The 128,233-nt window shown below is 41.2% G+C and overlaps 5 protein-coding genes and 1 long non-coding RNA gene across 11 annotated transcripts; 4 read left to right on the forward strand and 2 right to left on the reverse strand.

The window, feature by feature from the left end:
- The first annotated feature begins 11,967 nt into the window (after positions 1 to 11,967).
- zgc:101731 (SNARE_SNAP25N and SNARE_SNAP23C domain-containing protein) lies at positions 11,968 to 24,907 on the forward strand. Of its 4 annotated transcripts, none has more exons than XM_034115929.1 (8): positions 11,968 to 11,996; positions 15,278 to 15,402; positions 18,242 to 18,283; positions 19,952 to 20,000; positions 21,792 to 21,903; positions 22,426 to 22,572; positions 22,727 to 22,871; positions 23,521 to 24,907. In XM_034115929.1, the coding sequence occupies exons 2-8, from the start codon at positions 15,331 to 15,333 to the stop codon at positions 23,584 to 23,586; spliced, it is 633 nt and encodes a 210-aa protein (XP_033971820.1). In that variant the 5' UTR covers positions 11,968 to 11,996; positions 15,278 to 15,330; the 3' UTR covers positions 23,587 to 24,907. The 4 variants fall into 4 exon arrangements, 2 of the variants coding, with proteins under 2 accessions (XP_033971820.1, XP_033971821.1); XR_004554770.1 differs by lacking the exon at positions 11,968 to 11,996 and having other exon boundaries at positions 23,521 to 24,064; positions 24,191 to 24,907; XR_004554771.1 differs by lacking the exon at positions 11,968 to 11,996 and having other exon boundaries at positions 23,521 to 24,064; positions 24,234 to 24,907.
- Positions 24,908 to 25,016: 109 nt separating this feature from the next.
- Positions 25,017 to 33,547, forward strand: LOC117471123 (flocculation protein FLO11-like). Of its 2 annotated transcripts, none has more exons than XM_034115923.1 (7): positions 25,017 to 25,150; positions 27,530 to 27,797; positions 28,977 to 29,071; positions 29,543 to 29,699; positions 29,849 to 30,031; positions 30,158 to 30,205; positions 32,234 to 33,547. In XM_034115923.1, the coding sequence occupies exons 2-7, from the start codon at positions 27,644 to 27,646 to the stop codon at positions 32,995 to 32,997; spliced, it is 1,401 nt and encodes a 466-aa protein (XP_033971814.1). In that variant the 5' UTR covers positions 25,017 to 25,150; positions 27,530 to 27,643; the 3' UTR covers positions 32,998 to 33,547. The 2 variants fall into 2 exon arrangements, with proteins under 2 accessions (XP_033971814.1, XP_033971815.1); XM_034115924.1 differs by having other exon boundaries at positions 27,530 to 27,785.
- Positions 33,548 to 36,007: 2,460 nt separating this feature from the next.
- LOC117471140 (neurofibromin-like) lies at positions 36,008 to 118,875 on the reverse strand. The gene is given in 58 exon segments (XM_034115941.1): positions 36,008 to 40,055; positions 41,158 to 41,248; positions 41,250 to 41,375; positions 42,675 to 42,721; positions 42,958 to 42,988; positions 42,990 to 43,101; positions 43,923 to 44,023; positions 44,104 to 44,222; positions 44,305 to 44,427; positions 44,531 to 44,691; positions 47,267 to 47,402; positions 47,570 to 47,701; positions 47,821 to 47,947; positions 48,911 to 49,051; positions 49,387 to 49,488; positions 49,828 to 49,969; positions 50,053 to 50,114; positions 50,286 to 50,500; positions 51,722 to 52,001; positions 54,674 to 54,814; positions 54,894 to 55,087; positions 56,038 to 56,240; positions 56,374 to 56,714; positions 56,819 to 57,251; positions 69,982 to 70,092; positions 70,764 to 70,910; positions 80,199 to 80,345; positions 81,722 to 81,819; positions 81,948 to 82,106; positions 88,712 to 88,847; positions 90,851 to 90,948; positions 92,135 to 92,296; positions 92,386 to 92,597; positions 92,687 to 92,868; positions 93,385 to 93,501; positions 93,591 to 93,674; positions 94,641 to 94,763; positions 94,906 to 95,045; positions 95,417 to 95,806; positions 98,265 to 98,348; positions 98,470 to 98,543; positions 99,913 to 100,159; positions 100,702 to 100,825; positions 100,996 to 101,075; positions 101,849 to 101,962; positions 102,131 to 102,268; positions 102,698 to 102,829; positions 102,916 to 102,990; positions 104,713 to 104,841; positions 105,633 to 105,806; positions 105,895 to 106,052; positions 106,727 to 106,802; positions 107,206 to 107,273; positions 108,131 to 108,237; positions 108,786 to 108,976; positions 110,651 to 110,734; positions 112,387 to 112,530; positions 118,646 to 118,875. Coding segments are annotated over 58 exon segments (8,268 nt in total). The 5' UTR covers positions 118,706 to 118,875; the 3' UTR covers positions 36,008 to 39,912.
- Positions 60,983 to 64,120, forward strand: LOC117471138 (uncharacterized protein YBL113C). 2 transcript variants are annotated; one of them, XM_034115938.1, is made up of 3 exons: positions 60,983 to 61,086; positions 61,644 to 62,252; positions 62,301 to 64,120. In XM_034115938.1, exons 2-3 carry the CDS (start codon positions 61,683 to 61,685, stop codon positions 62,994 to 62,996), a joined length of 1,266 nt encoding a protein of 421 aa, XP_033971829.1. In that variant the 5' UTR covers positions 60,983 to 61,086; positions 61,644 to 61,682; the 3' UTR covers positions 62,997 to 64,120. The 2 variants fall into 2 exon arrangements, with proteins under 2 accessions (XP_033971829.1, XP_033971828.1); XM_034115937.1 differs by having other exon boundaries at positions 61,644 to 64,120.
- Positions 65,168 to 68,540, forward strand: omgb (oligodendrocyte myelin glycoprotein b). The gene is made up of 3 exons (XM_034115940.1): positions 65,168 to 65,387; positions 66,006 to 66,209; positions 67,172 to 68,540. Exons 1-3 carry the CDS (start codon positions 65,383 to 65,385, stop codon positions 68,145 to 68,147), a joined length of 1,185 nt encoding a protein of 394 aa, XP_033971831.1. The 5' UTR covers positions 65,168 to 65,382; the 3' UTR covers positions 68,148 to 68,540.
- Positions 118,876 to 123,411: 4,536 nt separating the features above from the next.
- LOC117471130 lies at positions 123,412 to 126,485 on the reverse strand. Its single transcript, XR_004554772.1, has 3 exons — positions 126,307 to 126,485; positions 125,335 to 125,385; positions 123,412 to 124,401 (listed from the first exon to the last, which is right to left on the reverse strand). It is a non-coding gene; the product is annotated as an uncharacterized LOC117471130 (long non-coding RNA).
- Positions 126,486 to 128,233: the final 1,748 nt, after the last annotated feature.

The following is a 128,233-nucleotide window of genomic DNA, read 5'->3' on the forward strand; positions in this document are numbered from 1 at the left end:
CTCTTTCACCACGGCACGCCGGTCCTCCAACGCCTCGACGGTGTCAAAGAAATTCACATCCCGTGCCCGCTTTGCTAAGAGGGAAAATAAGCAAGATACAAGATCTGTTTAGTCGCCATGTAGTTTTACAACATACTAGGAATGTGTTTACTAGTCAACATTGGACAGGGTGCAGGCCGGGACAAGACAGTGTACACAATGCAGGTGTATAGTAGAAGATAATATAGGATCAAATAGCATAAAATATATATATATATATATATGTGTGTGTAGCTGCCGCTCAAAGTGCCCTTATTTATTGTTTTGTATTTTTGAAGAGTGCTTCATGTATGCTTGAACTTTGTTTAATGTTGTTGAGGCAAGCCCGGATGTTTACAATGTTTGTGAGAGAGTAAAAACGGCGCAAAAATGTGTAAACGCCGGTCTAGGCGAATACGTTTTCACGCTGTTTCATAATTGTACCAAGAAGGAAATAAACGTGATTGTGAACATCAGTTCGATGCGTAACGTTCTTTCAAGACCAAGTTACAGTGTGTGTACCTTTGCGTTTGGTTGCTGGTAAGGGGGACGAGCAAGCGCTGTGATCTGGAAGGGAAAGCTTGCTTGTTTACAATCCTGAGAGTTGTCCATCCTCGCCTGAAACACACGATTAGTGCCATGAGTTAGTGAAGCAAATTACAGAAACACTGCACAGTTATTCACAAGTCAAAACGTTTTCATAGCGGCCGAGAATATCTAGCTAGCTAGATGTTATTAGCCAGCCCGGGCCGGTGTTAGCCAGTTCAGCCTAGCATGGCTAGCTTGATCTACTGAGCAAATAAAAGTACATCTGAGACAATTATTGTGCAGATTAAAACCCCAGTGCATGTAGTTGATTTTACCTTCGTGGTGGTCGTCGTCGTTGGCCACTGAATCCGTCGTTTGAGCGGCCTCCCACACCATCGTGCCCGAATCGAAGGTCGATGGTGTCCCGGAGAATGAAGGTCTGTGGCTGGTCTTCCGGTCTTTACCACTCTTGTTATAATAGTCTTTAATTTGTTTGTAGTCCTGCCTGAGTTTCTTTATTTTTAGCCGGCATGCCGTGGCGCTGTGCACGATTCCCATCTCGAGTAACTTTTTCCCTGGGTCGCGTCCTCGGCGTAGATTTCCAGAAGCGCCGACACCTCCTCATCACTCCACCGCTTCGATGATTTATTGATGCTTGCCATAACTGCTTTCAAAACAAACTACTCTCCGTCTCCGTTGGTGCGCTGGGTTTTTGTAGCGAGCAAATAAAATGGCGGCTCTACAAAACATTTCACAGTTTTACGGGGCGCGGTTTGCAATTCGCCCAGCCAATCAGAACTGGGGCACTTTTTTCCCCAAGGAAATTACCATCTCTCAGCAGGCACTAAAAATGGGGGTAAAAGTTCCCGAGATTAAGTGCTCTTTTTGGTGTGAACGCGACATAAGGGGTACTAACGGAACCAAACGCGAAAAGTACGGTGAAAAGTACTCCGGTGTGAACGCGGCTATAATAACAGCACGGTACTTTTTTAGTTTGATTCCAAACAAAAAGGGAAATTCTGATGTTTTACTTTCAATGTGACGGAAAAAGAGCCTCCAGGCAGTGACTGGTTAGAAAATAAAGATGGACTCATTATTATGACAACAGGTGCCAGCTTATTTTGTATATTGGTGTTACGGCCCGTCCTCTACCAAGTGGTAGTGGCTCGTGGGAAGACCCGCAACATAAAATAAACCACACAAAACACGCAGCAATTGTCGGCGAGCATTTATTAAAGCGCACAGCCGTACTCACATGTGCCCACCGGCAAACGAACCACGTCTGGAGGACGGCAAAAAACAAACAAAAGCAGAAGGGGGCCTGGGCCAACCAGTCCTCTGGCCGTAGGACCCAGAGCTTCCCTCCCCTACCCAGAGATCTAACAAAACCCTACGGGTAAAATAAAGCCGCCAAAACCTATACTCCCAGATCCTCCAGAGTACACGTATTGTCACATTAACACAAAGGATCTACAGATCCAACACATCAGAGAGAGATTGTCCTCAGACGGAGTCTTCCGGCATAAGGATCAGGAGAGACCTCTCTTCTCCTCCAGCTTCTCCTTTTATGCTTGAACTTTGTTTAATGTTGTTGAGGCAAGCCCGGATGTTTACAATGTTTGTGAGAGAGTAAAAACGGCGCAAAAATGTGTAAACGCCGGTCTAGGCGAATACGTTTTCACGCTGTTTCATAATTGTACCAAGAAGGAAATAAACGTGATTGTGAACATCAGTTCGATGCGTAACGTTCTTTCAAGACCAAGTTACAGTGTGTGTACCTTTGCGTTTGGTTGCTGGTAAGGGGGACGAGCAAGCGCTGTGATCTGGAAGGGAAAGCTTGCTTGTTTACAATCCTGAGAGTTGTCCATCCTCGCCTGAAACACACGATTAGTGCCATGAGTTAGTGAAGCAAATTACAGAAACACTGCACAGTTATTCACAAGTCAAAACGTTTTCATAGCGGCCGAGAATATCTAGCTAGCTAGATGTTATTAGCCAGCCCGGGCCGGTGTTAGCCAGTTCAGCCTAGCATGGCTAGCTTGATCTACTGAGCAAATAAAAGTACATCTGAGACAATTATTGTGCAGATTAAAACCCCAGTGCATGTAGTTGATTTTACCTTCGTGGTGGTCGTCGTCGGCCACTGAATCCGTCGTTTGAGCGGCCTCCCACACCATCGTGCCCGAATCGAAGGTCGATGGTGTCCCGGAGAATGAAGGTCTGTGGCTGGTCTTCCGGTCTTTACCACTCTTGTTATAATAGTCTTTAATTTGTTTGTAGTCCTGCCTGAGTTTCTTTATTTTTAGCCGGCATGCCGTGGCGCTGTGCACGATTCCCATCTCGAGTAACTTTTTCCCTGGGTCGCGTCCTCGGCGTAGATTTCCAGAAGCGCCGACACCTCCTCATCACTCCACCGCTTCGATGATTTATTGATGCTTGCCATAACTGCTTTCAAAACAAACTACTCTCCGTCTCCGTTGGTGCGCTGGGTTTTTGTAGCGAGCAAATAAAATGGCGGCTCTACAAAACATTTCACAGTTTTACGGGGCGCGGTTTGCAATTCGCCCAGCCAATCAGAACTGGGGCACTTTTTTCCCCAAGGAAATTACCATCTCTCAGCAGGCACTAAAAATGGGGGTAAAAGTTCCCGAGATTAAGTGCTCTTTTTGGTGTGAACGCGACATAAGGGGTACTAACGGAACCAAACGCGAAAAGTACGGTGAAAAGTACTCCGGTGTGAACGCGGCTATAATAACAGCACGGTACTTTTTTAGTTTGATTCCAAACAAAAAGGGAAATTCTGATGTTTTACTTTCAATGTGACGGAAAAAGAGCCTCCAGGCAGTGACTGGTTAGAAAATAAAGATGGACTCATTATTATGACAACAGGTGCCAGCTTATTTTGTATATTGGTGTTACGGCCCGTCCTCTACCAAGTGGTAGTGGCTCGTGGGAAGACCCGCAACATAAAATAAACCACACAAAACACGCAGCAATTGTCGGCGAGCATTTATTAAAGCGCACAGCCGTACTCACATGTGCCCACCGGCAAACGAACCACGTCTGGAGGACGGCAAAAAACAAACAAAAGCAGAAGGGGGCCTGGGCCAACCAGTCCTCTGGCCGTAGGACCCAGAGCTTCCCTCCCCTACCCAGAGATCTAACAAAACCCTACGGGTAAAATAAAGCCGCCAAAACCTATACTCCCAGATCCTCCAGAGTACACGTATTGTCACATTAACACAAAGGATCTACAGATCCAACACATCAGAGAGAGATTGTCCTCAGACGGAGTCTTCCGGCATAAGGATCAGGAGAGACCTCTCTTCTCCTCCAGCTTCTCCTTTTAAGTCCCCAGCTGAATGGAATTAGGACACCTGGGGGAGGCGGAGCCAGGGGCGGACCAGGTGTACCTGCGCAGCAGAGAGACAGAGAAGACAACAGACAAGGGAGCACGTAACACCCCCACCATGAGTTAGTGATTTTTTTTTTTTTTTTTAAAAACCAAAACAATCACAACAATCAACTCAGTTGACAGACACGCTCACGACTATGCTTGTCTTCACCACATTAATCCTTGCCTTGTGTCACGCACCCACTGCAAAAAAAACAAAAAAACAAAGAAAAACAAAACACAAGGGGGGCAGTGATTGTTAAGAACAGTGACACCTCAAAGTGGTTTAAAGCCAGAACCATAGCCAGTGCCTCCTTCTCGACGGTGGAACCAATGGTGGAACAAATCCGCTGGTGGGGATCGAATCTCTTGGGGCGGTACGACACAGGGCGCTCCACTTCACAATCAGCTCCAATACATCTGCACGCTGCGCATCAGGCAAGTGTGCTAGATGAGACTCAATATTTACCAAAGTCTCCGCAGCGATCGGGGCCTCCGAGGTGACAGGGGTGTCACTTTCAGCACTGGACAGCGCCACCACACAGGCAGCGACAGGGTTATGAACAGCCCCGGGGCTTATCGTACCTGTTTTCCCACCCTCACGCCACAAAGGAGGGTCCCTGATTGGTCTGCCTAATTCCGTAGCCGTACAACTGTCGCAGGTGACTGCAACCGCATTCACCCCTGGCTTAACGAGCACTCTGCCACCGGCTAAATCATTCCCCAAGACCAAATCTACCCCTTCAATGGGAAGACATGGCCGAACCCCGACAGCTACCGGACCTGTGACCAGATCTGACTCAAGGTGAATATTATGCAATGGCGAACCCACACACTGCATACCAAACCCCCTCACGAGAACACCCGAACCCACAGCAGACTCCTCAGACAGGGGCAACACACCCCTCACCATAAAGGATTGTGACGCTGCTGTATCCCTCAAAATGGTCACTGGAACCCTGTTGTTCTTCCCCGGTAAAGACACCATTCCTTTCATGAGAAACGGAGCAAAGACTTCAAGTTCTGACTTGAGAGACCCTGTCTTTGAAGTACTCACCAAGGCGACCGTCTTTACAGGCTTCTCCTCATCCCGTAAAGCATAACAATTCGCAACCACATGACCTCTTTTCTTGCAGAAATAACACACTGGGCTATCCCTAGGTCCCCACTTCACCTCCCCCGGTTTTTCTTCAACATATCCTGGCCTGCTGGACTGCCATGGCACGTTAGTGGGGACTGGGGTTTCTCTGATGTTGTCCACAAACCGGGCCTGTGCCCCCCCCCTCTCATTGAAGACAGCTTTGTGAGTAAGAACATACTCGTCAGCCAAAACCGCAGCATCAGACAGTCTTATGGGTTTCTGCTCATTAAGGTATGTGGCTACTTTGTCAGGCAAACAGTTTTTAAATTCTTCCATGAGTAATAAGGTTTTTAGGTCCTCTAGAGACTTTACCCCCGTCGACGAGCACCATCGTTCAAACAGAACCTCTTTCTCACGGGCGAACTCCACATAAGCCTGACAATCTTTTTTTTTTAAACCACGAAACCTCTGACGGTACGCCTCAGGCACCAGCTCATAGGCGCGCAGAATTGCAGCTTTTACCTGCTCATAATCCAGGCTAACCTCCTCAGATAATGCAGCATACACCTCCTGAGCTTTACCCGTGAGAACGCACTGCAGCATAACGGTCCACATGTTCTTAGGCCATTTCAATGTGGTTGCTACACGTTCAAAAAGGACAAAATAACTATCAACATCTCTCTCGTGAAACACTGGGATAAATCGAGTATATCTACCCCCGTCAAAGTCATGAGATTGTGCCGAGCCCAACTGCTGAGTGTGGTGTGATAATGCCGTCAACTCCAGCTCCTTCAAACGAAACAAACGACTAGTCTCCTCCTCAAGCTTCCTGATTTCGAGATTACAATCGATCTCCTTCTCTCTCAGTTTATTGTCAATCTCCTTCTCTCTAATCATCAGTTTATTGTCAATCTCCTTCTCTCTAATCATCAGTTTATTGTCAATCTCCTTCTCTCTAATCATCAGTTTACGCAACTCCAGCTGAAGTTGAAGCTCGCTCATTGTCGGAGAGACCTCTGTCTCCCCGTCTTTGGGAAAACCAGCAACGCCCCCCTCCTCCTTCGATAACACTTCCTGCTCTACCAGCGCAGCCAACAGCTGTTCTTTAATGACCTGTTTCTTGCTTTGCTTATTATACGGAACGTTAAACCTGCCTGCGATTAACTGAAGCTGCTGTTTGTTACAAGCATCCAACTTCCCCCGAGTTGGAACCTTAGCAAACTCCTCCAAGTCAAAATCCATACTAACGTGAAACTCACCCGAACCAGAAATCAGGTAGACTATTTAGGCAACTCTACACTGCACACAAACACACAAAGCACATGCTGTCAAGGGCCATTTTACAGAAGAAACACACCGGCACCTGCCCGAGACAGCCTTTGGACGAGCCCCCATATGTTACGGCCCGTCCTCTACCAAGTGGTAGTGGCTCGTGGGAAGACCCGCAACATAAAATAAACCACACAAAACACGCAGCAATTGTCGGCGAGCATTTATTAAAGCGCACAGCCGTACTCACATGTGCCCACCGGCAAACGAACCACGTCTGGAGGACGGCAAAAAACAAACAAAAGCAGAAGGGGGCCTGGGCCAACCAGTCCTCTGGCCGTAGGACCCAGAGCTTCCCTCCCCTACCCAGAGATCTAACAAAACCCTACGGGTAAAATAAAGCCGCCAAAACCTATACTCCCAGATCCTCCAGAGTACACGTATTGTCACATTAACACAAAGGATCTACAGATCCAACACATCAGAGAGAGATTGTCCTCAGACGGAGTCTTCCGGCATAAGGATCAGGAGAGACCTCTCTTCTCCTCCAGCTTCTCCTTTTAAGTCCCCAGCTGAATGGAATTAGGACACCTGGGGGAGGCGGAGCCAGGGGCGGACCAGGTGTACCTGCGCAGCAGAGAGACAGAGAAGACAACAGACAAGGGAGCACGTAACAATTGGATTACACCATAAATTGATGTTGACTTTGTGGTGGTTTTAATATAGTTGATGTATTTCTTGAAACCTTTTGACCTTAAACTACAGTTGTAGATATTGTAATTGACCTGCTTTTTGGAACAGCCTCCTGCTGGGTCAGAGAAAATAGGCACCTTTGAGATAACGATCTTTAACACCTGTTCCTGCCAAGAAAGGGGACAATAAGGCCCCGGCTCCACGGGAACGCATACGGCAAAACGCATAGGAGTAACGCAAACGCAAACGCCAAAAAGCTTCCGCCCACACGCAATATACACCGGATTGTGTCAAGCTACACGAGACAGCTCCGTTTACATCCAACCGCTGGAAAAGCTGCAGTACATATGCCGAGCCTGTACGTCATTATATGATATTCTGTACCCGCAAAAAGCTAAAACAAAAGGCCGGCTGTCACAAAACAGTCATATCTAGAGACCTCAAAAACTACTCTAGCGAGGCCTTTAACCTAGAACTGGAGAGCCTGGACTGGTCAGATGAGCTCAGTGGTACATAAGTTGAAGAAACATGGCTTGGTTTCAAAAACAAATTCTCTGCAATACTCAATGATTTGGCCCCCCTAAGAACAACCAGGGTAAAAAAACGCGCTGAGCCGTGGATGCACTCCGGCATACTGACCGCCATGAAAACCAGAGACAAAAAATGCTCTGAGTTTCATAAAAGTCAGTCAATGCTTTCCAAAAGCACGAGCAGTGAACTCCAGGCCCACGTGACTGAACTAAAAATTGAAAGAAACAGACTAAGAAATGACGTAAGCTCCATGATCAAAACTGCCAAAAAGAATGTCATCAATGACAAAACTGAGGAAAACAAAAATAAACCCCGGGAACTTTGGAAATTACTCAATAACCAGCTTGGCTGCAGCAAAAAACTCAAAACGAGATTTTCAAACTTAAACATAAAGACAGATAACAGGCTCATCACAGACAAACTGGATGTGGCCAAGTACTTGAACATTTTTTTCACAAACATAGCCACAACTCTTGTAAATAAATTACCCACCCACTCAGGGCTTTTTGGAGTAGATCACATCATGACCTACTACAAAAACCTAGGGGTACGCAAAGATGATTTCAGTCTAGCAAGGGTAACAACAGCAGAGGTACTCATTAAACTGAGCGCCCTCAAACCTAACAAGGCCACTGGCCACGACAATATCCCCTCCAAATTCCTCAGAGACACAGCAACCGCCATCTCACCAGTCATAGCTCACATAATTAACCTCTCCATAAAACAGGGAAAAGTACCCAAAGACTTCAAAATTGCAAGAGTAACCCCCCTGCACAAAAAGGGCAGCAAATTGGACCCAGGCAACTACCGCCCTGTTTCTATACTTACCTCCATCTCGAAAGTCATGGAAAAAATAGTATATGAACAGGTCGAAAAGTACCTCGCGGAAAAGAAACTAATCTATGAATTTCAATCTGGCTTTAGAACATCCCACTCCACTGACACATGCCTTCTTTATTTGAACGACCACATCAAACAAGAGGTGGACGAGGGTAAATACTGCGGCATGGTGATGCTGGACCTACAAAAGGCTTTCGACACTGTCAATCACCCCATTCTGATTGACAAGCTAAAAGCAATTGGTTTTGATAAACTATCGGTGAGCTGGATGCAATCCTACCTGGAGGGGAGAGAACAGATGGTGGAGGTAAACGGTACTCTGTCCCCCCCCCCTCCCAGTGAGCTGTGGTGTTCCACAAGGAAGCATATTAGGTCCGTTACTGTTCCTAATTTATGCAAATGACATGTCAGCAGCATGTGACTGCAACTTGTTCCTGTTCGCGGACGACTCAGCCCTGCTGGTCTCTGACAGGAGCAGATTGCAGGTTGAAAAAACCCTCAGCTCCGAGCTCGGCAGAATCTGCACCTGGCTCGCCGATAATAAATTATCATTACACCTGGGTAAAACAGAGTCCATTCTCTTCGGTTCAAAACATAATCTCAGCAAATCCGACGACTTCTCAGTTGCAGTGGGTGACATTATTGTCACTAGTAAGAAGGAAATTACATACCTAGGATCTATTCTTGAGGCAAACCTCTCCTGTGACAAAATGGCATCCAATGTAATAAAAAAAGTCAATCAAAGAACTAGATTCCTATACCGGATCTCCTCTCTGGTAAACAAAAGCACCCTGAAAACTCTGGCAGGAGCACTCATTCAAGGGTACTATGACTATGCTTGCACATCATGGTACCATAGCACCTCCAAGGCGCTAAAAATAAAACTTCAAACATCGCAAAATAAACTGGTCAGACTACTGCTTGACCTTTCATCTAGAACCCACCTCACCTCTGCCCACTTTGACAACCTAGGATGGCTTAGAGTAGACGACAGAGTACAGCTACTTGCAATGGGCCTGGTCTACAAGATCCACTACACCTCTATGGTACCCATGTACATGTCAAAATTCTTCCCAAAGGTCAAGGAATACCATGATCATAACACCAGAGGGAGCTCCACAAATCATGTAAAACCCAGATTTGGCACAAAAAAGGGGGAATACACGTTTCGCAATTATGCCACATCAAGGTGGAACGCTCTTCCCACAACTGTAAAGGAAAGTAAAACTATACTTACCTTCAAAACCTCTCTTAAAGAGCACCTTCGGGGGAGAGCATTGCAAAACTGGCCCCGGTAATGGTACAAATCTCAACCTGTCGTACAATGGACAGCTTCCCCCCCCCATCTATGTATATACTCGCATTTTAGACTCTGTTACTAACTGTATATCTGTAGACTTGGTATGTCTTAAATGTCCGGTTAGGATGTATTAGAACGAAATCTAAAATGAAAATTGTAAATAAGCCATCTGTATGTAAAAAACCACCTGTATGTAAATTGTAAATAAGTCATCTGTAGATCAAATATGTCTTATATGTCTTAAATGATATGATGAATTGGAAATGGGGGACCCTGATGTAAACAAGACGAAAGTCTTTCTCTGGTCTGCATCCCCTTAACAATTGTATGTTTTGAGCTGTACTGTACTGTACCCAATATACAAGCTGTTAATAAACTTTTCAATCAATCAATCAATACGTGGAGCTGTAACTTCCTCCACAAAAGCAGCAACTTCCTCCACAAAAGCAGCGAAGAAGAATGGTTGTCATGGCTGCACTTCTGTTTATTCTCCGCGGTGGGGGCCGAGGGATCCGGGCAGAGTTTTTCGCCGGTCAACGTGTGTTAAAGTTTAAATCTTCCGGACAAAATTATAAAAGTGCCGGTCAAAGGTCTTCTTTGTTATTTATTAAGCTTTAAAACAAATGAATAACGACGATATAATGATATATAATAATAAAATACACAGAGCCTGTCTCTTTTTCCTCTCTTCTGACAGCGTCAGTGTCTGTCTCATGCAGCAGCTGATCCAGTAATGATGACTCGACAGTAAAAATAAACATATTTATAACTAGTTTAGGTAGTTTGAGAGGTAATTAAAATAGCTAAGGGTGATGATCTGACTTGAAGTGTGTGTTTTGCTCCCGCTGCATCACAGCGGGAGGAGCTGCGTGTCTCCGTCCTGTCAGATTAGACTTCACTCGCGTTTATGTCCATATCGAGATAAAGATAAATAATCTGAATTCAGTGTGCAGTGTACTTTTGCGGGGGTGAGCAGCAGAGGCGGGGAGAGGCGGGGCTATTGCGTCGTCATTATCAGAAACGGATGACCGTATAGGCGACCCCGCGGCCCCGTTGGACCCCCCAGAGCGCTCCGTTCCCAGATCTATCCACCTTTGGACCCGTTGTCGTTTGCAGGGTCCGTTTCTACCGTTCCGTTACGGCGTCGTCGAGCTTAAAGGGCTATACGCAAGAGAAATATGCGGATTCAACCCGTTTTCGTTCCCGTGGAGCCTAGGCCTAACAACGTGAGACCAATCATACATGAGGAAATCAGAATTCAACATTAAGAAAAGGAAGCTTAGAGAACTGGTCCAATCAGTCAACATATAATCATCCTTTGATTTTCAGGGTGATGATAAAAACCACTGTGCTTCAGTTCAAGTTCAACAAATTATTATGTCATTTAATTAAAATAGCAGTCATTTAAAAAAATATGATTTGAATGTGACGTCATAGCTTTTTTTATATATCTAAAACATAGAGCTGACATTTTATGAACTTTCCCTCTTGTGATCAATAAAGGCTTAAAGGTGGGGTAGGTAAGTTTGAGAAACCGGCTCGAGATACACTTTTTGTTATATTCCATGGAATGCTCTTAACATCCCGATAGCAATGAATATCTTAAGTGCTTTGACAAAAAATCCATAAAAAAATGTCATCTGTGGAAGCCGTAGTACTGTAAAAAGCACGACCAATCATTTCAGTCGGCCCGGCTAAAATAACTGGATGGCCTACCTGCCTGTCAGCCTTCCATCTGTGCACAAACTTATCTCGTGCCCTCATTGGTCATGTGTGCGTTAGTGTGTGTTGGAGGAGGGGCTCTGTAAGGAAGTGGCAGATTTTTTCCGGCTGTGTATTTTCAAATTCTAGCGATCTCGAGCTGGTTTCTCCAAAATTACCTACCCCACCTTTAACCTTATCATATATTATCATAGAGGGATAAAGAAGTGTGAATTCAAGTGTGGATTTAAATACCAAATATTATTATTTGTATTTATTATCATAGCTAAAATACTCGTTTTGGGCTTACTGTAAATAAATATTGTATTTTATGATTTAAAATGTGTTATTATCTTTACAAATGTTTCATAATCCTACCTCAATATAGTCTATTGTTCAATCTTTTATCAACCTCCTTTCTTTTGGAAAGATGAGATGTGGGGCGGGCGGGGCCGACATGATGTAGGATGTGTTTGTGTGCGTGTGTGTGTGTGTGTGCGTGCGTGCGTGCGTGCGTGCGTGTGTGTGTGTGTGTGTGCGTGCGTGCGTGCGTGTGTGTGAAGCAGGAGGAGCAACAGGTTTCCGTCTGCTTTAGTGCGCAACATAAACTCCGAGAGGATCTGAGGAAGAGCCGATGAGAGGTAGGGAGCTGATACATTTATTTTTATTTTGTCGAACGTCTGTGCAGATTTAAATTACATAAAATAAAAACAAAAACAAATGAAGATGTCATTGGAGTTACTGAACCCGCCTTCAGCTTCACTTTAAGTCAAAACAAGGTGATGATTTGATCAAAGTAGTCCGTTTTATTTGTAACTGGAATTTATAAAGAAGCGCAAATTGCTTAACTACAGTTTAATTGACAAGCAAAATGTAAAATAACTTTGAATGAGTAGGGTGAGTCTGGTGGTTCAGAATAACCCCCCCTGTAGCTGTCCTGCTAAGTAAAGGCTAACTGAATTTAAGATGAGTTTAAATACCAGAGATCAGCATAAATGAATGATTAAATGTCTGGTTTTAAAAGCTACAAAAGAGTCTGTCTCTGAGTGCAAACAGAACAGTGAGTTATTTTAATTAAGCATCTGCATGGTTCAATTACTAAAACATGTGCAGGGAAAAATGATAATAAACCAAATGCAGATGTTTAAAGTGTCAAATATATAGTATACGTATATTTGTGAAGTCTACAGGTGACATCACAAATATACAGTAAAGTATATTTGTGAAGTCTACAGGTGACATCACAGAGACCACCAGCTGCTCATTGTTTACTCACAAACATGACTGTTGACTTTGTGCCTCCATGCTTCCTGACAGGAAACATGGTGTGATTTCAATGTACAGCTTTGCGTTATTTACTTTTTAATTTGTTCTTAATGAAAATTGGAAAGAATTATGACATTTAAAAACCTACAACACGCCTCACCTGACAGCTCCATGTCAGACTTTCCATGATGTTCCGTTGCTTTGTATTATTATTTTTATATTGAACAATTATTATGCCATCCACTATTTAGTCTCTATGCTGTTTGTGTGATTCCAGTTTGCACCAAAGAAAATCATCAGGGTCTTTCTTCTTCTCTTCTCTTCTCTGCTGCCCCTCCTTCCTCTTCTTTATTCCAGCAGGTGGTGATTAGTGGTCAGGCCTAATTATGATGCTCAAGCTTGATAACACAATGTCTGAAAAGAAGTGTGTGTGTGTGTGTGTGTGTGTGTGTGTGTGTGTGTGTGTGTGTGTGTGTGTGTGTGTGTGTGTGTGTGTGTGTGTGTGTGTGTGTGTGTGTGTGTGTGTGTGTGTGTGTGTGTGTGTGTGGCCTAGCATTACTATACTTGTGGGGACCTAAATCTGTTTACACAGTCACGTGTGGGGACTCGCCTCCCTTATGGGGACACACAATGGAGGTCCCCATGAGGGGAATCATTAATTTTAGGGTGAAGACTTGGTTAGGTTTAGGGTAAGAGTTAGGGTAAGGGTAAGGTTAAGGGTAAGGGTTAGGCATGTGTTGGTTATGGTTAAGGTTAGGATAAGTCTCCAGGAAATGCATGTAAGTCAATGTAATGTCCCCTGAAGTGATGTATACATGGTATGTGTGTGTGTGTTGGGGGGGTGATTGTGGGTGTGTAGTAAAGAGGGGAAATGTTTTTGTGATATTGTGGGGACCAAACACCTGGTTGGACACTGACGTTGTGAGATGTGTGTGTGTTCCTCTTATCTACAGAATAGGTTTTGTAGTTTTGACAGCAATATGCCTTTAACTCTTTATTGGCCGGACTCTAAAGGCCCTGACACACCAAGCAGTCACCATAGAACTCGCCGACGCCGACGCCGACTGTTGCGTCGCGGTGTTCTTCTGCGTCTTGGCCATGTGTCGTACTGGAACACACCGCAAAGACTTCAGCCGAGCACGTACGAACTGCGCATGCGTGAGTGGCAATAACTCTCCTTACCAGCAGGCGGCGGTAGTGTGTATTCGTCATTCAAAAGAGGCAACAACCGGAAGACAGAGAAGAAGAACAGACTGTGTGATCTAAACAAACAACAAATAGCGTGTGCGTTCCATTTTCACTCTCGTCCATCGAAAACATGCTTCGTGCGGTACTGGAGCTATCAGCCATTGGAGTGTTGCTTGTGGAAGACATTCTCAAGCAACCGTTTCGCTTCTCATGCACTGATTCGCTAGCTGAACAGCCAATCAGAGTGATTTCTTTGTCCGACTGCCTGTGGCCGACGCACGGCCGATTCAACATGTTGAATCGGCCGTGCGTCGGCCATGAAAGGCCAAATAAGGTGTGTCACGGCCGACGGTGCGGGACACACCAAATTGAGTTTGGGCGACAGGGCACGCTTCGTTGTCCGACTAACGAAAACGGCCGATTTCGGCCTGGTGTGTCAGGGCCTTAAGTAAACAGCCTGTTGTAGTGTGACTGTAGACACAGTCAAATTGGAATTGACCCCATTTCCGTCATAAATTTGTTTTGGTAAATATAAAAAAAAGACCTACATAACAGTTAAATGAAAATGTCCTTAAAGAATTATTAATTATAAATAGTATTTTCAATTTTTCCCAAATCAAAGTCAACTATTGATTTGAATAAGAAATCAGTTTTTTTTTAATAAAATTGCCATGAAAATATCTTATATTCAGCTAGAGTCAGAATGTATAGAAGTCTATGAGAAAAATGACATTATTTCTCTCATGTAAAACACTCACAAGTTTGAAAAATTGTCTTTATTTAATTTTCAAGGAGTCATATTTTGTGATCCCCCATAAACTTATTAAATATATTTGCATACATTTCCATGACAGAAATATAGACATTGAACACAACCAGGTTTTAAATGATTGTTTTAATGTTGTTATGTGAAAGGTATTTGCAGAGGGTGTTTTGGATATCTCTTTGTATCCCTCCATAACTAAGGCAATAATGTCAACAGCCATATACAAAAAAGAAACCATTTTTGGGGGATTAAGATAATCAGATAATAAATATGAACAAACCCCTCGGTACATTTCTATAGAATATTGATTGGTTTGATTTATGTAGGAGGTGCTACTTCAGAGTAGAAAAGAAACAAGAGTAGAAAACTGTAGAACTAAAGAACTGTATAATACTTTGAATAGATATCACCCTGAACCTTTTCCAGTTTGTAATAATTTTTTTAATTAAATATTTTTAGTGAATTTATGAAAAAAGCGAGGTATCCTGTGCATTAAAAAAAAAAAAATGTTTTGCATTAATATGTAAACCCGGGGCTCCCTGGAAAGCATTATTGAGTGGATAATACTGATTAAATAAATTGAATTAAATTTGAAGGCACTGTTTTTATGTACATGGACCCTTGTCTGTCCGTCAGCTCGTCTCTCTGGTCAATTCTGTTGGCAGTCATTATAAATGAACATGGTGTTACTCTGCTCTCCAGGTGCCAAAACCTGATGCTGCAGCCTTTTCTGGTAACACAGACACACAACAAACATGGCGTCAGACCCACCCATCTTAACAGAGCAGCAGGAGCTGCACAGGAGAGCCAATCAGGTCACAGATGAGGTGAGGAATGATTTTTTTTCTTGCACATAAAAAAGACTTCCTTCAACGAGTTGTCAAAAATTAAAAACTCACATCACAGAAAATGCCCCATTCATTATGATATATATTTGGATAGTTTCAGATAAACTGTTACCTTAAAATCTGCCCCTCGAGTGGTGTTTGACCTAAAGTCGCCTCACAAAGCCACACATTTATTTTCTATCACTTTGCCCTGTAAAAACTCCATATGCATTTTCATGGGCTCAAAGACTCCTAAATGATGATGGCCCCAAAGTTGTGGTACTGTTCTGTTTGCTCCAAATCACGTGCCCACACGTGGGGTTTATTTTGACCTGCGACACCTTGTGGTTTTAGGCTGGGTTCTTTAAAAGGTATGATCAAAACTTCCCCAGCTAGTCCTGTTTTTCAAAATGTTCATACATTTACTTAAAGATAAAGGATGCAGAGATAATAGCCTCTATGCTCAGATAGTGCAGAGCCCAAGAGGACTATTTTTAGCTATTGAATAAAGTGACTTAAATGTGTAACACATATATTTCTTTCATCACACATATAAACCTTTTAACGTCTCAGCCCACACAACAAACACAACAGTACAACGGGTGTTACAGTGCTACTGATGTGCTTGGCCTTAGGGGAGTGGCCCTTTAAGGACACCTGGCTCACATGGTTACCATAGAGTCAACTGGTCTCCCAGTGCCACCATCTGCAAAGAACCATCAGGCTTGATGAGCTCATATACTCATTGTGGGGAGGTGCTAATTACACACACACAACGCACGCACACACACACACACACACACACACACACACACACACACACACACACACACACACACACACACACACACACACACACACACACACACACACACATACACACCCACACACACACCCACACACACACAACAGCAGGTCAAGCCGTTTGTCACCTTATCCTTACCCTGGGTGGGGAAGTCCCCAGGGATGCACATGATATTTACAGAGTACAAACACACACAAACACACACTCACAGACACGCAGCAAGTAGTGATGCAACTGGAGAGAGAATTTCTGCTTATGGTAGTAGCCTACAGTGTAAACGCAGGTCCTCATGGATGCGGTATTTTGAATTTCTTAAAGGGACAGATCATTGTTAAGTCAAAAATATCCTTACTTTTCCCAGCAGTTTATCAATTTAGTTGTTTTTGTCAGAGTTGTGTGGAGATATCAATTGATCTCAGTTTTAGTATTATTAGATCTTAGTGCTGCATTTGACACTGTTGACCACAACATTATATTAGACCAACTGGAAAACTGTGTGGGGCTTTCGGCAACAGTTCTAAATTGATATGAATCCTACAGGGAAAACTTTGTTTCTATAGGTAACTACAAATCTGAGTTGGCAGATGTGACCTGGGGTTCCTCAAGGCTCCATCCTGGGGCCTCTTCTCTTTAACATCTAGGATATAACACTGGCTCAGAAAATGAAAAACAACAAAATAAGTTACGATAGCTATGCAGACGATACTCTAACTTACATAAGCATTTCACCAGGAGACTATGCTCCACACTGAGTAAATGCATTGAACAAATCATTGACTGGATGTGTCAGAACTTTCTTCAATTTAACAAATATGAAACTGAGGTAATAGTTTTTGTAGCCAAGGCAGAACGTATAAAAGTTAGCGCTAAGCTTCAGTCGGAAATGTTCAAAACAACAGAAAATTCAGAAATCTAGCTGTAGTCATGGACTCTGACCTGAGTTTCAACAGTCACATTAAAACAGTTACTAAATCAGCCTACTATCACCTGAAGAACATATTGAGGATTAAAAGACTAATATCACAGCAGGATTTGGAAAAACTTGTCCATGCTTTTATCTTCAGTAGACTCGACTACTGTAATGGTGTCTTCACAGGTGTCACTAAAAAATATAATAGAAGGCTGCAGCTGATTCAGAACGCCGCTGCTCAAGTCCTCACTAACACTAAGAAAGTGGATCACATCACTCCAGTTCTGAGGTCTTTACACTGGCTTTATGTTTGTCAAATAATTGATTTAAAAATAATGCTGCTGGTTTATTAAGCATTGAATGACATCCAGAACTCAGAAGAGTGCTTTATAAATAAACTTGCCTTGCCTTGCCTTGCCTTACCTTAGAGACGCCGGCCTCCAATTTAATGAAACTCTTTTCAGAAATCATGACCCGGTTATTCACGAGAAACCAGTGAAGTGAAGTGACAGTGAAGTAACAGCACTGCAGCACTTTACCTGCCAATCATACACAATGAAGCGTGCATCTACTCGTGCAAGATGTACTCGAGCAAGAGGCTAAATCAATTGTGTCCTCCTCAGCTGAGCTGTAATGTTGTCTAGTCGAGTAGATGCATGCTTCCTTCCACGTGGTGATACGATTGGAGGGTGGGGGTGTAATTCGGTAGAAGGAAAATAGTTCCCGCTGGAAAAGCTCAAAACAAAGTGTTATCGTATTATCTTGAGTGACAGGATCATGATTTCTTGAAATAGACATGCTGTGTTGAGTGTTTTTAATGTAGTTTTTTAGAGTTTGAGAGTTCACTTATATTGTTGAGAAAACAAACATGTCAGTTAGTTACAGATGATGGGACAGACAAGATGATATATTATATAGTTTTAAGTTTAGTGTGATGATACCCAAAGTAATTTACTTGAAATAATTACTATAACTTAAATAAATACAAATCCATTCGATGTGAATATATATTTGTAAGCCTTGTTTTCCATATAGACTGTGTCATATGATGCCTATGTTTACATTTTTAGCTGACTGCAATTTGTATGTACTGTATGTTCAAGCGCTCATTGTATGTCTTCCAGTCCCTGGAGAGCACAAGGCGGATGATGCAGCTGGTTGAAGAGGTACACACACACACACACACACACACACATACACACACACACACACACACACACACACACACACACACACACACACACACACACACAGAGAGAGAGAGGATGAACAACTTTAAAGAGTTTTCGGTTAATACTGAAACCAGTAGTACCTCAAAAATGTGAAATACATATAAAATGTAAATTAACAGAATTAAAATACAGTGTACATTATTAGGGCTCCAAAATTAATGTAAATATTTCCAAATTAACTATTACAATATCCAAATCGCATTAAGTGCAATATTTACTTAAAGGTGGGGTAGGTGAGTTTGAGAAACCGGCTCGAGATACACTTTTTGTTATATTCCATGGAATGCTCTTAACATCCCGATAGCAATGAATATCTAAAGTGCTTTGACAAAAAATCCATAAAAAAATGTCATCTGTGGAAGCCGTAGTACTGTAAAAAGCACGACCAATCATTTTAGCCGGCCCAGCTAAAATAACTGGATGGCCTACCTGCCTGTCAGCCTTCCATCTTCCCCACACACACACACACACACACACACACACACACACACACACACACACACACACACACACACACACACACACACACACACACACACACACACACACACACACACACACACACACACACACACACACACACACACTCAGGGTTTCTGTTAGCCGTTTTTAGCTGGTAAAATGTATTCAAAACCGGTAAATTCAAAACCTGCCGGTCAAAATGTCCGGTAATAATTAGGGATGCTACGATCGATTGCCGCTCATCATTATCGGCCGATATTCACTCTTAATAGTTTGATCGGTGCTCTCTATAAAGGCCGATCAGGAGAGCTGGATCTGATCGATATGGACATAAACGCGAGTGAAGTATAACCGGACGCGAGAGAGCTAATCAGAGATCAGATCAGCTGCTGACAGACGGAGACACGCAGCTCTGATCACCTGAAGCCCCGCCCACTGTTTAGCGAGCTGCATGAGAAACTGACCGGCTGTCAGGAGAGAGAGGGAGGGAGAGAGGAAAAAGAGAGGGTCCGTTTCTCCCGTGTTATTATTCAAAGTTAATGTAAACTTTTGAATAATGTACTTCGTTTACTATAAGTAGTTTGTTTGAATGTAATAATTATGTTGTTTGTTGTTTGGGGAAGCGTAGGCCTATCATTTTTTGAAAAATGAATCTGAACTTTTCTATCTTTTACGATTATAAACTGAAGCAATATAAAAATGAGCCCCATTAACTGAGTTTTAAACATCAGCATCCGGTCATTGTCCGGTAATTACCTGCTAACGGAAACTCTGCTACACAATTCTTATTATTATTATTGAAACATGACCGGTAAGTTTCGAATTTGTCCAGTAAAATAAATTATTTCCGGACATTTGACCGGCAGGAAAAAATCCTAGCGGAAACCCTGACACACACACACACACGCACGCACGCACGCACGCACGCACACACACACAATTAGTGGTAGACGACTCAGGAGGACTACATGTTGATTAGAAAGTCTGACAAATATGTACATTATGTTAGTCCCAAGTGTAATACAAATGTACACTAGTGTTGATATTGTGTGTCATTCAGGTGCCAGTGATCACATCAACAGTTTGCTATTAGTAATGTGCATTCTGTTTTTGTGTGGCTTTATGTGCTCCTTTCTGCAGAGTAAAGATGCTGGAATCAGAGCTGTGGTCATGCTGGATGAACAAGGAGGTAATCAATTCTGTTTGATCTTTAAGTGTCTTTTTTTTGGCTTGTTTAAAGTGTTCTTGACTATAAAATAGAAAAGTCTGCTTTCGATGGAAGAAGGTAGGGATATTTATGGTCCAATATTTAAAGTGGTAAAAGACAACTTTTCAACCCCCTCCCCAGCCTTTCCAAGAGGTATTATAGTTGATGCTGCTCTTGCAATGACAACCAACTAACTAATGACCAATTCAGAACACAAGGAAAATTGCAGAGAGAATTGCATAGTATAGGTGACAGAAAAGCAATGTGAATGCTGGGAAAAAGGCACACCCCTCACCCTCCTTACTTTCTTCGCATCTCGCATCTATTCAGGACACGATGTTCGAACCTATTAATGCAAATCTCAGATTCTAGGTTGGATTTCTAGGGATTGACAACATGGTCTGAACATCAGATCAGCCAGTTGAAACCATCTGTTCCATATTGTCTGTCTCTGCCGTTGTTACATCACCATTAAACCCAGCACCATAAAAACCCGTGTTCCTAACAGAGCAGTTGGAGCGTATTGAGGAAGGCATGGACACCATCAACAGGGACATGAGGGAGGCAGAGAAGAACCTGACAGACATGGCCCACTGCTGTGGTCTTTGTATCTGGCCAATCAGGAAGTAGGTTCTGGTTTCTGGGATCCACACCTTTAACCAACTGTAGCCCAGTTCCATTGTCTGAGCTGAAGCCATATGGTTTTAATGGAATTTGGCATTAAAATAGAAACCCCACTGTCCTCCAACCATCCCTCCATCTATCCTTCTATCCATCCATCCATCCATCATCCATCATCCATCCATCCATCATCCACCCATTCATCCATCCACCCATCATCCATCCATTTAACCATCCATCATCCATCCACCCATCCATCATCCACCCATCATCCATCCATTCATCCATCCATCCATCCACCCATCATCCATCATCCATCCATCCATTTAACCATCCATCATCCATCCACTCATCCATCATCCACCCATCATCCATCCATTCATCCATCCATCCACCCATCATCCATCATCCATCCATCCATTTAACCATCCATCATCCATCCACCCATCCATCATCCACTCATCATCCATCCATCCACCCATCACCCATCCATCCATTTAACCATCCATCATCCATCCATCCATCCATCCATCCATCCATCCACCCATCCACCCACCCATCCACCCATCCATCATCCACCCATCATCCATCCATCCACCCATCATCCATCCATCCATTTAACCATCCATCATCCATCCATCCTTCCATCCATCAATTTTAGGCACCACAAATTGAATAATTTCCGTATTTCAAATACTGGACATTATTCCGCCTTTCTCGGGTACAATCTTCAATAATGAGTAAACCCCTCATTCCAATCTAATCAAAATGGATGGATAAAACATGATGGAACTGGGCATGGACAGCTGGGCCGTGTGTGGCCTGTTTGTTAGTGCAAAGTGACATTATTTTAGATTTCTAAGCCAATTCTTTATTTTTTGGTTTTGTTTTGGGCGTCTTACGTTCAGTCGCTACTGGCTGCTTTTTCACTTCTGTTGTGGGGCTTTAAGGAAATAGTTGCTGATTTTGTTTTGCCTTCTTCCTCCACTCTCCTCTTCCATCCTCCTTTTCATCCTTTACATACCTTCATTTTATTTCTTCCTTCTCCTTTATTTTTTCTTACATCCAATTTACCTCCTTCTCCTCTCCTGGCACTTCCTTTCTTCCTCTCCTCCTGCATGCTCCTCGATCCTCCTCCTTCTCCTGTCATAGAGCAGTTGGAGCGTGTAGAGGAGGGCTTGGATCAGATCAACTCTGATATGAAGGAGGCCGAGAAAAACCTGACTGACCTGGGCAAGTGCTGTGGCCTCTGCTCCTGTGATAAGTATGTGTGTGTCTGTGTGTGTGTTCGACTGGTACACATTTTCTGAGAAAACTACAGAATATGGTGGTCCTTCATAGAAAAACTGAAGAAAGCTTTCTATTAAAAAAGTGATTTAGAATTAAAGGAATAATTCAACATGAAAATGATTATTTGTACCTGTTAACAAACACTCACACAAATCGTGCAGCATAATCCTTTTGAAACCTTCCTTTTTATGAGTATGCGTGCTACGTGTATCAGTGAGACTTCAATTACATATATATTTACATTCACATTTTTACTCTCACTTCAAAAATTGTCTCTTTGATTCTTTTGTTTATGCGTGCTTGCTTCGATGCACTATAGATTTTTTAAAGCTGTTTCGTCTTTACAACATGTTTGCCTTCTCTACTGTATACATAGACAACTACTGTACCCATATTGGAAAGGATGCTGTTCTTGTGCATCACATTTAGCAGGGTGGACTACCAATATAAATGCATTCATAAGGAATGTCTCTCTTTGTCTCTCTCCATCTTTCAGACTAAAAGCCTTTGAGGAGAGCGGGGCGTACAAGGCAGTTTGGGGTGGAGGCTCCGGTCAGGATGGCGTTGTATCCAACCAACCACCTTCGTCTCGAGTCGTTGATGAGAGGGAGCAAATGATCATGAGCGGAGGACACATACGGAGGTATTGAGAGAGGTTAATGAAGTGTGTATTGTTGGTTGCTTGTTAGGAGAGGCAGCTGTGTAATGTAATGTAATGTAATACTAGTCATCAGTCATACAGGCAGCTGGCCAAACACAGGCCGTTAACACACACACATTAAACTGCTCTATCTCAGGGTGACTAACGATGATAGGGAGGTCGAGATGGACGGGAACCTGGCTCATGTCGGCAGCATCCTCGGAAATCTGAAAAGCATGGCCCTGGACATGGGCAACGAGATGGACATGCAGAACAACCAGATTGAACGCATACAGGGCAAGGTACAACTGTCACATGACACATTACCCTAATTCTTACTTGATTTATTACCGCGGTAAACATTTTCCTCAAGAGTTTATGGTCCCATTCAGAGACTTTACTCATAGTGCCTTAAACTTGTTTGGTTTGGGTGTTGTCTTTGAACTTTAATTCTTTCACAGGTTTTCAGTTAATTCAGTTCAGGTAATTTCAAAGTTAATTGTAACATTCTTATTTCCTACAAATGTGAATTCCAGGGTTCTGTAATACATGGCTTTACCCTCTTTTAGTTAATAAAAAACCAAGAATGCCACGTTCAAATTGTCAAACTTGAGGATAAAACACTGTAGTCTACAAACCTATGGGTGACGTCAATCACAAAAGCACTATATAAACAGAGCCCATTTACAATTGTAATCAGAAGCAAGAAGCAAGACAGGAAGGGAGCTGGAAGTCTTGTGGCATTCATTCACTGACAAGCATAAATTGTACAATGCACTGTTATTTTCAGCAAGAGCCAGCATATGTGACGGTGAGTAGGAATTGAACGTTAGTGCTTACTTTGTACTCATCGTCACACACTGTCTTCCGCTACGTTGAGAGAAAGGCTGAGAAGTCCAGCAGGTCTCCCGTGTCATTTACATTTGCTGTTTCTTTCCTCTCTCTCTACAGGCTATTCTCAATGTGTCACGCATCGATGCTGCGAACCAGAAAGCCAACAACCTCATAAAACGATAGAAGTAGCACTTTTCCATGTCACTCTTTTTTTAAAGCGTATTTATCCTAGTAGCATTACTATGTTCTGCATGCTGTGCCAAAGTGTTGCTGCTGTTAACTAAACATAGTTCTTTTTTGAAGTAGAGTTTCCTTCCTGTTATGTTATTGCTGTGATTTCACTACAGGGACTTACATTCTGTGACTCTTAGTAGCAAGATCTCAATTTGCTCTTGTGTTTCTATTTATTCTCCTAATATTCTAGTAGGTAGTCATAGTTTCGCAGCAAGCCCTTTGTTGTTTGTTGTTACATTCCCCCCGAGGTGGCTTCTGCGGTCACTCGGCAGAGAATAAGGACGTTCTGATGATCCCTGTGGGGAAACTGGATCACTGCAGCACAATGAAGACAAAAACAAAATGTGAACTTGTGGAAAACAGCAGCGAAGAGCAGCTCCTTGACCCAGGGCGTGTATCACCGAAGAGCTGCCTTTTACTTCTACGGGTCAGATAATTATATATATTATAAAAAACAGCTGTATGTGTGCAGGATAAAAAAAATACTATCAACGAACAGCCCCTTCCCAAATGCAACACCATTGTATAACACACCCCTCCCCCCTTTCTCTAGTCTAAGATGTCCCATAACACGTGCGTGTTGGCGCCCTCTGCAGGTGCAGTCGGGTATTGCCCAGAGAAAGGAAACACGCATTTGTCATCAGACAAAGACCTTTTGCGACACCAAGCGGACAAACATGGAACCTGCTCCTCTAATGATCTCTCCATCTTCTCTCGTCTCATGTTGATGTAAAATGGTGGTGAAAAATGACGATGAATTGGTGTTGTCTTATAATGTGATCTCATCAAGCTTTTGCAGACACGGTTAAAACAATTCTGCAAAATAAAAACGGTTTTGTGCTTTTTGCTGCATGCTTTTCATATAGTCAATAAACATGTTTTGATTTACTTTGTTGTATCACCTGCTGAGTTTGCATTATTATTGTCCTAAGCCAGTATTGATCTACATTTGGGCGTGGACTAGCCTATTGCTAATTATTATGGTGTTTACTCGATTGTATGGGTAATTATAATAGGCTGTATAAGTATAATAATGTGTTTGACTTTTGAAGACTAGAAAAACATGCGCAGCTAGAGAACTTTATATATTTCTAATTTCTGTATATTGTGATGAAATGCTAAAAATATGTACTTAAAGAATATTTTAGCGAATAGAAATGTGGCTATGGACTAATATTGTCAAACTGGAGGGAGGGGCAAGGGGTTATCTTTGGTGGGTCATACTACAGCTTTGTGAAGAGGATTAATCATCAGTTTTTCACATAAAATAAAAAACACGAGTTAAATGCGCATATTTTATGAGTTTTGTGTTTACTTTATTTGAAAATGGACGTGATTGGTGCACGGTGTAGGGGGGGCAGCTGTGGGCGCGCAGAGAGCTGAAATGTAGCGCGTTCAAGGGAGGAAAAAAAATATCGGAGTCTGCGCAGTCCCGTTGTTCTCGACTCTCCGAACTTTCGGGAGAACCACGGAGGAAGGAGGGGAGGTAGAGAGAAAAACGCAATTTTTCCTGGTAATTATTTTAACATTTTCAGCTTTTTACTTTGCACGTCGCCATATTGTCTTGATAACACACTACACGCGTGATATAAATACAAAAGCAAGTATACCCGTGTATAGCTTCAATGCGAACAATGGAGCTTAGCACCAGAGCAGACATTACGTCCTCTACCTCCACCACTAAGTGCCGCCTAACGCGAGCTGTTTCTCGGTGCAACGGAACCGGCACACAGATACAAGACGCTGTTTTGCGAACGCTCGCTTTACATGCACGGTAAATCCACACAACTGCGCTGCAATTCGCTGTAAATCCGGGTTTGCCGTTTTATCGCCACGGCGTGTTAGCGCTACGGTACCCTCAGAGATGGCGGAGTCTGTGGGCTGGCTGCTCCTTGTATGAGCTCAACAAAGACACACTAGCCCACAGCTGATTGGCTCAGACGGACCACGTGGTCAAAGCAGACGCAACGCTAATTTAAATCTTTTTGAGAAGTTGTTCTCAATAATAATAACATGTTCTATATAAAGAGCGATTTCAAGGTACTCACAGACACTACATATCCAGGGTAAAATTCATTAAACAATTCTTCAAAAATCATGAAAACAACACACTCAAAATAGAAAACAAACAATATTAATTAAACATGAATAGCAGCTGTCAAACATTATTCAAAAGTTCATATCTTATACATTTTGGTAGGTATCAACACTATACTTGCGTGTTATGGTAAACACATTCAACAAAATGTAGCTAAAATTGTAATTTTGTTGTTTCTTTATTTTTATTTTTATTTCTTTTTCATGTCTTTTAAATTGCACTGTTGAGTAACTTGAGATCTTAGTTTTTCATACATTACATAATTGCACCGTAGTGGTGTATATGTTATGACAATAAACCTTATGAATCTTGAACAAATCTTGAATCTTGAAATGGCTCTTTAAACAGAGATAAAACACTATAATAAGACACTGAATGTATTATTTTTGATATAGTTATGGGTCCTAAAATAAGAAGAATTTTGAGATTCTACTTCGATGTAGTCAATATCGCCACAGTGTTGCATGTTTGGTGACTATAATGTTAGTTTCTGACTTTTAAAAGTCATCAAAATCTACACCTTATCACAGTTACAAGCCAACCCTAAGTGTATTTCTATAATATGGCATTTTTTATTTTAAAATACTACCAGGAGGCACCGTAGGGACACATTCTGGAAAAAACAAGATGTCCTCAGAATCAGAATCGTAGGTTTACACATACGAGGAGTTTCCTTTGCTATATGTGGTGCATACAGAGACACAGAAACAACAATACGTAGCAAAACAAATACAATAAAAATAGGACTGTTATTATGATGTCTATTTTAAGAATCTATTTTAAGACTATTATAACAAATTAACAATATTTACATATGAGAAATACTATATGTATTTATAGAGAGTACTCTGTGAAAACAACCACAGTCCAGCTCTAAAGAACAACATTGCACAAATGTTTCTCTATACTTTTTTGGTCAGCCATGGTGTTTCTTCATCATTGTATCTGTACTCTACAATATGTTCTTTTTAAACCTCAAGTCATCAGCGGCATTCAGGTTGTGTGAAAGTACCATATGAGTCATATCAGGTAAATACATGTATTTATTATGTGGAGATTCTAAGCTATGAGAAATGCATTTAATTATCCTTTTAAGGAAAAACCTTTGTACTTTGATTCTGACCTATACTGCCACTGAGTGTAAGACTTTTCTTTCTCCGTTAAGCAATATTTATTTGGTTGTAGAACATTTTGGAAAAAATATCAAATTGAAGTTATCTTTATTAACAAATATAAAAACAATGAAAATATATATTTAAATTATTTAAAAAAATGTACCAACCGTATTTAGATTTGAAAAGTGTTTTTAGACAATATACTTAACATCTTTTTTTGACACATAACTAGCCGTCAACAAATATTACACCTCCTGCTCTTTGGTTATTGGCTAATCCAAATATAGCAATTTCAAAAAAACTTGTTAGCCCCTGCTGTTTTTATGTGACGTAACCGCTCCAATACAGTGGGTGTTAACTGATGAATGTCGTACACCAAAACATGAAAATTGTTTAAGCTTGTGTTAACCACCGAAAGTGCTAATATGCTAACTCATATCCGGGTTGCGACTCATTCCTGCACCCATCCACTGTGTATGCAACCAATAGCTGCTAGTATAAGCGTCTGCTACACGGTGCTGCTGAATTCTGTATTTCTGCTGTTGATGCTAATGTTAAGTCCTGATTTTGCGTTTATTTCCCTTTACTTAGTGACTTAGCTCATGTTTTTGTGTCTTCTCTGTATAGCATTCTCCCCTCTGTTCCTAATATTTCTCGTTTTGTCTCCCGCCCGCTGCAGGTGCAGTCAGAGAGGTGTCTTTTTGTGGATCAGGAAAAGACGGTCCTGGAAGGTGGTGACATCCACCAAACTGAGTCGCAAAAGGCCAGCAGAAGAGGAGGTGTGAAGGTAGCTATGTCGGCTGTGTGGCGTGAGGAAGATGAGGAGTTCAAGGTGGGAGGAGCCAAAGGAGGCTTGAGATCCAAACCCCGGTTCTCCTTCACTGAGGTCAAAGTGCTGCTGGAGGCGGTGAAGAGGAACAGATGCATCCTCCTCAGTGAGTGGAAAGGTGTGTGTGTGTGTGTGTGTGTGTGTGTGTGTGTGTGTGTGTGTGTGTGTGTGTGTGTGTGTGTGTGTGTGTGTGTGTGTGTGTGTGTGTGTGTGTGTGTGTGTGTGTGTGTGTGTGTGTGTGTGTGTGTGTGTGTGTGTGTGTGTGTGTGTGTGTGTGTGTGTGTGTGTGTGTGTGTGTGTGTGTGTGTGTGTGTGTGTGTGTGTGTGTGTGTGTGTGTGTGTGTGTGTGTGTGTGTGTGTGTGTGTGTGTGTGTGTGTGTGTGTGTGTGTGTGTGTGTGTGTGTGTGTGTGTGTGTGTGTGTGTGTGTGTGTGTGTGTGTGTGTGTGTGTGTGTGTGTGTGTGTGTGTGATTAGATTGTTTTTGTATCATTGTTGTTCACTACGATCAGATTAAACCAGGAACATGGTGACACCGATTTATTTATGATAGTTACACATAGTCTGATGAATAATGTACATGTGGTACAGTTTCATGTGGTACAGTTTCATGTGGTACAGTTTCATGTGGTACAGTTTCATGTGGTACAGTTTCTACTACAATGTAGTAGCCTACATTCTTACTGTTGCTGCAGCAGCATTTTAAAAGCTGTGTTACTTTGTCCTATTTTACTTATCTCCCCGGGTTTGTTTTAACTTTAAGAATGTATCAAAGAACCTGGTGTGTTATAGCAGAGGCAGGAGCAGAATAATTGAGTTTAACAAAGTCAGGCCTTGGAAGGGCTCAGTAACAGGTTACAGGGGTTTGTTAGGTCATATCTTGCAGGAACACTTAACAGGAATAGCAAAGTGAAAATGACTGAAGGATAAGGCAGCCTTTGAAGAGGGTCATGTGGGCAGTTCGGCAGTTCAGGTAAAGTTCCACTGAGCTTTTTGTCATGTGATAGAGGGTCTCAGCCGAGTCATTGGTGGCTTCCCAGCTGCACAGAGGAGACAGGATGTTTCCTGATGGAAGCGTTTGAGTCACGTGATGAAGAGATTTTCCGTTTCTGATCATGTTTAATGCTGCATTTATCTATTATTTATTTATCTTCTGTGTGAACCCCAAACAGAGGGTTTCTGCAGATAATATAGCTTACTTTCATCACTGTCTGTTAGTGGTTTTACCAGCAGTACCTAAGCAGAGTAAACCCCATACCTCTGTCCGTACCTGTCTCACCTCCCATATCTCTCCCTGTAGGGAAGTTTAACCAAGGCGTGTCGGCTGAAGCCAAGAAACAGACCTGGACGGAAATCACCAATCAGATCAACGGTCTGGGAGAGAACCACAGAGAGGTTTGATACTCTGATTACTATTGATTATTTTTAGTCCTGTTAATGATAATGGATGTGTTGTGATGTGTGAAACTATCTGTGATTTAATGTGATTTCAAGTTTAAATATTCCATGAACTCACAAGAGAAATGGCCAAAATGAGGGAATAAACATTGAAAACTATTTTGGGTCCTGTTACAATCTCAGAACCCCTCAGATTGATCTTGCGTAATCCTTACAGGTCTAAACGGATTACCACTCCTAGTCCATCATTTTAGTCCAGAAAGTTAGATAATCTCCATCAAATTTGTCAGAGCCTGTCGAGGTCTTCAAACGTACCCTTCAGAATGCAGCACTATTTAACGTTATATTTGATAATCTGACATGGAACCAGAGAGCATTTTTACTTGATTCCTTGGTTGATACATGCATCAGTTAAATAAATGGTGTCTCAGAAGAAGACATTTTAAAAGAGGTTTCATTTTCTCCCAGGTGCGACAGATCATGAAGAAATGGGCGGACCTGAAATGTGACGGAAAGCGACGCGCCTTGGCCCTCCGGAGCCCCAATGGGAACAACATGAGGAAGAAGAACCTGGGCCCCATAGAGAGGATGGTGTACAAGATCCTCATCATGAGTCCCAGAGCAGGTGAGCAGAGGCGGCGTCGGGGGGGGTCTGTGGTTTCAACACTCGATGTATGATCGGCCCTGTGTTCTCAGAGCTACACAGCAGAGTATAAGAAAGCAGGTTTGGGCCCTGAAGCGGTTTGAAACATGACAAGATGTGTTGGTTCTCAGGTGGCGACAGTGATCTGGAGATGGGTGAAGATGAAGATTTTTCAAAGCTTTACAGTAAAGGCCCACCCCCCAACTCCACCACCTACTCCTACCTCAGCTTGACGGACAGTTCCCACTCTCTACCTGGAGGAGGGGCCTCTTTTGACCTGTCTCCTCTCTCCTCCCCAGAGAAGGATCTGGATGGTAAGTACAGTGCGAGAATCATTGCAACAAGTCTGAGGGGGGATTGGCCAGTTCCACATCACTCACAGTTTCTATATTCTATCATGTATTCAACATGTCTTACTGCTGCTTGTCCATGTCTTGCAGGCAACCCTTTCCACATGTCCTCTGACTTGGACATGGGTGACGCTGGAGGTAAGACTGTAGATCAAAACAGCTGCTGTTCTCTGCTTCTGGCCACAGGGGGGGGGGCCTTTACATTTACATGGATACGATTGTGATATGGACTTTGACGGGGCGAGGGCCTTAAACTTTGAACATATTTTGGGAACAACTATTTTATTATATTATCTATAAACTGACTGACAGCTGCTTGAAAGCTTTCACAACGTCTCTTTACACTGATTGTTAGACCTCCTAGCTAATGGGGAATATTTCGTCTTCAGGACAAATGATTGGACGACAAGGAGTTTTAACAATGGCTGTTTTTTTTAATTACCCAGAAGAAGAATGTTTCTGCTCTGTGATTCAGAAGGTAATACCTTGATGGGGATCGCCACATCCTATGTGCTAGTGACAGAGCAATTAGGACGCTGACAGTACGGGGCAGTTTTTAAAAGATCTGTAAAGATTCAAGACTAAAGACAGATATCTGCATACATGTTCTGTCAACAGACTCTTAAAGACGCTAGGGCTGTGCAGCTTCACTGTTCTCACCATTCGATTCGATTATCCTGTCACCGATTCGATATCACGATTCATAACAATGCGTTGCATCCTCAATTTTCTATATTACTACACATGGCTTCTTTTTCATCAATGAATACATGCAGTAAGATACATATTTTTATTGTTTAGAAACGGCGTCAGAAATCAATAACATAAATATCATGACATTCAATTATAAATCAATTGTATAGGTCTAGCCTCCCTATATCTGTGTGTGAAGTTGTTCCATCCTCAAAAACTAAAAACTAATGCTTCTGCAGTCTAGCTGCAGCTTCTAGCTACGGTCTTCTGCTCAAAGGACACTGAATGTCCTGAATGTGGCATCACACACAGGACTTGAGTCTGAACACAGCAGACAACAGGAGTATTACAACAGGAGCATATACAAACAAAAACACTGCGTGTGGGTGCACACTTACATTCTCTGTCTTACTGTTACATAAATCCCATGAATGTATGAGATGAAGTTAGCTTCATTATATCAACATTTGTTTAAGTGAATAATAACGTTTCTATCGGGTCACTATCAGCCTGTCACTCATTATTTTCAGGGCGGGAAGCTTTCCTCCTGCCTTCACAAACTTCAACACGTATTTATCGTCTGAAAATAGCAAGAGGACATTCATACTCTGCAATCCAAGACTTGATTCAATCCACCAAAAACCTGACGAGGTGCTAATGCTAGTATTTAAAAAAACATAAATCCCTGTGTGTCTCTGAGCCACAGCGACACGGACTGATTCAGAGCGGGTCACTCTGCTGTTGGTTCTGGACTGATTCAGAGCGGGTCACTCTGCTGTTGGTTCTGGACTGATTCAGAGCGGGTCACTCTGCTGTTGGTGGGTTCTGGACTGATTCAGAGCGGGTCATTCTGCTGTTGGTTCTGGACTGATTCAGAGCGGGTCACTCTGCTGTTGGTTCTGGACTGATTCAGAGCGGGTCACTCTGCTGTTGGTTCTGGACTGATTCAGAGCGGGTCATTCTGCTGTTGGTTCTGGACCGGTGTTGCTTGTGTTGGTGGATAAAGCTGCTCCGTGTTGGGTGTGGTGCCGCTGTGCCGCTGTCACTTCTGTTCCCTGATCTCTGCGTCACCGACTGATTTGATATTCGTGTGACAGAAAAAAAAACGTTATTGTAAAGCCGCGGCCGGAAAATCATGAAGCAACGTTACTACGCTATAATCGATTATGTTCTGTGACTGCATCGATGCAGAATCGTCCACGTCCGCATAGAAACGATTATTTTCAACACCCCTAAAAGACGCTCTATGACTCATTTCAGTACTCAACAGGTACTGCTATTTATGGAGTCACCCCCCCCTAATGATCACATGGTCCTGTCAAGATAACTGTGACATTACTAAGATTTTATTTTGCTCTTCTGTGGCTTCTTCTTCAAACTGATTTAAAGCAAAAGTATACATTTAAAATAAATACAAATATCTTTGTAAAGTTGAAAGCGAGTTTTAAGTTGTTTTATTCTCTGATCTACTAGAATATGCCTTGGACTTCGAAGAAAACGACGACTCCATGTTCTTCCTCCCTCAACCCCCACCCTCCGCCTCCCTCACCTCCCTGGACCCCCTGCCTGACAACGCCCTGCTGAGGATGAAGCCTGTCCACACCTACTCCCGAAACAGCCAGAGCAACACCACCTCCCCCAAACCTCCCCCACCAGTACCCTTTTTCTCCGGGTCCTCCACCTCCTCAGTTATCCCTTTGGCGTCTGGTTCAGAAACCGCCTCCTCCGCTGCTGCGCCCCCCCCGTCGCAGCCCCTCTTAAGGTCCACCATTACCTTCTCCCTCCCTGCTCCTTCCTCCTCATTTGCCCTCCCTCCCCCGCCTTCCTCATCCTCTACAACCAAGGTCTCTAAACCTGCGCCCTCCATCGCACCGCCTCCCGCCTCCTCTGTTGCTTATATCGCCCCCTCCTCTTCAATCCTCCCTCCCTCCAGCGCTAATCGTGACCCTCTCCCGGCCGGAGGGGCCCCCCGCAAGACCCATGATGCCGTGGCCCAGATGGCGTCTCAGGGCCTGGAGCAGCAGCGGGCCAGCAGGATGCTCCTGAGCTCCGTGTCCCAGTCTCTGGAGGTGCTGGCCCAGTCGGTGCAGCTGCTGGTGGAGAGCCAGCAGGAGTTTGTTCAGGACTCCCTGCAGCTGCAGCGGGAGACGGTGGACATCCTGAGGGACTTCTCCAACACGGCGCTCACCATGCTGAGGGACAAAACCACTAACCACCCTCCTGCCCCACGCTTCTGAAACACGGAGATGTTTCAACAGACATGTTGCATCTGTAGTTGTGAGACGTGTGGAGGTCTTCTCCTGCTGGGCTGCTGAAATCAGGACAATGTTCGCCCCCAAAGGCACAAACATGCAGTTTAAGGTTTGTTTCTGTGTTTTCCTCACTTTAATCGTCTTTTTTTAAAGGTGGCGTTCGGAACTGACTGGATTTGACCTGATCACTGAATGAGGGGAAATGGACAAAAGAACAGTAATATGTCAGTAGAATAGAAGAGTACTAACCCTTGCTGTGTCTCAATTTGGATACTTCTCTTAGTACACTGTGAACACTTCGGCACATGAATTTGGACTGTGTAATGTCTCAAATGGAACAAGACTGCCGACCCTCAAGAGAAGTTACGATCTCCGCTGTTCATTAGCTAGCAAGCCAAGTAGTAGCCAAGATGGCGGCCGTTGAGTGTGAAACCCTCCGCCCGACATCTTAACGTGTGACACGACTTCATGGCTGATCTTAACCACATCCTGTTTGTGATGCAACGGCCACTTGATAATAAAAGCATTAACATTTCCTGTGTTACTTTTTCTGCAGACCACGAAAAGATTCCACCCAAAAACACAACATTTGCTGAAATGACTCGTTCACAGGTTTCTAATGGAAGACATTTGTTTTTCTGAATGTTCAGAATATTTCTGACCTTTCATGCAGTGGATTAAAGAAAACATTTCTAAAATGATTCATGGAAACATCAAGATGGGACATTCCTAGCAGCCAATGCTAAATCTCTTTGGAGGTTAGTTTACTTGCTGAGTGGTGAAACAGCAGATTTGATGCAGAATTATCTTGAACGGAAAATTGTGATACTAATCCTTTACTTCAACCTGACCACATGGCAAGCATTACATTTCTAAGTTATTTATGTTTCTGGAACAACATGGAAGTCCTTAAATCTCCAATTGTGTTTTAAATGTTGTACAAAATAGCATTCCATTTAAATACTGGTGTTATATACACACAAATATGCATTTTGTGTTCAATACAAATTCCATTTGAGTGCAATAACATATTTCAGAGGTTGTGCTGCACAGAATAGATCTCTGCTGTAACAACAGGCTAAACAAATTCTGAGAATAAAGATTTTATTAAAGGTGGGGTAGGTAAGTTTGAGAAACCGGCTCGAGATACACTTTTTGTTATATTCCATGGAATGCTCTTAACATCCCGATAGCAATGAATATCTTAAGTGCTTTGACAAAAAATCCATAAAAAAATGTCATCTGTGGAAGCCGTAGTACTGTAAAAAGCACGACCAATCATTTGAGCCGGCCCGGCTAAAATAACTGGATGGCCTACCTGCCTGTCAGCCTTCCATCTGTGCACAAACTTATGTCGTGCCCTCATTGGTCATGTGCGCGTTTGTGTGTGTTGGAGGAGGGGCTCTGTAAGGAAGTGGCAGATTTTTTCCGGCTGTGTATTTTCAAATTCTAGCGCACTCGAGCCGGTTTCTCCAAAATTACCTACCCCACCTTTAAGAGAAGAAATATATATCACTAATAATTGTTTTCTGTCTGTCTGTTCGAAGAATTTTTATAATTATCCTATTATCTTTTCTAATCCATAGATTTATCATTGGCCCTTTTTTGGGATATAAACTATTACTCATATTATATGATATCATAAACCAAATTACACTATAGGATGTAATAAACTAAGGCCTATTACAGAACTTCTAGAACAATGACAAAAAAGTCACTAAAAATGTATAATAACGTATAGAAGTTGTCATAGTATAGTGTTATAAAAGATGGTGACTGCAGTTTTTTTGGCTCAATGGTGTTGAATGCCGAGCTTGAGGAGGGAGACAAAATGTGACTGCCGTGTCCCAGGTGCAGATCTTTAAAACCCAGTAGAATTTGCAACTGCTTGAAATATACAACAAAGGTCAAAAGAGCGGATCAAACCCGGTGCATTGTGGTTATTTGGCCGGCTGTCTAGGCGCTCACAGCAGAGTCTGCACTTTGCCCCCTCGCTGACTGGTAGGACAGTTCACACAGTGATACACTGCTTGGGTATGCTAGTGTTGCAGGAATGAGTCCTTAGACCGGACGTTAGTTAGCATTTCTGGGTTCACTCATTGAACCCACAGTTTTTTTTAATTCCTTTTTGGTTAGCTGTCTAAAATAAGGTATGTGGTTAACACAAGCTGTTCACGTTTGGCTTTATGACATTAAACACTTCAGTGAATATCCTGTGAATGTCTGAAGCTTTTCCATGTCTTAAAAACCGTGGTTGCTAAAAGGTGGCTAAATGAGACTGAGAATAAACGTCATCACGCTGAAATGTAGCCGCCTTTACCTTAGCGGTGTTGATGTGCAGTCGTGACCATGTAGTTTGTCTCGACCATTTCATCAGCTATTTACTTCTTGAATTCAACTATTATAAAAGTGATGTTAATATGTGGAGATTATCCCGCTGAACAAACATTTAAGGATCATAAATGTTTGTTTTCCAAAGATATTATTTTCTGCAATATTCCAAAATCCAATGGAAAACCTACATTTTTTTTGTCGAGGGAGCGCTTAGGCGCTTTCACACCAAGTACTTTTCCCACAAAGGTTCATCAGAACTTAGTTCTGATGAACTCTTTAGTTCTCATGAACTAAATCCAGATTGCGTTCACACCGGAATAAGTTCCCCTGGGGGAAGGATTAGGCAAATGAAGCCGCTGACGTCACTTCTTCTTCTTCTGCTTTGGGTTTACTGGCAGGCCGCAAACAACTTCACGGCGTATACTGCCACCCGGAGTCCCCGGCCGGAAGTCCCCGGAGTTGGGGACTGGCTACATACACAATATGTCATCACTGCACCACTCTATGTAGATTTACTTACTAAAATCTGAATGGTCAACAGCGGACGGTGTATACATCACTGATGAAACCACATTTGTTAAAACCTTCATTGACACCTTTGGAAATGTGACCTTTATAAAGATAACTCGGTTTGGGGTCTGTTATCACGCCGGTTCAAACGTTTTGGAGAGCAAAACATTTTATTACTAACACTGGAATAGTTCAATTTGTATATTATTATACAGAAACTAACTGCTTTACAAAAACAAAATGATACAATATCACATGTATGTACAGTGTAGTAAATATACCATCTCAAATTGTATTTACAATTATCACACATACTGCAATAAAACAAAACTCAGACTATTACTCTACAGACATTAGATTTTGCATAACATCAAATAAAACATGCCACATTTTGAGGTTTTTCATCTTTACAAACCCATGACTGTTTTTAAATTAGTGCAAGTCAACCACTTGTTTAAGAGGTTATGGATACATAATCCTTAATATTTCCATTCACACACAAGTCAAACTAGAACCCGGAAACGATGGAATCTGCGAACACGGCGCTCAAATAAACCAGCCAACAGATTTTTCCTGGTTGTCTTGTTAAAGGTACAGTCACTGATCTGTAATTCAAGGTTTGTTTCAGAGGGAAATCAGTGAGTGTAGCTTTAAGAACAGTTAGACGGTGAGAAGAGACGATGGATTGAGCTTAACGATGAGACAGTTCTATGGAATCTGACACTGAAATCTGAACAAAAATGAACCATCACAATTCCTGCGAGTTGGACTTTAGATCCTAATCTAGATCCTAATCCTGAATCTGGATCCTAATCCTGAATTTGAATTGCTAATCCCAAATTGTTTTCCTAATTGTGAATTTTGTTTCTAACCCTGAAGTTTAGATACTAATCCTGACCCAAACTGGACCTTTATCGTCTCTTTGTGTGAGTTCATCACTGCTCCAAACATCTTGCGTCAGAAAACATTAACAACGTAAAGGTGATAAAACTTCATGCTTGATTCCTGACTAGGGTTAGGCCTATTTACACGAGGAGGAGGGCTAATGTTGAATTAAATAAAACTTTGGCCAGTCAGCATAGTCCAGCTCTTTTGCAATCAAAGTTAAAAACAGTTTGGAAAACCTTTCATACAAATAAAATGTTGATGTGTCATTTTTTGGGGCCTTTTTAAGCGTCAGTATGCTTTAAACCAGGTGCTAGTTGATGATTGGTTGTTTAAAAGACGTTGGACCAATTTATCTGATAAACTGGAACCTGGATGAATGAATTATGGGTTGTTACTTGTAGTCTTCCCTTTATGTCATTCTTTGAGATTGAATGACTGTGCTAAGGCTGTCTCTAATCAAAATGTCCCTTTCCGTGGAATTTATCTAATGATTATGTGTTTACTGAATGGACAGGAGAAAATAACATCCCGACGACTACAATACAAGAAAAACAAATCAGTAGTGAACTGATCGACGAGTGTTTCCATTAAGTACCATGAACACTGAGAATGGTGAGAAACAATGTGCGACAGAATAAAGTCAGACTTTTTCAACAATACTCAACTGTTGCCATGCATAGATGTTAGGGCGGGACAGAGGAGCCCTGCTGAGCTGTGGGTGGAGGCTGTGGGTGGAGCACTGATCTACAGTCCCTTTCTAAATTGCTCACCCTAACCCTAAAAACCATGTGACTTTTTCCATGTTGTGCCACTGGCTCCCATTACCAAACACCATGACTGCTGTTGGCTAAGGGCATTATTGTGGCATGGTAACGAGGTTGAACCCTTAGGGATTAACATATGTAGTGTGGACCACCATTTATCAGCTGAAAGACGGACATAGCTTTAAAGATGGCCGATGTAGGCGCTGGGTTCACAAGCCTATGTTTTGTCAGTTTGGACTGTGTTACCATTAGCGATTATAAACTAAAAGGATGGAGTTCTCCGAGGTGGATTAGCTACGTCTAGCAAGTTTAAACTCTCTGAAAGTAGTTTTGAGAATCATCACGGAAATCTATACACTATCTAAAACACTACACCGTGCTGATTTGACAGTTTATGTGTGGAAACTATATCTTTCTTGGGACAGCATTCTTCAAATGCACCCAGAAATGTGCAGAACAGGCATGTGGGACAGAACATCTGAGGCATTGGCAACCTGCGTTATTATTACTGAAGCTCTTTAAAGGAAAAACCTCAATTGAGGAACTTCATCAATGGATCTGTGCCTCCTGTAGGGTGGAGCAGGGTGGAGCAGGGTGGAGCAGGAGCTCTGGAGTCAGCGTTTCTGTCACCGTTTACATCTTTCCCATTATTCCAGTACATTGTAACGATTATAGAAATCTTCCTCTTCTTTCAGAGTGTGCAGCTTTTAGCTCTAGCAGGAAGTGAAAAATGACGTACCACCAAATGTTTTTATATTATTTGATCGTATATTTTCAGGTCAGTTTATGTAAGCCTGACATATTTAAGAGTCATGAGTTTATTCATTTTTAGTGTTACCGGAAAGAACAGTTTGTAAAAACAAGGGTGACTTATTAGCTTTTTCCTCACACTCTCCATGCTGTTTTGACAGGAACAGGAAGGGGTTGAATTGGCTTAAGTTGTTAAATAATAATACATCATAGAACACAATGTGATTTAAAAAAAAATAAAGTTTGACAATTCCGATAATACGTAGTCCTGACAAACTGTGTCAACACCTCGTAGGCTACATGTTTCCTTCGAAGAGCCCACAGGAGTGTGTCGGTGTTGTGTGTTGTGTGTATGTGTCTGTGTCTGTGTGTGTGTGTGTGTGTGTGTGTGTGTGTGTGTGTGTGTGTGTGTGTGTGTGTGTGTGTGTGTAATGAGATCAAACGTCACTGTGTCCACTGCCTCTTTTCTATTCAAATAGTCATAGGAGGTAACCAACAGTAGCTCACTTTCCGTGTTACCGGGCAGATTAGGAGTTCATATTGCACCGCGCTGACACTGATGTACAAATAAAACAAAGTGTGTGGTTGACAAAGGAGATTCAGAGTTGAGGATTATTGCCTATTACACAATGTTCCTTGTCACTGTGTAAACAAATTAAAAACGCAATGCTGCTGAAAACACAGTTCGTACTAAAATAACTGACATTAAACAGCTACATAAAAAGAGACGCGCACGAAAACAAACAAAAAAAGCTCGGAGCTATTTACACACGTACATTTCCCCCTAGTGTTTTGCGATCTTCTCGTTCATAAGTGTTTGAAAAGAAGATTTTTGGAAAGTGTAGCGCTATCTAGCTGTACAGGATAAATACTTTCAGGCAACAGGGTATATGGATGATTGTATATTAGACGATCGTTTGGAGGCCCGTCGTGATGCGGCTCGCGTGGTGATATGGACGGCTCGCCTCCATAATTAGTACCTGTTCTTTGTCTTTCACTTTACAAATTGTACACATTGAAAAACCCTGACAAAGGCACACCATGGAGAAAAACATCAACATCTAAATCAGCACTAAGGACTAGTTATACATAATCTGTCTATGTAAAATATGTACAGGACTGGGAGAGGTGGGCCCAGGTGTCCGAGCAGGCCCCCCCCCCTCCACTGTTGCTGTCATTTGGTCCCTCTCACTGACACAGGAGTGTTTAGTCAAAAGGAAGGCCAAAGGACGGATCCAACTTTAGCATAGAGACAGAGTTTCACTTCCTGTTTCCTCCCTGTCCAAACTGAACCTGCTTTCCCATCAGGCTCAGGGGCATTTTGCCCCCAATAGTTTCACCAGAGTGAACTCGACCCGACTCTAACCTGCTGCTGAATATCTGTGAAGACAACATCCACTGCAGAGGACAGGAACTACTCCAACGAAAAGATTCTCCTCCACCGTGCGCTGTCACAAATGAAATAAATCTCAAGCAGCACTAAATGTGTTAATATTCCTCCTCGATGCCCAACTGAAAAGTTCTCACGCCAGGGGAAACAACCGTTAAGAAGGAGGAGGAAATAAACAGAGTAAGAGATGGAGTGCAGCGTGAGCCCCCGGCGGGCTGGAGGAGGAGGAGGAGGAGGAGGAGGAGGAGGAGGAGGGTTCTCCGATCACACGATCTTCTTGATGCTCGGCCTCTTGAAGCTGCCCGCGCTGCGCTGCTTCTGCACCTGACTGGCCGATCCGTGGCGAGTGCGCCCCCCGCTGGAGAGGGCGGAGCTGGGGGACAGCTGGACGTTCTCCTTATCCACACCTGGAGGGGCACAGGGGGGTGGGGGTTAGGACCGAACCAAACAGTGTGGATCATGTGTTTTTGTAAAGCCGTTTCTGTATGTTAATATAGAAACTGAACTATTTTAGTAATAATGCATGACAACAGGAACCCCAAACTATGATTTATTAGGATCTTTCTTAATAAATTAATATTTTTGAGGATAATCTCAACATACTAACCAGAGGTCGCGTTAACCGAATATTTTCCGTCTATGATGGATTTTTTTTAACAATGACGGAAAAATCTGAAAGCAGTCCGTCATTTTGACCGATTAGAACAAACTCAGAACAGCGCCAAAGCTTCCCCGCAGCGAGGCTCCGGTGTTATGCATGCCCTCCAAAAAGGAAATGATATAGTTTCCAAACCTAACTTTGCCGTACAAATCATTGAAATGTCTGGGAGTTTTTGCTTTACGCTGTGCGCGCTACCGCGAGGTGCAGTGGGCATGCATAACACCGGCGCTAACAGTTCACGAGCGTGCGTCTCCCCCCCCCCCCTCTCCTCCCCTCCTCCCTCCGTTGACAGTTCACTCTCCCAGAGAGATATAAAACAAATATATAGTTCTAGCCCTGAAGATTTAGATGTGACCTTGATAAGACTATCTGAAAGGTCAAAGGGTTAACGGACGGAGAACGTGAGAGCCTGAGGGTGTTTCTCAATCGCGAGTAAAGCTGCTTCAGAGCCACTATTTCAAGCATACTACGTCATCAAGGACTGTTCCAATCTCCAGCATACTTGGAAATCTACCGAGCCCGGCGTACTCCGTTTGGAGAAATATCGAGGCTGCACATGAGTAGACTTTGCGGTCTTAAAATCCCCACAATGCTTTGCGCACGGACCAATTTCCCCAAATCTGTGGCGGAAGATGTAAGGCGGGGCCTCTAATATGACGCACACCTGCACACTTGCTAGCGTGTTCCACTCTTCGTTTTCCGAATGCCAGGAAGTATTCTTGACTCGCTTCTGAAGGAAGATGCTCGGCAGACATGTGCTACCAAGCAAGCGTACTCGCGATTGAGAAACACCCTGAGTGTGTTTGAGAGTCAGCGTGTGTGTGTGTGTGTGTGCGTATGTGTGTTACCTGGGGAGTGCTGCGAGGTGGCCAGGGAGGTCATGGAGTTGGACAGGTTGAGGTTGGCAGTGATGCTGAGCTGGCTCTGGCTGGTGGGGGGGGTAGGGGGAGGTGGGCGTCCTCAGCTGCTCCTCCCCCCGCTCCTCGTCCACCACCGGCAGGTAGCTGTCAATCAACGCCTCCAGGAACTTGACGATCAGCTCTGCGTAGTCCGGTATCTGTGTTTGCTGCGGGGGGGGGGGGGGGGGGGGGGACTCTGTTAGACTGATGATTGTAATGCCTGGGAACAAAGTGACAACATACACACATAGGCTGGGATACAAATAATGCCAATATGTAATTAATTATATAATTTATTGGATTATAAATACTGATTACATTAATGGGATAAAAGTCTCGCTAGAATTAAGTGTGTCATACATGTTTTAAATATACCTAGTAAAGGTGCACCATTTCCCAAAAATACCTTAGTCCGATTATTATGAATGATATTACAATATGCTTAGAGAAATATACAATTTTTGAAACATAATTTAAAATGATAATTGAATCACATAATAAAATGATCATATCGTGATTTTTTTAGGAGGATCTGTACAAAACAAAGATTGTTTATGAAGACTGTAGAATATAGGGATTTCTCGGCAGCTCTACAACACTTCATTCAGATATTTAAACACATTTTACATTAAAGGTGGGGTAGGTAAGTTTGAGAAACCGGCTCGAGATCGCTAGAATTTGAAAATTGGAAAACTGGAACAAATCTGCCTCTTACAGAGCCCCTCCTCCAACACACACGAACGCGCACATGACCAATGAGGGCACGAGATAAGTTTGTGCACAGATGGAAGGCTGACAGGCAGGTAGGCCATCCAATCATTTTAGCCGGGCCGGCTAAAATGATTGGTCGTGCTTTTTACAGTACTACGGCTTCCACAGATGACATTTTTTTATGGATTTTAGGTCAAAGCACTTAAGATATTCATTGCTATCGGGATGTTAAGAGCATTCCATGGAATATAACAAAAAGTGTATCTCGAGCCGGTTTCTCAAACTTACCTACCCCACCTTTAAGCAAATATTGCACTTAATGCGATTTGGATATTGTAATAGTTAATATTTTGATTTGGAAATATTTACATTAATTTTGGAGCCCTAATAATGTACACTGTATTTTAATTCTGTTAATTTACATTTTATATGTATTTCACATTTTTGAGTTACTACTGGTTTCAGTATTAACCGAAAACTCTTTAAAGTTGTTCATCCTCTCTCTCTCTGTGTGTGTGTGTATGTGTATGTGTATGTGTATGTGTATGTGTATGTGTATGTGTATGTGTATATGTATGTATGTATGTATGTGTGTGTGTGTGTGTGTGTGTGTGTGTGTTGTATATCACCCTAACAATTGGCAGGGTGGTTGCGCTACAGTAATTGCTTAGTAAGCTGAATTTCTCCTGCGTGGCAGCCAAGGGCGCCTCAGGGAAATAATAAATAAATGACAGAAGCAAAATAATCGTTCACACCTTAGAGAAGGGTCCGGCAAACCTCCAGAGTCCATTAAAGCCAAAGCCTGTGAAATGAAAGGGGGGGAGAGAAGGGGGAGGAGGGGAGGCAGGGTGAGCACACTTACTTAAAAAGACACACTGATATCCACCTACAATAACTGTCACAGTCTTAGGTCACTTCCTGTTTGGGGGAAAAGACTCTTCCAGCATTTCAATACACTGTCCTCTTTCGAATAAAGGCACAAATAACGAAAGTAAATGAATGGCCTGTGCAGAATGTGAAAATGTCAGCATTTATTACTCTGTAGGTAGGAGGGCTGGTACTGGGGGGGGCGACTCCTCGTGGTAGACCACGCTCTGGACGATGCCGTGGACCGGGTTCAGGAGGTTAGTGTCCTGGCACATGGACAGCACTGTGTTGATCTTAGAGTCCAGCAGGTTGTGGCTGAGGAGGAGACGTGCACACAGACACGTTAATGTGACGTCTCTATGAACGCTGCTCTCTATATATATATATATATATATATATATATATATATATATATGTATATGCATGAGCACGGGTTAGCTGCTTGGACACAATTAGACCTATACATATTCTAACAGCACAAGTATGTTTAGATTTTGACAGTGTGCTCTACCAGTAGTTATTCTTATGTCTCATGTATATTTCTTACATCTGGAGAGTCAATGTTTCTATCAGTCAACACATGAGCAGCAGCTCTTATGCATTTACTCACAACCCCTTTTAGTACACACTTTCTGAATTTGTTGTTTGATCCGTTCACGGACCAGAACCAAACAGTTGAATCCCTAAAAAATAGGTAGTTGCGGACCGGATCAAACTCAAATCATGGTCCAGTTCACTTTTAGTGTTAAAACATTTGTTGGAAAGTAAGGAAATATGGACCTATTACAGAACGTTACAACAGGACAGCAGCTTCTCAAGTGGCAGCAAAGGTTTCTGGTTGTTAGCTCACTAAAGTAAATGTTGCTTCTAAACAGCTGGGTAGAATAAATGGGGTGAGCCCAGCTTGAAAATGTTACTTTCAGAGAGGATACAAGAGGACTGGAGAGCCCGTCTAAGAACCGATAAATGTTGGGTAGATAACCAAAGACACAGCTTCACTCACATCCCTGGTTTGGTTTCAGTTCCTAAGAACCTGGGACCACCTCTACATTCAACTCTAAAAAGAACCCCCCCAAAAGAAATCTAACTCCGATCGTCAACCTAACCTAGGGAAATGTATTTTGTTGGCTACTTACACCACTGGAAACATCTTTGGGAAGACGACGCTAGCTTCGGCCAAGTACTCGTAGAGAATTCGCTGGTCAAAGTCATCAGTGGTGTATTTGACCTGGGTGGCCTGGGAGATCAGAGCAACAGTCAGTGATCGACACGTGAAAAGAATTTAAAACACAATCACTGTCCTCTATGTGTCCTCACCAGCACAGTGAGCAGCAGAGCCTGGATCTTTGGGTCGGTCAGCACCTCTTCATCCAGCAGGACGTTGGACTCTGATACAGACACCTTGCGAAGGTGAGAGTTTGCAATTCTTTGTGTCTCTGTAAAAATAACATGGATTTAGAATTTCTTCTCACAGAAACTATACCGTATCAAAGGAAAAAAGGAATGCTGCACTCTCACCTATCTCGTAGTCGTTCTCTGCTACACGCCTCATCTTGGGAGGGGTGGTCATACCCGACTCCATCTCTGGTCTCTTTGGTGCTTTAGAGTCTGATATGAGATGATCGAAGCTCTTCCTGGTGCCTGGTAGACAATCAGTCAAAGGTACATTTACAATCTGGATTTGAGGTTTTATTGATGGACACTTCTCTTTAGGAAAGATCAACATGAACAACACGAGTCATACCCAGGAGCTTCTTTGTGTTGGCCTGCGAGGGCTGGCCCATGTCCAGGCTCATGGACTTGCGAGTTCGGGGGCTGATCTGTCCCACTGTAGGGTAGTGATGGGCTGAGAGGTAGCGCTCTGAGACCTGGGGGGACGTCCACGGCTGAGTCTCACGCAGAGTTCTGAGGAGAATGGACCAAAAGTCAGGGAACAGAACGCAACCTGACAACTTATTAAAGGGGACGTATTAGGGGGCTCATTTCAGGCTCGTAAAAAATAACATGTTTATATGCTTTAAAGGGGACCTATCATGCAAAATGAACTTTTGTACGTCTTTTATACATGAATATGTGTCCCCGGTGTTCCAGGGAACTCACCAAGTGTCAGAAAACACAACCCTCTCTATTTTCCTCCATACCCAAATCTCTAAAAAAGGGGCTGCAACGGATCTGATAAAAACTGATCCAGATTTGAACACTTCACTGACGTCACAGAAGTGGCGCTACGGCTATTGGGCCAACTCTCCACCTATCAGGGGAATGTGGGGTTGGGCCACGGCCGGCCATTGCCGCTCGAAAGCGCTGGAGACGCTGTAGTACAGGGGTACTCAAACTTTTTTATTAAAGGTCCAGTTGTGAACTTTATACAAGGTCACTGGTCCGGATCAATGCCAGTAAAGTCCGTCCGTCCGTCCCCCCCCGTCCCCCCCCGAGCGGAGAAACGAAACTGAAATTAAGAAGCAGTTTCTTGGCGCTCTATGCATGGGCGTTTCATGTTGTCGTTGCTGTGGACCTTCTTAATCTACCTTCTTTGGGGGACCCCTTCTGGTCCAAGCACTTGCCTGCCTTGCCTGCCTTGCCTGTCGGTAAACGGCGCCCGTGTATACACACACACATTCAATACATACATACAGTATGGTGGCTTGAACTAGTGGGAGAAATGGCACTGTTTGTCTGTAGTCAATGCTTTGAACCTCTGCAAAAAAGGCATTAGAAGCATTAGAAAGTCAAGGTAAACTTGCGGTTAACTTGCGGTCTGCTATGCGTGTCACGCTCGCACACACAAGTAAATATATATGCACGTTCATTCTCACAACGCGTCAGACACAAGACGTGCGTACATGATGATGTACATTAATTTATCAGAATCAGAATTTTTTTTTTTTTTGTAATAATTTTTTTTTTGTTATAATGGGACACAGGGTTCGGTCCGGATTCGGACCTTGGTCCGGAGTTTGAGAAGCCCTGCTGTAGTACATATGCCAGGCCTGTAAGTGGCGCTGTAGTCTGCCACAAAAGCAGCGAAGAAGAATTCCCGCGCATGGTTACCATGGTTACCCTTCTGTTTATTCTCCGCTGTGGCTTTCTTTCTCCCTCCCCGAGGCAAGCGTTTGCTCCTGCTGCTTTAATTCAATGCAATCCCTCCCCGTCGAGGCAAGCACTGTAATTCTCTCCGGTTAGTCCACCAGCAGATGACAAACACCCACCTCTCCGCCTCTTCCAAGGAACGAGGGGACCGTGCGGCAGAGTTTCAGTAAGGTTTTCTTTCGCCGGTCAAGATGTCCGTTAAAGTTTAAATCTTCCGGACGAAATTAGAAAAGTGCCGGTCAAAGGTCTTCTTTGTTATTTATTGAGCTTTAAAACAAATGAATAACGACTCTATATAATAATAGGCTATAATAAAACACGGAGGACGGAGATCTATTTTTCTCCCCCTCTTCTGACTTGATCAGAGCGGCTCCCCTCTCCTGCAGGGGGGCGTGGTCAGCTGCAGCTCACAGAATCACCCCCCTGCAAAAACAGGGCTGGAGAACAGCAAATAGAGCGAAATGAGGCATGGCTAAAATGCATGATCTGTTTGGTATTTTGAAAACAGAAACGTATAAATATACCTTATATAGGTATGGCCCTACAATATATCATTTAAATATAGCATGACAGGTGTCCTTTAAGGTTTCTTTATTCTGTCTGTGAATATACCTGTATTCACTTCCTGTCTCTGTAAGCCCCAAGAAAGCCCAGTCAGATCTGATCCGATAGCGAAAGATATGTGTAAATTATATATATTTTAATAACCCTGCAAGGAAGGGTAGCAAATATGAATGGTTGAATTGAGGGAGCCCACAAAAATGGACTTAATATTTTTTATTTTAAAGTAGGGCTGTCAGTCGATACACAACAACCTCTGAACAATGACAAATATTCTCCTGAATATTTTCAATACAACAACCTCGAACCTCTCTCTCTCTCTCTTCACTCTCTTTGCACTGAGCCAGTTGCTCAAACAGACAAGCCTGTTTAAAACACCTTTTTTTGTATCCATATCTCTCGCTAGAATTTCCCACCATCCAACTAACAACAACGTCAAGCCTTTGGGCTCTGAAACTACGGGGCGGGCCGAGGACAAATACACATGCGTTAATCGCACGGTAAAATAATTAGTGCCGTTAATAAAAAAAATCGTTAACGCGTTAACTTGACAGCCCTATTTTAAAGTTTTAAGGTTGGTAGACACTTGTGCATGTTATTCACAAGCACTGAAAATGTTATTAAAGGATATGTCCCCTGTCAAAAATGAACTATTGACTCAAATGGATAAAAAAAAAAAACTATACCCATTGGAAGACTTTAGAAAAAAAATTAGGAAAGGGTTAAACTTGGGGTCATCTACATTTGAATTGAGTTTGTTTCATAGTGTGCCTGTTGGGCTGCATTTTGTTGTCGCTGGATCAGACAAGTTGTCCTCTGTTCTGCTCACCTGCAGCTGGGATCATTGATGTGACTTGTGTATGTTTCCATGGGGACCGGGTCCATGGAGAGGTCAGAAATCAGGAGGGACTTCCTGTGTTTGAGGCTGCAGCGACTCCGGACCTCCTCAGATACAGTGAGCAGGGCTGCAGACAACCAGGAGAGATGATGGGGCTCAACCAGCAACCAAAGCCAAAATGTTGTTCTATAGTTCACTTTTGATCATATTTCTTCCATGACATAATATTGGTGCTATGGGCATGAGCAGGATAGTGTTGGAAGTTGTGTAAATGTCTCCTAGTGTGTTACGTACCAGCCAGATAGGCCACACTCTGAGTGTTAACCTCAAACTTGTCACATTTCAGATGTTTGCTGATCAGAGCGAGAAGTGTGTGCAGGATTCTCACAGTCCTTGCTACTGTGGTGGCGGAAGGGTGTCTGTAGCCTAGAGACACAAGAAAGACACAAACAGGCCGTCATTAACGAAACACTGATCCAAACCTCTGGAAGATACCATTTCATTAAAACAAAGCTGATGTCTATCAGCAGAAGTTTTCTCTTTACCTTTGAGTAGGTGGCCCACCAGTGCAAAGTTGAAGTTTGCACTGAAGTTGAGGCCCACAAAGTGATCCATCTGCTTACAGTGCCATTCTAAAGGACGCCGGATCTCCATGAACACTTCCTCTGGACTCTGGATGGGCCAATAAGAGGAGAGGAGAATGAGGAAGCTGTGTTTGGTAATGTCAACAAATCTCATTCCATCATCTACTCATTGTCAAGATACATTAAGAGACGTATCTTAAGGTACTTAATCAGTAAAAAAAAATCAGTCAGTTATCACCACATTTTCACCTCAGCAGTTTTTCAAGTTTTTTCTAGTTGGTGTTTACGTCCTACCTCAGGCCTAAGCTCACAACATTTGATGGACCTAATATAAAAAGCACGCAGTCAAGACTGTCAAGAGATGCAGTTACACTGATCAGTGTTTTTGAGGCAGCAGCTGCAGACCTGGATGAGCTTCCTGACACTGTGACCTCTGACATCAGTTATTGTGACGATATGCGTGTGCCGACTTACACATACTTCACATGATGGCTGTCAAAACTTCAAATAAACAAACATATTCCAATGTTTGCTTCTTTCTTTTCCATTTAAGATTTTCAAGTTGCTCAATTTTAAAATGGAATAAAATCAAATAAAAATATTGATATATACATTATAAAGTTAAAGTCAAATGTAAAAATAAATGTAAAAGAAAACAGAAGAAAAAATGAACAAACAAAAGAACTTAAAGTAAAAATGTCCACATAGTGTTAAAATATGTAACATGTTAATTGCAATACATCCAGCTGTGTATTGGTATTATAGTATGATAACCGTATATGTATTAGGGAGGCGTGTGGCGCAGTGGACTAGTGCGTTGGTGTTCGGATCAGGGGAGCACAGGTTCAAACCCCACTGCAGTCAGCATGTCGTTGTGTCCCTGGGCAAGACACTTCACCCCAAATTGCTCCTGTGGGGATTGCCCACAGTATTGAGTATGTAAGTCGAAGAGGAGACCCTGTGTGTGTGTGTGTGTGTGTGTGTGTGTGTGTGTGTGTGTGTGTGTGTGTGTGTGTGTGTGTGTGTGTGTGTGTGTGTGTGTGTGTGTGACCTTGTCGTTGAAGATGCGCATGGTGTCCAGAGTGTGGAGGTTCTGCTCCATCAGGGCAGTGCCAGCAGAGTACAGGTTGACTTCATCCAGCTGCAGCACAGCTACCGCCACCCAGAACAGAGCTTTGTGCATGGGAGACTCCTACAAACACACACAGGGGGGTGTTGATTATTGATGTCTTGATATTTAATTTAGCCTAGCATGCTACACTTAAGATAGCTGAAACCTTTGTTCCACCTTACAGTGAATAATTAATGTGACATCTTCTTCTCTTCTAAGGCGGGGTGGGGTCATACAAACTAACCACGAACTCTGATGAAATGTTACACAGGTGAAAACTTAAAAAGGAAACTGCTAAACATAGAGTCTGTGCTTCCTGTGGTGTCTTATTCGCTTTCATTTTCAAACTTTCATTAGTATTGAAAGAGAGTGGGGGCTCTGTACTGTGGTTGCAGGGGGGGTATGCTGGCTCGTACCTTGCTGAGGAGAGGCTGCAGCTTGGTCAGAGCGATGACTGTGGCTTCTATTAATACTTGGCTGTTGTAATTGTCCGGCCCCTTCAGACAGCTCTCCAGACCCTGTGACGACGAGAGAACGTAAAGAAAAGTCATTAGTCAGTCATTAAAAAAAAAAGTAATTTTGGTATTTTTTCGTGATGATATCTATCTGCTAATACAAACTATTCTAGCATATATTAAATCTTTACTTTTGGTATCTTACTTGTTTTTCCTCACAATAACTTCAATGTAAATGTACTCGATTTGTATTGTTAAGTAATGTTTGGGGCTCAAGGTTTTTGGAGCCGGCCGAGCCAATAGTTGGTTCCGCAACAGTAAAGACACAAAAAAATGTTTTTTCCGAATAAGCCCTAGAAAACCTTGGTTGAAAAGGGTTTATCAGTGGATTTGCGCTCTCACCCGGTCGATGCTGAGCAAAGGGCTGGCCTTGCTGAGGATCCGGATGATCTGCTTGATCTGACCGTGGCTCACCCTCTTACTGATGCAGCCGAACACCACCAGCGCCCTGGGCTGGAGGGAGGGGTTGTACTGGAATGCGAACCTGGAATACAAAAACAGGCATTTGTTGAACGCTGCACGACAGGCTTATTAGCATTGATGAAATCAAATGGAGGCGGTGCATACTTCTGTGCAAGCTCTGTCCACTGGTCTAACCACTTGCAGGCTGGGATGTCCCTCATACAAGCCTAGGACACAAACATAGAGGAAAAAGACTGAAAGACACTGAGAGATTAAGCAACACTTTGACTATATTATCAATCTGAATAAACAGTTTGCAAAATACTTTCTTGGATCTTTTAGCATTTCATTCATGGAATAAATGCATTTGTGGTACAGTGGAGTGACAAACTACTGACCTCCATGATCTCCAGTAGGGCCTCTGTGACGGTCTCCAGGGAGGACAGGGCGAACGTCTCCCTCTCATAGGAGCCTGGAGAGAAGGACCGGTCTCTGTAGCTGGAGCGGAAGGCAATGACGGCGGCGGACTTCACTTTGCTGATGCCGAACAGCAGGTAGAACTTGGGCAGGGAGAACTCGGTCAGGCTCAGCCTCAAAACCTGCTTTGTCTCCTCTGAAATCACAGAACACGACAACATAAGAGATTAGTTCTGCCTCGAGAAGTCCACAACTTTGATCTCGTCAGGGGTTTGCAGCCATCGAATAAACATGGGTGCAGAGGGCAATGATGCAGGACGTTCAGCATGGAAGATAAAGGACAAAGAAAACAGTGTTAGTCTTAGCAATGATTTTTCAAGTTCCTTGACCAGAAGTATCAGACATTGAATGTTTCTAAAAACCTGGCGAACTGTCAAACGTTGGCTACTACAGCAACCAAATGTAAATGTACCTGAGTGTAAAACCTTAAACGCCATTAACGTCACATATGTATGCCACAGAAGGTCTCTGTGATATCTGCTTTCCCTAGCATGCACATACCCCTATTGACTTAATCGTCTGCCGGCTTCATCTACGGAAGCTTAGAAACAGGAAAGCTCTTCAGGAGTTAAGCTCTTGACGGAAGAATCATGAGGAGCTAACAGATCAATAAAGATACTTTGCAAGAATATTTCCTCATTGCGCTTGGGCGCCTATCATGATTCTAAACTCTTTAATAGCAGCACATCTAATAATCCTGGCTCCTTCAGCGCAACTCAGTCTTCAGTGCAGGTTTTAACAGACATACAAACACGTTGTTGCAAGATTGTTTAACAAATCGTTTTTTTCTTTCAATGTTTGTCTTAAGTGTAAGTCTTTGTATTGTATCATCTTACAACTGATACACAAAAAGACATATTGAACATAAAGAAAAAGTAAATTGCTAGTAAATCATACTTTACGATGCCATTATAATTCAAAATGTTAACTTATTATTAAAAGTAAAGTTTACTACCGATGTAAAAGTAGTTAAGAATTTGTTAAGGATAAACAAATCATTTAAAATGAAATCAGGACACAAGATAGATTTTCGTGAAACTCTGTATATGGTTAATAATTGGTTTGTAAAATCAATAAGAATTACGATTTACTAGCCTTTGGTACTCATAATGATAAGAATATAAATAGTTTGAATGTATGCATCAATAAGCTGTTAATAAAAACGTTACGGATGTTTCAGAATGTAACTGTTATTGTCCCATAAGATCTCATCTGCACTGCTGTTGTACCGCTGTGAATACCCGGCTGTGGGACGGATAAATACTTTCTGATTCTGATTTATTATTGACGATCAGCGTAAAGCGTTATCCTTACTGCAACCTCAGGCTGCCGGCCAAATCACTGAGCTAGTCCTCACCGCTGAAGTTGAGCTGCGAGCAGGTGCAGAGGGAGTGGATGATGTTGATGACCAAACCGTGGGTGGAGGCCCTCAGAGAGAGCGGCCCTGTGGCTACCAGCAGGGTCACCACGTGGAACAGGTAGGGCAGGTGGGCCGCCACATCCAGAGAGTTGTTGAAGGACAGCATGAGCATGTAGCGGGCCAGGATGGCGATGTCGTCCCACATCAGGTGTTGCTCCAGAGTGGGCGTCGGCGACAGGCACGTCTTGTCGATGATCTTACACATCCGACCAATCACCTGCCACGAAGAATAATTCCAACATTGGAACAATGCAGACAAACTTTCCATTTCAATTTCATAATAACAATGGCTGATGGGAAAAGGAGACATTACTCGCCCTAGTAGTTCCTTTATTTCAGGGGTCTTTGATTATTTTCAGTTTAAGAACACCTAAATTTAAAGAAAGACAGAGCAGGGACCCCCTTGCTATAAATGTCTAAAACGGATGAATATTGAACTTAAACATAACGTGTAGTGCCATGAATTAGCATACATTTTTACGGTGCATAAAATACTAAGCTCTTAAAATAATGATACACAACCATAACCCCTAGTTAGCCAGACATACATACGACATAAAACTGCTCTTTGTCGATTGGCCGACGCTGCTAGGGATAGATGACTGATGCTAAGGATGCTCTGATCAAGGGACCAGATGTAGTCATATCAATCCACAGAAATGGTCCGGTTAATTTAACATCGACAAAACACATGTATTTTCCGCCATCAGAAAACACAGTGGAACACTTTTTGAATATTATATTTTATATCTTTGGAGAGCACAAGACTATGGATTCATTACGGCTAAGCTTTCCTCAGTAAAGAAAATAAAAACACGATAACTTTTAATCAACAAAATCATGTTTTAATTAATATATTGTGTCAAATATGGATTTGTGTAGTAAGTAATCGTGTAATTCATAACCTAATCACCCTGTTAGGGTTCCTTTCGCTACAATGCAAACTTGAATTTCTTGATCAATGCACTACACTCAAAGCTAGGTAAGCCCACGGTTTACACAGTGCATGTATTTCTAGATATGGAGCTGATGCATATGACAATATGGCTTTGGTTGTAACTAATTACGACATGGCATATATTCAACTCTTGGGTGACACAGAGTTCAAGAACAGCAGACAAGGCCTCATTGTGCTCAGTACGCTGTCCTGCCATGACATCAGACAGTAATCGTTAGTATCACACCAGCATAAAAAATGATGTATAATCCCTCAACGATCTATAATTTTCAATGTTGAAGTTCTTAAATTCAACAACAAATCTTTGGTAAAACAACTCAAAAACACTAAGGAGAAGTGCACTTTCACTTCAACACCGAGTGGCTTTTCTTCGTCATAACTCCTCACAATGGCCGCTATTCAGTGCAGGGCTGGAGTCTGCCATAATAGGAGCCGGGGCCTGCCTTTGCTATTGTGTCTGCTGCTGTATGTTGTTGTTTGGATCTAGAGCCCACAGCTGATGGATATTGAGTAAATGAGTTTGAATACTTCAAGTCAGGAGGGATTCACAGCATTGGATTCATTTCTTGCCTTAGTAAGTAAGTATTCTTTACATTGAATACTGATTTCTAGCAACAGCGTCAACAGAAATTAAACCTCTAATAAGTGTTGAATTCATTCATCTTTGCATTCGGATATGATTTGTACAACCATGTCATGCTGTGATGCACCAGTTTTGTAACCTTTATTTGTTATTCAAGAAGTGTTATTCAAAGTAATGTGACATCACAAAACATTTAATGTTACTAGTATGCCGTCTAAAATGTTGTGATGAACAATAATAGAGCAGATGAGAATAGTGGTATGTGTATGCATTGTTGGATGTTAAATTTAGACCCTGCAAGGTTGTCTGAAGATTTGTATAGTTTTTAAATGGAGCATTCACATGCACTCTGAGATAAAAACAGGGGAAAAACATTTACTGTTATCAACTTAAGCTGCAGTGAGTGTCTTGCAAAAAGTCAAAGAAGATGTCACATACACTTTGGTTCCACTGTGCAATGCTTCTTTGCTATAGGAGTCCCATCCAGTTTAATATTGTAACCGTCACTTTTCTTCACTTTAACAATAATATCAGTTAGTGTTTGGTTTTGTCGCTCCAAAAGTACATTGTTCCATGGACTATATGCAGCGGTTGTCTATTTTTCCAATTTCTTTATGAACCAACATCAGGATATTGTGTTACTCCCCTTAAAGCTTTTTGTGGGTGTTTAATCTTCACACTGGCTTTCTTTATCTTCATTACCTTGTATTTTGGAGTAACATAACCTGGATCAGATTTCTTGCCTAAGTTTTCCATAATTATCACAAAGTTAAGGCCAGAGCTTGCTAGGTAAGATTTTACAGGTTGGTCGAACAGAATTGCTCATTATGAGCATCAGTCATTTTCTGTATCCACTGTTTACTGTGCTCTTTTCTTTAAAGTTCAGTGACATTTGTGAAATGTTGGCTGGGATAGTTTTAATATCAAAGTCTGGCCAACTTTATCGTAAAAAACGAAATACTTCTGATTGGTGTCACACCTCCACTTTAGTGTTGAAACCTGGAGCACCCCAAGGCTCTGTGCTCAGCCCCCCATGTTCCCACAGTACACCCACGAATGCAAGAAAAATCCATGACCAGAACCATCTTTGTTCTTTTTACAAACAAGGATGAGACTTCGCAGCCACAGTCACCCTACAAACACACTTTCCTGATCAGTTGTCTAAAAACCAAGCATGACCATGAAGATTGATTAGATTTGAGTAGAGGTTGACAATAACATGAAGTGCTTTTCGAGGTATTGTTGCCTAAGAGGATGTTAAGGATCTTTAGACTTCAGTAAACAAATTCTATCTACGTGCTGGCCACAGGTAACTTTGCAGACAATATTACAGAAAGTGTTAGCTCACCTTGCTTGAGACCAATTTGACATTTCCTGAAGCGAGGGCCACTGCAGTATCAGCCATGACCTCTGCTTTGATGGAGCCTAGGCCTCCTGTGGCACTTGTTTTAATAAAGCTGTCCAACACCACATCCAGCAGGTCGGTTATCTAGAGACACAGTGAGAAGGTTAAATGCCAGGTCCTCGATACATTTTTCCTTATTAGACTGTAAGGGTTAGGGACTCACCTGGCCCAGGCTGCCCCAGATTTTAGCCTGGATAGAGGGATACATCTGTTTCTCATTGATCGTCATGGTGATGAGTTTGTCCAAAATGGCGGTGACGCGCTGGCGCTTGGCGTCGTCGTTGTGCTTACAGAAACGGACGAGGTTGAGCAGCCAGGGTGTCATGTACTCCAGGCAGAGATGCTTCAGCTCAATACCTGCAACAGGACAACACTTATCAATACACTTTATTATTAACACATGGTACTCACTTTTCATGAAAAAATGTACTTTACTCCAAATGAGGATGAGGCCTTAGGGAACACAATCTTAAAAGTCTTAATGCAGAAATGCGTTTTTCGGCAATTGGATGGAAACACATTTATATCACCCCAAAGTGCATGGGATTAGCATAAAATGGGCATATCTTTAAAGGGGAGGCTGGTGGGTACTTATGGAACCCATTTCATTCAGAAATCTTAAGCCCATGCCAGTTTCTCCATTGCCAAAATGTTACCTAACCTTTGATATTTGTGAGTCTCCTAACCAGAGGTTGCGCTAGACTTTTTATCGTCAAATTTCCGTCAAAATCCAGTATTGCCCGTCGGCCTTTACACAACTCTGACGGGGGGGGGGGGGAGCACCCTCGTGAACTATCAACGGGGGGCGCACGCTCGTGAACTGTTAGCGCCGTGTTATGCATGCCCACTGCACCTCGCGGGTGCGCGCACAGCGTAAAGCCAAAACTCACAGAAATGTCAATGATTTGTACAGCAAAGTTATAGGTTTGGAAAAGGTATAATTTGGCGGGCATGCATAACACGGCATAACACCGGAGCCTCGCTGCGGGGGAAACTTTGGCGCTGTTCCGAGTTTGTTCTAATCTGTCAAAATGACGGACTGCTTTCAGATTTTTCCATCATTGTTAAAAAATAGACGGAAAATATTCGGTTAACGCGACCTCTGCTCCTAACCATTAAATGGTCGGTACAGATGGATTTTGAATTTTTCTAGTTTAATATGACACCAATATTTTTATGCTTGTATTGAAAAAGTAAAAGTTCAGAAACCCATATGATCTCAAGATTGTTTTGATAATAGTAAAACGGTTAAGAGTTATACGGTGACCGGCTGTATGTCCGCCAGTAGCTGCTTTAGGTGGACCTACTTGACTTGCTGAAGCCCGAGATGCACTCCTCCAGAAACTCCAGCGTTAGATGGGGCTCATTGGCAGCCAGAGTCTTGCTGATGGAGACAATGAAGAGGGTGTTGTTGGCTGGGATGCAGAGGCCTGAGGTCTCCAGCAGCTGGCCCTCTATCTTTAGGTTGAATGTGCAGGTCAAAGCACACAGTAGATTGTAAGCCGCAGACCTGGATGAACAACAAGTCAGAGGTGTTAAACCTTTTTAAGAGAAGTGCGAAACGCAGTATTTTTTTCTATAAAGCTGGTGAGGTAACTCCTCACAAAACTCTAGAATGACTCTGTATGGCTTGCAGTACTGACCTGAGACTGGGGTCTGAACTGCCAAGGTTCAGCAGGGCGATGTTAAGCAGAGTACCAGGAACATCTTTTGGTCTAATCTTTGTGTGCTGTGGGATGGAGTCAGGCTGTGACAGCTCCCATCGTGTCCTGATGTGGATGATGGACTGGACGATGGCATCGCATTCCTGGTGCATGAATGTGAGCGGCGTGCCCTGGTTGGCCATGGTGAGGGTGAACTGGCTCTCGTCCACCAGGCAAATCTCCTCAATCTCTGAGGCGTAGTAGACGTCGTTGAGGAAGACGGGCTGGCCGAGAACACGGGTCCGCTCGGCTGAGGTCACTTGAACTGCTGTCGAGCCAACCTGATCAGCAAGAAAACATATGTAGTTAAAGAAAACCCAATGCTCAAATTTCAACTGATTGTACAAACCAATTTTTTCAGTCTTACTGCTGGAAATATCCTCACCTTTATTGAGACCTTTGTGTCTTTATGGGCCAGCTTGAGGGCATTATGGAACACTTTAAGGTCTTCCTCCAGGGTCAGCGTGGCCGCAGGCAGCTTCTGTTGGTCTGGTTCAATGTGCTCGGCTAGTTTAGCTGGAGAGTCGATGAACTGGAGCCGCTTGCTGCCCTTCAGGCCTGTCAGTAGCCGCTCATGGTACTTTGTGTACTCCCTCACCCAGGTGTTGCAGTTGTACACATAGACAGCTGCTACATTCTCATAGGCAAAGCCGGGAAAGACCACGAACCACTTGGACAGGAAGTCGGTCTTGAAACGATTGCTGGGTCCTACATGGGTCAAATCTACTACTATCTCGTAGGGTTTAGCGTAGTAGGGTTTGAGAGTGAGGAGGACATGGTAGATGAGCAGGTCCCCATTGATCTGGCCTGTTTTGAACCTAAAGAAAGGAGAATAAAAAAACTCAGTCAAAACAGTTCAAGGTCAGGCATTTTGTAGTAAATTATGCTTTTTTTTTGGGGAATGGTTATGTACACAAAAGCTTGCTTAAAATTGCTCTCACACAATAATTATACACCAATGAAACTTCATTTCAATTTTGTCTTTCGATTTTTGAAAGAGCTCTTCAGCATCTGTGAAAAGAACGAGGCACCAAAATAACCTGACCAGAAAAGACCCAGAGAGGGTCAGGAAGTGAGTTCAGAGCTTATCAAGAGTCTGTCAGCTGCTGCTGTCTCAAACCATCTCTCAACAAGACCTTCACATAAGACTACTCCAAGTAAGTATTGACGATACAATATCATATTTTTTAAATGATTTAAAACAATTATTTCTTGTCTGAATTTTTTGCAATGACATTATGTAAGAAGTTGCTTTTTCATAACAAACTGTGATTCAGTCCCTTTGCATTCACCTTAAAACAGTCAAGGCGCATATTGTGAATGTTGGGAAACATTTCTTCTTTTAATTTCCCAGCACAATGGAAGGCACCAAAACCTCTCTCTGGCTGTTTCTACTGCTCAGCCAGCTGCTGCTCTGCCCTACCGACCTTTCAACCACGCATCCAAATTTGCACGCAAGAGAAAGTCAAGAAAGCAGCTTGACCACTGCTGTGGAGCCCAGCCTCGCTACCAATGGCTACACAAACCCACCTGAAATCGACATGAATGGCACCCGTGCCGACTGCCTGATCGACACAGAGATGGGTCTGATTGCTATAGGTTCAGCAGGGGGGCTGATTGTCTGCCTGCTAGTGGCTGTTGTGGTATTGGCATGCCAGGTCTACATCCTTCAGCGCCGACATTATGCCCCAAGACACTCCGGTGGTGCGGGCTACTGGGATGTTGTCCAGTCGGAGGACGGAGGACTTGTTGGGCCTTGTGATTCCAGTGTCATGCTCGAGGAGATAAAAGAAGAGGGCAAGATGGAGGAAGAGAGGCAGGCAAGCGAAGAGGCTGGGGCAGAACAAGTGGCTTTACTTCCTCAAGAGAATACCAGTCAGATGCAGAGCACCAGCTCCAGGTACTCCAGTCTGGAGGTTCCAAGGGATTTAGAGGACATGCCCCTTGTTGTGTGAGGAGGTCACCCCACATTGGTAATCCCCAGGCCCACACGTCATTTAGACAAACAGCAACCAGTCAGTTCAGCTCAGTTTATTTCTCCAGTTTATTTCCCTCACATAACTTTACTTAAACCTCAGTAAAATGCAAGGCTTATAGAATACCAGGTTGACAGTACCCTTACTGGAAATGTTTTACTTTTAAATTACCATCAGGAAGATTACAATTCTGACAATATCAGTGTTGGGTAATTAGAAGTTTTACTCTAAAGTTTTGGTCAGTACGAAGTGATAGTAATGTGTATACATTTTGATGTATGAAGCTTCCATGGGAATCTTTCCAAAATGTATATACCATTTTTTAAATGGTATATAAAAAGACTTTATAAGTCAAGTCAATTACATTTTAAGTATCTAGACCAACATGATTAAATTGCTTTAAGGGGTTTTACAATTCTGTATACAAAGAAGTCATCTCGTTCAGCTAAGTGTCGGACACAAGAAATGTTTTTTTTTTTTTTTTTTAAAGAGTAAGGTGTATATTATTAAGGATTATGAGTTTTGTATAACTTTTAAACATTTAACCTGATATGCTTCTTATTTTCTACGCTTAGTAACTTCAACATTTACTGTATAACAGTTTGATTTGTCTCTGTTTTGGGTACATAAATTAGTGGACACAATACATTTATGAAACAGACATGAAGGTAAACCAACAACAAATAGATCAACCCAATTTCAAAGTATCAAAGAGATCCTATTCCTAGATTTGACGAGGTCAAATGATGATCAGAAAGTTGGGAACAATATATGTTAAAAGTCCTGGTTGTTTTCACAAATCTTTGTTGAACAGTCCTCTGTGTGTTAAGCTGTTCATGCTCTTGTACCTGTACTGCAGTTTCTAATACTAGTGTTCTTATGTAACATGTGTGCATAAGAAACAGAGCTTGTTCTATTTCAGGTTTCAATAAATTGGTTTTTGCACACCACAATGTCTTAGGTTTCAAATCAATATTTGTGATTTAAGTCAATACGTCAATATTCATTTTATGTGTGTTTAAAAATAAGCTATGAGGCGTAATTGTAAGAAATGATGAGTAGGATAGTATATACTGAAGTAGTGAAGGTGTGGTAAGCAGAACAAATGTTATATATTATATAATGCAGGTATTTTAATTATTGAAAAAAGATAGCGATTCATTAATAGCTTTGTGTAAATAACTAGATAAATGCAGTGTTAGATAGATACATGTTTGACTCTATAATAGGCCTACATACAGATATACAATATAGAATAATATTTTCTCTGATTGTTCTCTGATATGTATGAACATACAATTAAATTATACACTGAAAATAGTGTTAAAAAAGACGTGTGTGTATGCTGGTTATAAGAGAGGAATCAGCAGCTCAGACTTAAACAAAAATGTGAATTTGAATTGGCCAATACAATTGCTGCATCTCTGTTACTAATAACTTATCTTATACATTTAAGTGATACGCTTTTATCAGTATTTCATATACTAGTTACAATAATTTGGAAGTGCACAACTAATGGACAATTAACAGTGTCTGGACGCTTTAAGTGCACCATCGGCCGGGAACATTACAGCAAGCATTAACCTAGCTTTATTGGTTTCTTTGTCTACATCAGGGGTGTCAAACTCAAGGCCCGGGGGCCAAATCCGGCCCGCGACTTCATTTTATGTGGCCCGCAAGAGCTTGCAAAGAATATAATAAGTTTATTATATGGTTACATGCTACTTTACAGTATATCTATATATGTTCATTTTAATTAATTTCTTATTTTATAGTTATTTATCATTTTTTTTTTTTATCTTTGATTTATCCTTAATTTTATTAATCTGTGTGAATCTGTGCTGTCCTGTTTTTCAATCTTACCCTGTTGCTGTTAAACTACTGAATTTCCCCACGGGGATTAATAAAGGTCCATCTTATCTTATCTTACAGAAGCATGTTGCCCATAAACTACATGTCCCACAATGCATCTCATTTTGTGACATGCGCACTGAAGAGACTTGCAATGATTTGCCCTAGACTTCTGCTTTCAGACGTAGTTAATTATGAAGTTATTACCCTATCCGATAAAAATCCAATGCAGAGGCAAAAATATAATATAATACATTATTTCATATAAATTATGTATTTATATATGTATATTTATATAGTTACAACCGGCCCTTTGAGTGCAACCATAATGCTAATGTGGCCCACGATGAAATTGAGTTTGACACCCCTGGTCTACATTATTGGACATGCACGGGTTAATGTGAATGTAACGGTTGAAAGTACATAAATAGCATGTGCAACCAGGCCATAAGGTATAGAACATGTGTAAATGTAATTTTTGGGGAGATAATTACATTTAAGGTACCACATAGCAGATTCATATTAAATATTATTCTGGTAATTTCAACAAAAAACAGGCTTTGGTGTCAAACATGAACAAAAGTCATGTACAGCACATCAGACAGACAGAATAAAGGAACCAGTTTCAAATGTCACACTTCCTGTAAGTGAGGCAAGAATCAGTCAGCGTTTGAGAAGAGGAGGGTTTCATGCCCTTAGTTCCTTTTTTCATTCAAGGCCATCCTGCCTACTGGCAACACCATATTATCCTATAACTATTTCAATTGATAACATCCTGGAGCAACACGGCTAACGGGTTACAGAGCTCATCTGTGTAAAGTCATTGGTAAGTACATTTTAATCATCTGAATTATAATGTAATGTCTTAAATGTTGCCTCAGGTCCAACATATATCTGGAGCACCTGGGTTGTTGCTGGAGCTAAAAATAGGGGAAAAGTGTCTACAGAGAAGTGAATTGAAACAGAGCCAAGATTAAAAAAATCTATTCAGACACCTTGTATATATTTACAATGTGACAACTTAGTGATACTTATCACAAATAAAGTGCCTTGGAGCGATGGTTGAAAATGAAGAGGATGAAAGAAAACTAAGGAAGATAAGAATGTTTTTATTGTCAAAGCCGACACTTATTATCTTGATTAAACAGAGAATATCATTTAATTTAAGATACTTTAATGTTGTAAAATGTATCTTAGGACCAGTGGAAAAAAACGACCGTGAGTCAGAGGAATCTTTAAATACACCCTGTATGTAACGTTGAAAACATGCCCATTTAGAGTTGCATTTTGAGGAAACGCTGCAACACTGAAATATTATATATTTCAAAACTGCTTCAGATTGTACTCTTGTCACCTCTGACAAAATGACTTCCTCTGTTCTAGCTCAAGACACAGCAACCAGCAAGAAGCCTGAAGAAAACAATGACGGTCAATTCTGTATGCCTAATCTTCACAGTGCTGCTGCCACTGACGGCAAGCAGCACAGTGACATCTGGTCAGAGGTACAACTCCACTAATGTGATGACGGGAACACCGGTTACGCAAAATACATTCGCTCAGGACAAGATGACATCACAGGAAGTTTCCAGCTTAAATCCAACCTCCATAACTGATATAAATACAACAGAGGAAAAAGCTACAACTCCACTGCAGACATCTCCAACGACGCCTTCTAAGACTTTCTTTCCAGGTATTCCAACATCATCAATTCCAACCAATTCCACATGGTCTCAGTCAAACAGCTCAACAGTAGGCATGAAATCCACAACAGAAATTCACCCTAGTTTCACAACATCAGAAACAACGGATGCAACCAGTCACGCTAGCATTCCAACTACAACCATAGGGACACTGTCAATGTCAAGCAGTTCCAGCCAAAGGCAATTCACCACTGACAAAACGACCCGTCCATTTACACGTCCAACATGGTCTACAAACCCCAACTCTACTACAACCACATTTACTGAGCCTGTTGAAAACCCATCTACCAACCAATTTACAAACCAATCTACAAACCAATCTACAGACCAATCTACAGACCAATCTACAGACCAATCTACAAACACATCTACAAGTACAGTCAGAAGTGGTGATGCTACGCAGTCCACAGGATACAAAACTTCAATGGCCACCACAAAGAAACCAGTCATCTACATCACCAAGGCAGGTGAAGAGGTTCCAGAAGAAAAGTCAAAAAACCAAGCACCCCATGGTAAAGCAGTGGCTGGGCTGATAGGCGGGGCACTGGTATTCATGATGGTAGGATTCCTGGTAATTTTGATAAAGAAACGTAAGCTTCAGAAGCAGCAGATTACAACTAGAGACTGGGCCGGTCCTTCACCATTTCTTGAGGACGGAGCTGACAATGGCCAGGTAACGCTGAGGTCATCTAACCGGATTTCTCTTTCCAGCTTCCTGCCTGAGAGACTGTCCAAGAGGTTGTCCTTACTCCAAGAAACTGATGAGGAGTTAAAAGACATGACACAAGGTACTACATTTGGAAATAAAGGTAGTACATTTGGTCGAGAGGGGGATGGGAATGATGTACAAGAAAGCAATGGGGTTGCTGTTCCAGAAATAGAAAGCACAGGAGACCCTCCAAAGACTGTTGAAAACCTGACCTCTTCGCCAACAAAAGACACGGCCATCACAAACAACAATTCAGAGGTTGCAATACAAAATGAAGAAAATGTAGCAGATCCTCCCACTCTATCTGAAGCTGTGAAAACTGATTGATGACGTTGGGCAACAAAGCGTGAAGTTAGCAACACATCCCCAAACACTGTCGTTATTCTTGGTTTCTAGGCAGCAGTAACTGTGAATGAGAAAACAGGAAACTACTGTAACTGATCGCTTGGGGAAATCATGACGAGAAGTCATATTTATCTAGATCTCCACTGCAAAAAGTGGAGGGAAAAAAAGCGCTATGATAAAACAAATGTTTTTTTTTTGTTATTGACAAATGCTCAACCCTGTGTAATGCACAGGGCAGTGTTAGAGTCATAAGTCAGACTATTGTACACTTTACTGCTAGCCAACCAGGCTCTTATTTTTTGTTATCAGCAAAAATAATGTGCCTCTCCCCATCACCCCTTCAAGGATTCTGACACCAGACCCCTGCTGTATTGTCTTTATCACCCTGTAAAAATGTCACCTAAAGAGTATAAATCTAAAATGCATTTATTCCAACACTTCTGGAGAGAACATTTTCTATAAAAGGCGCATGTAGGCCCCTTTTCTTCTTTTCTCGCAGGTGCTGGTAAAGCAGAAGGTGACAGTATGTGGTGGGGAGAACAAACAACAATTACAGTTAATTATAATTTAATTTGCAAATATTGACCCATTAGAAAAGGGTCAAAGTATAGGATGAGATCATGGGTTAATGGTATGACTGCACAATTTGGAAATAATAAAAAAACACACACACACACAAAATTGCATTTAGTTAGACTGATATTGCAATATGATTTATGTTATTGGAGAGCTTGTTCATTTTTGCATCATTATCCTGATAATCATTGCAACATACATTTAAAATAATTGCTATGATGTATATTTATATTTCACATATTTTGCCTGTAACATAGTGTGCCTACTGAGATTTGAATATTGCACTAGCACTTATTACGATGGAATTGTGCAGCCCTTGTTGGTTTCTTATGTTAATACTGTGCTTATGTGGTTATCATGTGTATTTCTACGATGTGAGTCATGAGAAGAGTATGTACATGTATTTAATCAAGTTGTTAGGTCTTCCTGTTTGTTTGCATGTTGGTAATGATCCTTATCATAAACCTTTTAATAAAGAGTATGTAAATGTATATTTTGTATATAAAATAATAAAGAAGTGTTATTGTATTTGGAGATCATTTCTGAATGTGAGGCAAGAAAGGAGCCGAGTTCATTTGGGTTCTGTCTCGTCTCCCAGTGGTTTTGGTTGTCACATTTAAAACGCACTTCCAGGTTGCAAGTCATTCTAAAGCTGTACTTTAACCGGTCGCCTCAAAATACTTTTACTATGGAAAAAAAAAATCAAAAGTGGTTGGAAAAACACAAACTGAACAACATGACTGCGACTCCATTCACTTTGTGTAATTACTTTAGCTAAGCTCATTTGATAGTCATACTTCATGGTACATTTTACTGATGAATGTACCAACAGCAATTACCATATTCATTGATTAAGAATACAATTACAACCAAGTCCTCGTATCAGAGAGTACAGGGCAGGAAACCTTAAACCTGGAGTGTCGTCCTGCTCTTTTCGATTGCTCTTCAATTATTTTGTAATCTTTTATGTATAACAATATATTTTCTAACAATATGTCTGAACTTAAGTGAGTATTTATTAATGTCGAAAATCTGCTATAGCATGTACTACATTTCCTAAAATGCAATATTAACACTTTCAATGGCTGAGATAATTGTGACCACACACACACACACACACACACACACACACACACACACACACACACACACACACACACACACACACACACACACACACACACACACACACACACACACACACACACACACACACACACACACACACACACACACACACACACACACACACACACACACACACACACACACACACACACACACACACACACACACACACACACACACACACACACACACACACACACACACAACACACACACACACAACCACACACACCACACACACACACACACACACACACACCACACACACACACACACACACACACACACACACACACACACAGCAAACACACACACACACACACACACACACACACACACACACACACACACACACACACAGCTTGCCTCATCAGCAGTGGGCTGACTCGCTGCTGCAATTCTCTCCCTCTCTCTTCCCCCCCCCCCCTCTCCCCTCTCCTATCCCAAACCTCCAGCTGCATCAGGGTCCTGCAGAGCGGGGAGCAGAAAAGAGGCCGGCACATGCAGAAAGCATGCTAAGGGCCACACTACCCACATCAATAAGTGCCAGAGAAAAAAGATTTAGACCTTCCAACAGCGACCAATAAAGCACAAAGAGAAAAAAACCCTACAGCGGTACGAGACGACAGGAGGAGAGGAGAGATGACAGATAAACACTAAGAAGGATGAGGTGAGTGATTTGAAACGGGACGATAACGATAAACACGCGACACACATGCACCTGAGCGGAGAGCCGGAACATTCTGATTGTTGTTAATGCAGTAAACCAACATGTAATATAGTGCTGGCTCTTTTGGATCGACTCCCTTGCTCTGTCACTAGGCAGATTTAAGCTTTTAGTATCGCATGGACACATTAATAAAAGTAATACTACAACATTTAATCAAAAGCACGAGAGAATATAGTCACAGCAGAGCACCCACTGCCATCACTGGCTAATAAATGCAGCGCTCTGACAGAGGACGTTTCTGGAACAAATGTTAAGGGTATTCCACGGTGCTGTCTTTGAAATCCCAGACACACATGGACCTTTAGTTTGCAGATCACAACATCTGCAGTTGTGGACACCGAGTGATGTTATCGCCCTGAATGAAATGAGTTCCACTGCAGCACTCAGAGCTCCTGTCCCACTGGCAGAGCTTCAAACCGGCTGCCATAACAAAATAGTACTAAGAATTTAGATTAAGCAATCTATAATATTGGAGTGACCATAATACATACCCATTACATATTTGTCTACAGTGCCTATCTTATCACATTTCATTCTGACCCTTCTCTTCCTCTGTAGAGCCCTGACCATGGCTGTGTGCTCTGCCTCCCTGCTCTTCCTGCTGCTGTGTGTGCTGGGGGGGGGCCCGGTGCACTCCATCTGCCCCGCGGTGTGCTCCTGCAGCCGGGGACACCGCGTGGTGGACTGCTCCTCTCGAGGCCTCACCAAGCTACCGCCTGGTCTGCAGCACAACATCCGCTTCCTCAACCTCTCTTTCAATAGGTAAGCAGCTCTGAAGGGTGATCTGGTTACAGTCCTGCTCTGCGACAGTTACTGTGCAACGGAAGGTACACTAACACAACTAAAGCCTAATCTTTTCTAAAAGAGGATTGGGTTAAAGGTAAACAATAAGGGATATTTGGCCAGTGTGTATATGGTACGACAGCTTGTCAGGTGAAGTGATGATTATAGGCCACCAATTAAATTATTACATACTTTACAGTAGTTTGTCAGATTCTATTGTACTTACTTTAATGGTTTATTTTTATTTCTTAAAAATATTTGTCTCTTTTTTAAGTTGTATTTCAAAATAGATTTAGTTAACATTAGTTAATAGTTTGCTTTTTTAATAGTTCTTTATTTGCTTGTTTAGTACCCCAAGTATGCATCATTATACACCAAAGCAAATTCCTTATTCCTTCTTCTAGTACTTCTTTTGTCTCTCATTTGATCAACAGTGCTTGCAAGCTAGCTATATCGGCTAAACCATGGTGCTCTGAAGGTGTCGGCAGGAAACAAACATGAAGCTATCGCAGCTAATGATCTGTCTACGCCTCTGACATGACTCACAATCTCATTCACTTTCTCACACTTGCAATGTAAGGTGTTAGGATGCTAAATCAAAATCTGCAGTGGGGAAGCAATGCGAGTGCTTCTATTGAGCCGTTTGTGTTGCTGTTAGCAATGTTAAAATGAGCAAACTTGAGGTTGACATTGCTGGTTAACTGACACTACAGAGTCATAACATATTAGTTCATAGACTACAGTTTAGCATTTCATATATTCACAACACTTTTATATTTTGATCAGCAAAGGTTAGAGCTAAGTTGCCTTTATGATTAGTATGGTAATATAATGTTCTTTCTTACTTTTCTCTCTAAAAATAACAAAAATAAATTCTGAAAAAAGTCAACTTGACTGTGTGTGTATACATGTATTCATTTTAAATCGCACTCTGGCTTAAGCTTGCAGGGTCTGGAGAGCCAGCTCACCCACTATGCCCACCTCCGCACGCTGGACCTGTCCTACAACCGGCTTGACACCCTCCCCCCCGCCCTGCCTCGCTCTCTGTGGGACATCCGAGCGGCGGGGAACCACCTGCGCTCGCTGGACAAGAACAGCACAGCCTATCACTGGAACCTGAAGGTCTTGGACCTGTCGGGCAACGAGCTGGAGAGGGTGGTCTTCATCAACAACACGCTGCCCAGTCTCCAATCCCTCAACCTCAGCCACAACAGGTTCTGGACTGTGCCCACCAACATGCCACACAACCTGCAGATTGTGGATTTGTCACATAACTATCTGGTGCAGATCCTGCCTGGCTCTCTGGACCGTCTGCCGAGGCTGGCCAAGTTCTATTTGCACGCTAACGGCTTTTCCTCGTTGTCAGAAGGGATATTTGAGAAGCTGACGGGGCTGCAGTTGATGACTCTTGGGGATAACCCTTGGGCTTGTGAAGAAGAGGAAAACATGACGAAGCTCCTAACATGGGCGGAGCACAGCCCTGCAACCATCTTAGGCTGCCCCTGTTTTACGAGACCCATCTGCGGGCAGAGCCATCAGGCCACAGCGGGGCACTCTGCTCTGTTCACAGAGCCCCCACTCTGGGTCGAAAGCAGAGGTGAAGGGCATGATGGTCCATCACCCGCCAGGACTGAGGAGGTCACGTCTAGCTACCAGGGCAAATCGGCTCTCTTTGAGACAGGAATGTATCAGGACAGAAGAGGCTCAAATGGATCTGAGGACCACGGGGTGTTTGTCTTAACATCCACCACAAGTTTGGATGGCTTCTCCGCGCACACAAGCACAACAACAACGACAGCGAAGACGACGAGAAAGCCCAAAGTTTCTAACTCGAGGAATAAATGTCTCGGACTCGTCATGGAGACTCGAGAAACTGTCACCCTGACTGTGTTAATCATGACAACAGCATTCTTCTGAACCAAAACACTTATTTTAGGATTATTCTGGACAGTGAATGTCTGACCAAGTTACTCAATTTAGAACGTACATTTTTCGTAAAAACAAACAACTGTTGAGACTATTACTGCCTTTTTTTAGCTCAACATGTACGACATGACAAGATCTCAGTATAATGCTTGCACTCAGACTGCTGTGCTCTATGCTTTCTTTATAATAGTGATGCTCGTGCTCAATTAGCCCTGTTAGCCATTCAAAACTTGATTGTATACATTACATAACACTCAATTACACCCTATTCAAACTCTGTCTCAGAGTAGTAAAGTCTACACAGCAAAATACGAAAAAACAGTGGTGACAATAAAGGGCTAGTTGCAAACATTCAAATACAAATTCATGGAATGGTTATAGGTGTTACTGCCTGCAATGGAAATGTAATAAAGAAATAAATCAGAAATTCAATGAATTACAACAGTGCAATGCAATGAATCCTCTATGATGTAATACTACTTCAAAGCCGTCTATCAACATACAGTATCTGCAAAGACAAGAACTGTTTTGTAAAATATGTTGTTTATTTGAATCAAATTGAATAAGCTGTGACTGTTGGTGCTGCTTTTCTTACTATAAAGCCATAGAGTGGCGCAGTGATGAGGCATTTTTTATGACATAGCATTGCAAGGACTCCCTCGTCAAAAAAGCAATTGTATTTTTCCATTGGACTTTCTACATTTTGCACAAAAAAGGATTTGTGGCAAACGCACGTTTATGATACTGCCAAATTGTGTTTAATAGGATAATCTCCACTAATCACCACTTTTATAATTGTAGAAGTGTGAATGAAATTCCAGGAGTAAATGGCTTACATCTGAGGCTAAAACAACCAAGCAGGTCACCACCGCTAAACTAAAAGTGACTTATGTTAAGTATAATGACGTGTAGTAGTTACGCAAAATGTATGTACTCAAACAAAACAATACTTTCAAAAAAGTTGTTAGGCTGACGGGTAAGTCAGACTATGCTTATGGAATTTCTTCCTGGGGGATTTCCAGGCTAATGATTCAAATGATTCTCTTTCACAGTACGCTGCGACCATAGGACAAACATGTTTCAGAATGATCCCTCCAAAGAAAGAAAAAGAAAGGCAAGGGAAGGTTATTTGTGGCCATTGAGATGAATCCAGGTGTGTATCCAGCTTCACATTTTAACTGCCACCAGCGTGGTGAAAATCCGCCTTAAATCAGGGCCTTGAATTATCACACAGTGCCTTTCTTTCATTCAAGTCACAAGACAAAGAGTAAACGCATAAACAATCAGTCATATGAGAGGTTAAACTGTCCATTTGCTTCACATTTCAAAAGATCCACAAGCACGTGCTTCAATTTTTAAATAAAATAAAAATCATTTTGTAGAATTCCAGTAGGACTTATCGTCACAAAGATTCAGTTAAACTTCATTGCAACCCAAAACCACCTAAATAAAATAATAATACAAAATTAAAAAACATAGGTTGAAGCTTGATTGGACATTTAGAAACAAACTAAAGTCAGACTTAATGCTCTTGTTTTTCTAACCCTAAAGGTTTTTCATGATCCAAACTGGAATGAATATAGGATTAGAGGTCTAACTAGGACAATAGAAATAATAAAATAAAAACTCCAGTTCCACTTTGTTTTCCAGTTCAACATGACTCAGCCCACATGCTGTTGACAGATGCATCTCCATGACAATGAAGGAAGCTGATAATGCAAGATTGAAAAGTAATAGGCATATTTCAAAGGATCTGTTACTGAGTAGAAACCTCAGAGAACCAGGCGATACCTGACACTCAGTGCAGAAGATGGATGACGCCTACCTGCGGGCCACGTAGTAGAAGACTGGGTTGCCGGTCTTGGAGGTTCCTGCCTGGTAGAAGATGTTGAGGGTCTTTAAGGCTTTGAACTCCTCCTTCTCATGAACCTGGTGCCTGCAGGACAGAGACGATAGGATCAGTCAACCTTCATTTACTAACAAGAGCTTTGGATAAAGTGATGTTTTATCACAAATCAGGATCTATTAAAGCGAAAGTATAAAATATTGATATAATATAAAATAAACCCATGAAGCCAATTTTAAAGGTCATCATAAAGCTACAGTGCGTCTCAGAGAGCCACAGCATTTAGCAGCTGCAAAGCCAGCTTTATTTCCTTTATGGCAATGATTTGATACAAAATATAAAATAAACATCCAAAACTGATTTTGTATAGCTCTCAGTCAGAATGCAATGCAGAATTTAGCTATTTGGTGAAATATGACATTGAAAAGCTGGATTTAGAGTCAAAATATGACAAAGAACTGCCTCTGCTGCAACGGAGAATAATGTGAAAATGGAAAAGTAACAAGGGAGACATTTTTATGAATCAAAGCCACAATAATTTAATCAAGCGATGAGGCAATAGGTGGGAATAGGATTAAGACACACTTCCCACAAAGGGTTTTTTAAGTGCACACAACTACACTCCTATCACAATAAGTTAGCTTATTTGAGCCCTACATGTAAATTAAATGAATCCGGCTCGAGGATGAAATGAGGCCGAGTGGGTATTCAGCAGGAGGGACTCGCTTGTTTTGAGGGACGGATGAAGGCTGATCTGTTACCTGGTCATGAACTCCTCGAACTTGGAGCTGGTGAGGTTGAGGCTGGACCAGTGGGTGTCGGCCACAGGTTTGTGTTCAGGAGGGCCCAGGTAGGCCAGCAGGGTGGCCATCTTGTCAAAGGGTCGTCGACCTACAGCCTTGTGGTCCCTGAAAATGACATCAGAATGAATCATTTAACGGTAATTATGTGATGAAGTAGTGGTAAATAATTATTCTGTCTCCATTTGGATACTTCTTAGTACAGTGCTGTGTTGTGCATTGTGAACAATTATACTTTGTGTGAACTTCTACCGCTGCTATGCCTTCAAGTGGTACAGCTTGAATAGTGTAAAAAATATGTAAATGTGTGACTTATTTTTGTATACCAATGTAATTTACTGTAGCAGCCGTACTTGTGGCTGGTTGTGTACTTTACGTTTTGTAGCCAAGATTGCGCTCGTTTAGGGTGACAAATGTCCAGTGCAAGACCCCAGGAAGTGAGCCGGGCAATGAAGCAACTTTTCTTAGTGTCTTAACGGCGGTACTACAACTTTCGTGTTAGTCTGTGACGCACACAAAAACCTTTCCAAATTGACTTACATTGGGAAAGTACGGAAGAGGATTAGGGCCAAATGAAATGTATTTTTTTTGTTCTGAGAAAAAAAAGTCAGAATTCTGACTTTATTCTCAGAACAAAAAAATATAATTGTTTTTGGGGGAAAAAAAGTCAGAATTATGACTTTAAAGTCAGAATTCTGACTTTAAAGTCAGAAATACCGGTAACTGTAGAGAACCAGCTTCAGTGAGAGACTTACACATTGCAGTAGGCAACAATGGAGAACGTGAGTGAATTTCTGCGCGCCAGAGGGGTCCAAGAGGAAACCATATTGCAAATGGAAGAACAAAAGGTGAGTTATAAATATATAAGTATGTTTTGGGCGTTCGTAAAAACAACGAAAAGGCGTTAGAATGTGAAGGTGAAATGCAGACATTGATGAGCTAGCAGCAAGTGCATTAGCTTATGCTATGGCTTATTCTAATTCAGTAAATAATGGTTTAGTTAGTTGACACGCAAGTTTGTGCTTGTTGGAACAGTGACGACTAACCAAGAGCAACAGCCTGGTGGTTTTCATGTTTCTGTAGAGATTTAATTAAGTGTGTTTAACAAGGCAGCTAGCAGCTAGCTGAGAGCCTGACAGCTACCTGCCTGGCGGGGAAAAACATATCGCCCAAACTTCTTTTTTTTTGCCGTCATTACTTCAAATAATTTTGCCTGTAACAGTTTAGAGATCAGTGGTCAAAGTACAACGCAAGGAGGCAGTTGCTAATTATATATACCCAACATTCGCCCAGTATAACCCCTCTCGGTACTGTAGCATCGTTACCATTGTCCATTGGGCCATTGTCCTTTTACCCCACAATCACAGAACTATCAGCATATGAATATGAATCCTGCTGTACTGTCTGAAGGGGATTAAAACAGCAGGACAATGTTGGTAATTTTATCTAGTATGTGTTGCTGCGTATCATGTCAGTCTCTAACGTTACTGAGTGTAACTACTCTGGTCTTAAAAGAATGTTACGCATCGAACTGATGTCCACAATCATATTTATTTGCCTCTTGGAACAAGTTAAAAACACTTTTAAGGGTTATACTTATGTGAAGGTTATAAACTTTAGGGTAAACAGGGAAACTAGCAGTTTCAGTTTTTTTCTAACAAAGTGACAACAGTACCATCATGGCAAAAACTGGCTTTTTAAGTTAATATTCTGAAAATTAATGAATGTTTTGTATTATGAACAGGACTGATTTGGTCTGCGAAATGGCAAAAATAGTATATATCTATATACACGATGTAGAAGGGTTGACAATAGTTATACAATGTGCACAAACTTGATTGTGTTTTCTTTTCTTTTCTTTCTTCTTTGCAGATTGACAGCGACGTCATTGGTCTTATGGATAATGCCACTCTTCAAAAATACATCCCCTCCAACGGAGACCGAATTGCCATCTTTAATTATTGTAGAAGTAAAAAGCCCACATCAAAGCGAAAAAAAGACCTTTATGAAAGACTGAGGGAAAAAATTACACTGAGATCGGAAAGTTCTCAAGGAAACGCATCAGGTACAGAAACAAGAAAAACACAGACAAAGAAGCTGAAAGCCACAAGAAATATTGAAATAGGCTTGATTCACAATGACACTAACACAACCAAACAAGTAAGGGCAAAACAAGGAGGTGGCACTAGACAAATTAAACTATCAACTAATGCTGGTTTGAATGAAATCCTTGAAACAGGAAAGACACAATTTTTTCCTGATGGAATATCACCTAAAGCAGGGGTTCCCAAAGTGGGGGTCGTGAGATTTTTCAGGGGCGGACTAGCCATCTGTATAATTTCCCCGCAGCGAGGCTCCCCCCGTTGACAATCCACTGGCGCAGTGTTTCTCAAACTTTTTCATACCAAGGACCACTTAACCAATAAAAAAACACTCACGGACCACCTGACTCACAAATATCCAAAAACAATAGGCCTGCTTACCACTCCATCAGTACAAAACAGCCTAATAATGACAGCTTAACCTTCTCTACTGTATATCGCCTCGTTCACACAATAAATCAACAATACAAATACAACTACAGATTATATAAGCATTGAGTTCAAATGCGATTTAAAATGCTCACAGGTTTTACACCTCTTATGAAATGTAAACTACATTTATTACGGAGTTTGTGTCCGAGCCAACAGACTCACAGATCGTTGGCTACTGAGAGATGTGCAAAATACACCGCATGTAGTACGACACAAACCTCCGCTGTGGCTTTTCAAAACAAAATGCGGTAACACTATGGTCGCAGGCCCAAGTTTAACTCTCTGAGGTCTAAGCCATATTTTCACATGTTAGGCTCGCCTGGGCTTTTTTTGTAGTGGGATAAATGTTCATAAAATACATCCATTGTTTGTTCTATATGCTTCTTGCAATCCTAAAAACATCGTATTTCTAGAACAGATTACAAATCGCCTGAAAATGGTACAAACAAGTGGCAACATGTGTGACGTAGGTGTTGCGCTGGGCTATATCATGCAATCGAAAGTGAAACTTAAGCTCGCTCCATTGCAGAGATAATCCTGCGAGTGTGCGGAAAACTTAAATTAATGTATTTATTCACTAGCACCCACCCCCCCGCCAGTCCACTTGAGGCAGAGAAACAACTAACAATCACTGTACATCATGCAAACACCCTACCTGACATGATTACTGCCTTTTCTGATGCAGAGATTTTAAACAAATCATTGAATGTGAGGTTGTGACCTGCAACCCACCACAAAAAAAGTCTGCAAACTACTGAAATTTGATGTTGATTTGACTACAAACCAAAAGGAGGTAGCAAATCATCTGAAAAGATTAATCGGAGAGCTAGATGAGAGTAAACTTCAGAAGTTTCTACGGTTCTGCACAGGATCTGATCTCATCGTGACAGACAGCATCTACGTGGAATTTGAGAAAATGACAGAGTTCACAAGAAGACCGATTGCGCACACGTGGGAATATTCTGCACATAGCTGACAGCTATGATTTCCGTTCAGAATTCAATTCAGTTCTTGAGAGCAATGTGTGGGTTATGGACATTGTTTAGACTCCAACAACAATAACCAAACCAATCCAAACTGTTAAGAGTTTTTCATGTTCGAAGTAGTTGTGCAGAATTGCAAGCAATGGTGTGCTATAGATACTGTATATTTGGGACCTAAAAGAAGCACTTCACCAGGACCTTTAATAGTTATATAGAAGTCCAGCTAGCCAGAAGGGAGCCCATCTTTCACTACACAAACTTGGTGGTGTGTTCACAAACTACAACAAACTTGCATATTGACTATTATTCTCCAGTTGCACAACACAAACCTTACTGGACAGAAATGTAATTTGTTCATGTAATTCAAGACCTTTTAATGCTGCTAAGATGTTTAAGGATTCAAACAAGAACAGTGGCATGCTTCATTGTTCTTATATGGAAACAGTTGTAAAATACAATGTACTGATTGCTCCCTCTTACTTTTTGTGTAAATTGTAAAATGATATGCCACTTACCCAGGTGAATGACTTGTATAAAAGCATGAATGTGTAGCTAACCCCTTATCTGACCATTGACTGGAATATAAAGTTGCAAAGCAAGTGCCTTGTTTAAAGCATACTTGTTTATTTAGAACATATTTTATACTAGTGTCAAAAGTAATTAAGACATAATCTTAAAATAATGCTTAAAATGTGGACTGGTTGGTTCTTCAACACACACACACACACACACACACACACACACACACACACACACACACACACACACACACACACACACACACACACACCACACACACACACACACACACACACACACACACACACACACACACACAACTAGTCTTCTACCAGTTATCTTAGTTATGAGAAGTTTTGATTACAATTGTTTGCTTTTTACTAAGATTGCAAGTATTGCTTTGATACTGAAAGACATTCTGAAGGTAAGTTGTATTAAGTCTCAACATCTGTTTTGCAGGCATTGTTGTGTGCAACAAAACCTATCTATCTAAACCTATTTTTATTTGTGGATACCTTAATAATTGTTATTGCACTGGCACAATGCAGGCAGATATTTGTTCTGTTTCTATATTTCACATCTTGTGGATCAACCAATAATTTAAAAAAAGCAATGCAAAAGGGCTGTAATTTTCCGGTCATCCTTGTGCGGAATTCTCATGTTTTGTTAAATGTTACTTTTAACATTGAAATGCAAGTTAAATTTACATTGTGAATAAAATGTATTTTCTTACACCACATTTGTATTCAGGTCTTCGATTGAATGTTGATAAAGTTCCCTATTCTTATGGGTATAAAGTGATTGAATAAATAAGCTTTACAATAGTTATTCAAGACTTTTCTAAAATATCTTATAGTAATTCATATTTGACACTAATGTGAGAAAAGTAATTAGTCATTTGGCATTAAAAACAATGATAAAATAATTGCTAATTAATTAAGAACACTACCATTTAAAATTATGTTTATGTATGCTTCGAATTCTTGATGCCTTTTTTACATATTCAATTTGTATTTAATTGTCTAGAAATTGTATCCTTTATTGTCTTAATAAAGTTAATTGTTTTTTTGTTGCCAAAACTAGGTTGCAATGTTATGGTGAATACAGTTAAAAGACTGATGTATATCAATACTGAGAACATATGATGAATACTGCACTGACATACTCATTGTATCAGCATTGGATACAATGTGCTCCTATATGAACTCACAACCAAGCTTCCCAAAGTCTGTTCACCTCTGGTTATTACGGCTACATTGTTTCATTGAGTTCCGAGAATACATAAATGTAACCACATTTTGAAATACTCAAAGTAATTGAAATAAATAAATAAAATGTGTTACTGCATAAAGACAATCTGATCCATTTAATTAATGTGTTTTGCAAAAAGGTGTGAACGATGTATCTATAGGTTAAATCATTCAATTTGTGCTTACACTTTTGCAAGAATGTGATTAGACATTCTTAGTAAAAACAATGGAGTTATGCTGAAAAAAAAAAACATGTTCATTATTGTATGCATATGTGGCAATCAATAAGGACATATTAGTTGTGTTATTACATTTGTACACACATTAGCTTTGTGTTACCTGGAATACAGTAAAAACTCACCTGCTCTGATGCTGAGTCATTCTAAAGTGATATTTGTATTCACCAATACATGGCACTAGCAGGTTTGTTATGTCAGCGAATGGCGTTGTTATCCTTTCTTAAAGGAGGACGTTTGCCCAGTGTAAGCAAGGCCGTCTCAGTTGCAGCAAACTACATGGCAATATTAATGACTGGCCTCTTACTGTTTTTAGAGCGCACATGAAATAATCTGGCAACTGAGTGAAAATTAGCAATCAGTTGTTACCATTGTGTAACACATAGTAAATGATTTGTGTATACAATGTAGAAAAATGTAACACAGATTTGGGGCATACAGTACCATTAAAAAACTGAAAAAATGAAAATAGTGTTGCTGAGAGACATTTAAGGGATACATGCAATACCATTGACTATGATTTTTATTGATACATTTTTGACTAAATAATTACTTATTTTTTAAGGTCACAAAGTTTTGTCCTGAACAGTATTTTGTGTTTTGCATAATGACATGTACGCTACATGTACCCTTAATCAAATACTTGTCGTCGTATTTCATCTCGTAACAGGATGTATAGATCAGCTGCAGTAAATGGATCTGCTGGATCATCCCATCCGTTATCCGCCATGAGTAGACAACACAGTTCAAGTACACTCTTCCATACAAAAATTGACCTCCTCCATGGCAATAGGTTTGAGTCTATCCTCAGCACTGTGCAACTCTGGGAATGAGTACATAATCACTGTCCGACCAGATGCTGTGTCATCAGTTGATCTTGGTCTGATTTTGTGGGAATTCCAGGTGTTGACCAATTAATCAAGTTCATCCTGCATAGAAAAAAAGCAGAGCAAATGTAGACGATGTCTTAAGAAGCTTTCGGACATAACTTCTACCTGTCTAGATGGAGGCTGAGGTTGCTGCAATGTCCACGAACATAGTGAATTATAATATTATTATTACTCGTACTACTTTTATTAATGACTCATCTCAGAAGGAAATGAAATATTTTACCTGAACAAGATTAAGGTAACAGAATAGGATAAGACTTTTGTCCAAAAAGTCTCCTGTGAAGTGCCCATCTTCCTGGAGAGTTTGGAACAGGTTCATCCAGAACTGCGCACTCTGTTTGCGGAGTATACCCCACCATCCTTCAACGCGCTGGTTTGCTGTGCTTCTTCCATAAAGGAAACTTCTCTCCCCAGCAAAACTGTCTGGGTGGTTCCTTCGCAAAAACATCTGCATTTCTTCAACAGAAACATTTTCCGTGCCCCTGTCTGCATGAATCCTCTCTGGACATCCACCTATACCTGAAACTGTTTTGATAAAGTAACTTGCAACTACTTTAGGATCACTGTTTGTGGTATAGGCCTGCATCCATAACACATAGTGGCTAAAACCATCCATACAGCCGTTGATGGCAATGCCATAGGGCTTTAGCTTATAACCATCCATGTGCCAAAGTGCATTTGGCCCTCTGCATCTGTACTGACGTCTTCTCAAGCGGTGGGCTCGTCTTAATTCCACACCTTGTGGATCAACCAGTTTGATGATGCGTTTTATGCTATCTTGTGACACAACAAGGCCCTGTTGAATTGCACGGAGAGGTAGCCAACGGTATCCCTGCATCTGTCCATTGGTCATGATCTCATGCTGTACAAAAGCTAGCACTTCCTCCAAGTCAGACTGGTTCTTCCTCCTGAACAGGTTAAGTCTTTTACAAATTCTCTTTAATGTTCGGACACTAATTACAATGTGATTAGTATGTGCCAAAATAGCAAGTATTTCTTTGTTACTTAGGGAAAGTCTGAAGTATAGTTTAATTAAGTCATCCAAATCCGGCACTGCAGGCATTGTTGTGAGCAGCGCAGCAAACTGATGTAATGCAGAATATAAAGAGGACAATTTGGTATTCGTAGGAGGGGTTGTAATATGGCAGTTGAAGTTGAATCGTACATCAGACAATAACGTTGCTTTTAATCTGCAAAAAAGAAAAGAAAATACATTGTTTAAATATTGTAAGGTTAAGACTCTTCTTCCTATTTTACACAGTATATGCTCAGTAAAAGTGTCCATTACGGAGTACTGATCTTATTTATCAGGAACACTTTATATGCAGGAACAAAAATCCTACCTTTAATTTAAAGCCAGAAAGTGTTAAACACTCTTACTGTTAACCTCACTGACTTGTTTCATAAAATGTGTATTTTTTTACAATATCATTTTTCCCACAACCACAACTGTCTTACTCCATTCTAGACGAGATGATGTTTGAGATTTTGATTATTTGTATGGTTAATAGCCTTCTGATTGTCAGCTAGCTGCTAGCTGCCTTGTTAAACACACTTAATGAAATCTCTACAGAAACATGAAAACCACCAGGCTGTTGCTCTTGGTTAGTCGTCACTGTTCCAACAAGCACAAACTTGCGTGTCAACTAACTAAACCAGGGGTGTCAAACTCAAGGCCCGGGGGCCAAATCCGGCCCGCCACCTCATTGTATGTGGCCCACAAGAGCTTGCAAAGAATATAATACGTTTATTATAAGGTTACGTGCCGCTTTACAGGAGCACGTTGCCCATAAACTACATGTCCCACAATGCATCTCATTTTGTGAGATGCGCACTGAAGAGACTTGAAATTACTTGCAATTATTTGCCCTAGACTTCTGCTTTCAGACAGTTAATTATGAAGTTATTACCCTATCCGATAATAATCCAATGCAGAGGAAATATTGTTAAATAATACATTATATTATATATATTATATATATTTATCTATGTATATTTATATAGTCTTAAAGTTACCACCGGCCCTTTGAGTGCAACCATAATTCTAATGTGGCCCGTGATGAAATTGAGTTTGACACCCCTGAACTAAACCATTATTTACTGAATTAGATGGGGGGGGAAGCCATAGCATATAAGCTAATGCACTTGCTGCTAGCTCATCAATGTCTGCATTTCACATTCACATTCTAACGCCTTTTCGTTGTTTTTACCAACGCTCAAAACACACTTATATATTTATAACTCACCTTTTGTTCTTCCATTTGCAATATGGTTTCCTCTTGGACCCCTCTGGCGCGCAGAAATTCACTCACGTCCTCCATTGTTGCCTACTGCAATGTGTAAGTCTCTCACTGAAGCTGGTTCTCTACAGTTACCGGTATTTCTGACTTTTTTTCTCCCAAAAAAAAAAAAAAAATTAGTTCTGAGAAAAAAAGTCAGAATTCTGACTTTTCTCAGAACAAAAAAGAAAAATTCATGTGGCCCTAATCCTCTTCCATAGGAAAGAGATGTCTGTAAATCAGCAGAATTATTTTGAAACCTAAATCAACTACTACGAACACTTGAATAGATCTTTAAATCATTAAAAGTTGTACAATCCTGTAAAAGCTTAATCCAGAGTTCTTTGCCATTAATTTCACTGAGCAGAGACTGCAGTGATGGTTGTAGGCGGGGCTGAAAGAAAACTTAAGTGCGCACTCTCTATGGTCCCACTTACGGGTACTTTTGCCCTCAACATTCAGGCCATTTTGGCTTCATGTGCCACTGAGCAACTTTCATAGGAATGCTGTATCAACGTTGTATCCAGTTCTCTTTATACATCCATGCTCCAGCGTTCCAGAGCACTCTACACTCAACCCTATGATCGTTATGAGCCTTACTTCGCATTGGGATGCACTCAAAACAGCAAATGTATAGACAGAAGTATGTAAATTGAGACATCATAGAACACCGCAGTTGTGTTTCATACAGTCCTTTATCCTGACCTGTTACTGGAGAGATACTGGCCGATCCTCTCCTGGTTGTTCCACAGCAGGCGGTGGAGGGCCAGCACATTGCCGTCGCTGATGAAGGACAGGCTGTGGTTCACAGAGTCGCTGGGCGGAGAGTCAGAGGCTATGTCCAAGAAAAACCTGGGATGGAGAGAAGAGTTTAGTTAAAGGGACTCTGAAGTGTATGTGTTTGTACACAAGTGGCGCTCTAGAGTAATGTTGTCAATAAAAAGGTCTGTAACCATAACCTTCTAACCCCTCATCAAGTACAAAAACGGTAGCCGTAATGAGACCCAGGGCTGCTGTATTACTAACCCCCTAACCCTGATGCAAGGTTAATCACAAAAGATGATGATTTGATACAAGAAAAACTCAATATTCTGCGGCTGACATGTCACATCAATAATCAACTGACAACCTCTACTTTTAACCCTTTGAGAGCAGGTGTAGTTTGAACCCAAGCATCATTTGGATATCGTTTTTCAAACAAATAGCCTTATAAGTAGGGATGGATATCGTTAAGGTTTTACCGGTACTACTACTTTTATCGATACCGCTTATCGATCCGGTCTTTTAACGGTACTTTTATCGGTTCTTTTGGAGAAGAAAATGAGGTAAACTAACTAAACAAATTGTTAACAAAACTAACATTGCTTTTTATTTAAATTAAATTAAATACATAATATTTCACATCAAAAGAAACAACAGTGTTTTAACAAATCGTATTACGTAATCTGATGACAGAATTGTAAACAGAATAGCTGAAACTTTAATAAATAACTCAGTTACCTCTAATCATTAACCCGTGTTTGTATAATTGAGTTAACTCCATTTTTTGCTGCTAGCATACATAATACCTGACGTGGAAACGTTACTCGTGGATGGGGCTACAGAGCTACCAGAACCCGGTGCATTTCTCCGTCTGAATGTGGTGCACTTTTGCTAAATGTTTAGACAAATTGCTCGTGTTACCACCCTGACATGCTAAACTCTTATTGCACTTTAGGTAACGAGCATTGTCCACATCGAGACGGGTAAAGTTTAACCACACCTCGGAGCGCGTTCTCTCCGCCATCCCCTCCGTGTGTGTGTGTGTTGCTGCATGTAGCAGCTGCGTATGTGTAAACTGCCCCGCCCCCTCGCACACAGACGGGAGAGAGAGATCTCTCGTCTGGATTGGAAAGATCGAAAATACTAAAAATAATCATAGACGCATTTTGCAGTCTTTTTGCGTATTAGAAACAGAGTTGGCGACACTAAAACAGCAATATAATGTTTGTGTAGCAATAATACATATGAGATATATTTTTTACGTGTCTCCAGTACCGATAAAAAGACCAATAACGTCGGAGCTTAACGGTATCACGGTCTTTAATAATTCAGCCCCGGGGCCCGTTTAATACCGGGGCTCGGTACCCATCCCTACTTATAAGTGGATAAAAACACAGTGCAGGGAGGGGGGGCCGGGGGGGTTCTGTGCAGAGAGACTGAATGAGGGGAGTTAACTATACTCTTACCTTCTGGCTGAGTCAAAGTTGCTCTTAACAAAGTCATTAAAAGGCCTCATGTGTTCTTCTTTCGTAAACAAGACATGGTTTGCAATGCTCTGCAGAATCTGTAGGAAGACAGGAATATAAAACATTTAGATTAAATAACTTTTAAATCGTAGTAAGTCATAATAGTGGAATAACTGTACCTAACATGGCTATAACAACACAATTACAGCGCAGTACGACTTCATACCTTTGACATGAGTTTGAGACCCCGTTCTATCCTGGGTAGGGGCTTCTTTTCCAAGATGCCGGCCTCATAGGGAGAAACAATAGCCGGGTTGACGAAGCGCAGGAACATGGCGCTGCCCACCGCTCCAATGCTGTTCTGTGGGAAACGCTGGCTCACCACCTGCCATGAGAAGGATGGAGGGAACAAGGGAAGACAAAAGAGGGGGGGGGGGGGGGAAACAAACGGGAAGTGTAGAACAGATGGAAGAGAAGAGAAGGTTTTGAGCAAAGGGAAGTAAAATGTAATATTGGAATATTGAAAAGAGCAAAGGGGGAGGGGTGATGAGAATAACTTAATAAACATGTATCAATCAATGTGTGACATAGCAGAGCAAGGTGAGCCATGGCCAGAGACAGTAACAGATGTCGGGTTCGGAAGGAGGGCGACATATGAAGAGACTTAGAATCTACCCAGGTCATTTTGAGCTCTAAAAGGAACTAAAAAGGTTCCAGTTACAGCCCAAGAAAGAGAAAAGAAAGGAAGTGCAGTAAAAGGAACCCCTCTCTGTTGCTGAAGAATACAAAAATAAAAAGCGGATGACAAATGTGGAGTTATGAGTTATGGTGCGAAGCGGTGGATGAGCGGTACAGGTGCAAATCCCAAAATATTCCAACATCACATGTTGCTACAAAGCTTCTGCTGAGAGCTCAGATCCTCGCCCAAGCTTTCAATCAGTCAACACAAATGAGCCACTGTTGCAAATAAATGGTACATTTGAAGGAAAGACTTTGTACTGTGATGGATGATTAGCAAAAACAAGGATTTGAACATGTTTTTAGTTAGATGCTTGATTTGTGGTTAACACAAGCTCAAGAGTCTTTCCCATTTTGTTCTACGACATCAAATAAATCTCTTAATACTCCAGTTGTGAATGTCCGAAGACTATGTAGCATATTATCAGCGATTGCTAACAAGTGACTAAATTAGACTTTTGAACGTCATCAATTCAAACACAAGTCCGCCTTTATCATAGTGGTGTTGACGTGAAGTAACATGAGCGTCATGTAGTTTGTTTATATCATTGCGTTAGCTTTTTATTTGTGGGTATTGCATTTAAAAAATAAATAAAAGAGGTGTTGATATGTGGAGATTATCCTGCTAAACAAAATGTGTAAGTATCATAAACCTATTCTCTTGGAAAAATCCCATTGCTTTTGGTCGAGGCTACCTTCCAGGTTGGCCTTCAAAAACACGTCATCGATGTACCACTTTATTGAGAAGATATACATTTGGCCTTTAGAAGTGCCTCTTAAGACAAGTCAATTAAAACTCCAGGCTTATTTTGAAGTGTCAGTCATTGCTTGTATCAGTAAAAAATAACATTACACTCAACAGGGTTGAACTCATATTTATACCACCCGAACATTACTAAAAAAATATTTGATGGGCAGGTAATGTTGATCAGAAAGATGTTTTGTCTGCACAATCTGTATATTGTAGAGTTGCCATTGGTCTAGGAAAGTGGATCCTTTTTTTTTCAAGAGGCGCTTTCACACCGCAGTACTTTTCCCACTTTAGTTCCGATATAGTTCAGAAATGTCGCCCTCACACCAAAAAAATCTGGAACTAAAATGAGTTCATGAGAACCTTTTTACCCCTTTTCCGTCCCTGATAGAGAGCAGGTACTTCCGTGGGAGAAAAAGGTTCCTATTTCTGATTGGCTGGGCGGATTGCAAACCACGCCCCGTAAAACTCCCAAAAAGTTTTGTGAAGCTGCCATTTTATTATCCTCGCATTAGCATTATTAGCATTGGCCCAGCGCAGAAACGCAGAGAGACTAACTTATGGCAACACAAAAGAAAACATGGGAGTGGTGGAGATGAGGAGGTGTCGGTGTTCTGGCGATTTACTCTGAAGGCTTCAGTAGAAGCTGCTGGGAGTCCCAGCAGCTTCTACTGAAGCCAGTCCCCAACTCCAGGGACTTCCGACCGGGGACTTTGGGTGGCAGTCTACGCCATAGATATATATAAAGGCTAGATGGCTCAAGGGGAAGTCGCCAGCGTAGCTCACCGGTGGCCATCTTGCCACAGTCAACAACTACTGCTACAGCTGTTGTAAGGTGAGTGATCTGCACAAAAATACTCTTAACTCGCTGAAATCTTGACTGATTTACAAACGGTTTGGTTTATTATAAACGTTATTAGCATGGCTATGATACAGGAGACAAAAAGTCCATGATTATAATTATAATTATAAGTATGCAGTATCATAACTACATATTTGATGTTTATAACAAACCAAACCGTTTGAAAATTGGTTGAAAATTGAGCAATCTATGGTTATTTCAATAGTGCACCATAGACATAATGTTATGAATGAGCGAGCTGCCTGTGGCAAGATGGCCGCCGTGTGGCAACGTCGGTCTCCATTGGCCAACAGCGCGGGTGAGTCATCTAGTGTTTATATATATCTATGGTATACGCCGTGAAGTTGTTTGCGGCCTGCCAGTAAACCCAAAGCAGAAGAAGAAGTGACGTCAGAGGCTTCATTTGCCTAACCCTCCCCCAGGGACTTATTCCGTTGTGAACGCGATCTGTACTTAGTTCATCAGAACTAAAGAGTTCTGATGAACCTTTGTGGGAAAAGTACTGCGGTGTGAAAGCGCCCAAGGGAACCCTTTCCTATGATTGATCAAACCGGCAACCCCCTGAATGAAGTTGGGTAACCTTTTTAATGGATATTTAATATTATATTAAATGCATCACAATGCCAATGTAGAACAACTGATAGAACTAGAAGTCTGTGTAAAATGAGCCATTTGGACACACATTGATGAGTGTGTCCAAATGAGTTTATATTGCATCAGAGATCAGTTTTTTTGAAACTTTTTAAACAAATCTATGCATTTTGTTTAGCAATAATTCATAGGCTTCTTTTTTGCAAAAATAAATATTGAGTTTGTTCTGATGGTTGGCTGTTTATTTGTTATAACTGCATACTTTTCCAACAATAATTTAGTTTGTCCATTGCTGCTAAAATGAACCATCAGACGAGCGTTTGAATGCACCCTTCTACATGTAGGTTTATAATTGTGACAACTTCCACGATCATGTGACCATTTTTTTCATGTTTCCTTGTTCTTTATATCTGCATGAAGGAATGTACCAGTCATTAGGTTACATTACCATGCTTCTATTTTTAAGCCAGCGCTGACCACTGCTTTCAATTCCTGAAACAAAACTGATGAACAGGGCTGACTGGAAGCAGATTACATAAAGTGTGGCTAATTCAGGGAACCTTTCTGATGGAAGGAGTGAGAGGGAAATGTGGTCAGGCGTGTTCCTCATGTGCAGCAAAGTAGATTAAGCAAGAACAAATCTTCCATGATCATTGAGTAACAAGAGGCGCTTTCACACCGCAGTACTTTTCCCACTTTAGTTCCGAAATGTTGTGTTCACACAAAAAAAAATCTGGAACTAAAATGAGTTCATGAGAACCTTTTTACCCCCTTTTCCGTCCCTGCTAGAGAGCAGGTACTTTCATGGGAGAAAAAGGTTCCTATTTCTGATTGGCTGGGCGGATTGCAAACCACGCCCCGTAAAACTCCCAAAAAGTTTTGTGAAGCCGCCATTTTATTATCCTCGCATTAGCATTATTAGCATTAGCATTAGCCCAGCGCACAAACGCAGAGAGACTAACTTATGGCAACACAAAAGAAAACATGGGAGCGGTGGAGATGAGGAGGTGTCGGCGTTCTGCCGATTTACTCGGAAGGCTTCAGTAGAAGCTGCTGGGAGTCCCAGCAGCTTCTACTGAAGCCAGTCCCCAACTCCGGGGACTTCCGGCCGGGGACTTCGGGTGGCAGTATACGCCGTGAAGTTGTTTGCGGCCTGCCAGTAAACCCAAAGCAGAAGAAGAAGTGACGTCAGCGGCTTCATTTGCCTAATCCTTCCCCCAGGGACTTATTCCGGTGTGAACGAGATCTGTACTTAGTTCATGAGAACTAAAGAGTTCTCATGAACTAAGTTCTGATGAACCTTTGTGGGAAAAGTACGGCGGTGTGAATGCGCCTAAGGTTTTTGGAAGGCAATGCAAAACATAAATCCAACTTAAAGACATTGCTCTTCATAAATGATGGAGGAGAAGGACAGCTGAGGAATCCCACGTGACAGAGGGAGGGCAGTTTTTCAGAACATTTCATCCAAAGATCCTTTATAGGGCATGTTAAGGGATTTATTAGAGTGAGCCAGTAAGGATGGAGAAACATGCTTGAGGTGCAGATGAAACGTTCTGAGAAAATGTCTCCTGGAGAGCAAACAAAGAGTGTAGAAAGAAAAGAGAGAGTTCCGCAGTTTCCTGGGAACTGTTAATTGAAAATACACCAAATGGCGCCAATATTAGTACAATGATTTTAAGAGAGGGTTATACAAAGCTGATTATGGAGAACAGAATAAAAACATTTCCACCAAATCAAAACCAACATTTGAAAATGAAGAAAATAAAATGAAGAAAATAAAATGAAGAAAATAAAATGCAAAAAAAGCCTTATTTTTTTTGCTTTGGGGGAGGGGGAAGTGTCTGAGGGAAAATAGATTCTCCAAACTTACTGCTTTTTTGTTTTCCTTTTTTTCTTTTACTGTTGCTTTATTCAGTAGAGAGTGGCAAGTAGCCTACAGAACAGAGATGAGCACAATCATGGTCACAGCACCAGCTACACAACACACGCACAACACACACTCTAACCACTCAAGGTGTAAGCACATTCACATCTAGGTATAAACACAGGAAAATCAAAATCTGCTGTTAGAAAAGTGTTCATCACTGCTCAGGGGACTCAAAGCATGTCCATGCATGCTCCAACAGACTGTGTGTGTGTGTGTGTGTGTGTGTGTGTGTGTGTGTGTGTGTGTGTGTGTGTGTGTGTGTGTGTGTGTGTTTGTGTGTGTGTGTGTCTACATAGCCGCGAAAGGAAATCCAAGATGGAGAATGAAAAATCAAAGATGTCAACACATGGAAAATACAAAATCTGTGGTAAACGAAACAGACCTTGTTTTATAGGTTTTGTTGTGAAGTATTCGGAATTAGTAATAAGTCTATTTATGTCGTTTTTAAGCGTGGACAGGCAGGGCAGGGGAGCTCTTTTTTCCCCAAGTAAGTGTAAGAGGCAGAAGCAGTGTGAGGTGGAAAATGCTTGCATTTGAGGTTAGACTATGATATTGTTTTAGATACATTTGGTATATTTAAAAAGGACTGTCATTTGATGTGATCACACTTAATCCATTTGTTTTGGCCATGGACAGTAGGAGCCATTCCCTACGAACATCTGTCCCCTACCAGCGTTTTTAACAACGGTTGTGGTCCAATTGTTTTTTTTGTTTTGGAAGGTTCCTAACTGTGTGAAATGACCCGGAAGTAAATAAGTGTCAGTCATTATGAGAGCTTGTTTGAATTCTCTAGATGATTGGTAAAGGAGATGACCAGGGAAGAATTTAAGCACTTTTCCTTAGGACACCGTCCCTTGCGAAAGGAGATAAGGTCGTTTACAGTAACAACCGATCGTGACCGAAGAACACAAAGTTACAGTGCTTATTATTCAGCATTTTCAAATGGACTATTTAAGTATGGGTTCAATTGTTAAATCAGACTTTAAATGGAATATGACACTGATTTAAAGTTGGTAGAGAACATTTTATAAAAAGCTATACTGCATCATCATAAATAATACTTCATTGTTCTTGTAGTGCCAACTGCTCATCATTTCAGAAAAGAATGGAAAATTATACTTTTCTCAATTTCTCAAGTGTGTTTTCCTAAGTCATTAATATACGTAAACTGATTAGCTTTCAAGTGTTAATCAGACTTACAAACCCCCCAGAAATCAATATATCCTCTTGGGCTAAACAAACAGTTTGAGGGCATTTTATCCATATTTTCTGCCATTTATAGACAATCAATCGCTGACTAAAGATCCTCGTCAGCTGATTGGATGTTGCGCCAGCCCTATCTGTGTAGACTTCCTGCTGTCAGTGCTTGAAGGACTTAAGTGAGAACAGTAAACGATGAATTGTCATGATGGCAAAAGTCTGCCTTTTACACAGGGAGGGGGGGTGGCTCAGGGGTTAAATGGACGTCTATCAGAATCAATCAGAGGATCGGTGGTTCAATACCCAAACCCCTGTAGCCAAGATGTTGAACTGTCCTTGCGCAAGATATTTTACCCCAAAGTGATCCAATATTAAAGTATGTAAGGTGCTTTGGGAAAGAAAATCAACTAAATAGAGTGGTGCAGGAATGGGTCGTTGTTTTTAGTTAGATGCCTGCTAGAGGCTAGCTCTGATGTTTAGCTTAGCATTGGTGATGGTTGGTGCAGCCATGTGACCGTGATGTAGTTCGTTTACAGCCTAATGTTAGCTTTTTACTTCTGCCGATTGCAATTACGCTTCAAAGTATCATAAACGTGTGTTTGCCACAGATCTTATTTTCTGCAATATTCCAAAATCCAATAGATAAATGTAATACAGTTTTATATTTTTGGGTCAGCTAAAAATATATCATGATTAGTGTCCCATGGTGCTTCAGGGGATTTCTGCCCTTATGCACAATTAACGTTGAAACACTGACCACCGAAGATCTGTATGTTTTGACCCAGCAGATTGTGTGAAGGATGTACAGCTGTGCAATGAGTGGAGAGGCAGGAGCTTGAAATGTGTAAGTGACACTGCACACACACAGGTGAGGGCAGAGAGGCTGAGGTGAGCAGCTGGGGGCCGTGGTGGAGGGAGTACCTGGTAGAGACAGTGGCAGACGCTGCGGAGCTGGGGGGGGAACTCGCTGGACGAACCGATGATGGCTTGGAAGAAGCGCTCAGTTATCTGCAGAAGGTTCCTTTGGTTCTCCTCCAGGTTCTCCCCTTGTTCCAGTCTGAGAGGACCGTAAGGAAGACATTAATACATGGCTCAGATGAATACTCCATTCTGATTTGGAATTCAGCAGCAGTCTGCTATCAAAAAAAGAGCATATTGTTACTAAGGAAGCTCCTTTAAATGTATCCATCCACAAAAAGAAGTACGTCAATTACTCATCAGCTGTGGCCAAAAACAACACATCATCAGAAAACCCCATTCAAAAAATGTGTGGAGAACAACATTATTGATTCATGATGGCTAAAGTGTCCCCAGTAAAGAGAAGTAAAAAGCAGAGAAAGAAAGAGGTGAAACGACACAGATAAATCAGCAGCAGAGGACAGACAGGAAGTCATCACTAAAGGAGCACTGAATGGACTTTGGCAGTGTTTAAAGACTTGTTCGTGGAAAAGAAAATGTGAACAGACTCGGACAGTTACAGTAACCACTGCATCAATCAGTGCTGCCATTATTTTAGGTAACCATGCTGTCATTGTAGTTCCAGCCGCAATACAATATATTTGTTTAAAACAATTATGTTGTGTCAAACCCTGTATAAAGCTGAGTGAATTCAATGTGACTTTTTTTTTTTAAATGAACGTTTCTATGCCAGTATCTTGTCTGAATTCAGATTTGTGTTAATCTTCAACATCAGTAATACTTCTTCCGTTTTTTAGTGTTCCGAATACAGACAATTAATGAATTCTGTTGAATATGGAAACAAAATATTACATTGGTTATTTTACATTTCATCGTTTGCTTTTTTTTTTAAAAACTGTACAAATCTCGTACCATGTGCTTTGTCAATACAGTGTTTCACTAACTTCTTGCCCATTAATTAATCAAACGCCTGCAGCTAGTCCAAAACGCTGCTGCACGTTTGCTGACTGGCCACAAAAAGCATGACCACATCACCCCAATTCTGGCCTCACTACACTGGCTTCCAGTTCGGTTCAGAATTGATTTTAAAATCCTTTTATTTGTTTTTAAAGCACTAAATGGGCTGGCTCCGGCCTATATAGCTGAACTGCTCCAGCGCTACACCCCAGCCAGAGCTTTAAGGTCTGCTGACCAGCTGCTGCTGGTAGTGCCCAAGACCAGGCTAAAAACCAGAGGGCACCAAGCCTTCGCAGCAGCTGGCCCTAGGCTCTGGAACACTCTGCCCCTCCATGTGAGGTCGGCCCAGACCCTAGGGGTTTTTAAATCTACACTTAAGACACACTTCTTCTCCCTGGCCTTCTAGTCAGAGCGGAGCACAACTCCTGACTTTTCCCTGTGTTTTTTATATATCTGTTGTAATTTATTGTCTTTTATTGTGATTGTAGTAATGTGTTTTTATTACATGTACAGCACTTTGGCTCGACCAAAAATCGCTTTTAAATGTGCTTTATAAATAAAACTTGATTTGATTTGATTTGATTAAGCCTCTGTTACTTTGACTGCTGTGAGGAGTGTTTGCCTCTGTGCTGCCATCTGCTGGTCACTGCTGCACGGGTTGAAAAGCTCCACCGTGACAGGGGTGTCAAAACTACCACCCTTTAAACTTGATAACACCTGTGTATGTCATTATTTTATATAATTCCTTAAATGTATTTCAAAAAATTTACTTTTTGAGGTTTGGGTCCTCTAGAATGTGTGTGAGTTAAAAAGGTAAATACTTACAGTTTATATTTATTATTAATATTAAGAGAACATTATTTTAAACAATGTTTTTAATTAAGTAGCTAATTTAACATGCTATGGTGCTGCTAATATGTAAACTAGCATGCTCTAGTTACTGTATATAACATGTTTTAGTTACATTCAATGTATTGATTAGTGTGTTTATTATTATGGTTGTCATTCCGTAGTTAATACAAATGTATTGATAAAAGATATAATAACACCACATGATGTATACCACCCTGCTGTGAGACCTTTGATAAGACCCAAGCTGAGTATACATGAGTAACAATTGTTTAAAATCAGTTATAGTTTAGATTCTTTATTTGTCAGAAAATATGAACACTACATTTGACTCACCTTGTGGGGTCCACCTCAAAGCTGATGTGTTCGGGGGTGGTGATGACCCCTCTGAGTAAAGGCTCCAGGAGCTTCTGCAGGTATGCTGCCCCATAGACCTGACACAAGACAGCAGGAAATACTGTCAAAATCAATATACAAATACACCTCTACTAATGTTACTAGTGCTGTGCTCCAGTTTTCGCCTCCTATTTCTTGCGCAGGTTTGACAATCATTTGTGTTTCCTAGCCTTACTTAAACCAGAAATGACATACATTTCCTTTAGCTGACACTTTCATGTTTATATCAAGGACACTCTGGGTCATCACAAACGGACGTCGCTTCACGTGACGCTCCGGAGGAAACGACGTCCCATTGCTCTTAAAACTCATTTCCCTGCTTCTCATGGTTTCCTTGCGTCTCTCCATGCTTCCCTGGAGGGAGAGACTAGTCGCAGGGAAACGACGCAAGTGAGGGACGCAAGGATTCCATTTAACCGACCTGAGACGCAGCCTCTGACTTGTTGACTGCAAGAACTGGGGAACGAACCCCTGACCCTTCATTGCAATCTGGATTCACCACATCGTCAGGTATATTTCACCAAGCTGTATTCACTGAAGCCTACCAAGCAACACTGGATTCATTCATCTGGTCTCTTTACGGCAGTATGAAGCAAACAAACAAATATTTAATTCCAATATATGAGAAGTTTGCTAAACAGTGGAGACTTTCTTGAGAAATTGGCTGCACAAGTGGAATTGTGGCTGCTAATTCTCCCGGGAAAGGTTAACTGAGGACCGTTTGTGCAGCAGCTATCGTTGCAGCTGAGCGGGACTTCAGAAACACCTCAAGGCCTCTTTCTGCAAGGATGACTTGGACCTGATTTGCATTCCACAAACTTCCAAACCTTTTGTGAAGACCTTACTGTATGTACCTAGTGAAAGTAAATGACAGCATCACGGCAGGTGTTTTCCATTCAAATGACATCCATAACAGTCCATTACCAACGTTGTGATTCACTAAGTAATATCTGCTACAACACTGCATTTAATAACTAAAACACAGTTATAAATCAACATTTTTACACGGTCAACTACTTGTTGGGATCAAAACATGCAGACTTCCAGCATCTTATCAGGATACTGTAGTTGACTATTTCTGGCCATAAGCACTATCACATGTTGTAAATAATAATAATAATAATAATAATAATGTTAATGTTAGGTCATATTCAACTACGATGTAATCTGTCAAGCAAACATTAACATGTTTACTTCATGGCAGGGTTGTGCTATGTTTCCTACCTTGAAACAGAAGGTCATTATCTTGCTGGCCAGGCTGTTTCCTCTGAAGAGCGTCTGCATGGAGTCGGCCAGCTCCACCTCTTTGGAGAACATGTTCCACAGCAGCTGGTAGAGGAGGTGGCGCGAGTCGAACAGCGTCACCAGCACGCGGGCCAGCTCGTCCTGGAGACACAAACACGTACGTCAATGCTGATCAACTTTTCATGGATAACTGTTCATACAATATATAAGACGTTAGACGAGGTACACACCCACTGAGACCCCGGGACCACGTTAGCCAGCGCCATGGCGATGGGCAGCTCTCCCTGGTCTCCCATCATGGTGACCAGCTCCACCAGCCTCTCGAAGCGGTCGGCCAGCACCGTCTCCGCCAGCGTGTCGAACTCTGTGCCCTGCTGCAGGATCTTGGTCAGCACCTCCATGAAGGTGGCTCGAGTCTGCAGGTCCTTGTGGTAGCCCAGACCTGAGGGGGGAGTGAGGAACAAATCGGTTGGTTTGTAGAAAGCTCCATTATTCATAATGCTACGATGGGTCATTTTGCGTCCGCCTTACCGATGGAGTGCATGAGACCACTGTCCACGTTAGCGTTGAGCAGGTTGGACATGGCCAGGACGGTGCAGTGGCGGAGCGAGGCCAGGCGGCGGGACATTCCTCTCTTTCGGCCCCCCACTGCCTGGCCCTCGTCCTCCACCTCGCTGCAGTCGTTCAGCAGGTTCATGAACAGGGTGAAGTATCTGAACACAAACACCAAACCACAGCATATTAAAGGAAAGGCTTGCCCATGTAGGTTACGCAACTTCACAGGGCTAATTCTTCCTCTTTTTCTATATATTCAACATTTTTAAATGTTCAATGGTCTGCATTTAAATAGCGCTTTTCTAGTCTTCTGACCCCCTCAAAGCACTTATATATATATATATATATATATGCGGAAAAAATTGGTTGCATATTCGATAATTCTTTACATGTTCCAGTTAAAATGATGACACTTTCATGATGCTAAACGTTTTCTTGCCAGTACGTTATGTAAACAATGAATGTTGGAGTTGTTTGTTTCACCCTATTGTGTCCCATGTGCATCATGTTTGATCTTCATTTGATGGGATGTCCTGCCTATTTCTTTAGATGAAAAAATCCACCAATTTCTTTCCAATATTCAGTTTTTCTTATTTCTATCAAGACACATGTTAAATAAACACGTAAATGTATGACCGAGCCTCAGAGGAGGTTGGTGGCAGGTGTGTTCTCACTTGAGGAAGAGCTGAGATTTGGCCTCCATCAGTTCTACTCCGTCTCCCTCCTCTGGCTGAAGAGGAAGACCCGCCAACAGAGACACGACTGCCTCCATACTGGCCTGGTCCAGGTCCCTGTACATTACACAGACAGAAGATCAAATAGTTCAAAAGGAGCTCTCTCAGTTGGACACTGCATTAGATGAGTTGGAACAGAGCCGCACCTCGTCAGACACTTGATGTCGTCATCAGCAGCTTGGTTGGATGTTCCCATCACCCAGTCCGTCAGATACTCCACCATCTTGTTCCTGCAGACAACAGACAACAGCTTCAGTGAACCTTCCTTCCTGACGATGGGGAACTAAAAAGGGTGTTTGTTTATCCAACCTGACAGATTAATATGATGCGACTTGGTCTTTAACTAAATGCCAAAGCTAATGTTAGGAGTTAGGGAAATTAAAGGTAAGACCGCACAAGTAACTGACATTTGTATTGAAATTTGGACAATATTCAAATAAAAAATGATCAATCCCACATATATTGTTATTTTTTCCCAATTGTGAAGCCCCTTTTCTAAGCTAGTTAGCTAGCTATATATTTATTTTAATTGTATAGCTACAAAATAACTTGACACATTGCAAGTGTGCTCTGCTCTGCTGCTCGGAGTACGCTACTGAAATGGTACATTCAAACACCACTCCGAGGTTTACAAACGGTCCAGTGTGTGCCAAGGTGTGCTCAGGTTTACTAAATGAGTGCCCCTTTAGTATCTGAAGGACAAGTAGAGGGAAACATATGCTGTGTCTGAATTTGGTTCATTTCCCTTGATACACTGTTATGTCATGAACAATAATTTGCTGTTCCACATCACAACAGACTGCTCATTGTCCCTATAAAACTAACAGTGGCTTTTCTTTGACTCCAGCATAATGGGATGTTACATCAAGAGCGGAAAAGAATGTATAACTTTTACACATCAACTTCAGAAGCATCCAGCGTCGTGCGCTCTTTTTGACCATTATCAAAGCACGATCAAGGTAGTCATAGTGCACCGCGTTCTGCCATACTTAACATTGGGACACACTTGTGCACTCACATGTGAGAGACAGCAATACCTTCAAGTTAGTTTTAGGTTTTCCCTTTCTTACCCTTTGAATTTGTTTATTAAAATGTGTCTATATTCTGCTCAGAGTTTTGAAGGTCTGATATGTAAGAAAGGGGCCTTGAAACTTCAATTGCCAGCGTATATCTAAAAGTCCACCCTTGTCACTGACCTGAACTTCATCTCCTGGCAGAAGGACAGGTCATCCCTCCTCTCCATCATCACCTCCACCAGCTGGCACAGTTTGGTTTTGATCTGGATGGCATGGACCACGTTGCCCAGGATGCGCACATACCTGAGGGATGGTGGGCAGGTCAATACACCTCATAGCAACGCGTCACGTCTTTCAGTCACAATACGATGCTAATGTGCTTTCACCACGTTAGCTCACTCTCTGCAAACATCACTTAGGACATTTCCCTGCAGGAAGTACTGACCTGACCAGGTTGAGCATCATGGTCTCGATGCTGGCCTGCCCCAGGTGTTCAGAGCTGCCCTCCGTGTGGTTATCCAACAGGTTCTTCATGATGGCTATGGTCTGCTCCACAAACTGGGTGTTAGTGTCATTGATAGGAACCTGGAAACAGGAGAAACCAAACAGGTGTACATTTCATGTGAACAAACTATTTACGATACATATAAAAACATCGAAAATTGACCTTGGGATGGGTGGAAGAAAAAGATGGCACAAGAAACCAAGTATGAGTAAACATTTGGAATGGTTATGAATTAAATCTGGGTTTCTAAGTTTAATAGCAACATGAGCACATCTCCAACATAGTCCTTCATATCAGCTTAAGAAAACCACATTTGTATATGGATTATTTCTTATGTATTGCTCCAACAGACAAACGTCGTCTAAAACACTCACCAATTCAAATGTTCTGTAATCTACAAGACAATCTTATATCGTTCCAACATTCTGAGCGTTGCCGTAGCTCCACTCACCGGCCCCTGTGTGTCGAAGAACTTCCCGATGCTGTTCCTCAGCTTGTTGAAGAGCATGGGGTAGAGGGCGGGGCTGAGCTCCAGCCCCAGCAGGTCCTTCACATTGGTGCGCACGTGGAGGCCCACCCTGTCGTGGCCACACACCAGCAGGGCCAGCAGCCGGTCCACGAAGCGGCTGACGGGCGACTCGCTGGAGGCCGACGAGGAGCAGGAGGAGATGGAGACCACGGGGTTGTAGACGTCGCAGGGGCCCATCGAGATCATGGAGTGTTTGCGCTCGCTCATGGGGCCCATGGGGGGGCTGTAGGTGGCCGGGCCGGGGGTGCTGCGCTGCTGGAGGCACACGCCACCCAGAGCACACAGGAAACCTGTCATGTTGATCCACTCCTGCTGTGGGGGGGACACAGAGAGACGCTGAACTGCAGGAGCACGACACCATGGTGGCTACTTCTGAGGAGGCATTACTCGACAAAATGTCTCTATGTAAAAAAATGTTTAAAGACCAGATGTCTACATGGATTCATGGACTAGAAAATACTACATATTTCTCCCAGGAAACTGCGGCTCCAACGTCTTTTAAATCAAGACTGAAGACTGTTTGTCGCTGCCTTTCATTAAATGAAATAACCATTCATATCTTAGACAGAACTGTAACTTTTGTTCTTGTAATTTATAATTGTTTTTATTCTAATCCTAACCCTAATGTATCTGTAAATGTATTTAAATGTAATTTGAATGTCTTTCTAAAGAACTTTGAACAGCCATGTGTCGAAATGGGCTATATAAATAAACGTTCCTTGCCTACGTCCATCCTTCACAAGGTTTACACTTTACTCCTACCTAAAGCTTAACTCAATACCAATACAAAAACAGCATTGTTGGAGATGTTTAACGTATCAGAAATATACAAATTAGGACTGCCTGTTCATCAATAAGCACTAGTGCTCAGGTGAATCTTTAGATACTGTAACTGTAACATTAGTATGGAGGGAATTCTGCTGGAAGAACCTGACTCGCTTTTTCATAACACCCAAAAGAAAGAGCAGGCAACTTGGTGTACAGCAACAGTGTGGGAGGTTGTGTGGGAACATGGAGGCTGACCACTCGCACATTTTCTGGAACTGTACAAAGATAAGGTCATATTGGGAGAAGGTTAATGCAGTTGTCAAAATTATTATGGGGTATGGAATCCCAAATACCTGCCCGGTGATGTATCTTGGGAACATTAAGGATGTTGTGATGGGAGGCGATCTATATTTGACTAAGGCTTTACTTGCAGCGAGTAAGAAAGCTATAACTAGGAATTGGCTTAATGTGAACGCTCCGAATCAGGAGCAGTGGCTGGAAATTGTTCAAGATCTTTTTGTCATGGAAAAGTTGACATATGTTTTGAGAATCCAAGAGAATGCATTCAATAGGAAATGGGAAAAGTGGAATATTTACATGGTTGACACCAATGAGTAAGTGAATGACTAATTCATTCCTGTACAGCAGGGGTGGGGAACCTCCGGCCCCCCGGGCCGTATACGGCCCGCGAGACCATTTGATACGCCCTCGAGGTCATTTATAAACACACGCAATAAAAAAAATGAAAGAAATCTAGACCGCAAAATAATTAAACAAGCGAGTTCCTGTTTTTCCTGGCCAAGGTCAGGGTCCTTGAACACAACACGAGCCTAACGTGTCATCACGTGGTATATGTCTCGTCTGACAGGGGTGTAGTTCTGACGGAGAGCACCAGAACGCAACTCCGGCACTTCACAAATGTCAGTACCCATAAGGAGCCGTACACATGCCGCAGTTTGTGCGTGGCTGTGTCTTTAGTTGAAAGCCCAGTGGAGATCTGTTCATCTGTCATACTGATCATACAGTCAATAACTTTGTTGTTATTAGCATCTGGTTAGCTAGCTATGCTAACGAATATAAGAAGCTTTTTCTCCAACCAGTGAGGTAAAGGCACATCTTTATATGATCATTATAGTTATAAAAAAACAAGAGAATAAAGTAAACAGGTATAAAATACTATATGACAGTAAAAAAAAGTTGTTATTAATAAACAAGAATACAGTTTGAAAGGGGAGTGATTTGTAAAATATCCATAAAGAAAAAGAAAATCTGTTTACAGTTCTGTTTCATATGGGTGTTGAGAGATGTATCCATAGATCTCCTAATGTTGCTCTCAAAGTGCACCAGATTGATGCTTTTAATTCAACATTTAAAAACAAATCTTCCCGGGTGGAGCATGCCCCCGGACCCCCCTAGAGGAGGTTAGGTCCCCCCCCCCCACTTAAATCATGTTCACATGGATAGGATACTAAATACATTTGCACATATCTTGTGTCCATATCTTTCTGTTGTGGTGGTCATGCCAAAACCGTGCACGTGCATGCATACGAGAGTCATAGTAAGATATCTGGATTAAGAGGTTCTTTTTCTTTGCACAGCATGAAAGAAAGGCCAAATGCTGTGATTTTAGTATTTTTAAGCAGAGGTCAATCATTTGTACGGCCCTCGGAGGATGTTGAAAAAATTGAAATGACCCTTGAGAGGAAAAAGGTTCCCCACCCCTGCTATAGAGTATGTGTGAATATTGAAGGTCTTCAGACAACTAGTACATTATTGTGCTTTATTTTATAACTGATATTTGTGTATTCTTTTTTGTTGTTTAGGTTCACATATTGTTCTGTTATTATTGTTGTGAAAACTCAATAAAAACATAAGTGTAAAAAAAAATAAGCACAAGTGCTACTAGTGGAAAGGTCTGGAGCCAGGCAGACGTCAAAACTGTTCCTGTAGGCAGAGGAGATGGAGGAGAGGAGAGGAGAGATCCCTGGTGTAACATGCTTACCTGCCCATCATCTGCCTTGTTTTTAGGGGAGTTGAGAATCTGTTTGGTGACCTGGTCCCATTTAGCATACGTGTCCTCCCAGGCCTGAAGGTGGACCAAAGGAAATAGTGAGTTATTAAATACATTGTTTCTGGAGAAAACTGAGCAAAGAAACATCTTTCATAAGTATAGTATAGTATGGGTTTGAATGTGAACTGAATGTCACCTCAATGTTTCCTGGTGTGGGGTGCTCTACCCTCCGCAGCAGGGCCATCACTCTCTTCTGTAAGGTGGACCGGCCTGTCCAAACAAGTCCAACATGTTATTGGAAGAAATTGGAAGAGGAATACTTCCCAACAATCCAACATGGGCCAATAGGTCCAGAATACAAACAAAGGAATCATTCAATATAAGGATACATCCACAATGTTGAAGAAGACCCCAAGACTGGCATGTTACCATTGAATACAAGGACAGTAATGGCGCATTTCCACCATGGCGCGGAGCGCGGTTTAAGTGTGATGTGTCGTGCCGTGCCCGTTTTTGGTTGCGCTTCCTCTAGGCCTAGTTACGGCCCGGCCCGGCCCGGCGCCACTTTTTCACCTCTTTTCTGGTCCGACAAAATTGTGGTTCTATCGGGGCCAACAAACAGGGCTGAGTCGGGCTGAGTATGCTAAACTAGAGAGAGGAGCGCTGGCAAGGGGGCTACAACTACAACAAGATGGACATATTTGACCGTGATTTAATTGTAATACACGTTTCAAAATGATGCCGAAGTAACAACATACTGATACCGGTTAGTAAAAACCATGAATTAATGCTTTGGCAAGTCTGCAGACAGACGGCAGGGGAAAAACCTTTTTAAAATGCGTGTTTTCTAACAACAACGGCCTATACATACATAAATAAAGCAGCGACTGTATTCGCCATGACACAGGCAGTCTGTGGTTTGTACTTGTTTAACTTTTGTCGAGTTTCTGAACATATATAAGGAGCTGTGAGCTCTGAGTGCTAACAGCTAACGGCTGATGTTGTTTTTCTGGGGTTCTCAATGAAGATGACGTCACGGCTCTGCCTACACTGCGTTACTATAGTAACTACCCCAGTTCCTAAACTGTAATGGAAGCGCAGCATGAAGTGAGCCGGCCCTGTTAAGGCCCAACGCGGCCAAGCAGTACCGAGCGTGGCCGAGGCCGACCGTGTGGTGGAAATGCGCCAAAAGTGAACCTTGTATGTTGCAGATTCTGATCCTAACTCTGACGGCCATATTTTGTAGAGTGAGCAGCACTTAAACACCACAGCTAACTAGGCTGAGGCTTTTTCCACATTGCTTTCCCAACAACTGATCCCCTCAGGATCAAACATACTTAAACTCCAAGAACTACTCAGATTCAACAAAGACCAGTAATCTAGGTGTTGTCTTGGAATTTCTGAAAATTGTTAAATACATACAAATTTGTTTATGTTTGCTAATGTTTGTGATGTGTGAGGTTTTTAACATAATGAAAAGCAATAGTTTCCTATGTCAGAATAAGAGTCACAATATTTTACTAATCCCAGTGGAAATTGGGTTTTGTGACGGTTGTTTTTTTTGTTGTTAAAAGGCGAGGTGCAGTGCTGAGTGCTTGACCTGGTTGCAGTACTCCTGGTGTGGGCTGACAGTACTGACCTGTCCCCATCATGTTGCTGACGGAGGCCAGCTCACTGAAGGTGGGGTAGTTGGGCAGGATGTTCTGGACGGGCACCTCGTCGGCGGCGCTGCGGATGTCAGCCTCCTCACAGAGGTGGCGGAAACACGACATGGCCACCAGCACTGCCTCGGTGTCCGGACTCCACAGGAACATGTAGAGCGACACCTCCAGCTTGGTCTGTGCCTGCCGGCAGATGGGGATCCCTCCGCCCATCGTGGCACACTCCTGGAGCAATCAACGACCAAATCAACATTTCACACCAAAATCTGCCTCTGAGCCATAATGCAAGAGGCTTCAGAATGACAAACCTTTTGGAAAAATTACTTTTTTAAATGAATTAAAAAGGGTAATTTTATGACAAAGTATGTCATTTTGACAAAAAAGTAATCATTTCACTTTTCCAAAAGAAATTACTCACATTTTCAAAAATGTTTAAAAAAAATGCCGGAAAAAAAAGGGGAAATTGTATTTTTTGGGAAATTATGTACATTTTGGAAAAATAAGTCATTTTTCTAAATTTTGGTAATTTATGAAAACTGAGCAGACTTGAAAAAAAAAAATGTTTGGTAATATTGTCAGAAATTTAGTTATTACTGAAAATAAAAGCATTTTTTCAAAAATTAAGTTATTTATAAAAGTGCAAGTGAATTTATTTTAATTAGGTGATTCTCTCAACATTTTCTAAAACGTAGGTCAATATTTGTGTAGCTCATTGGTTGACTTTGTGTTACTAATAGAGCAGCTATGGTTAAGGAACAGGACTGTACCTTGTTCTTGAGCAGAAACTTGTTCCTGCAGATCAGGATCTCCCTCAGCCACTTGAGAACTTCTGTCCCGTTGACCAGTTGGTGGCCAATCAGTTTGCGGCAGATGAGGAAGAGCAACTGTGAGCTGAAGAAAGAAACAAAGAAAGGAAGTTAGTGAAGTCTGTACCACAATTAGTGAACTTCAAGCGAAAAAGTCTTACTGAACGTTTAGATATTCACCAGAATCAAATAAAACACCTGAAATATCCTGCTTCGCTTCCTGTAAAATGTTCAGAGTTAGATAATGTTGAGTACCTGATGTCCCAAAACGTCTCTATGGGGGTCTCAGGATTCCACAGCTCTATGGTCTCTGGCTGGTGCAGAACTAACAGAGCCTGGAAACAGACAAGAAAGCATACAAGGAGGGGGGGGGGGGGGACAAATAAACAATGGTTTGTCATTAGTATGAGTTTTACAGTATAACAAAATAAGTAACTTAACCCCCAAACCACTCTTTTTCAGCTAAAAACCAAATGTATGTTGGTATTAAATAAACGTGCTGCCCTCTACTGGTTAAACCCTGCTATTGTATGTATTATATTATTACATATTTACCACTCTGCTAAAACACTTTTTTTTTAAATCACAAACACTGTCAGGGGTTTTTAATTATTTCCAGTTTTATTCTTTTCATTTTGACATCACTGTAAAAAGTGAATGCAGCTCGAAACGTCCTGACTGAATGTTCACATTAAAAGCATTCCAGTAGCTTCAAAGATTTCAGAATGATTTATCACCTTGAGGAAATAGGGTTTCATGACATGTGCTCCATTTAAGGATGAAATAAAGTCAAAGATAAATAATTACAAAAAATAGATAAAAAATATCAATATAAACATAAGAAGTTCAAGTTAAATGTCCAATTAAATAATAAGTAAAATATTTATATTAACATTAAAAAGTTGAAATAATAAGTAATAATGCGCACCTTGTTAAACTGAATAGTGAGACCATAAAAGTCATTGAAAATTGAATAATTAGAAAGGAGAGTTGGGAAAAATGTATCCTGAGCAACTGAAATTCTTCTCTCAAATTGTTCCCTTGTTGGCTGCCATAATAAGAGAAGTGTTAGTAGTGCGTTTAGTGAAGGGGTAGGGGCGGGTCTGACCTCCATGGCTTCCTGGGACAGCTGGGTGGTGTTGGTGAGCGGCACCAGCTGCACCAGGCCAGTGATGAGCTCCGCCGTGCTGCTCTGCATCTCTGGAGCCTGCTTCACCGGGTTCTGACACACAGAGACACAAGCTGGTGGTCATTTCATAAACCAACATTGACACGAAATGCTCAAAACATCTCTGGGGAATAGGTGCGTCAAAACCTGGCTGCAAGAAAAGAAGTCAACCTAAGGCTAATCATTATTAAACGTATCAATAGAGTTGTTTCTGAGCCTCACATGCAGCATGAGTCTGGGGTCGGCGTGGATGAGTTTGACCAGAGCGAGGAGGAGGCACTTGTAGCTTCGAGTGTCCAGTTCTGTGGCTTTCTCTTTGTACTTAAGGCTGGTGCTTATCTTCCCTTTGAACGTCAGACTCTGTGGGGGGGGCAGCAGAACACACGGACAATCAGCATCAGAACACTTTTATTACAAGTGGATTCCATATATATAACATAAAATAGAATTATACAAACATAAGAAGATAAAGTATGAAAAATATATATAATAAAATAAAGAGATGCATACAAAAATAAAAAGTCCAATAAAAAAATGTAATAAACAAATATTTTATATATATTTAGAGAGTTCAAATAATCCAAAAATATTTATTTGTGTAAACAAAAGTAGTTAAAGTAATAATGACAAAAAATTCAATAAATATACTTATACAAACACAACTTAAAGTAACAATGTCCAATAAAAAATAGATTTTATATAAACATAAGCAGTTAAGAATTTGCATAATAAAAAATAAATAATGAAAATGTAAAATAATAGTACTGTAGTAGTGTAAAGTCCTCTCACGGGTGTCATGCGTAGAGGAGCGTGGGTGGCGGCGCCCTGTATCACCCGGTTGAGCGTGTCAGAGAACATGAAGCGGAGCTCTCCGGAGTAGCAGTACACCGCTTCGATCTTAGGCCACCAGTCCAGGTGGGACTGAAGGAAGTCAGAGGGATACGAGTCAATTAACACGTCAAATGATTCCATGGTCACTTAGTCATGGAGAAGCTCTGCAGACTTACATTAGTGATAATTCTGTGCAATGAGTTGACCAGGACAAAGTGGAAGGTGGAGGGAGAGGAGGAGGCCAAGCAGACCTTCAGGGCACAGAGAAAAACAATCACCGGATTAGCTAGAGCAGGGGTTCCCAAACTTTTCAGACCGCGACCCCCAAAATAACAGTGCCAGAGACTGGCGACCCCTGTCAAGGGGGGTGGGTGCTAGTGAATTGATTTAAGCTTTCCGCACTCTCGCGGGAATATCTCACTTTCGATTGCATGATATAGCCTAGCGCAACACCTTCGTCAAACATGTTGCCACTTGTTTGCACCATAGCCAACGATCTGAGAGTCTGTTGGCTCGGACATAAACTCCGTAATAAATGTAGTCTACATTTCATAAGAGGTGTAAAACCTGTGAGCATTTTAAATCGCATTTGAACTAAATGCTTATATGTGACCTGCTCTATTGAAATCAGTCGCATTGACCCGAAGACACATTTTGAGTTGTATACGCTGTTGGAAAGAGGAGATTCCTAGCTTTCTAATGATATCAGGATTGTTGTTGTACTCCAAATATTAAGCAAAATATGTCACATTATATAATGACTGTCACCGAGTCATCATTTTGAGAAAAAGGCCTTCAAAGTTTCCTCTTCTCTGGAATCCATCGATCTGATTGATTATTAGCAAATGATCAAAGTAGTAACGGAGGGAAAATATTTTTGTTTGGATTACTGGTCTGGGGGAAGCTCGCGAGTGTGTGTGTGTGTGTGTATGTGTGTGTGTGTGTGTGTGTGTGTGTTTGTGTGTGTGTGTTTGTGTAATTTTGCGTTTGTGTGTATTGTGTTTGTTTCCCGGGGAAAACACTCACGAGAAACACCGGCTGTTGTTATGCTTGCTGTGACGTTAAGTTACTCCGTTCTCCGCTTGTAATTATGCCGTTACAAGCTTCAAAGTTGTATTTATCATCTGAATTTGCCGAAACAAGTTTAATATTCTGAAAGCCAAGACTTTGTTTATTTGAAATCAGATGAAAACAAACTGTAACGGACCCTGCCGTGTTATCTATGATTACTATATGCCTTACATTCATAATTTCAGCCGGAGGGAGGGGGAGCTGCGCTGAGGAACAGCACAGTGCAAGTGAGAGCTGTCATCTTCCCTTTACAAGCTTCACAAATGTATTTATCGTGTGATTTTGGAAATAAAAGTTTCATATTCTGAAAGCCAAGACTTTGTTTATTTAAAATCAAACAAAACACCCAAACCCAGAAAAAATATTTTTTTACGCAAATCCACGTTTATTTTTAAATGAGCCGTTGCGACATCCGACTGATTTCGATAGAGCGGGTCACAAATAATCTGTAGTTGTATTTGTATTGTTGATTTATTGTGTGAACGAGGCGATATACAGTAGAGAAGGTTAAGCTGTCATTATTAGGCTGTTATGTACTGATGGAGTGGTAAGCAGGCCGATTGTTTTGGGATATTTGTGAGTCAGGTGGTCCGTGAGTGTTTTTTTATTGGTTAAGTGTCCTTGGTATGAAAAAGTTTGAGAAACACTGCGCTAGCGGATTGTCAACGGGGGGAGCCTCGCTGCGGGGAATTATACAGATGGCTAGTCCGCCCCTGAAAAATGTCTATGCACACGTTATTATTAATAATAATTTAAAACATTTATTTTTATTTTGTAATGATCTCGCCACCCCCACTCGGGGTCTCGCGACCTCCACTTTGGGAACCCCTGAGCTAGAGCATATAATATTAAATACCTGTTCCTTGTTACCAATAAATATTTTTTTTTTTCTCCCAGTCTACCTTAAAGTGCTGGTTGTTGTGAGGATTGATGCGGAAACAAGAGACGAAGCAGTCCATCATGAGCTCCACGTCAGCGTTCTGGGTCCCCGTCCCCCTCCAGAAGGGTTTCGCTGGGTTGAAGAGCAGAGCCTGGGGAACAGAGCCACAGGTCACTTCAGGTGGTTCAAAAGCACCTGATCTATATATATATATATGTATAGATCTATCTATCTATCTATCTATCTATCTATATATATATATCTCTATCTATCTATATATATATATATCTCTATATATATATATATATATATATATCTCTATATATATATATATAGAGATATATATATATATATATATATATATAGAGATATATATATATATATATAGAGATATATATATATATATATATATATATATATATATATATATATATATATATATATATATATATATATATCTCTATATATATATATATATATGAATTAGTTTTAATCTATTTTAATTTATCTTTTATTGGGCATTTTACTTTAATTTCCTATTTTAATATATAGATATCTTCATTTGATAGCAGCTTTTTTATTTAACTTCTTATGTCTATATAAATGTTTTTATTTTTTTATTGATTTAACTTTTGTTTTATATCACTTTAAAAAAGTAGTTATTTCACAAAAGGCAATATTACACAGGATAAATAAAGTGTTCTGATCCATACACAATGCCAACTTTGCATTTAAGAATGAGATAAAGAAAAAAAGAAAATTCAAAAAAATGTTTGAATATAAAGTAATACAAACAAAAGAAGTTCAGGAAAGTGTAATATAACAATATAATAACAAATTAAGATATATCAATAAATATAAGAAGTTAAAGTAAGATGTCCAATAAAAATACATTGGAATACAATTGTTGGAAATGAATGCATTTTGAGTGACTGCACAGACCTTGAGGTCCATGACGATGGACTGCACCAGGAGGAAGATGGTGGAGTGGTCCTCCCAGTTGATGTAGGTGGAGGCTTTACACAGTTTGACACAGGCGATGGCGGCGCTCTCCATCAGCTGCTTGCTGCCTCCCTGGCCCGCTAGAGCTTTCCGCATACTCTCTAAAAACAGTTTCTGCAGACACAACAGGAGGAAGGTGTGTGTGTGAGTGCTGGAGTCAGTCTCCACAATGTGCGTGCGTGCGTGCGTTCTGTCCTCCAACCTTATTGGCCTTGCTCTCTTCCACGGTGTCTTTGGAGATGGTGTGTGTGATCTCTGGACAGAGGATGAGGAGGATGATCTGCAGGTGCCACACAGCTGCCTTCCTCTTCGCACTCTCTGCAAAGCTGTCCACCAGGTCAAACAGCTTCTCTGCAGCTTCTGAACACACACACACACACACACACACACACACACACACACAGTTAATGAGAGCAAGTTTACTTCAAAAGTGATCTTTTGGGGCCATCCAAAAATATCATCATTACAATATAATTATCAGAAGACCCATGTTAAACATCATCACATGTTTTTCTCTGGGATTATTGTTTTGTATAGTGGTGCAGGAATGAGTCCTAAACAATGAATTGATTTGGAAATGATTTGGCATTTTAACGCTAAAATAATAACCTCGTCCTGAAATGAGATCTGTGGTTACGAATCTTACGAATTGTGAATTTCCCCTTGTGACGAATAAAGTTATTCTGATTCTGACGAGACATAAAATATGTCGGTAAATGCATGTAATAAATCAAATATTTTATCATAGAGACTTCTCTATGAACAGGATTTCATTTCCAGACAACTTTCACAATGAACATATTTTTTGTCTGAAACAAGGCCTTGAAAATAAATATTTTTTCATCTAGTACCAACATGAATTTATTGATGACTGGCTTGGTTTGGATGCACTTTTTTTAAACCAATTGTATCGTAGAACTCTAATATTTAATAATAACAGACATTTTAATGAACTCAAATAAAATTGTAGGCAATGTGTGAGAGCTGCAGAGATTCAGTCCATGTCAGAACAAATGTTGTGAATCCATTCCTACCTGCCATGTCTGCCTGGGGCCGCTGGTAGAGCATGGTGAACTCGTCTGGGTAATTCTCCACCCAGTTCCAAAACGCCTGTCGAGAGAGAACAGTGTGAGTACAAGAGGAACTTTACACTCCACCACCACGCTTCTCTGGTAACAGGGGTTAAAACTGCCTTATTATTTCTGACATTTCAGCTATTCATTAATCAGGGCACAGGGGTCGATCGGTTATCTGCTGCAAGAATCTGCATTGTTACAAATATCGGTATTACAAATGTAGTCTCTTCTCTTTAGACTTACTCAATGTTCCGCCCACAACACTTTTTGAGTGACTACACGCCATAATAATAGTAATCAATACCATAAAATGCTAATGTAGCACAGGCTAATTCATACTGGAGCTGCTCCTGTGGAGAACATAAGGCAGCAGATATTGCTGAAAGTTGGGTTAAATATTATAGAGATTACAGGTTGGGTAACAAGATGGTGAGTACCTTCTCTAAACTGTTGATGACTGCTAGCTGGGCAGGCTTCTTGAGAGCTCTAAACTTCAACACAGTTTCTGGAAAAAGAAAGAAAACAGAATGAATACATCACAGAAATAATAAACAAACAAAAGCATTAGGCGCTTTCACACCGCAGTACTTTTCCCACTTTAGTTCCGAAATGTTGTGTTCACACCAAAAAGATCCGGAACTAAAATGAGTTCATCAGAACCTTTTTACCCCCTTTTCCGTTCCTGCTAGAGAGCAGGTACTTTCATGGGAGAAAAAGGTTCCCATTTCTGATTGGCTGGGCGGATTGCAAACCGCGCCCCGTAAAACTCCCAAAAAGTTTTGTGAAGCCGCCATTTTATTATCCTCACATTAGCATTAGCATTAGCCCAGCGCACAAACGGAGAGAGACTAACTTATGGCAACACAAAATAAAACATGGGAGCGGTGGAGATGAGGAGGTGTCGGCGTTCTGGCGATTTACTCTGAAGGCTTCAGTAGAAGCTGCTGGGAGTCCCAGCAGCTTCTACTGAAGCCAGTCCCCAACTCCGGGGACTTCCGGCCGGGAACTTCGGGTGGCAGTATACGCCGTGAAGTTGTTTGCGGCCTGCCAGTAAACCCAAAGCAGAAGAAGAAGAAGAAGTGACGTCAGCGGCTTCATTTGCCTAATCCTCCCCCAGGGAACTTATTCCGGTGTGAACGCGATCTGTACTTAGTTCATGAGAACTAAAGAGTTCTCATGAACCAAGTTCTCATGAACCTTTGTGGGAAAAGTACTGCGGTGTGAAAGCGCCTATTCTTGGTAATTTCTGTAACAGATCAGGAATTATTTACAGAAGAAGAAACAGACAGCTGAAATGTGTGCCAACTGAAACGTCACACTTCCTTTAAGAAGAGTGTAAAGCTGTATGAGCAGTAAGCTCACCTTGTAGCAGTCTCTTGAGCTTGGAGCAGTCCACGTTGATGTACTGCATCAGCTCGATGTCGTGAACGTCCACGTTGTCCTCTGAGCACACCGTGAGCTCCTGTAGCCTGAGGAGACACAGCAAAGTCAGAGATGTCAAGAAGTTCAACATATTTGACCTTCTTATGTTTACATATACATCTTATTTTTTTATTTTACATTTTATTTTTTTATTGCGCATTCTAACTATTTATGTTTATATTTTTACTTATATTCATATTTAAAAATGGTTTACGATTGTACCGAAATAAAATGTTCTCCAGGATAAATAAAGTATTCTGGGTATTTGATTTAAGTTTAAATGCTAAATGTAGGGACATAAATAATGAAAAAAATAAAACTATTTTTTAACACATTAAATAATACAATTGAAATAAAACACACATTAAAGCACAGGATAATATGGAGTTTTTTTATGTACATTAGTGGTATCAAAATGTTCCATTGGAAACTGCAGATAATCAAGATAAGGGATACTACTAGACCCCCCCCCCCCCATTTTTTTAGCACATAATAATATCAGGTGATTAATACTGCTCTGGCAAATATCAACAAAGCTTCCAGAAACATTTGAGATGTGGCCGTTCTTGAGAGAACACGTGCTGCTGTGAGCTACCTGGTGGAGATGCGGCTGAAGACGGCGTTGAAGTTGTTGCAGCTCAGAGAGAAGAGGACGGCTGAGGCGGAGGCCCGCAGCTCGGCGGCGTGCTGGTGGCCCTCGCGGTACGTGTGGATGAAATGGCAGATCTCCGGCAGCAGCTGTTTCACTAGCATGGTCTCGTCCAGACGCAAGCAGTCTTTGGATTGCTGAGGAGGGGGGGGGGGCAGAGAGCAGGAAGACAGTCAGTGGAAAAGTCCACATGGCGTCTTTATCTGTCAGAAAGGTGCTGGGCCTCCTCCCAGCATTTTATCAAAAAGAACCGCCCTTCATATCACAACTATATCTCGACAACATATCACGGCTTTTGTAAAACAGACTAGCTTTGCCCTCTTGTCTTTAATCCATCTATTTGTTTGACTTCCGGGAGATTCTTGCTCTCACACTTTGTTTGAATTAGGTTCACCGCTCAATCTGACAGCCGTAGAGCTAAGAGGGCCACTCCCGCAAGGTTGATACAAGTACAAAACTCACAGACAGCGACATCTAAAGTCCGTCCATCCAATCTGTCAGAAAACTGGCCTTTTTGGTCTTTGCTATGATAGTTTCCGTCTGAATGACACAGTCAAAACAAGCTTCTCCTAAACATTTCTATAGAGACGTCACCAGCGCTTTTCTAAAAAGTAGAAATATCTCTATAGCCACATGTGGCCACCTACAGCGAATCTACGCTGGTCAATGAAGTCACTTTTCCTGGCACAGGTCATCTCGCTTTTGATAATGTCGAACCCTGTGTGCTATATTACACATTAATACAGATTTCTTTTATTTCAGCATGTTAGCTATGGATCTTTTGTAAACCACTGTAGTTCTTCCAAGTGTTAGGGTGCTCCTCAGCAACATTTTCTGAGAAATTCAATTTCATCGTGCATTCACAATATAGGCATTGTGGGCCAATATTTATTTAGCAGAGTCATATTATCATATGACCTTGTGTTTTTGTTTGGGCTGACAGAATACAGGTTTTATACCAAAATTAGGCTTCACAATGACCAAGTTGATGTAGTTTCCACAGACATAGGCACTTATTTACCCTATTTTTAACCAATACGCAATTACTCATGCGATTAACCAGACACTTCTTCCCATGTCCATTGGTATGGACTCATTACTCAATATTATAGGCAGGATAATCTCCTCATAATAACAACACTTTTATAATAGATGCAATTGCCAGAAGTCAAAAGATAACATTGGCTATAAACAAACTACATCATGTTCAAATGCTTTGACCTCGACACTGCTTGGCTAAAGGTGAATTTGTGTTATGTCGGAGAACAAAATGTGAACATCTCTCCAGCTTCTGTTCACCACAGACCTAATTTCATTCGCTAACAAAAGAGTTCTCTTAAAAGGCCAACTCATTTCCGGGTTTAGGACTCATTCCTGGACCACTCTATCAACAGCACAACTCTCTCGCAAAAATAGAGAGATATTTCTATCTGAATGTGAATGCTAATGACTAAAACCTGTACAGGAAGCAGAGAGCAGTTCCCATCGGATGATCGGCTCCCACCAAACGCCTGCATATGTAATCCCAGCCTGCTGGTTCACTGAGGAACCTCCCAGGGATGAGGAGAGCGTGATTGATGGAGGATAAGTACATTACCAGAGGTTTGTGTCTGGGTGAGCACAAACATAGCAGCAGAGATACTGAATCTTTTGAGTTTGATTTCATTGCAAAGCACAAGGATCGTAGGCAACAACCTAATCCCAACACAGGGCTTGTAATGGCATGGATCTTAGTCTTTAAAGCTGAGTTCTAAAACTTATATTGTTTCCATTTGACAGCCCCAGACAGGGTGTTCAGAGGGAAGACTCACCCCAGCCAGGCACTTCTCCAGGGTGTCCAGGATGATGAGCTGGGAGAGGTAGAGGTTCTTCTCCGAAGCTTCTCCAAATATCCGCTGTGAAGAAGATCAGTCAGAACATCATTAATCAGCATTAAGACATTAAGACACAGCATTAGGACACCTAAGGTTGGGAGTTGCTGCCTCAGTCATACTAATGAACAGCATCACAATGCCCTCATTACAATATCAAAGTATAAACAAGATAGAAAAGCAGAACAAATATTTTGATTTATGTTTTTTGGGTCAGGGATAAAGGATTGGATGGATTGGTATTATAATCTATAGTTGTAATATAGTCGGCTAAGGTAATGCAACCGGATAATACATTTAAAAAAATCTGTTTTCCATGAGCCCCGCCTCCAATCCACTGCTTCATGTCTGGTCATGGCTAATAATGCTAATGCCAGCAAATACAATGGCGGCTTCACAAAACTTTTCAGAGTTTTACGGGGCGTGGTTTGCAATTCGCCCAGCCAATCGAAATTAGTACTTTTTTCTCCCCAGGAAAGTACCACCTCTCTAGAAGGCACTAAACATGGGGGTAAAAGTTCTCGGAACTAAGTACTCCTTTTGGTGTGAACGCAACATTCCAGGCACTAACGGAACTAAACGGGAAAAGTACGTGGAAAAGTACTCCGGTGTAAACGCGCCTAATGAGGAAAGGCTTTTTGGGCACTTTACAACCTCTAGTCTAGGATCTAATGGTTTAAATAAGGGCTATTCAAGTGTTCGTCTTGGGTATATCATTTAGTTTAAACAAAAACTATTTTATAGACATCCCTAAGTCAAAGGGAAATAGTCTTTTTGATGCCAATGACTTCACAGACTGTCACAGTGGTTATAATCAGGGGTGCACATAACTTTCTCAGTGAGGTACTCGGATGAGTACCTGGAGTCAGTGTGTGGTACTCCAACTTCTGGCTCCACTCAAAGTTATTTGATGAAGCCCTCTGTATCGCAAACGTCAATGGGGGGCTAGTGGAGTACTTCGTGACCACAGAGCGTGAACGTTGTGATCAGCTGTTTTAGCGCAGTTCTCCAGTGAAGGGGGGGGGGGGGGGGGGAAGTCTCCCTCCGCAGCCGGTTGGCGAAGTTTTGGCACAATTCCGTTGTACAGACCGACGTTAACAGCAGCCCTGTCGGTACACACGGAGACCGACTCTGTCGTCCGGTGATCTAACCGCCTTCTGGAAAAGCTTCACAAGTACGTCGGTACGCAAATGCGCTTTGTGACACAAGTGACGGTACGCATTTCAGATTGTTGCCGCGCATGCGTACCTGCGTACCAGTTATGGGCACCCCTGGTTATAATACCAATGTGGCCACTACAAAAATGTGCTCCAGCACCCGGATGGTTTTCTGGGGGCCTGGTAGTATACAGCGTCGTTTTGACTGACTACCATTTGTTTTCAATCTGGGTTCAGTGAAAAAGATGGTTGCTATTCATAAACACAGGTGTGCTTAATGTCTCGTGACGACGCTCTGACTAAATGAATGACCTGCACTCCTGCAGTGATATACCAACACCTTTTATTAATGGCTCAGTGGGCTGAGGTTGTACTTTAAAAAGTTCCAGGGTCCAGGGTATATTCCTAGTGGAACACCAAAAAAGATAGAGGCGAAGAGAGCCATACCATGTGGTGGAAACACGGCATAAATGAGACAACTAGAACTAGGAAAGATTTACTACGATGAACCCCACTCACCATGTTGTTGACATTTTTGAGGATGGTGGTGAGGCCACTGATGACGAGGGAGAACTTGTACTTGGAAATGTTGATCAGACATTCCTTGTTGTGCTCTGTGCTGACTTTGGTATGGGTGTTCTGGTGTCCAACTTTAATGGGAAGCTGAAAGAAAAGAAAAGAGAGAATGATGATGATGCAGATAACACACAACTCATGGTATCACATTACGGTGAAGTCAATTTACCATTACGGAATATTATAATGTATTTTATAACATTGTGATACTCGTATTGTACCGCAATCGTCACATACTGTAGCATTTACATTCTGGTCATTAGGGCTGTACCCGAATATCCGAATATTCGTTCGTTGGAGTACTATTCGGGTTTCAATTTCGTTATTCGGATATTCGTTTTTTTTTTCAAATTGAATTTATTGAAAACTCCAATATCAACGTAAGAGCTTGTGCCTCTTCGGGGGGTGCTAACACTTAACCATAAACGTTATAGTTTACTTTCTCCATCTTTATTTGTAGATATAACTTTTTCTCCGTTAATCTCCGTCACGTTGTTTCCATAGCAACAACAACTTCCTGTCAACAGCGCTAACTCTCCTTCAAAATAAAAACATGTCCATACAAAATAGGAAGCCAAGCCAAATTACACTAAGACATATACAACTGCAACGAAAGTAACAAACACAATGCAATATCCTTTTCAGTTTCAAAGAACACCAATTGGGTTCAATACATTAACAAATAACTATAAGACAACAATATGAATGCCGTGAATAAACCGAAATACACGTGTTGAAGCGGTTCGCTGCTGATTACTACGCACCGTAGTCCCTAAATCCTTTGGTATTGTTTATTTTATTCACAAAACATTATTGATTGATAAAGTTATAATGTGATAACCATTACTTTCACCTCGTAGGAAGTGAAGATAAATTGAATTAAATATACTAATGTTAAACTCCTAAATATTGGTCAAGGTCTTTATTCACCTTAACTGCAGAGAGAACCTGGCCTTATATAGGAGACAGGCCGTACTCACTAATTTACAAGTCTTATTATCATTGATCATATTTCATTGTGCCCACTCTTTTTTACTCATCTTCTTCAATTCATTTTGTTCTTTTGTATGATATCACTTAGTTCATGTTTATTTTTCATCTTGATAGCTTGAGAACATTGTGAGTATCCACAGTTATATTTCCATTAGTAAAACAACTGTCATGTTCTACACACCCAAAACTCTTTTCATTCACTTATCATATCATCAAGTGCTTTTTTACTTTTCATTCACTATTAATAACTTCCACTTCCTGGTCGGATATTTCACATTAAACACCTTGCTTGCCTAAAAGGCTTTTGACGTGAAAAGCCTGCAATAAATATTGAGTTCAATAGACATTAGTTAAAAAACAATGTTACGGAAATGTTGGTGAATAAACATTTTTGGTACGAGTAAATATGACAACTCAAGATGCTGTACTGTAAAATCCTGAAAAATGGCATATCTTGTGTTTTCTGTAACCAGCAATCCATTGTTCCAACATAATGTTCAAAGTCAAGTTTTTGTTAAAAAATATACATTTTTATTTTGTGATGTCATAACAGTAAAGCCTCGTAAAGGCAAAATGAAATGTTCTATATTAAAAAGATATCTACAAAATCATTACGATGCTACGCTCACTTGGAATAGGGTTACTCATCGCTGTTCTTGCACCATGTAACTTTGGTGAGTGGTTAAGATCTCACGGGAGAAGTGTGTAAGCCTTTATGGCAGTAAACTGACTGACGAAACTGGATGATATTTGATGGTTTTCAGGTTTTCCTTCAAAGGTCCTCCCACTACACTGCTGAGTTTCTGATGGAAGGAAATAGTTATTTGTGGCTAAAGTGTCACTAATGTTGCACTTGAAATTTGGCTGCATTGCTGTTTTTTATTTTACAAGTAATGTGATCAAATTTGAAATCTTGCTGGTTTTTGTTTACAAGTAATGAGATCATAACACATGCAATTGAACAGCTGCTCAAATACTATAGCTGTAAAGTGAATTTCCTTCTGAAACTGAAGGGGCGCCATATCTCAGAAATAACAATTCTCTCATTATGTTGCGTAAAATGGAAAAGTAATTCACTTTACGCTGTTTTGACTGAATATTTCCCTAGACCAAAGTTCTGCCCAACAATAGTCATTTGTACCAGGCCAAAAAATTGGACTCCTAATTGAAAGCCATGGGACAGGAAGTCAATACAGCTCAATGGTTTCATCATGAAGTCAGACTATCACACCATCACATGCGCATAATATACCATGTAAAACAGGCCAGGCCTCTGTTTGCAGTCCAGTGCAGCACAGCGCGGTCAGTGAGCTCTTTGTTTCACACAGCTAGGCCCAGCCATTCCTCCAAAGGTCACACATGCATTCAGTGTCCAGTTTATTATGTACACTAGCTTAAACATATGCAGTCTAATACAAAAGTCCTGCAATAAATCCCTCCTTCCTGGAGGTTATTATGTTGATACTGTTTTAGAGAGGGATTGAATCAACTGCATGACTTTTTGAAGGATGTAGCTTTTGTGGTGCTGTTGATATTAACAGGTGTTTCTATTATTTTGTATTAAATACATAATAGAAAGAGTCAAAAGACCTTGTTTGCAGTTCAAGGTGTTGTTGTAACCGTTTAACAGACTTTCTTTTTCCACAGAAAAAACGCTGATGGCCGAAGTGAGGCTCACCACATCCAGTTCTTATAGAGAGGCGAAGTCCCGCCCATCGACTTCCGACCCATGGGACCTTATTTCGGAAAAAGTATGTATTGAAGTCAATGGGGAGAGAAAGATTATCTTTTGATCCCGTTTGAATTGTGCCACGAATTACACATATGATGTTTGTCAATCTTAAAAAATAATTTCCATGTCAAAAAAGTCACAGTTTGTCGTAAAACTGTTGAAATATAAGACTATGAAAAATACGCAACTAGAAAGACTACAAATCCCAGAATCCTGGTTTCACACCAAAAAAAGTGTTACTTCACAGTTTTACGACACATTTTTATTTTTTTGACTTGCAAAATTATCTTTTAAATTGACAAACATCATATGTGTAATTCGTGACACAATTCAAACGGGATCGAAAGATAATCTTTCTCTCTCCATTGACTTCAATACATAATATTTCCGAAATAAGGTCCCATGGAGCTCTACCGGAAGGGGAGGGACTTCGCCTCTCTATTATACATCCATGGCCACATCTCTGAAATGCTTTCTCCAAATGGGATCAGAATCTTTGGGCAGGTAGAAAAAGTCATCATTGTTGAGTGATGAATTAAGCTTATTTGAAAAATAAGCCTGGCTCTCTGATTTTTCACCTGATTAACATCAATGTATGAAATGAACAACTGCAATTGAAAGGGGAAACATAAGACGTCCTTGCAATGATTCTATGGCTGCTCATTTGGCTTGAAGGTGAATATTTGACCTTGGAAATAGAAGTTTGACATGAAACAAAACCATTAGATGTGGCTGAAATCCACAGAATCACCAAGTATGTGGAACTTGTGATAATATTTCATCGTCAAATATTTGAATTGCATAGCATTGTACTTACTTAAAGATGTCAGGATTCTAATTTGAAAATCAATCGAAACAAGGTTTGTGATTCAATCTGAATAAAGAGCAGGAACCCCATTATCCAAGTCGTTTTTTTTTCTCTTTGCAGCACAGCTTACAGGTGGGATATGGCTCAAATACAACCCAGCACAACTTACAGGTGGGTCAAAGCCAAAAAACACCACAGTGCAGCCTAATGTTAGTAAAAAAAAAAGACCACAGCGGAGCTAGTGGTAGCATCCAGCTAAAAGCCACCATAGCGAAGAATACGAGTAGCCTAGAGCTAAAGACAAAACAGTGATGCTTACCAATAGGCTGCAGCTAAAAAACAACACAGCATAGATTTCCAGGAGCTTGCAGCTAAAAGACACCACAGAGCAGCTCACTGGAAGGCTACAGCTAAGAGACAACACCATACATGTAAGTTGGCTTTTTGTGAATGAGGAAGCTCACGTTGTTGTTGTTGTTCGGGTTAGGGTTTAAATGTTAAAAGGGCCTTTAGCTATATAGTGAATATGTCATCTTGTCACCTATCCTTTTATGTGTAAATGACAGTTATCTGGGCATAAATCAATGATGTGGTGTCTTGACAAAAAAATATTCAGTGACATCAGTGCAGTCATTTATTGTAAATTTAACCGATTTCAGTCTAGATACAAAAACTCTCAAAAATGGCGCCCAGTGCCCCGTGACTTGATCTGTTTTCTAAAAACCCCAATGTCAACTTTTCAATTTGGTGACCTCTTTTTTGTTTGTGTTAGAAATTGGTGTTAGTTGGATGCTGCTGCCGATGAACTTGAGCATATTGTTAGTCCTGGAGCAGAATAGAAACTGTCCAAACCATGCATCACTTGTACTTCTTACTGTTGACCAATCACACTTTTGACATGACCTGTTCAAACGTCACCCCTCTGCTAGGGTCAAAAAAGCACTACGCAGAAGCAACCAGGTGCATGTCTTTCATTAGGCACACACAATAACTCAATCATAACACTAAACACACCCTGTACCTACAAAATAATACATTCAATTATATATTCTATAGTTTTAAATAAACACTGTCACTGTGTAGCAGGCCTGCAAAGTTAATTGTTTAATGCGAGCTGTTTAATGTAGAAAAATACAATGGTCTGAGGATTATGATCAGGCTATATCATTTCTCTTGTGTGACTGTACTTTTAATTTACCACGCACATTACTTAAGCAAGGGAAATGTTCAAGTGTCAATAATAAATAGCATATTTATTGGGACTGGAAGGCTTTAGTTGGGGCTTAGGATAACAATAACCAAGAAGCGGATACAACACCTTAAACCAATGGTAGTAATCCAACCTGAGCGGCTAAACCCTGGCTTCAGTGCATGATCTGCTGAAATTTACACCAGAGACCAAGACTTTTAAAGACTTAACACACACAAACCGGCGGTCAGATTTCCCTTCAAACGACAGAGAATTGTATTAATGCAAACCGATTGGGATTACTGAGTGCTGAGGACATTAATTAACTATTAACTACATCTGACTGTAATTTCGGTTATTGGGTATAAACATCGCTTGGCTATTACGGAAAACACCTCAGTTAAGGTTATACAAACACTGTTGACATTTAGTAATAGTTTCAATATGAGAAAATGAAAGTAATAGCCCATGTAAAATATATCTCAAGAGATAGATTCCTTGGGAGAAATAAAAACATTTACTATGGATATTTAATCTGCAATATCAAGCAGACTACATGATAAAGAATGTTAAAAAAAAATAGCTAGGAGGGAGAGCAGCGGTCACTTATTATTTTGTATTTCCCTTCAAACGACAAAGAAAAGTAGAAATGCAAACTGATTGGGATTTCTGAGTGTTGAGGACATTAACTATTAACTATATCCGACTGTGATTTCTGATATTGGGTATATAGGCTGCATAGCTTGACTATTACAGAAGGCTCTTCAGTTAAGGTTTAATTTAACAACAGAGGAGTTTTACAAACACTGTTGACATTTCTATTCACAGTTTCAATATGAGTAAATGAAAATGATTGCTCGTGAGAAAATAACACCATTCACTATGGTTGTTTCACCTGCAATATCAAGGAGACTACATGATAATGGATCATTAAAAAAATAGCTAGCAGGGAGAGCAGCAGTCACTCTTACTGCTGATGTTTCCTCACATAACTCTAACCTCATTAGCTCATATGAATACAGCGTGCTAACACAGTCACATCTTATTTGTTTACATTAGATAGCTAGGCCTGCTAATGTTAGCTACCTAGCTGGCACGAAAGAAAATGTCAGCTTAGGAACTTTAATTGACACACAGACGCTTATGAGCAAGTCCAAATGTCCCTGCCATGTTGCTTTATTGTGTATTATTTTGCAATGGGGCGGCTGAGTCCGTCTAAATCCCGGGACAAATGCGGGATACATCTGCTAATTGATCGTGGAGACGGCGCTAGCTAGAAAGACCTCATCTTCAGTGTTTTGCAGCTGGGACAAGCAACACAGAACACATTTCCGTCGGAAAACTAGTCCCGACGGGATAACACTCCCTACATGTTGTATTTTAAAACGTCGTCCGTGTAAATGTAACGTTTGCCGGGGTAGTGGGGCCCTCGAGACTACCTAAGCTTGCTACACCCATCCACTGAATCAACCCATCTTACCTGCTCATCAAATCTAGTAATCACGGCCTGGACCCACTCCACTGGTTTGTGAGCCGCCATGGCCGGGCGGAGGGACACCGCAACGCTGGGCTGCTAAATCCAAGGTGTGAGGCCGGAGCTTGACAGACTTATTTATGAATGAAAATCTGCCCTGAATCGATGGGAAAGGACGAAAGGGGCGAGTATTTTTCCCTTTCTGTAGGCTTCACCATGCCACCGCCATGACACACCACCGGAAGTCTTCTTCAGAGAAATTGATGGGAGGTGTTGGAGACCAGGGTCAAGCTAGCGGGAATGAAACGGAACACTTCCAGGCACAATCTTCAAAGTAACGATTGTTGACGAAATGTTTTTCGAATTAATAAATACGAATATGGATGTTTTTTGGGAATGACAAAGCGATTACAGAGGGAGAAAAAACACTTCACACATAAACGTGATAAAAACAGCCAAGAAAAGACCTCTGTCTGTTAAACGTTTCTGTTTTCTGTAGTTTTAGCCTCTAGTGTGGTCTTATCTGCTTTCAGGCTGAATAAAATGTAGTTTAGATGTAACAACCTCCAGGTTTGCAGGGATTAACCCACATAATAATGTGAGTAGATGCTCTTCTCAATGAACTGCAACAGTTTTCATGTTATTGTTTTATTTTGACCATGATTTTCATGACTTCCGCTGCTAATGGAGGAAATTCTGGCAAGTGGCAGATCGTTTACAGCGCATGATCAGGCCTATCAGAATGTGTTCTGTGCTAAGAATGGATGTTTCTGTTTTCATTATTAAATCTTAGTCATTCTTAAAATAAATGTACACAGTATTGAAAATAAACACCACAAATAAAATAACCAAAATTACACGAAAAAAATATTATATACACGAAACTATATTTTCGTTGCTCTCAACAGCTCAGGAAGCTACTGTACCGTTAAGGACAGTAAAGCTGACAAAACAAAGAGTAAAATAAAAAATAAAAATATTGTTGCAACAGATTGTGAAGGGTCTGAAGTGATGTTTCCTGACTGACTGTCCATTTGAGTCTGTTTCAAGGGCGTAGGCTATGTTCCGTTTCAAGAATAGGAGAGGACCCTCAATAAGCAGGGTGTCTTAGAAATGTGAGCATCAAACTGCTTCATTTCGTGCATGCTGGTGATTTATTTATATGCCCTAATTTTGTATCATAATGTCTTTACTTTTAGACAAAAACATTTCAGGAAAGACGCTGCAACACATTTGCTGATGTTTGATGTCATTGATGAATTATAAACCTCCAGGTTGATGTGGTTTATCTTGAACATGCTTTCACTGCATCTTTTTTGTTCTGATAGTTTGACCCTTTAATCATACTGGAATAAAAAAGATGCAGAAGCAGGGAAGTATGGTCAGACTGTCACAAAGATGAAATGGGAGGGGGCTTTGTATAGCTGCAAGGAACATTGTTTCCCCTGGTCGAGGTCGGTACCTGTTGGGGTAAAAATATTATTCCTATTTAAAATTAATGATGGCTTGTTAAAGTATAAGCACAATATTTCGGTCCAGCTTATGACATTATGGTCAACATTTACTGTTACTGTGAAAATAGTAACAGGGTGGACATGTTATGCAAATTGTGGCTATTGCTACTTGTGTGACGATAATCAAGCTAGCATTTGGTGACCACAGAAAGATATATTTTAAACATATATTAACCATATTCTCTAAATTAAAAAATGTCCACAAAAAATAAGCATAACAAGGTGGACATGTTGTGCTTTTCCACAACAATCAAGCTCTTTAAAAAACAACTTTTCCTGCGCAAAATGAATTCTTCTTCTTGAGTCCTAAAAATGGTAGAATAGTGAAGGGGCGTGGCCAGGGGATTTAAATCAGAGTGACAGGGGGGACATTCAACTATGGGACACACACTTTAAAAAAAAAACTTTAAAGGAGAGGTGTCATGGCCATTTCCACTGATCATAATTCCATTGTTGAGGTATACTAAAATAGATTTATACTGTGCATTTTTCCAAACTCACATTGGTTTCTCATACAGCATCTCTGTAAACTACGTGTATTCACTGAATTTCACTCTCTGCCTTTAACGGCTCGTTGTAGCTCCAATAACTCCAGCCCCCACCCTCCCTGTGAGCACAGTGTGCTCTGATTGGTCGGGACGTTGTGAATCGCGCTGAGCTCCGTGGAGGTGTTGTTTCCTTGTTTAGGCAGTGGCGTTTTCTCCCGGAGGCCAAGGGAAGCCAGGCTTCCCCTGTTTTTTCGGATTGTAGTTATAATTTAAATAAATAAATAAAAACACTTTGTTTTGTTTAGATAATTCTCCTTTGCTGTGTGTTGCTGCCGGCCCGTCTCTCCCCCACTCTCATTGAGTATTTTACAAAGAGTGAAACAATCAGCGCCCCTCTAGATGTTATGGTGAAACAGTAGATTGCATTCACTGTTGCGAGAGGAGGCCAGTCGGATTGGGCTTCCCTTGGTGAAAAAAATTGAGGGATTGACCAATCAGATGAGGCCCACGTGATGCCCCTGCCAACCTGTGATTGGTCAGGGCCATGCCAAGGGAAGCCAGCTGCTTCTGGCTTCCCTTCAGAGGCGGCTGGCGATTTCACCTGAATAGATGAGATTGTTTATATTTTTTAGTTACTTTTGGACTACGGACTGAGCTAATTACAGAGACGAGGACTGTTGCTGCACTTGCCGTGTGTTAGAAAGGGAAGGGAAGAGAAGGTGGACTATCGCATGCAAATGTTTCTGTACATAATTGTTTTTGAATTCATGTGTTTCATACTGATACTTTGATGTGTACATAAAACTTTAAAGGTCTCCTGATTTACTTTGGGAATGAATGCACTGCACATTGAGCGGCTGGTATTGCATTTGGGGGGGGGTGTGTCTGCATAATTAATTAATTAATTAATAAGAAAATGCTTAAATTAATAAAACGAGAGTTTCGGCTGGAGAGTGCGTGCGGACCTGTCGGTTAGATAACAGGCGTGTGCAAGTCCTGCATCTGTGTGATACAAATGTGTGTAAAATGATACCGGGCGCTGTAATCACCCCCCCCCCACAACCAACCCAAAAAAATGGGCTTCCCCTACATTTTCCCCCACGCCACGCTACTGTGTTTAGGATACATAGCGAAACACAGCCAAACTCATCCTGAGCACACACAAACTCACAGCCGAATTAAAAACAATAAGTGTGGCTTAATATTAAGTAAGAAAAAGGTTGATAAACGCTGTGAGAATGGGTCTGCAGAGAGAATTTCGCCGCGATCCCAACTGTCTGTTATCAGCCTGCAGCCAGGGAGGAGAAATCAGCAGAGCTGCCTGTGTGTGAGGAAGTCTGTGGATTGGTCAATTTGGACCAATCAGCGGGGGCTTAACGTAACGGCTCCGCCGACGTAATGTAACGGCTCCACGGATTGGTCCATTTAGTTCCGGGTACGGGATTACATCATCCCGTACCCGGAAGAATCAAATGGGCAGTGACGTATCTCCAACGAGGCGTTTTGGGGAGGTATTTTCTGTGTTAGAGTTTTACTCGCTACAGGGTGTACTTTGAGGGATTTGACTCTGCACACCGTTTACATGCATAAAAACCTTCATAACACACAAGGGGACGGGTAATAACCGGAAAAGCATGACACCTCTCCTTTAAACAATAAAAGATCATTAATAATACAAATTAAACAAAATACAACAACAATGTAGAATGTTTTTGTATTTGTTTGATTTGTTTGATTTATTTTCTATATCTGTTATGGAAGTTGATCAAACATAATTTGGGACATGGCAGTTTGGCCTATACTTGTGCTAAAAGCTGAATAATTATTTAGAATAAATAATATCCTGGGTATACAAACAAACAAGAATTCGCTTTTTTAAATGCAAAATATATGATAGAATGTCTTGTGTGTGTTTGATTAAAAACCAGCAGCTTTAATAAGAATCTTAGATAAATAAATCATCCGGATGTTTTGCCTTGTGACTGCTGTATGACTTCATACAGAATCTGTATTTCATTTTTAGAATTGGCATAAGGATGAAAGAAAACAGTAACAAAAACACGCTGCTGTAGCTAACTTGACAGTGCCGCATGCTGTTCAAACTTTCATTAAATATTCCCTAGTTCCAGTCAATATTTTCAGGGGTCATATATTCTTCAGTTTCAGTCACATTTTTGACAATATTCTTAGTTTTGATAAAATTGTTAAGTTTCAGTCAATATTCTCAAGGTGCAGCCACTATTCTCCTATTTCATTCATTTTTCTCAAGTTTCATTCAATATTCCCAAGTATCTGTCATATTCACCCAGTTTCATTCTAATCTACATTTTCATTCATTTTTCAAGTTCCATTCAAAATTATTCTATTTTGTTCCATACTCTCACGTTTTAGTTACTATTATCCAGTTTCATTCAATTTTGTCCAGTTTCAATCAAAATTCTCAAGTTTTAGTTGAATTTTTTTCAATATTCTGATTCTCAAGTTTCAGTCAATGTTGTCCAGTTTCATTTAATATTTTCAAGGCACTGTCATCAGCCATCCAAAGTAAAAACATATATAATTTAACCCTTAAGAATGCATTAAGTCCAGAATAACACTGACCATATTCAATATCGATAGCCGTAGCTAAATATAAGGTCATTGGGTCTGGATCTCATTCATTATATCCTCTACCTGATTCTACCAAGACAGATACAAACTGAGATACACTTTATACAAGACATAAAAATGCAACATTAATGTGCATAAATCAAAACTCTCGAACACTAAACAAATTCCAAATTATTTAAAAAGTAATTTATTGAACTTAAATGATACAGTTTCAAATCTGTTAAGGCACCTTGTTGAAATCTCACAGATGAAATAAGTGATTCAAATGTATGCTTGTCAATAACTTAATGGACACAAATTGGGTAACATTCACATTAAAGATGAAAAGATTCATGTGTGTTTTAACATACTGGACTGGAGATAACACATTCTACAAATACATTCAATAAAAAACTCTGGCGCTGCATTTAGGAAAAACCGGAAGTGTTCTTTGTCCCTAAGTCATACATACATATTCATACAGATATGTGTGAGTGCTGTCCAAAGAGTGGTACATGTCAGAGACCGGGCTAATGTTGCATTAACTAGAAATATTTAGATCAGCACCGAGTCAAAGGTTTAAAAAAATGTTTAACACCTCTGGTCAAACTTGGCAAGCTGTGCACGTGTCCTTTGGTACGCATGGTATTGCATCTTTTTCTAAGACATCAACATGAATCTATCTGCTACTCTGAAATAACAGGATAACATTCTCAATCGTCTGAAGGCACAGAGGTTTCTTCGCTCTGTTTGATTTCTTCTTTTTGCCGCTTGAATCCTGGTCAGAGCAAAGAGATGCACTTTTGGGGGAGGTTTTCATTGAGACAATTGGTAGGCTAGACATGGGCCTACAGAGGGACGGTAGTCTCATGAAGGGGGTAATCCTTTGGGTATAGCCATTGTCAGTTTGTAGTTTGTGTGTTCTCAGCAGAACTTGAATGTCTACTCTATAGCACCAGGCCTGGTGGCCACATATACAAAGACGACGATGAGCAGCACCACCACAGCCAGTGTAGGCAGCACTATGGTGGCCACCTGCTGTCGGGCCTCCTGCATGGCCTGCTTACGCTCCTTCTTGTCCTTGGACGTTTCTTTTTTGGCTTTGCCTTTGAGTTGCCTCATGTTGTCTCCAGGACCGCTCCCTCTACTTCTTTGTTGTGCTCACAGGAACCTGACAAAGACAGATAACACGGGTCAGAAAAAGGTCTTAAGCTTAGAATTAGTCACAGCAAAATGTTCAACAGGAAAGAGTTAACATCTTTGTATAAAGATTTTTAAAAATGTAACTGTTGACCGAAGTTACCTTCCAATAGCTCCTTCAACTATTAGCTATTGGATTTTTCCTTCGGATATTTTAATATTGCAAAAAACAAGGTCTGTTGAAATCAGTTTTGTTCAACAAGGTAGTCTCCATATATTAACACCACTTTTATAATAGATCTAGCATAAATGCAATCGCCAGAAATAAAAAGCTAACGTTAGGCTATAAAACAACCACAAGACTGTCCCATGACTTCCCGTCAACACTGCTAATCTAAAAGGTAGACTCGCGTTAGGTCGTAAGACACGTAAAAGCTCTAGACACTCCCCATTGGGGTGTTTACTGCAGAGAACAAAACTCAAAGATCTGTTTCGCTTTTATTAACAAAATATCTTGTTTGCGGTCTTTAACTAAAAAGTAATTCCAGAAAACATTGACTTTGAGACAAGGTACCCTGGAAGTGCTAAAATGCTAACTAATTTCTGGGTTTAGGAATCATTCCTGCATCGCTTTAAAGCGAGCCTCCAAAAGCAATGTGTCATGGCAGAATTAGTGAAAAACCTTGTTTTGTGAGGACTTTTGGGCTGTTAATGCAAGTAACAGAAAAAGGGTCATTACATCCATGAGTGCAAAACGTTTCTATAACCCAGATCAGGCAAGGGGTTATTTGTCAGTGGTGTGACCAACTCCAATTGTTCCGTAAAAACCTCCTGAAGTAGAAGCTGATCCAAAATGTTTGGTTAGCTTGCAGCACCTCCATCCTACTCCCTTGAACCATGATGGAGAAACATTTATTTAACATCTTACTCCTTTTTTTTGTGTTTTTTTACCGGTTTTACTCACAGTTTCTGTTTTTTTTTTAGAGGAGACTGTTCCTGGTGAATTCATCAGAATCTTAAATGATAAAGAAACAAATAGAGCAAACATCAGAGGTAACTTAGCTTACAGTCCCTGGACATTTGTTGTTGCGCTGGCAGCATCTGAGAAGTAAAATGGCTTTATACATTGATTTACGGGTTTTCATCACCTAATGTGTTTTTAGTAGAGAGAAGGCTACCTCTGTGGAATACTGGACCCTGGTAAAAAAAATAGCCTGGACTATGAACAACTGCATATTGTGCATTCTACAAACATAAGGATTTGTGGCCAATGTGAAATGTTTCAGTTTTTGTATTAATGTATTATTAATTTTGTTTTACATGCTGTACTGAAAACATACCGAACCACAAAAGTTGTGTACCATTACACCCTTCGACTGACTGGTGACACTTGAACCATGTATGACGTCACTGTTTACAAGTCAAATAACCTTACCGGTAACTTAGTACACAGTAACAAAACAAGTCAAATAAAGTGATGATAACATTAGTAATGTCAGTTGCTGAGTGACACATTGTTGATGCCGCCCAGTAGCAGTCAGCTAACATTACATGCAGTAGGTACAAATAAGGTACGCAGTAGGTACAAATAGGTACGCAGGTCTCCCTTGTAAAAGAGATCGTTGATCTCAATGGGATTTTTTACCTGGATAAATAAAGGCTACAAACAAACAAGGTAGTGACTTTGTCTGCTTACTGGAATTTAACTAGCTTAATACGATGATGGACTTTACGCACAGGTTATTCAGTTGGCCAGAATGCAGCACATGTTCTTTAACGCGTTACAATATGCGGCTGAGGAACAGTACGGTCCTGTATCCGGTGGCTCCTCACGCTAGTTAGCATGGACTAACTTTAGGAAATGTGAGCTAGTGAAGTTACAGCCCTGAGAAAATACTGCTGACGATTCATAAAGTCAGACGTAACGTTATCTTACAGATAGTCGGAGTTGTGAACAGTTCCGCGCGGAGAATGTGTTTTGGCCGTTCTTCCAGTGTTTCTACCGGAGTCCGAGACGCCAGGTTTGATACAGCAGAAAGTACAGTAAGTTAATAACCTGCTGTTCCTTACGGAGCTCGACGTGGCAGTCAGCAGCCAGAAGCAGGAAGGCTCAAGGAAAACCGCTGTCAAGTTCGCCAGCATGAAAAGGATGCAACTTCCGGTCATGTCCTCCAAAATAAAACACTAAAGGAAGGTCTGATAATAAAAAGTATACTAATAATGCTAATAAATAATCATTATATTTATTATAATTATTGTTGTTGTCATTTTTGTCCGTAAAGCTGGTCACAACAAAAAAAATTGCAAAATTAAGTGGAGAATTGAAAAGGTATTTTAAACATTATTAACAGGAGGACCAATATGAATTGTGTAAAAGTAATTACTGTGGTATTGGATAACAAATAAATAAAGACACAATTCAACTGAAATTAGATTAAATGTTTTATTTATAGATTTTCTTATTTAAAAAAAAAAAAGGTGTTACTAACTCTGCCAGGTTGTTGACAGGTTGTTCCACAGCCTCAGGGCCAAAGGCTTTGTCCCATCTATTTTTATTTTATGCTGGCAGGCTCGAACAGAGGAAATACTTCCCACAAACAGGCTTGTAAATGGTCAGAAAAATTACATATTTTTGTAGGCCGACCCAGAAGTAGGCATTGAAAGGGCTCCTTTCAGGTATCGAATCAAGAATACGTTAAAAGAAAATTGACAAAATGCTAACTCATTCCCAGGTTTTGGACTCATTCCTGAAGCACTCTATTGAAGACTATAGCTGGAAGCTATTTGGCCAACTGTGCTATCAGCGCTAATTGCCCTATAAGCGCAGTGCAGAGCAGTGAAGATTTGCCTGCCACATTCAGGCACTCACAGGCACTCACATGCCCTCACGGTTAACAAAAACCAACATTAGAAAACTTTGGTTTACAACACAACACACATTGTTTCAATACACCATAGCAAACTGTCAGGAAAAACCTTGTGCTGTGCCTGTGGAGCAGGATTGTGCGAATAAGTGGCAGATCAAATGTGATAAACAAAAAATAAATGAATTTATTTTAGAATAAATGTCAATGTTATTAAAAGCACCAGAATGTATCAGCTAGGCTCATGAAATTGAACAGTTAATGAATATGTAAGCTAGTTTTGGGGATTTAACAACTTATGTGGTTTATGCACTTTATATATACAGGGAGGCTGTGGCTCAGTGGATAGTGTGCTGGACTTCGAACCAGGGGGTAGCAAGTTCGAGTCCCACTGCAGTCAGCATGTCGTTGTGTCCCTGGGCATGACACTACACCCCAAATTGCTCCTGTGGGGATTGTCCGCAGTACTGAGTATGTAAGTCGCTTTGGATAAAAGCGTCTAACAAATGACATGTAATGTTATATGTAGATTGAGTAAAACATAATTAACGAAGTAAAACTCAAGGGCTTACTTTATTTACAGAATTCATGTAATAGATTTTGGTAGGACAGGAATTGGGACTATTTATTTGCAGATGATTCACTTCAATATGGTGTTCAGGTTTTATTGGCCTTGGGCCCCTTACAGTTTAGTGGTTGTTCATAATTGAATTAGGCTGACTTTAATTCCAAATAAAGGTATTGTATTTGTATATTATTTTCTTAATAACGAGGACAATAGACCTAGGAAGACATAATTTATTTCCAATCTACCTCACTCCATTCATTTATAGCATATTTACTCGACCCGGATTGACCCTTGGAAGAACTTGAAAATGTCAATATAGTCTCCAAAATGTTAAATTAAATTTATAAATCTGAGCCACCTGCATTAACCTGGTGGTAATCTCTGCCTGTTACATAGGGAATGGTTGCCGTTAACTAATGCGCATGGCCAAG

Source organism: Trematomus bernacchii, unplaced genomic scaffold (genome assembly GCF_902827165.1).
Source record: "Trematomus bernacchii unplaced genomic scaffold, fTreBer1.1, whole genome shotgun sequence".
In the NCBI taxonomy this organism is placed as follows: Eukaryota; Metazoa; Chordata; class Actinopteri; order Perciformes; family Nototheniidae; genus Trematomus; species Trematomus bernacchii.

Bases quoted from the DNA above. Each gene is read 5' to 3' on its own strand.
- omgb (XM_034115940.1), top strand. The intron at 66,210-67,171 runs GTAAGCAGCTCT...CTCTGGCTTAAG, and splicing joins CTCAACCTCTCTTTCAATAG to CTTGCAGGGTCTGGAGAGCC.
- LOC117471123 (XM_034115923.1), top strand. From the start codon at position 27,644: ATGTCGGCTGTGTGGCGTGAGGAAGATGAGGAGTTCAAGGTGGGAGGA. The intron at 30,032-30,157 runs GTAAGTACAGTG...CATGTCTTGCAG, and splicing joins CCCAGAGAAGGATCTGGATG to GCAACCCTTTCCACATGTCC. The intron at 30,206-32,233 runs GTAAGACTGTAG...CTGATCTACTAG, and splicing joins GGACATGGGTGACGCTGGAG to AATATGCCTTGGACTTCGAA.
- zgc:101731 (XM_034115929.1), top strand. From the start codon at position 15,331: ATGGCGTCAGACCCACCCATCTTAACAGAGCAGCAGGAGCTGCACAGG. The intron at 20,001-21,791 runs GTAATCAATTCT...CTCCTGTCATAG, and splicing joins CATGCTGGATGAACAAGGAG to AGCAGTTGGAGCGTGTAGAG. The intron at 22,872-23,520 runs GTACAACTGTCA...CTCTCTCTACAG, and splicing joins TTGAACGCATACAGGGCAAG to GCTATTCTCAATGTGTCACG.
- LOC117471138 (XM_034115937.1), top strand. From the start codon at position 61,683: ATGACGGTCAATTCTGTATGCCTAATCTTCACAGTGCTGCTGCCACTG.